Source organism: Tasmannia lanceolata, unplaced genomic scaffold (genome assembly GCF_043159265.1).
Source record: "Tasmannia lanceolata isolate RefF3 unplaced genomic scaffold, GAP_Taslan_0.1 ptg000003l, whole genome shotgun sequence".
Classification (NCBI taxonomy): domain Eukaryota; kingdom Viridiplantae; phylum Streptophyta; class Magnoliopsida; order Canellales; family Winteraceae; genus Tasmannia; species Tasmannia lanceolata.
In genome coordinates this window covers 21,589,560-21,733,738 of record NW_027518680.1, presented here as the reverse complement: position 1 = coordinate 21,733,738, position 144,179 = coordinate 21,589,560, and the positions used below count along the sequence as shown (strand labels likewise).

At 40.4% G+C, this 144,179-nt stretch overlaps 4 protein-coding genes, 1 long non-coding RNA gene and 1 other non-coding gene across 8 annotated transcripts; 2 read left to right on the top strand and 4 right to left on the bottom strand.

Annotated features, from left to right (window-relative positions):
* Positions 1 to 10,996: 10,996 nt before the first annotated feature.
* Positions 10,997 to 15,537, bottom strand: LOC143853848 (NDR1/HIN1-like protein 10). The gene is made up of 4 exons (XM_077363558.1): positions 15,379 to 15,537; positions 13,760 to 14,272; positions 12,652 to 12,837; positions 10,997 to 11,447 (listed from the first exon to the last, which is right to left on the bottom strand). Exons 2-4 carry the CDS (start codon positions 14,219 to 14,221, stop codon positions 11,169 to 11,171), a joined length of 927 nt encoding a protein of 308 aa, XP_077219673.1. The 5' UTR covers positions 14,222 to 14,272; positions 15,379 to 15,537; the 3' UTR covers positions 10,997 to 11,168.
* A 15,049-nt stretch (positions 15,538 to 30,586) lies between these two features.
* On the bottom strand, positions 30,587 to 74,926 carry LOC143853837 (protein LIKE COV 1-like). Its single transcript, XM_077363554.1, has 7 exons — positions 74,524 to 74,926; positions 65,353 to 65,405; positions 59,052 to 59,161; positions 43,292 to 43,459; positions 43,119 to 43,216; positions 31,568 to 31,694; positions 30,587 to 30,963 (listed from the first exon to the last, which is right to left on the bottom strand). Exons 1-7 carry the CDS (start codon positions 74,665 to 74,667, stop codon positions 30,866 to 30,868), a joined length of 798 nt encoding a protein of 265 aa, XP_077219669.1. The 5' UTR covers positions 74,668 to 74,926; the 3' UTR covers positions 30,587 to 30,865.
* A 2,668-nt stretch (positions 74,927 to 77,594) lies between these two features.
* LOC143853844 (uncharacterized) lies at positions 77,595 to 80,087 on the bottom strand. The gene is made up of 3 exons (XR_013237295.1): positions 79,988 to 80,087; positions 79,765 to 79,901; positions 77,595 to 78,374 (listed from the first exon to the last, which is right to left on the bottom strand). It is a non-coding gene; the product is annotated as an uncharacterized LOC143853844 (long non-coding RNA).
* A 3,459-nt stretch (positions 80,088 to 83,546) lies between these two features.
* Positions 83,547 to 118,161, top strand: LOC143853821 (uncharacterized). Of its 3 annotated transcripts, XM_077363543.1 has the most exons (7): positions 83,560 to 83,922; positions 94,262 to 94,389; positions 94,734 to 94,837; positions 113,789 to 113,876; positions 116,289 to 116,350; positions 117,653 to 117,806; positions 117,901 to 118,161. In XM_077363543.1, the coding sequence occupies exons 1-6, from the start codon at positions 83,810 to 83,812 to the stop codon at positions 117,803 to 117,805; spliced, it is 648 nt and encodes a 215-aa protein (XP_077219658.1). In that variant the 5' UTR covers positions 83,560 to 83,809; the 3' UTR covers position 117,806; positions 117,901 to 118,161. The 3 variants fall into 3 exon arrangements, with proteins under 3 accessions (XP_077219662.1, XP_077219658.1, XP_077219653.1); XM_077363538.1 differs by having other exon boundaries at positions 83,561 to 83,922; positions 117,653 to 118,161; XM_077363547.1 differs by lacking the exons at positions 113,789 to 113,876; positions 116,289 to 116,350; positions 117,653 to 117,806; positions 117,901 to 118,161 and adding an exon at positions 112,756 to 112,995 and having other exon boundaries at positions 83,547 to 83,922.
* Positions 118,162 to 124,730: 6,569 nt separating this feature from the next.
* On the top strand, positions 124,731 to 125,242 carry LOC143867426 (uncharacterized). Its single transcript, XM_077376085.1, has 2 exons — positions 124,731 to 124,816; positions 124,939 to 125,242. Exons 1-2 carry the CDS (start codon positions 124,731 to 124,733, stop codon positions 125,240 to 125,242), a joined length of 390 nt encoding a protein of 129 aa, XP_077232200.1.
* Positions 125,243 to 138,997: 13,755 nt separating this feature from the next.
* LOC143870167 (small nucleolar RNA R71) lies at positions 138,998 to 139,104 on the bottom strand. The gene has a single exon (XR_013244959.1). It is a non-coding gene; the product is annotated as a small nucleolar RNA R71 (small nucleolar RNA).
* Between the last annotated feature and the right edge of the window lie 5,075 nt (positions 139,105 to 144,179).

Below are 144,179 nucleotides of genomic sequence, written 5' to 3'. Positions count from 1 at the left end.
TCAAGCCAACGTAGTTCGAAAACAGACTCTCCTAATTACTCTCCTAATGACTCATGACTTTTGAGAATGTTTTTGTATTTTTAAAAATATTTTTGTTATTTTTGGCTCAAGATGGCAGATTCCTATCATCATAAGGGTAGGACAGACTCCTAATATCTCGCAAAGGTTGGACATAATCCTATACTTTGCGGGGGGGTTAGACAGAATCCTACGCCTTGTAAGGATTGGACAGAATCACATGACTTATGAAAGGTTAGATAGAATCCTAGCTCCTTATAACGATAGGATAGACTCCTATGACTCAATGACAGGTGGGACAACCGGCTTTCTATGACAATAGGACAGACTCCTAAGAGAATGACTCCTAAAACTAGAGGACAAACTCCTTTCTTAAGGAAGGATTCCTATGCTAAAAACTGACTCTCTAACTAAGGACAGGCTCATATGCTAATGGACTAACTCTCCGGCTAAACTGGTAACTCTAAGAGAGGGTGCTATCTAGACAAAGAATGTCTTCTAGAAGAAGTGGAGACAAGGAGGGATTCTAATTAGACTAGGCAAGTCTCCTAAAAGAGAGAACACTATGACTAATGAGACAAAACCTGTCTCCTATAGGAAGAACAACTAACTCTAATGAGGCACTGAATGTCTCTTATGGAGGGCTCCAAGTAACCTTATCATTGCCCCTGCAATGATAAACAACGTCAGGGCAACTATTAGACCAAGTTCGTCTCTAGCTTAGATAAATTCTATAAATGAGGCAAAGGAAGCCTCCTATGGCTGATTCACTATTGAGACAAAGCCTGTCTCTCAAAGGATAAGACTGTTCTATTGAGACATTGCCTGTCTCCTAAAAGGGTTTGACTTTCTTTTTCTTTTTTTTATTATGAGACATAGCTTGCCTCCTAAAGCAATGAATGAAGTACCTAATATTTGAAGGTATCTAAAAACTAAGCACTCTCTACCTAAAGAAGAGGGAAGAAAAACAGAGGGTACTACCATGATCCAGTAGATCCCTCTAAGGATGGGCTTGGACGAACGCCTTCATCGCCCCTTGCAATGAAGAAATAGCTACTAAGATTTTAAAGGTACCTAAAAGGCTGAGAAATTCCTACCAAAAGAAGAGGAAAAAAGACAAAGGGTATTACCCTGACAAAGTAAGTCCCTCTACGAATGAGCTTGGGCTAACACCTTCATCGCCATTTGCAATGATGGGTTTAGGCTAAACACGTCTAAAAGACTTAACAAGTCTTCTAAATGAGAGAGGGGAGAGCTAATCTGACTAAACAAGTTTTCTAAGGATGGGCTTGGGCTAACGCCTTCATCGCCCTTTGCAATGAAGGAAGGATTCTATGGTTTAAACACGTTTAAAAGACTTAATAACTCTTCTAAATGAGAGAGGGGAGAGCTACTCGGACTAAACAAGCCCCCTAAGGATGGGCTTGGGCTAACGCCTTCATCGCCCACTAGGCTAAGCATGAATCAGGCATCAAAAGCACGTATTTGCATTTTACATGGCAACTGAAAATTTGTATTTAACATTACACTATCCAAATGGCAAAACTAGCAAGCTTGATACACATAAAGGTTGTAGGGGACACATAAGAGAACATTTTAGGGCTGATTTCAGATTTCATTTATGCAGCTTTGTTTTTCAAAAGTTCTGATTTGGTTTTTTGCAAAACAGAGGATCAAAAATACATTTTCAAGAAAAGTGTTCAACTACAAAGTTTTACAAAATTGATCAAATAAACTTTTCTTTGTTGACAATTTCGGCTGGATCTTACTGGAAGTGGCCAGATAATGACCATCTCCGGACAAATTCAAATCTGAAAATGTTGTGTTTTTTGGCTGACAATTAAAAAGTAGTATAACTTTTTCATTTTTCATCGTTACGAGGCCTGCAAGATGTCAAATTGAAGATCTCAAAAAGATCTACAACTTCCGTGTGTATCATTTTCCTAGATCTAGTCAGATCTTAGTGAAAATTAAAAATAAAATTTGGACAGCATGTAATTCACCACAATTTCAAGACATTTCACATCAAAACTTTATTCAAAAACAAAATCTATTGGACTTTGACACAAATATATGATAATACATGCTGATTAAGCTTAAATCTAACCATGTTAGTTTCAGTTTTCCGGATCTTTAAGGAATTCTCACAAAAAATGCATAAATTCATCATTTTAACCTAAATTTTCAGCTGAAATCTTGAAATTGGCATGACTTCTTGTTTCTTGGCCAATTTTGGGCCTTTATATGCCAAATCGAAGATCTCAATAAGCTCTACTACTCTTATGTGAAGTACAACACTCAATTCTAACCTGATTTTAGTAAAAAACTCAAAAAATAAATCCGGACAGCATATATTTTTTAAGTTTTTCAACATCTTACAAGAGCATTTCATATCAAAACCCTAAATCTATCATGGATTTCACTAGATATTCACATCACACGCATATTAACACATAAATGTTTGAATTCCAAAGCCTAATACATCAGATCTAAAGATTTTCACAAAAATCATCCAAGAATTTACCATTTTAACCCTAATTTTCAGTTGAAATCTTAAAATTTGCATAACTTCTTCCTTTCTTAGCCAATTTTAGGCCATTATATGCCAAATCGAAGATCTCAACGAGATCTACACCTTCTCATGAGAAATTTTCACAAATTTCAAAAAGTGATGAAAATGATAAAAATGAACCTAGACAACACTTTATTTTACCATTTTCACATCGAAATTCAACTAGAACTCAAAATCTCCAGACAACGAGCCCAATCCTGGGTCATGTAGACGATTGCAGAGTCATACATAGGGTCCTAGGTCCTCATCCTAGGCGGCGACTCTTTTTCCCCATCGGACCCCGATCCGTGTGGGGATCTCCCAATACGATCTGGCAATTTTCTGACCCCAAATTGGGTGGAATTGCATGCCATCAATTCAATTGTGAGATTAGGCGACAACGATAGCCAGCTTTGACATGGGGCGGCGACGGCGGCATGGGTCCCCCTACCCGGATCCCGCTCTCGCGGCCTGGGTCCCACATCGGCTACTAGTTGGTTTCTGATGCAACCCAAATCCTACGGGCTGATTTGTTTCTATTTTCTTGCATATCATTTAGGCTAGATTTATTTCCATTTTCTTTCATGCCAATTAGGATATATTTATTTCTTCCATGCCCGACCAAATAAGGAATTTGTCCATTCCATGCATAGCTAAATAAGGTCATTTAGGATTGAGTTTACTTTTTATATTTAGGTTGCCTTTAATACGAAAGTGACAATTTTAGATGTTTCTTTTGCTTGTATGAGATTCCATTTTTAGAATTCCTCCTAATCTATAGAAGGAGGTGGATGAGACATATAATGAGATTTTGATTATTGAATGAAATTTGCCTTTGGCTTTTGAGTTCTTTTGAGAACTTTTGGTTGCTTGGATTAGCACCTGCAGGAGTATTTTCTAGTTTCGCTTTGAGAAACTCGACTTCGACGGGATCGAAGTAAATCTCATCTCCTTCGATGGTGATCGAAGTAATATATTCCTTATGATGGTGTTCGAAGGGACCTTTTTTCATTTATTTTATCAATCTTGCATCTGCTGTTGTACTATGAAGAGCGTCCAGATTTTTGGGGCTGCATCAATTGGTATTAGAGCATATTCCTTCCTTGGGTTGAAGAGGAAAATTGGTATCGAGATTTGCATGGATTCGTGATGGCTACAGACTATTTTCAGTCACTTCAAATGAGGGTTTCTAAATTCCAAGATTGGGAGGTAACACCGCAATTAAAATCATTTTATTATTACTTAGAAGAAGAAATCATAAATTGGGACTCTCCACCAATCTATGATGAATATTCAGAAGATGGGTATTTAATTTTTCCTAAGAGTTCAGATGAATCGTTGATTCTTGATGGTGACAAAGTGATCAATGATTCACTTGAAAAGCTAGTTGATGCGCCCAATGAAAACATGAATGTGGAAATTGAGGAAATTGGATATGACGGCTTGGAGATTGAAGGGACGGGCCAATACGGGAATATTATTTTGAATTCTTCAGCAGTTTATGTTGATCCATTTTTATTAGATCATACAATGGCGGCTACCTTAAAATTTTATAAATTCAACCATGTTCAAGATCAACAGACATTATCTTTTCATTTTGAAAATTATATAGTATGACTTAGTCTGTGTCAATTTCAATTGATGATCTTACTTCGTTACTTCAAAACTAGAGGACGAGTATTTTTAAACCATGGAAGAATGATGGAGGCGAAGACCACCGAAAGCATGTGTTGTTTGAAAGATTCAAATCTAAGGACGGATTTTCTTCAACCCGGGGGACTGATGCAACCCAAATCATACGGCTGATTTGTTTATATTTTCTTGCATATAATTTAGGCTAGATTTATTTCCATTTTCTTTCATGCCAATTAGGATAGATTTATTTCTATTTCCATGCACGACCAAATAAGGAATTTGTCCATTCCATGCATAGCTAAATAAGGCCATTTAGGATTGAGTTTACTTTTTATATTTAGGTTGCCTTTAATATGAAGGTGGCAATTTTAGATGTTTCTTTTGCTTGTATGAGATTCCACTTTTAGAATTCCTCCTAATGTATAGAAGGAGGTGGATGAGACATGTAATGGGACTTTGATAATTGAATGAAGTTTGCCTTTGGCTTTTGAGTTCTTTTGAGAACTTTTGGTTGCTTGGATTAGCACCTGCATCAGTATTTTCTAGTTTCGCTCTGAGAAACTCGACTTCGACGGGATCAAAGTAAATCACATTCCCTTCGACGGTGATCGAAGTAATATATTCCTTACCACGGTGTTCGAAGGGACATTTTTTCATTTATTTTATCAATCTTGCATCCGCTGCTGCGCCATGAAGAGCGTCCAAATTTTTGGGACTGCATCAGTTTCTCTTGGTTCTCCATATCATGCACGTTGGGCATGGGGATGGGCTTTTGGTGGTCACCTCTGTCAATGCTGGTGCGTAGGTCTTTTTTAGGTGAGGACTCGGTCGGGCCCCATGATAGGTGCTAATCTGTTGCAGGTCAAATCCGGCTAAGTGCTCGAATGGTCCCTCCTGGTCTAGGTCCAACAGAGAGATGGACAATGAGGGTGATATGGGTGATGACATGCAGTCAGAACCATGGGTCAGGAATGCCCGGAGTTAGAACTACAGGGAAACTCTTCGACACTCAAGTCAGTTCGTGGCAACGAATGGAGTTGAGCAAGAAAAAGGCTCAAGTTCGTATCATCACGTTATGCTTGAATTGGAGTGTGGGCTTCCCTTTTATAGACAGAGATTTCGTCACTTGTGGAGGGACGATAGCATGTCGTTGGCCTTGGCGCTAGTGTTGGTGCTTTAAAATTGTTCACTTGTTGCACGTCGGTGGTCTGATTGACAATGAGACGTTGAGTAATAGTGGCACGATTAGCAATGCCACGCATAATGGCCCGTGTGGTTGTGGGGTTAGCTCATTGGGTTCAAGGGCGGCGTGTGGCTTGTGTCGTACTGGCCGGCATGTCGTGTTGGTTAGGTCACTGTGTGGTGGGCTAGTCCTATCACACAATGTGGCGATGTTCGTCCAGGGATGCTTGGGCCCCAAGCCATGTGTCAATATGCGATTGGGGCCGATTTTACGCCCAATAATAATAACTATGGAAGACTAAACGTTCGCCCCTTCCCCTTGTGCTCGTTTTGCGTGACAGATTCTTTCTTCTTCTGGTTGGATTGATCTCTTGAAATGCTTTCTAAATGATGTGTCGTCTTCGTGGAGAGAGTGAAATCTTTATGGAACATCCTAACACTTTAGGAAGAAGGTATGTTTGGTCTCTTTTTGTTGGGATATCATTTGGGATAGCCTCACCCAAAGATGCGCCCACATAGGTTGGTAGGCCCCAACAACTAATTGGATAAATCCTAATTAGTTAGGATGAGATATTGGAATTATCTTTTGGCTTATCTTGATAAGGCAATGGAGTGAGATTTGGGTAGGATTCCTAGACTCCTATCTTGAGAGGGAGTTGTAGAATCATCTACTATTTGTATATAAGTAGTCAAAAGGCTCAAAAAATTAGATGATGATGAGACGTTCATTCTCTCTCTCTCTACTCTCTCTAGAGCCATCGTCCTTAGGCTCTCAGATTTGTGATCGTGAAGAACAAATGAGTGACTCCAGTAGCCTCTCCTGCGACAAACAACGAGATCGTTACTGGATCGATTGTGATATCACGGGCTTGTAACATCAAGGCAAGATCCTGACTTCCGCGTTTGAGTTGCGTACATAAGGTATGTAGCTTATTTTTTATAACATTGGTATCCGAGCAATGATTTTACTTGATGATTCGCCATGATATCGCATGCTTGCAAATTAAAATACATGTTATGTATTTTTCCATTGTAAAACCTTTAAGATGAGGGCTTTTATGGTGTTGTAATATCTTGTTATCAACTGGCCATACAACCATTGTGGATCAGATTGTGTTATTCGATTGAGGATCGATGGATGACCACACTATTGAAACTGTGGGTTGATCTGACGGTTGAATGGCTAGGAAGATTTAATAAATAATAATAACAATAAAATTGAGGTGTACATGGGGTTTTATTCTCAGAATCCCACAAAGTCCTCCGTCACAAAGCCCCGGGTGACCAAATCGGAAGTATACCCGACCGGCGCCGGTTGATGGCCTTGCCTAATGAGTATGGCAGTTATTTTCTTGCTGCAACACATAAGGGTGTTGTGCGGCGTTTTTCAATCGGATTTTCTTCCAGAATTCAATCGCAAATCACCAGTTTGATAGAGGTTTGATCTTACTCGATCCTGAATCTTCGGTAAAGGCTAAGATGTAGGGTGGCGTGCGGGAACAAAAACTCTACTCGGATCACCAGATCTTCTCATCTCAATGTCATAGTTGTTGCCGTAATGAGGAAGGAGACCTGTGAATAAAAGATTTAAATCAAACCAAACATTTAAACCAACCAAATTCTCTCTGAGAGCATCCGCCCCGAACGAAGAACCGAATCCTCCCTGAGAGCATCCGCCTCGAGCGAAGAACCAAATTCTCCCTGAGAGCATCTGCCCTGAACTAAGAACCAAATTCTCCCTGAGAGCATACGTCCCGAGCGAAGAACCAAATTCTCCCTGAGAGCATCCGCCCCCTAGCGAATAACTAAATTCTCCCTGACAGCATCCGCCCCGAGCGAAGAACTAAATTCTCCCTGAGAGCATTCGCCCCTAGCGAAGAACCAAATTCTCCCTAAAAGCATCCGCCCCGAGCACGAAGAACCAAATTCTCCCTGAGAGCATCTTGCCCTAAAAAAGAAGAAGAACTAAAGTCTACCTAAGACAACCTTTCCAAATGAAGACCCCTGAGGCAACCCTTCCATCTGAAGACCCCTGAGGCAACCATCCCATTTGAAGACCCCCGAGGAATCCATTCCATTTGAAGACCCCTGAGGCAGCCTTTGCATCTGAAGATCCCTGAGGCAACCATCCCATTTGAAGACCTGCGAGGCTTCCATTCCATTTGAAGACCCCTGACGCATCCCTTCCATTGAGGACCCCTGAGGCAACCATCCCATCTGAAGACCCCTGAGGCAACCCTTTCCGTTGAAGACCCCTTAAGCAACCCTTCCATTTAAAGACCCCTGAGGCAACCCTTCCATCTAAAGACCCCTGAGGCATCCATTCCATTTGAAGACCCCTGAGGCATCCATTCCATTTGAAGACTCCTGAGGCCTCCCTTCCATCCGAGACCCTTGAGACATCTGATCTTTCTAAGATTTCAATTTTCGCAAAATCATTTTCTATATTTTTTTTCTTTTGCAACTAATTTTAGGCCAGTCAAAATGTGTTGTTTGTTCAGCTTTGGCATTCGCGCGACAAGCACGCTCTGCCAAAGAGAGGCATCTGTAGACACCCCATTTTGATTGGGCCCTAAACCCCCATCGTTTGAACAAAACCTATCAAATCATTGCAAATTTTCATCCAAATCTGAGCAAGTTTGCCTTGCGAACGAGCTGCGATAGAAGCAAGTTACAAAAATAGAAGGGGGGTGAATTATCCCACTCTAATTTTTGACCTAATTTCTTTCCGAGACCACCAATTTTCAGCAAAATCAAATATAAAACGCATAGAAGGGGTGTCTTAGGGTAATAGAAGGGGATAAAATTATGTTAATTTTTTACTTAAAATTTTCTCTTTAGACCACCATTTTGCAACCAAAATCAAAGTAAAATTTTTAAAAATGGGTTGTCCTATAAACTAATGGGGGGCAAAAATTAAGAAAAAACTCTATAAATAGAGCATTTGGGCTCTCATTTGAAAAAAATAGGGTTCTTAATCTAATTTTAGAGAGGAAGAGAGAGAACTTTCTAGAGAGAGAGTGCTTTCTAGAGAGAGAAGATTCTAGAGAGAGAGAGAGCTTTCTAGAGAGAGAGAATTCTAGAGAAAGAAGGAGATCTAGAGAGAGAAAGAAGGAGGAGAAGAAGATTTCAAGGAGAGATCCAAGAGAAGAGCAAAAGGTTAGTAGATTTTGAGTTTTCTTTGAAAATCTAACATAGAATGGAAAATCTAAGTGGAAAATTCTTAAAAAATGTTAGATCAAGTAACCTAGGGCCAAAATCTACCAAAATATGTTTAAAAATATGTCTCATATAATACCTTCCATCCCTGGTTACAGGGATGGAAGGTATTAGGCACCATCCCTGGGCGACTTATGCTGGTCTCCTGAACTCGGGCATATTTTTATTAAAACTGAGAAATGCATGCGATAGTGTGCAAATTACAGGTGTAGCGTGAGTGACAGAGTGTTGAGGAACCAGATCTTAGAAACATCATGTAAAACATGCCGAGAAGGTCTTAGAAAGTAGAGAGAGGATAAGCCTTTTTTTTTTTTTTGAATGGAAGAGTATAGACATATTGAATCTGAGGAATATAAGATAAAACTGGCAAAGGAGTACGCTAACAATTAACGAAGGGACTAGGAGGTAAAATTATGCAGGGAAAATCACTAAAAGAATTAGGAGTCTATGCAGATAGAAACATGAAAAGGGAACAAAAAAACTAGGAAATCCAAGACCCGCGAATTGAAAGAAGACTGAGAGTGCAGAGCAAAACCACATCACAACTTGGACAAGACTACAATAGAAAGAAAATCAGTAAGTCTTTTCTGCTTTATTATTTTTATCATCAGTAGATTAAGGAGGGGAATACCTAAACCTACAAATCATGAAACAAATTCCAAATGCCCAAATGCTTGAAAATAAAGATTAGGTAAAAAGAGACACTGAGATCAAATGGGAAGCACTAGAGTATTCAAATTTAAACTCATGAGTTGAAGATTGCTAAGGAGTGACCTAAGAATGCCCTAGGGATATCAATTCCCTGAGAATGCTCTAGGGAAATGTTGTCAACACAACCAAGTTTGCAAGATTGCACAACTGATCTTCTCTTTTCTGACAATTCCAAAAAGAGGCTCTCATATATCAATTAAAAAAATGGAAAGACAAATTGATTTTGTGCAACTTTTAAACATGGGTATGCTGTATCAACAGAACATCTATACTAAGATTATCACAGTTCCCAAATGCAACCAAAAGAAAGACCAAGCGAAGTGAAAGAGGCAAGCTGAGTTACTGCAATCAACAAAATATGGTAGTGCCTACATCAAAAGTAAGGGAAGAAAACTACTGATACGAGCACTACTCTGCCTGGATAATTGCACTAAACTCGTCTTGTCTCATTATTAAAACAGCTATTAGAAGTCATTTTAGCTTCCAAAAGGGAAAAAGAAAGCTCTACCAGGCTGTTTGGATGCAAGGATGTTATAATCCAAGATTATAAAATCCTGGGTTTTATAATCCTAGATTATAAAATCAATGTATCTAAACAGCCCCCCTAGAAACCAATTAAAAGAGAGGAGTTGGTGAATGACAACGCAATGTCTTGCATACTTGTCGAAGCTTATGTGTTGGGATGTTGATTACTGTTGCGTGGAGGAAAGGAGGAAGGGGATGGTGGCATTGTTGGGTTAGAGTGTAAGAAAATGGAGATGAGATGGGGTTTATGTGTTGTTGATAATGGTGAGATGGGGAAGAAATGATGAAAGGTGAAAAGGGGTTTGAATGGATTTTACGTGGGACTTGGGAAGGGATGTTGGGTAATTAAAATAAGGGACATGGACTGTAACTAGGACTTGGATGTGGATGATCCGTAAAATCAAGAGTTCAATCCTGCATCCACTGTAGTCGTTTTATGAAGAGCGGACATTATTCAATTGAAAAAGAAACAAGAAAAGAAGTTGAAGGGGAAAAAAAACACTAAAACTTCATCTGTTGTGAACACTCCTCATGTTGTAGGGACCTAAATGATCGAATGGAATGATACATAGACAAGTAAATCCCTTATGAGTTCCAAGGTATTCCTTTAAGGGGATTCATCATTCAAGGGGACGTATTTAAGGGGATTCATCATTCAAGGGGACGTAGGCTACTCAACAATTTCACATTTTATTTATGTCGTAATTGAATAATGAATAAGTAATTCCGAAAATAAAGATATGTTTTTCGTTAATAATTGGATACTTCCCCAAACTGTGTGTGTTTGTGTGTGTGCGTGTGTGTGTGTGTGTGTGTGTGAGAGAGAGAGAGAGAGAGAGAGAGAGAGATTTTGCATGGAGATTTCCATGATTTTTTTTTTGAAATGGATATTTCCATGATTTTTATTTCAATCAAATTTGTAACAGGAAAAGCAATGGTTAGAAAACAACTACTTTTACATCTATTCTAATACCATCGAGATTTGATGAAGCAGCCAAATCATAGAACATTTTATTTTTGCAGTAGCTCTCCTACTTGTCACCAATCATCCTCTACATCTATTCTTTCTTCCCTCCCCTTCTTCTTCCTCTCATAGACATGTTGTGCTCTAATATTTGATTCAAATAATGCAATGAGCAAATCCCAAAAGGCCACTCGATCAAATGATACCCTTAAAGCTACCAAAAAAATACACGATAATTACAAGAATAGCAGATTTTTTTTCTGTTATATATAACTTATCAACCCAACGAGAAAAAAAAAAAACAACAGTTTTTAGGTACACAAGAACAAACCCTAGATCTTGAGATGCAAATCACAATCTGATTCAAATGTAGGTACAAGAATGCCCCATGAACTGGATGGGTTTGGTCAAAAGGGAGTCAACGACAAGTGGGCAGGAGACATGCCTCTGGTGCTTCGTCCTCACCAGCTTTCCCACCACATCTCCTCGTGATCGGAGGTCAAATTCCAATGTCAATGGAACTCTGGTTCCATTCGCAGATACTGTTAGGCTAGCCCCAGCTCCATACAGAGGAACCTTGTTCCCTTCAAGGATCACAGATACTACCCGATGGCTCTTTCTCGGCTGGTAGTACTTCTTCAACTGCAATCAAATGCAGACGATTTGATTAAAGTTTCATTCAAATTTACTGTTTTTGAGAAGCTGAAAAAAGAAAATGGAGAATGAATACGCAAACTGTTGATAGCAACAAAAGTTACTGATAATAGTACTGGTATTTTCTATTTAGAATGAATGTTGGATGATATTTTAGACTACTGTTCCACATTTAGGCCCTGTTTATTTAAGATTATGACAAGCAATTGTGACTGCCAAACTGATTATTGGACTCAAATTTAAACTGATTATGACAACCAATTATGGCCCAGTTGTGATAGATGGGCAGACAGGGAGACTTGAGAAGGTGGGAGTGCGGGGAGCATAAAAAGCCCTGAAACGTTTTTGTGTGTGCGCTTTATAAGAGAAATTCGCAGATTGGAACGAAATGAGGGAGGCTACAAGCAAGCCACCTTTCGCCACAATAAAGACATCAAAAGAGAGAAAGGTAGGCAGAAAGTCAAGGAGTTATTCCGATAGAACAAGCTACTTACGGAAAGACTATGCCTTTACTGCCTAGCAAAGCAAGGATAGAGATTCAGTAGGAAACCCATTCCTCTTCACTCAAACTGCTTTCTTCTTCATTCAATCTTCTTGTGATTCAATCTTTTCTTCAGACTTTTCGGGACTCAATCTTCATGGTGAAATAGGTTCTTTTAGAATCAATTTCGAACCATCTGCTAGAGGTTGTAAAAATCCACCACCTGCTAGAGGTTGTAACAATTCGAACAGTTTGTAACTTCAGAGTTCTAGTTTTTAGCGGCACCTGGGGGGTTTTGTTTACTATAGGCTGTACTTTTGAATAATTTGTAAGGGTGCTCTTACTTTCGATTTCTCATGCTCCATGCTCTCTCCACTCTTCATCCTCAAATCTCGACCTCTCTCTCCCTCAGCTCTTATGTCACAATTGGGGCAACCAATATTCCATGGAAATTTTTTTTTTATGTAGCCAAGCATGCCCTTTTTAAACACAAATTTGCCAAGGCAAGCACAAGTATCTTGAGCATGCCATATGAATGTCCGTCAATTGTGTGTTTTATGAAAGAACCAGGTCCTAAGTTCTAGTGATTACGTTCATTTTGGTCTCTTGCGAGTTCCTAAACTGACACATTGATCGACCGGTATGGGTCCAAGCTTGGTTCAATGAGTTTTTATTCTCTATTTGATTGAAAAACAAGGGGTGAAAAATCACCTGTCCAGTTGCAATTGTGATTTCTGAATAGATGAGATTGATGGGTGTGGAGCTGACGTGAATTCCAAACAATGACGCAGGATTGTAGACGCTTATCTTCAACGAGCTATTCATGGTTAGCAACTTCGTTGGGACCCCAGTGTAGTCTGATCCCTCCCCAAAATAGAAGTTATCTACTGACAGACTCTGCAGTAAAGCAATGTTTGTGAAGAAGTAGAACAATTCATAAGAAAGGAACCAAGTTGTGCTAGAAATATAATTCTAAGATAAACTAACAATAAAGTGAAAAAATTGTTAGAAAGAAAAAATTGCCGTAAAAGCTGGCTTGTCTTAATCCTGTAGTTTAAAACTTAAAAGTTAGACATAAAATGCAATGATGTTGCGATGTTCCAATCATTTCATTGCAATTACTGCACAAGGCAAAAACGCTTAACAACTGCAAACTTGGTGAGTCAATTCAGTTTGTCCAGGGTCCAAGTACCGAGTTCAAACTCTGATTATATAAGAAAAAGCATGAATTTAGTGACTCAACTCACTCAAAAATTCAAAGGTTTTGAAAATTGGAAAAACAAAAGCACAGAGGAACTAAAATGCTCTACAATGAATCAAGAATCAGATTTCCACAACTTATTTTCTTTCGACTTTCTTTGTTATCCTTTTCCTTTTTTGCTTTTGACCGAAGCAAAACCAAATGGGTACAAATGCATATTTAAAGCAGAAGAATCAACATGCAACAATTTTTTTATTTTCTATTATCAGATGCATGATGAATTTTTCAGAGAGGTGCCATTTCCCAATGTTAGAAAACATAGACTTCGCTCAAAAAACAATCTTTCATGTGTCCAAGTTCCACATAAACAAGACAATGAAAAACTTGAGTTAGGGATCAGTACTAGGAACCCGACCAATCAATTTGGCAAGAGTCCCAAATTGATCAGCAAGTTTACAGATATCAAATTCTTAATGAAAATTTCTGAAAACATTTATGATAGACTTTTGAGCTCAGTGATACATAAAATTTCTACTTTTTATCCATTAAAAACACACGACAAGAACTTGGCATTAAAAAACACAGTAGTAGTAAATAATTAACAAGAATTTGACATACCTTCACTACAACCTCTGCTTTGTAAGGACGACTTGCACCCCAGATAATAAGAGAAAAAATGGTGAACAGCAGAATGAAAGCCAAAAGAGCAAGCAAGACCTGGCAGCGCCGAGAAAGTCCCCCTCCATAAAGATCATCATAGGCACCCTCTTCTTCAATCACATTACACTCAGGCCAACCCTTATCATTCCTCTTCCTATTCCCTTTCCGGCCCGAGGAAGATCTAAACGTCCCTGAGAACCGGCTGGCAGAAGAAGCCCTCGAATGGCGTCCAAAAGAAGGATGTGAGGGTGACTCCATTGGGCTGTTGTAGACGGGAGTAGCCTGCATTGAGGAGGATTTGTCGCCATCGTGGGAGTCACGTGAAGGGCTCTGCACATAGTAAACAGGCCGTTTTGGAGACCGTGGAGGTGACGAAGGGGCTAAGCTGGTCACATCGGAGTCGGACTTAGCGTGCATCATCGTGGAATTCTACTGTGGGGAATCCGGGGAAGGAGATTGAATATCGAATTTCTGGCAATCAAATTAGAAAGATTCAGCGCAACCCTCTTCCTAAAATATTAGAACTTCTATAAGAAAACACTGAAGACAGGCAATACTTGTACTGAAACCCTAAAACCACAACATTACAGAAATCCCTATAGAAGACTAAAACTCTTACAAGAGAATGGAAGGAATAGTAAATACAGGGCCACTTGCAATAAATAGGGAACATTCAGCACATCATTTTGTGCCTAAAACCCTTAAGACTCTTATGTTAAACCCCTGCCCTCTGCTTTTTAGCAGGAAATATGGACATTTACAGCCCTCAAAATCTCAACCTTTTACAAAATCCCTACGGAAGAGTGAATTCCTCACACTTAAAATTGAATTAAAGACATAGATACTTGCAAGAAACAGGGATCAATTTGTGCCCAAAACTCTCTTATGTTAAACCCTGGCCCTCTGCTTTTTAGTAGGAAAATTAGGCATTTATGGCAACCAAAATTTCAACATTTTACAAAATGCCTACGAAAGAATGAATTTCTCGCACGTAAAATCGAATTACTTCCAAGGATTTGCAAAGATTCGACACGTCTATCTTCTAAAATGCTTGTAACTTCTAAAGAGTAATTCCTTCAATTCTCGTTGACGACTCATACTTAAACAGAAATTTTTCTGAACCAGTATTTCCAATGCCAGACTGTTAAGATTTCATACAAATTACTTTAAAAACTGAAATGGAAGCTCTATCTGTATGTGAATTGATTAAAAGATTGAAATAAGAATCCTCAAATTCTAAGAATAAAATATCCTTCTATCTCCAGCAAGAACAGTGCATTTGCCGATTCTCAAAGATATCACTGAATTTCTGCAGATTATTACATAGAGACAAAGATCCGAAAGAAGCCGCTAAATTGAAAAGCCTGGAAATGCTAAATTTCTATAATTTCTGAACAAAAAAATTGAGGTATAAGCATCAAAGCTCTGTAATTTTCTAACAAAAACTATCAAAATCATAAGACGATCTTCAACTCTCAAAATAAGTGATTTACAGCTAAAATCAACTATCGAGGAAAAACAAGATGATTAATCCTCTAAAGAGTACGTAATAAACTGAATTTTTTGCAGTTTCTTACCGTAGTTAGTTCATACAACTCTTCCGGCCAAGAAAAAGATAAAATTCAGCTTCAGAAATGAAAATTCAAGTGATTGTAGAACTTTGCCATTGATCTGAACTGCTATAAATCTTTCAGATCTGAAAATCTATCTCTCTCTCTCTCTCATGAAAGTAGGACGAAATTTATGAGAAGAAGGAAGACAATTAGGTTCGGATTCAGGTTCGGTTTCGAACCTGAGGCAATCATTAGGTCTGATACTTAGAGGTTCTAGGTTTGGTTCTAGGTTCGGCAACAAGTGTCGGCAGAGGATCTCTTTCGCTTATTTTATTAAAGGGCAATGATAAATTCGCACCCACTGAAGGATAATTTCGCACCACTGTAAAAGGTAAAAATTCCATATACGCTCCCTCAAGTGGTGTGAATTATCCTACATGGGAGGCGAATTTATCATTGCCCTTTGCTAAATAAGAATTAATGCTAATTAAGTTGGATTCAATTATGATTAAGAAATGATATCTGCACCCCTTGTTCTGATAATGACGTACCTCACTTAATTAACATTTTGTTGATTGGTTGTGGAGAGCTTTTACATCTTATTAGTGTGGTGTAAAACTGTGGGGTAGTGCGGTTATAAGAAAATAAAGTGCAGTAATCATTCATTATCCATAAAATCATGGACGCGTGATAGAAACGTTTTTGGATTTTTTGTGCACGTGGCGGGCATGTTGGGAGTGTAGAGAAAAAAGGTTAAAGATATATGCTATGGGGGCGTACCGCACGGGGGGTGAAAATATCATCGCCCGTGAGAAATTATTTGATGGGAGACCGTACAAACCCTTATTTCTGAAATAGTGAGATAGGGCCCACTCCATAGGACGATCCAAACCATCCATTTGTTGGGCCACAACGAAAATAGGTTTTGCACTTATGCCCCAAAATTCATTTCCATGGGATGACCCTAACTCTAGAGGAACTGCACATTATAATAATGATATTGGGAGTTTTTATGTGGTGGCTGCCCATCAAGTATAAAGGACGAAACTCGGGAGGGTGTGGCTCTTTGGCGTAAAGTCATGGGTATGCTCCCCAGTGACAAGCGTTCGAATCCCCCCTTGTTCAACTGATGCGCGTGGTCTACCGAGTGCCTGTGTGCATCCCTAGGGACTAGTCCCGCCCCACGAAGTGGGGTGGGGATACCCTATGGCATCAAAAAAAAGGTATAAAGGACGAAGAGAGAAAAACCCACCCGCCCTTGATTTCTGTTCCAACATGAGGCTCTTTTTGTTGGATCATAAATCAAGGGTGGGGTATTCTTTTCTTTCCGACCTTTACATTTGACGGTCGGCCACCATATAATTTCTCCTATCTTAGCAAATAATTCCATTACGATATTGAATGGCTAATTATGGTTGTTTCTATTTGAATTAATGAATATAGATGAAAAATGAATAATTGGCTATTTTTTATTTGTTCTGATACGATTCGACCCTATTACGATCTACGATGCAATTTTGATTTTCAAAATATTACATAGGAGCCATTAATGAATCTTCCAAGTTATTAGTCTAATCTTTATTGTTCATAGGATGAATTTTGAGCTGATCAAGAATATAATTGAATTCGATTATTTATAAATAGGCACTTATTCAGATAATCTTCTAATATCCGGCCCTGTTTGTTTTAGATTATGATAACCAATTGTGGAATCCCCAACCGATTATTGGACTCAAATTTAGTGCAATTTTCGATCCACTAATCGGTTGGGGGCTCCACAATCGGTTGCATAATCTAAAAAAACATGGCTTTAGTTTTCAATTTTCCTTAGTTTTCAATTTTGACTCCAATAATCAGTTTTGGACTCAAAATACAAAACGAAGAGGGCCTAAATCGCACGAACCGTAACTTAGATTTCACCTGGACTTTAGAATGAGTCAAAAAAATATTGTTTATCTTGATTTTAATAAATTCCGTCAGACAAGAAGGGTCCATCAAAAAGAAAATAAAAAATAAAGGAAAAAGAAAATGATAAGAAGACATTAATTAGTTGGTCATTTACTTAAAAATATGAGGGCACCTTGGTCAAAGAATTATTATCATTATTGCATTGTATGGTTGTCGGTAGGGGTGCAAGTTTGGCCCTGTCAGCCTTGACCCGCCCTGAGCCCGAACAGGGTCAGGGCTGGATTTTCTAAGTTCTAACCTTGAGGGCGGGTCAGGGTTCATTTTTTTAGACCCTGACTCAGGTCGGGCGGGTTTTGGGTTAATGCCTCGGGTACCCTGACCCGGCCCGACCCTGAGTTTTCTATTATAGAATTGAACCATCAGTGTATGTTTCTTTTGCTAATGTTTTCTATTATCTTGGATTGATGTTTCTTTAGATTATTATTATTAATTGTCTCTGTTGCCCGTCATATTGTTGAATTCATATTGTCTTATTTTGTTCCCTTTCTCTGTTTATTGATCATTTTGTTCCATATGATAAGTGGTTGCTTTATTTTTGGCACTCTTAACAGGTATTTGCACAAGGGTCAATTAGGGCCGACCCAGCCCTACCCAATCAGGGCCAATCAGGGCGGGTCAGGGCCAGCACAATACCCTGTAGGGCGGGTAAAGGGTTGACGTTTTCCGGCCCTGACTCAGGATTAGGGCGGGTCAGGACCGAGATAAAGGGATCCAGGGTTGGGCTAGGGTTTTGAGAAACCAGACCCAACCCGACCCTGTTGCAGCCCTAGTTGTCCCGCGCTAGTTAGAGGGCTCTTAAAAAGCTTCCTACCATGTGGCCTGTCTTCCTAGTAGTTCTCAAAAGAAAAGGAGCAAAATGAGAGGCCGATCTTTTCCAAAATGTAGTTTTTTTCAAAATAAATAAATGAAGCTTCTAAAGATTTTTCTTATTGAAAAGATAGAAACAAAACATAATATGTTGAAGTTGCTAACATACATTTGTTCTATGTGACAAAAGAATCATCAGGGCATGTTTGACAAAATGAAAAAATATTCATGAAATATTTGTTTACCTAATGTATGAGAGAGGCAAAGATGTCAGATTCAAAGATATTAGAGGGCGTGGTGAATGAGGAAAGCATGGGATCGGGTTGGAAAACTGAGAAAATTAAAATCTTATTTTGTTTCCTTTGTTTACCAACCCTATCACATGCTCTCCTCAGCATCGACCCTCTTAAATCTCTTTTTCATCAACCCTATCTACGCTTCTCTTACCTTGGGTGAACTAATTCCACGAATTTTATTTTCATGGTTGCCAAACAGGCCCATGATGTAGAACACATTGACTGGAATATAAGCCTTTCTTCCTAGCAGCTCTCTTAAATTTTATGGCTTGTGTTGGTAATGTTCCCACACATTGGATTACTTGTATGCTATTCAATTCTGACCCCCGTATAAAAACTATGGTCTGAGCCATACCAATCAACAATTCTTCTCCTAGAAAGATCTCCCTAAAGAGGCAAAAGGAGCAATGCATAAGATGTGATAGCCTAGGGATTCGGATTCCCACTCTCCGTCTTGAGGGCTGGTCGTGTTTCTTGTATTTTTTTAGGATTTACACTCTCTCAATCTACTTTGTCTTCTAAGCTTGTTTGGGGCCTTTTTTTTCTCTAATAAAATCGCCAGGTCCCACCCGGGCAGTCTAAGTTGATCTTCCAAATCATTAGTAATCTCCACATGGTGAATGTTGTGTAGATATTTCTCATACCCTGATTAGCTAATCTTGGTGGGATTCTTTATAGATAAGTAAGACTGTGGATACATGTTGTACTCCCTTTTTTGCGGGACTGTATGCATCAGATAACTTATAGTTATCAAGAATGATGGGGTATGAAAAACAACAACTAATTAGCTGTCGACACGTGGCCCCAGAAGGGCCCACCACAAATCCAGCATCGGCCCATGGGCAATCCGGTAATTACCTAAGAGTGGGTAAACCTAAACCCACAAAAGAACCGACACCTGTCCTAGGGTAGGTAATCCAACCACCCCAGGTCTCCCTCTATAAAATGCCTCTCAAGGCTCAAAGCAAGGGGTAATAACTTCTCAACCACCACTCTTAAAAACTCGTTCTGCACTCCTGCTCATACTGACTTGAGTGTCGAAGGGCCTGTCCGGAGTAACGACTCCGAGTTGGTCTTCTGACCTCGTTTGCTCCTGTGCAGGGCTCACCTCCTTCACTTCGGCTCCTCGAGTCCTCCAGCTCGGCTCTTACGTCACTGCCGTATCTATTCCCGATTTTAGGCCTAACAGATTGGCGCCATCCATGGGACCCCGAACTAAAAGCTGTTCGGATCCCCTATACAAAATGGCATGACGGAAGAGTACTCGGGTACCAACTGCACGAACTACCCGAGCCGTGCTACCTCGCAGGACCCGGAGCGAGTGAATCACCTCACAGGTGGTGGCTACTTCTGCTACAGCAGAACAGAGCCCAGCTCATTCAGAACACCTCAATCCCACGCCCACTCCAGATCAAGTTCAAGCTCTCTTTCAACAGATTACGGCCCTTGTCGGTCAATACCAACAACTAATTCAAGCGCCTCCCCAACATCCTCCAGAAGCTCCACAACCTGTACAGGAAAGGTCGAATGCCCACAGGGGAGAATCAGAGCGCCACGGTGAAGACCGGACCCACCACTCCACGAGACAAGTCCAACCCAGAGCCAGGCATGCCCATACAAAGCCTCACCACCGCTGGAGGTCGTGGTCCTGCTCTGCACGAAAGCACCGAGCCCATGAAGACCACGCACCGCAAGAAAAATCCCATCCTCGTCGTAGGAGTCCGGAAAGTCAATCCGGCTCCGCCGCGAGCCCATCGATGGAGAAAAACAAACCGTTGGACCGAGCAAACTGAAGAGCTAATCCAATGCTACGGAGGATAGAAGAAATAGACCACCGAATAGAAGAGCTGGCAAAGGATCAGAGCCGGCCTGCTGCGAGGGCGTTCTCAAGTAGAACGCCGTTCACCGACAATGTTATGAACGCCCCGGCGCCCAGGGGTTTAAAATGCCAACCATCCCACAATATGACGGGACCTCTGACCCTGTGGACCATTTGGAAACGTTCAGAACAATGATGATCCTCCACGGCGCTTCCGATGGCTTCCTTTGCAGAGCATTCCCGACCACACTGACTGGTGCAGCCCGAGACTGGTACTCAAGGATCAAACCGAACTCCATCGGCAACTTTGAAGACTTTGGGGACAATCTGGTCCGTCATTTCATGAGCAGCCGGAGGCTAAGGAAAACAACAGCATCCTTGATGGCCTTGCAGCAGGAGGATAACGAACCTCTGAAGGCGTTCGTCAGCCGTTTCAACAGGGAGGCACTCCAAGTGCCGAATTTGGACCCCTCAGCCGCCATGAACGCGCTCCTCACAGGCTCTAGATCCAACGATTTCCGCCGGTCAGTGGCTTGCCAAAACCCACACTCACTGGCGGATCTGATGGCCGGAGTGGAGAAATATATAGCAGTGGAAGAGACATTGGCGGCCCTGGACTCAAATCAGAGGAGAACCTCTGAAAACAAGAACCCTACCAAGCAGCGTAGGGATGATAAGGCCACCAGAAGATAGAGGTCCCCCCAGAGGAGGGAAAAGAACTTTACCCCTCTCAACACCTCCCGGAGACACATACTGGCCACAATCAGAGGAGAAGAGTTCGTAAGGTGGCCGACCAGAATGATCTCCAAGGGAAGTAAGAGAGACAAATCGAAGTACTGTCGGTTCCACAGGGACCACGGTCACGACACAGACGAGTGCTGGCAGCTCAAGGAAGAATCGAGCTGCTGATTGGCCGGAGATACTTGGAAAAATATGTCATAAGTGACGGCCACAGAAGAGAGCGCAGAGAGAAGAGTCCCCAGGGCAGGAGCCCTTGACGGTCACAGGCGCCCCCTGCACGGGATCGATCTCCCCCGCCATCCAGCCCACGACCAGAGGCACGCCGGTCCCAGCCAAAGGGGGTCATCAGCACGATTATGGGCGGACCAGCTGCTGGGGGCACATCATCTGCCGCTCGAAAAGCATACGCACGCCGAGTCAACGCCATGCACACATGCAGCAAAAAGATGAAGACGGAGAATGAGATCTCATTTTCATATGCGGATCTCGACAACTTGATACTGCCACACAACGACGCCCTGGTCCTAACTATGCTCGTCGCGAACTAGGAAGTGAAGAAATCCTTGTCGACAACGGGAGTTCGGCAGATATACTGTACTATCATGCTTTCCAGAAAATGATGATAGGTGACGACCGTTTGAGGCCCGTAAACTCCGATCTGTTCGGTTTCTCAGGGGAGGTCGTGAAAGTGGAAGGACAGATTGAACTCCCAGTCCTCGTCGGAGAGCCGCCCTGTCAAGCTTTCTCGATGGTCAACTTCCTGGTAGTGAGGGCCACTTCGGTCTATAACGCTATCTTGGGACGACCCGGCCATAACTTAATCCGCGCAGTCGCTTCAGCGTATCACTAGAAAATTAAATTCATAACGTCAAACGGCGTGGGAGAAGTCCAGGGAGACCAACCACAGTCCAGGGAGTGTTATGCCATGGCACTCAAGGGCAAAAATGCAGTGGAATCGCTACTGATTGAGCTACTCGATCTGAGGGACGAAGCCCAGGGGACCCAACCCACCGAAGACCTCATCTCCATCCCTCTGTGCAAAGGCGATAATGAGAAAGTCGTTCAAATCGGCTCCTCTCTAGGCGGCAGCACCTGGCATACCCTCACCCAGTTTCTTCAGGACAATGCAGACGTCTTTGCATGGGCTCCCGTTGACATGCCCGGCATAAACTCGGAGGTCAGCACGCACAGACTTGGTGTTGACCCGACCTGCAGGCCGGTGAAACAGAAAAGAAGACATTTTGCCCTCGAAAGGCGGCAGGCGATAAAGGAAGAAGTTGAGAGGCTCTTAAGGGCTGACTTCATTCGAGAAATCCAATACCCGGAATGGCTAGCAAACGTGGTCCTGGTAAAAAAGGCAAATGAGAAGTGGAGGACCTGCGTTGATTTCACCGATTTGAACAAAGCCTGTCCCAAGGACAGCTACCCACTCCCGAAAATCGAGCTCATTGATGCCACCGCAGGTCACGAATTACTGAGCTTCATGAACGCCTTCTCCGGATACAACCAGATCAGAATGTATGAGTCAGATATACCGAAGACTTCCTTTATAACAGATCAGGGGACATACTGCTACCGTGTCATGCCCTTCGGCATAAAAAATGCCGGGGCCACATATCAGAGGCTCGTAAACAAGCTCTTCTAGAAACAGATCGGCCGCAACATGGAAGTCTATGTCGATGATATGCTGGTCAAAAGCCGACGTGTGCAACATCATGTATCCGACTTGAAAGAAACATTCCAAGTCCTAAGAGAGCATAACATGAAGCTCAACCCCACCAAGTGCACCTTCGACGTCAGCTCGGGAAAGTTCTTGGGGTTTATGGTAAGCCAAAGAGGGATAGAGGCCAATCCAGAGAAGATCAAGGCCGTGGTGGAGCTCACTCCACCGAAAACCATCAGAGAAATACAACGGCTAACGGGAATGGTGGCCGCACTGGGGCGCTTCATCTCAAAATCTGCAGAGAGGTGCCTGCCTTTCTTCAACGCTGTTAAAGGAATCAAGACTGCACCCTGGACAGAGGAGTGCCAGACCGCATTCAAGGAACTGAAGCAGTACTTGTCCTCCCCACCGCTGTTGACAAAGCCAGAACCAGGGGAGGAGCTACTCCTGTACCTGTCCGTGAGCCCCATGGCTTTGGCAGTCGTCCTAGTTCGAGAAGAGCACAGCCAACAAAAACCGGTCTACTATGTCAGCAAGGTCCTGCACGATGCCGAGATCAGGTACCAGCGGGTCGAGAAATTGGCCTACGCCCTGGTCATGCCAGCCAGAAAATTGAGGCCGTATTTTCAAGCCCACACGATAAAGGTCCTGACCGATCAGCCGCCCAGGCAAGTTCTCCACAGACCAGACACCTCGGGACGACTTGTGAAATGGGCCGTGGAGCTGAGCGAATTCGATATCCAGTACCTGCCTAGGCCAGCCATAAAAGCTCAAGTGCTAGCAGACTTCGTGGCTGAATGCACCATCCCCCAGCAGAGCACCGAATCTGAAATTGTCCAAACCCCGGCTGTAGAGAAGGAAACCACAACTGAGGAGCGCACAGAAGCTGAGACTGAACCAATAAGAGCACAAATCGTCCCTGTACCGGCAGAACAGGGTCAATCGACCATCGAACCACTCTGGGAAGTGTACGTGGACGAATCTTCGAACAAGGGTGGCTGTGGAGCCGGTTTGGTTCTCACCGGACCTGACAACTTCACTTTAGAATACGCCCTAAGGTTCAGATTCCGTGCGTCCAACAATGAGGCAGAGTATGAGGCCCTCCTCGCCGGAATGAACCTAGCGGTCCAGGCCAGCGCCCAAAGGTTGAAAGTGTACTGTGACTCCCAGCTAGTTGCAAACCAGATTCAAGGGGTCTATAAGGCCCGCGATGAACGTATGATCAAATACCTCTCCAAGGTCCGCCAGTTAGCCAGCAAGTTCAAAGATTTCGAGGTCATCAGAATCCCTAGAACAAAAAATGCAAAAGCGGATGTGCTGTCTAAACTGGCTGCATCCAGATACACCACCCTTGGGAGTATATGTATGGAGTTTCTACGGAAATCCAGTATCGAAAATGAGGCCTCCGAAGTAATGCAGGTGGAGCACGAGTCCTGCTGGATGGACGAAATCATTGACTACCTGCGTGGTGGAAAACTTTCTGAAGCCAAGAAGGCGGCCTGCAAAGTGATACAGAGAGCAGCTAGGTTTTCCCTCGATGGTGAGAGCCTGTACAAAAGATCGTACACCCTCCCAACCTAAAGTCCTCCAGCCCAACAACGCCGCGTACGCCCTACAAGAGACGCACGAAGGAATTTGTGGGGAACACCTAAGGGGCAAGGCCCTGGCAATCAAAGTGCTGCTGAGGGGCCTGTACTGGCCCACCTTAAGACAGGACGCTCTCGATCTGGTCAGAAGGTGCGAGAGATGCCAAAAGTTCTCTCCCACCATCCACCAACCTGCTGTGTCCATGGCCCCGATCATCAGTCCACTCCCCTTCGCAGTATGGGGGATGAACATCTTGGGCCCCTTTCCACCAGCCTCCGGAAGACGCACGTTCGTAGTAGTGGCCATTGACTATTTCACCAAGTGGGTGGAGGCCGAACCTCTAGCCCAGATCACAGAGCAAAACATGCAGAACTTCTTTTGGAAGTCGGTGGTTTGCAGATTCGGGATCCCACGCGTCTTGATAACAGACAACGGTAGACAATTCGACTGCCGGAAGTTTAGAAAATTCTGCTCCGACTTGAAGATCGAACAGAGATTCACTTCAGTAGCGCACCCTCAGACGAATGGGCAGACCGAAGTAACTAACAGAATCCTGCTTCAAGGGATTAAAAAGATGATGGACGAGAAGGCTGGCCGATGGGCAGATGAACTTTATCATGTCCTATGGGCGTATCGTACCACCCCGCGCACATCAACGGGGGAGTCACCATTCAACTTGTCCTTCAGGACGGAGGCCGTAATACTCGTCGATGTGGGCGCCCCGTCTCCCAGAGTCACCAACTTCAATGAACAGCTCAATGGAGATGGGCTCCATGCAAACCTCGACTTACTGGAAGAAGCCCGGGAAGAGTCCCGAATCAGGGTCGCCGCCTACAAGCAGAAAGTGTCCAACTATCATGATTTGAAGATACGCCCCAGAGAATTCCGAGCAGGGGATCTAGTCCTAAGGAAAGTTGCTGTCTCCCAACCGAAGAAGATCGGAAAACTCTCCCCGACCTGGGAGGAGCCGTACCGAGTAAAAGAGGTGATTCGCCCGGGAAGTTATAAGATGGACACACTTGGGGCGCACCTACTACCCCATGCCTGGAACTCGAAGAACCTCCGAAAATACTATCAGTAGTAGGCCCCCCGGCGCGAAAGTGACTGTAAATACATATATTGAATGTGAATGATAGATGCTCTTTTGCAAATCTCCTCGCACTCCTTGGAAACTCAGTTCACTAAAACTAGGGTACTCACTGCTTGGTTCGCCTCGGCTCGTCTCCGCAAAGACCGGGAGCGCACTCCTGGTCAGGAACAAGTCCGGACAGCAAAAACCAAAGCTACTTGGAAACCCAGTTCATTAAAACTAGGGTACTTACTGCTTGGTTCGCCTCGGCTCGTCTCCGCAAAGACCGGGAGTGCACTCCTGGTCAGGGACGACCCCGGACAGTAAAAACCAAAGCTACTTGGAAACCCAGTTCACTAAAACTAGGGTACTCACTCCTGGTCGGGAACGGGCCCGCGCAGAAAAACCAAACCATCTCAGAAACCCAGTTCACTAAAACTTGGGTACTCGCTGCTTGGTTCGCCCCGGCTCGTCTCCACAAAGACAGGGAGCGCACTCCTGGTCAGGAACGGGCCCGCGCAGAAAAACCAAACCGTCTCAGAAACCCAGTTCACTAAAACTTGGGTACTCGCTGCTTGGTTCGCCTCGGCTCGTCTCCAAAAAGACCGGGAGCGCACTCCTAGTCAGGAACGGGCCCGGGCAGAAAACTAAACCCTTGCAAAAGTTCAATAAAACTTGGTCATCCTAAGCCGTTCAGAACATCTCCAGCCAGACTGGATATAACGCGTGGGTAAAACTTAACCTGAAGAAGAGTAAGTTGTAGCTCATCTGTTTTTCAGCCGACCTCAGATGGACGACCTGAAATGGCTGACCTGAATCAGTTTCCAGTTCATCCGTTCCTCAAGCCGACCAGGATATAGCGCAATGCGCTACAGGACAAAATTCTGGTCATCTGAAGCCGACCAGGACTAGGCGTGATTCGCTACAGGACAAAATTCTGGTCATCTCAAGCCGACCAGGATATTGCGCAATGCGCTACAGGACAAAATTCTGGTCATCTCAAGCCGACCAGGATATAGTGCAATGCGCTACAGGACAAAAATCTGGTCATCTCAAGCCGACCAGGATATAGCTTGATTCGCTAAAAGACAAAATTCACTCCGGCCCCAGCCGACCAGGATATAGCGCAATTAGCTACAGGACAAAACTCTAGTCATCTGAAGCCGACCAGGACTAGGCATGATTCGCTACAGGACAAAATTCTGGTCATCTCAAGCCGACCAGGATATAGCGCAATGCGCTACAGGACAAAATTCTTGTCATCTCAAGCCGACCAGTATATAGTGCAATGCGCTACAGGACAAAAATCTGGTCATCTCAAGCCGACCAGGATATAGCTTGATTCGCTAGATGACAAAAATCAGTCCGGCCCAAGCCGGACAGAATATGACGCGTCCGCTAGATGACAAAAATCAGTCCGGCCCAAGCCGGACAGAATATGACGCGTCCACTAGACGACAAAAATCAGATTTCCCAGGCCGGACAGACGGCTTAGCCGGACAGATTCCCCAGGCCGGACAGACGGCTTTGCCGAACAGATTTTCCGGACAGGACAGACGGCTTGGCCGGACAGAATATGACGCGTCCGCTAGATGACAAAAATCAGTCCGACCCAAGCCGGACAGAATATGACGCTCCACTAAACGACAAAAATCAGATTTCCGGACAGACGGCTTGGCCGAACAGATTTTCCAGGCCGAACAGACGGCTTAGCCGGACAGATTTTCTGGACAGATTCCCCAGGCCGAACAGACGGCTTGGCCGAACAGATTTTCCGAGCCGGACAAACAGCTTGGCCGAACAGATTTTCCAGGCCGGACAGACGGCTTGGCCGAACAGATTTTTCGGACCGGACAGACGGCTTGGCCGAACAGATTTTCCGGGCCGGACAGACGGCTTAGCCGGACAGAATATGACGCGTCCGCTAGATGACAAAAATCAGTCCGGCCCAAGCCGGACAGAATATGACGCGTCCACTAGACGACAATAATCAGATTCCCCAGGCCGGACAGACGGCTTGGCTGAACAGATTTTCCGGGCAGGACAGACGGCTTGGCCGAATAGATTTTCCAGGCCGGACAGACGGCTTAGCCGGACAGATTTTCCGGACAAATTCCCCAAGCCGAACAGACGGCTTAGCCGAACAGATTTTCCGGGCCGGACAGATTTTACACCTCAATTCCTGGTCAGTCCCAGCCGGATCTCTTACTTCATTTCATCGAGCCGTCCCGAACATCGGCTCGTTCTACCGTTCAAGAATATAACTCATCGCACTTCCCCAAATCACTACAATGACTTGAAAACGGGGCAACTGATGGGGTATGAAAAACAACAACTAATTAGCTGTCGACACGTGGCCCCAGAAGGGCCCACCACAAATCCAGCATCGGCCCAGGGGCAATCCGGTAATTACCTAAGAGTGGGTAAACCTAAACCCACAAAAGAGCCGACACATGTCCTAGGGTAGGTAATCCAACCACCCCAGGTCTCCCTCTATAAAAGGCCTCTCAAGGCTCAAAGCAAGGGGTAATAGCTTCTCAACCACCACTCTTAAAAACTCGCTCTGCACTCCTGCTCACACTGACTTGAGTGTCGAAGGGCCTGTCCGGAGTAACGACTCCGGGTTGGTCTTCTGACCTTGTTTGCTCCTGTGCAGGGCTCACCTCCTTCACTTCTGCTCCTCGGGTCCTCCAGCTTGGCTCTTACGTCACTGCTGTATCTGTTACCGATTTTAGGCCTAACAAAGAACATTGCTATAAATATAAGAACTCTGCAAAGTGATTGACATGATCCTCTCCTCAATCTCTTTGTCTTTTCACAAACTTGTCTCATCCTCTAGGCAATACAAAATTCCCGGGTAAAAAAGGGTCAACATGAAATGGGTGTAATGATCAATTTTAAGGGTTGCAATTTATATAGAATAAGACTTAATAAACAGAGTAGATTTCTTTATAGGGTTACTTTGGAGCTGAAAATCATAATCTTTGAAAATGAGTCAACATCAGCTCCTTTTTTTTCATTAAGAATTGTAAGCTAATCATTTGGTTACAATAAATAATTATTTTTGATCTAGGTAAATACACCTACCATTTGTGTAGGTAAATACACCTACCATTTGTGTGCAATAAATAAACCCTCTCTCTCTCTCGTTCTCGTTATTTATTTATTAAAAGAAGGCAAGGTGGGCGTGAAGAGAGATTTTTCTTAGCTGTTGGTGTGGTAGGGTTAGGTTTCGCTATTCTAGAAGAGAATCAATGCTTTATCATACATCATGCTTGATATTTTCAATCTGCCAACTGATACATAAATAATCAGCACATAGAAAACAGACAGATAAATTGGAGCAAATAATTGAATTTGTTGGGTTGCTTATTTAAAGACCTATGAGGCTATGATCACACATTTGTCCTCACTCCAAATATCCATTGTTTTTTAACCAATTACATAGGAAAATTATGTATTCCTCTGTTTTTTTTTACTTGGAACAGCTCCCTCTATATAGTAAAAGAGTAGTCATAAGTCCCAACTCATATATACATCGGAGGGGTGTCTCAAGTTAAAAACGGGGTGAATGAATCACTTCCCGTATATAAAGGGATTCTGGTCCCATGCTATGCATGGGTGTAAAATGATGGCCCCACACCATCAAAACATGAGGTGCAAAATGGTGGGGCCTACCCTAATGCATAGGCTAGGTTTGGATAGAGATGGTGGCATGGTTTTAAATTTCAGTTTCGGCTAAAATTTAGGAGTTATCCGAAACCAAAATTTCGGGCGAAATTCCATACTCGCTAAGGAAATGCTGTTTCTTGGGACGAAATTTTGGCAATTCCGTACGAAATTTGCTAACGGAATGAAAATTAATATTTTATAGCAAACTTCACCGAAATTCCAGAAACCGAAATTTGCTAAATTTCGTTGGTTTCGGTTTTGGAACGTTTCGGTTTCAGTCCTCACCGAAATCTGAAATTTCGGTCCGAAATTTCGTATTTCGGTCGAAATTTAAAACCATGGATGGTGGACCACACATCATCAACAATATTAAGGGTAAAATGGTGGGCTCCACCCTATGGATCAGTTTGGGCGGAGATGGTGGGCCCCACCCACCAAAACTTGAGGTGTAAAATGGCAGGCCTCATCCAATAAAAAACATGGAGGTGTAAAACGTTGGCCCCATCCCATCAATAACATGAGATGTAAAATGGCAGGCCCCACCCTGTGCATGGGTTTGGGTGGAGATATGTGTGTGTGGTGCTTTTCTACCCATTTAAAAAAAGCCTTTTCTTTTAAAATACAACTTGATGGGGCCACTGCTTTTTTTGCTTCTAAATTTCGAATAGAGAATGCTAACAAGACATTGGCTGTTAGGATCGTATGTAACACACTCTAAAGCATGTTTGGCAGCCATGAATTTTTTTTCCATAATATTAGTTTATCGAGTCCTGGGTTGGAGGAGAGAACTGAGAGGGCATGATTGAGGAGAGGATGAGAAGCAACTGAAAAATAAGGAAAACAAAAACTCCACTATTCTATGAGGAGTGTTTTTGTTTTCCTTATTTCTCAACTACTCGCACCGTCTCCTCTTAATTCTCTCACCATCCCACTCTCAACACTTGGTAAGCTAATATTCTATGAGAAAAAAAATCCATTGATGATCTATGCGATCGGATGCCATTGATCACATCTTGTTCGGAAGATTCTACGTCCTTGATCTACAAAGCCTCTCCTAGTGTTCTGCCAAGAAAAAGCTAACCTTAGGATTATTTTTTTTTAGTGTTCTTTCACACAAGATATCCATTCGGCATGGGACCAAAACCATGTCACCTCATGACATTTTACAAAACCAACAGTCGTATTGCAGATAAATGTCCCAGCATTGGGCCCTAGAATTGATCACCACCCTTGATCCAGACAGTACGTTCTCGTCTAGAATATTACATGTTATATTTGTATTTCTTTTCTTTCAAGGACCTTTTGTTAATATTATTCGAAAAATGAACCATCAAAGATAATGAATGGTTTAGATCAATCATGGTGGACCCTATATGCATGGTAAGATAAGGGGAGTTTTTTGTAAATTTTTGGTATATTTACCAAGAACCTGTTTGGATAGCACGGATTTTCTGGAAAAAGTTTTATTTACAGGGACCTTTAATTTATAATGATATCCCTAAAATTTATGATTTCCCTCTTTATTGTGTAAATAAAAAAAATCCAAGAAAATTTTTTCCTCGAGAAATGTTTTTCCTGCAATCGAAGTTTGGCCTAAAGGAGTACACATAAGAAAGAGAATCCAAACTCTTGGATTACATTTCAGCTGTAATAAGTCTATCTGCTAAGGAATTTACCCACCAATATATGATAACCAGCACCCACATTTCCAAGCCTTTTTCTGCTACAATTTACACCGCATCTAAAACCCGTTAAAAGGAATGTTACATACCGTTAGAATCCGGATGACAATGACAATCTGAAAACCAATCCAAGCAAACCACGTGGCCGATCCAATAGCTGAAACCATGAGGGATTAGCAATACAAAGTCTGGTGGGTGCGTCAATTTTCAGCTTCTGATAGCTCTACTTCTATCCATCTGTATTGTTTGAGAGTCCAGCGTAGACAGGATCTGAGGCATTGACATGCCCCCAGAGACAACAATCTCTACACTCACAACAGAAACACAAGGGGGTTAGATTCCAATGTTGCAATGGGAGGATATATGGCTGCAGAAGAATAATAGCTTCGCACTGCTAGCATGAATTTAGGGATGCAACTTGGGGTCGATTTATGGACATTCGGGTTGCGCTTTTACCTTAAAATTGTGTCAGTTCGGGTTGATTCTAATTCATTTTTTAGCATAAGCTCAACCCAACCTGACCCAAGTTGCAGCCCTACATGGATTTGATATGGAAAGCATCTGAGAAGATTTAATCTCTACACTATTAATCAAGCTAGTTCAAACTCTCAATTGGGTTCTCGAAAAACTGGCAGAATCCAATCAATTCGACCAAACATGTCAATAGAAAACTCAGTTCATTTAAAACCCAAGAAGATATAGGTAATCAAAAAACTTAATTGCATCTTAAAAGTAAGATTTCTCAAGCTCAATCAAGTACTTGATTGAGATTTGAGTCAACTCTGACTCAGCCCCTCATCAAGTTCGAATTAAGTTAACATTTTCTAAATCTGGCCCACCATTTGCTTTTTCCAGTGTCTTAATAGGAAAGAAGATGGTGGTGATGATACTATGAAAAATAACACTTACCAATTCCCTCACGGACGGATAAATTAGGCCTAATGACATCCTTCGAGTTGACCAGAAATATATCGCCAATGTAAAGATGGTTAGTAGGCACATAGACACAGCAGAGCTCCTCTTCGCCCGAATAGTTCTGCATTTCCGAGTCAAGTTAGAAAATTATTGTTCTCTACTCCAGATAAAGAAAAGAAGAATTAACACAGTATAATCGGAGTGCGAATTCCGAACTTCAATGGGAGAAAATAGAGGTTGCATGAAGAAACTTAACCAGAATAATCTGAGTGAGAAAATAAAAACATTAATAAGACAATGCATACTGAGCCTGAACATTTTTTTTTTGAGAAGGTAACTATTTCATTTCGTCTATAAAAATTTACAAATTGACACACGGGACAAGCTGTCTCTATGACTGTACAAAAAAAGCAAGACTATAATCTTATGTAATCCCCGTGATATCGTTGAAAGATATTTCCGTGTCTGATCGCCATTGAATTTGCTGTTCGTCTCCTATGCGTTAATGATGAACGGATATCTCGAACAAGGTCTCTAATCTCTTCCACAGTGCTTGCTAGTCTCCATGGCCCAGCACGTCTGCCCCCAGCCCATGGATACCCGAACATGCACATGGAAACCCGACCAGTGAACTTCTTTCTCATTAAGAAAAAACTATACATTACCCTCACTGATAATTTCTACGACATCTCACAATTGTAATAAAATAGTGCAAACTTGTTCCACGTTGACCTTGAAAGTTCCACGGTAAAATCGAACGGTGATACAATGGAGAAGGAGCTTCGAGAAAAGATTAATAGTTGCCTCAAAGAGCAGAATGAAACTGCTACCTGGAGTATGCTGGAGGATATCAAAAAGCGGGCTGAGCCTAAAAAGAGAGAAACAGATAGGAAACAAACGCGGAAGGGGAACCAGGAGTCCCGTGCCTCGGTTGGAACATATGGAAGGAAAGGAATCAGCGCCTTTCTGGAGAGAGAGAAGGGTGCGGTGTGTTTTGACAAGATAGAACTAATAACTTAGGCCAAAAGCCGTATGGAATAACATATGGTGTTGGGGGCATTTTATGAAACTGGAATGCTGTTTATTTGGGATAGGAGAATTGTGGAGAAAATATCACCAAAATGGGAAGCCCCGCTAAGGGGATGGATGAAATTAAATTTCCTTGGGAATTCATTAGGCAATCCCGGAATGGATGGGATTGGTGGAGTGGTTAGGGATGAAAATGGAAACAAGGTGATGACCTGCTCCGGACCTACTGGTATATGTGATGCAAATGAGGCAGAAGCAAGGGCTCTGCTATTTGGTATAATGGTGTGCGGGACATATAACCAAACCACCAATCACTGAGAGCGAATACCTAATTCGATAGTTTGGGCAATGGATAGTACAAAAGGACCATGGAAACTCTACTGTAATGTGACTGGGGTTCAATCCTGGATCATTGTAGGTAGGTCTTGTCCCTGCTTCATGTTTCTGATTAATAAAGTTGTCAATTTTCACAAAAAAAAAATAGTGCAAACTTGTGTGTGTGTGTGTGTGTGTGTGCGCGCGTGTGTGTGTGTGTGTGTGTGTGTGTGTGAGAGAGAGAGAGAGAGAGAGAGAGAGAGAGATTGTGTGCTACTGATAATGTCACTACTCACTACCAAGTTTTGATAATGGCTCGAAATAACCTCGTTTTTTTAATTGGTTGCTGAGAGCCTTTTGGGAATTGTAATAGCCTTTGACAGCTGGTTAAATAATAAGAGATAAGGTGATTGTCTTTTTATCAAAACATGGTAGTGGGAATATCAATAGCCTATATATCTGTTAGATTTTATACGATGAGTGGGCGTAGGAAGTTGGTTTTTTCATATGAGCACAAATCGTCATTCAAACTCCATCCTGAGGTTACGATTTTGTAAGATGTTATATGGCTTTAAAAAATAAAGCAAGCACGCATGTTGATGCAGGACAATACCTAATTTAGGGAAAATCCTACACTCCTAATGGGATTAAAACTTTAGGACAGTTTAGGGCTTACGCGGAAAACTAAAAGAACACTTAACAACTAACCTAAGAATAAATTAACGCCTAATGAATCTATGGGCAGCAGCAATAATGAGACTTAAATAGCATAAATAATTGTAAAGATTGTAATTAAGCATGAACTAAACCTTATACAAATCAATCAAACCGATAAAGACTCATAAGATGAATTGATAATCGAATGATTAGTCCGAAACTAGGCCTACGCAAGCAACCTATGATTTGTGGGCACGGAGTGTCGAACACGACAAACCCCCAAATTTTAGAAATGGGGACATAGCTAAAATAAAAAGTATATGTAATCATGATTTGTGGATATGGATTCGTGTGTCCAGTTTCGACATGGATACAAGTTGTCTAAATGAGGTAAACACAATATTCAATTAAAAAACAAAAGGTCACACTTGACACGCTATAAAAACATGTCTACACACCCACATTAAGTCTAACACTTCCAGCAATACAAGTAAAAGTGTCCAAAGGAGTGTCGACATGTGTGGACACGCGTGTTGTGTCGGACACGGCAGGACACGTGAGTCGGCAATAAATTCGAAGTGTCGGCCAAATCATAGCATGCAACCAATTAAAAGAACTAAAAGATAATGTAAGACCTATCAATTAGATCTAACAAAAGTATGAGAAATTAATAATAATCAATGAAGAAAAACAAAAAAATGTCCACTACCATGAATTGGGTCAAAACAGTCCAGATTTATGCTGTAGGGGTATTTGGTAATTTCTGCAGATCTGGAAATTGAAGGAAATTGATCTCCAGATCATAGAAGTAGGAAACGCCTAGGGTAGGTGAAAAACGCGTTTCCGAAACGGGTACGAAACGCTTTTTGGAAAATGGTGAAACGCCTGTGAAACGTATGTGAAACAATTGTGAAACGCGTTTCCCATTCTTGGAAATGCGTTTCTAAGAAATGGGAAACGTGTTTCACTTCCATGGCAACGCGTTTCTTGGAATTTTAATACTTTTAAAGGGTATATTTAAACCCCCTTTAGTTTTCTGTGAACAACCCTATCTAGTTTAAAGATAAATACACTAAAGAGGGCTGTCCTTATCAATATATATGTTACCATCACATTTATGTGTTTCACTAGCGTTTCCTTTAGGTTTCACGTACCTTTCACTAGCGTTTCCCTTAGGTTTCCCAAACGTTTCCCTAGCGTTTCCAAAACGTTTCCCTTGCGTTTTCCAATGCGATTCACATGTGTTTCTCTATCATTTCTCGTTTCTCGTTTCCCCTCTGATTTTTTTCACGCGTTTCACGTTTCTGTTTCACGTACCGTTTCCTGTTTCCGTTTTCCGAACTGACAACTATGGTCCAGATCTTAGGTAAGTGTTTAGGTAGGTAAAATTAAGGTAATTCTAGGATTTAGGTACTGATTTGATAGTAAGTTTAGGCTATGAATCTTTAAAAGGGTTTCGGGCTTGAAAAGGGTAAAACTTCCAATAGGGTTCAAAAAGGTTTGAAAGTTGAGATTCTTGTGAGTTTTAGGTGAGGTTTAATCACTAAAACAATCCCTAAAAATCTCAAAACAAGATCTTGAAGAACAATGGAGATCTATGGATTTTGGGTTTTTCTAGTTTTAGGGTTCAAAAACAAAGAAAATCGAAAATCTGATTTACTAACCTTGTTTGTGGTGATTTGATTGAAGAAATAGAAGAAAATAGGTGAGAGGAGATGGGAGAAGGTGGTTCCAAACCACAAAGAAGATAAGAGAAGAAGTTTCTAACTTCAATGGCTCACAAAAAAACGTCAATTTTATTCAATATTCAAAAAGTCCCTTACATTGCTTTCATAAGATGTATTTATAAGAAAAGAAACCATAGCAGATAACTTAAAACCTAAGCAACTAATCTCAACCATTCATCTAATCTAAAGTAAACTAAATAAAGTTCAAAACTTACCAAAAATAGTAATCTCGTAATGGACCTATATCACTTCCTAAAAACACTCATAACATGCTCAAAACACATCCAAATAATGTGATCTTAGGCTCATTAAATAGGTAATTGAAAAACCTTTCTAATAATACAAAAAACACACCAAACGGATGAGATTTGGTGCCTAAAAAGTATGATACAAATAAAATGATGAAAATAGAAAGTAAATAATAAAAAAAAGCGCACATGTCTGTGGCCAATGCTAGAGTCTCCGCCATCAGTCTCGTCCACATCTGCGCTTGTAAACCTTGAATCCACTCCCATTCTTGATGTCCCCATCACATGTCTTACATAAACTCAGCTGCAGAGTTTTTTTTTTGCAAAATCTCTTAAACACCATACTTCTAATGAGATTTTGCTGAGAATCCTTTAGAAAAAATTAGTTTGGGACAAAGCCTTTGTCCCAAACTAGTTGGAGTCGGCTAAAATGAATCCTTTAGAAAAAATTCATGAAGAAGGTGAAAGGAATCTACCCGGCTCTAGTTGGGTTCTTCTACGTGGATCATTTTCTTCCATTCTATCCTATCCAAGGTCATGTTCTCTGTTATGTTCCTAGCGATCAAGTCTTTCGTCACTGTTTCTACCCAAGCTGTTTTCGGTCTGCCCCTACCTCTTTTTACTCTATCAATTTGGCACGAGTGGCCTCTTCCCACCAGAGCATCCAAAGGCCTACGTTGGATATGTCCAAACCATCTTAAGCGATGCTCTCTCATCTTCTCCTCAATTGGTGCCACCCCCACCTTTTTATGAATGTCTTCATTTTAAATTCTATCTAACCTTGTGTGGCCACAAATCCATCTAAGCATTCGCATCTCCGCTACACTCATCTTATGCACATGTTGCTTCTTGGTGGCCCAACATTCTGAGCCGTACAGCATGGCTGGCCTCACAGTTGTCATATAAAACTTTCCCTTCAACTTGGTAGGGATTTTACGGTCGCACAGAACTCCTGAGGCAAGCTTCCACTTCAACCAATCTGCTCTTATTCTATATTTTAACATTCTCTTCAATCTCTCCTTATGTAGAATTGAACCAAGATTGCAAAAGATATCCCTCTTATGTATTCAAGCTACTAAACAACCAATTATTCTTTATATTCTTTATTTCCATGATTCTTCCACCTTTTAGAATTCAGATTTGTGAATATTATTCTTCAAAATGCGGTGGTTTAGATTGAGAAACTTTGCCCTGTTTTTATGTATTGACGCTAAATGCCCCTATTTTAGATTGCAAAAGTGCAAACAAGGCTTTAATAACTACGCAAAGTAAAACACGTGTGATCTAACTATGCAAAGTAAACATGTGTGATCTATTTACGATTTCTAGCTACGCACCGAATCAACTCAGTGTGCTGAACAGTGAAAAAGTCTATTAGGAGGTGTTGATCTGTATATGTGATTTCTAAATTATGGTTTACTACTGAATTATTATAAGTTTCAAAAGGAAATTGTAGAGATTATATTGTTAGGGGAAGAAACGGTTCAACAGCTATGATTTGTGGACACGGACATGGGTGTCGCATGTTGACACGGACACAGAGGTCAGACACAGCAATTCCCTAAAATCTAGAAACGGGGACACAGCTGGAAACAAGAATAAAACTTGTATATGCAATGAAAATCAGAGGCAAATATATAACTTTCATTGCCTACAAGGAATATATTTCGGCTACTGATATTGGTACTACCATGTTTTAATAAATGCGCAAACTCAGCTTGTCTTTTCCTTTTTAATTTAGATTTGGGAACTGTAAAATCTTTTGACAGCTGCTTTAATAAATGCACAAACTCAGCTTGTCTTTTCCTTTTTAATTAGATTTTGAGAGCTTTTTGGGTGTATTTTTCTTTCTGTGTACTCATATGTATTCAAGTGCAGAGACATGACTAGTGCAGATGACTTTTTTACTGTATTCAAAGGATATGGCTGGTGCAGATGACGTTGACATATATTCATTTAAAAAACACTGAAACAGACTGCAACTCATATAAAAGTAAAAAGGGATTTGCTAGGGACCATCGCAGAAGGCATTTCGCAGGCTGGCTGTTGCATGAGAGAGTAGCCACAAAGGCGCACTTTACAACATATTTTGTCTCATTCATTTAATTCATCTGAGGTGGCTGCTCTCTCATGCAACAGCAGGCCCACGAAATACCTTCTGCGATGATCCCTAGCAAATCCCAAGTAAAAAAGAGATAAAAAGTTAATAAAGTTACTGCAGATGACTGTTGCAATTTAAAAAGTAAATGACGAATGATATTAAAAAATGATAAGCACCTGAAGAAATGAAAAAGTTGCTGCAGATGATTTTTTACAACTCATGTAAAAGGTGAAAAAATGATTGCAACAGACAAAAAGGAATTTTCTAAAGTATCCTGCTAATACAAATATGAATTAAAAACTCTAAAAAAATCGCAAAAGGTGTTGTTTTTAGCTTTTTATGCCGCTAGAGGTGTCGAAATCCGTGTCCACACATGTGTCCGTGTCGACATGGGTCAATGCTAAATATCAGGTGTGTCCACGAATCATAGTTCAACAGGAACAGTTGTTTATAAAGCATTTATTTGCATCTTTAGTTTATATATTTTTTTAAGAGTTTGCATCCAAGGGAATTGTATATTTAGCATTTATCTTGAACTATTTGATGCTGTTTATGTAGCATTTTGTATAACTATTCAACTGTTTTGTTTAGATGATGGGGTCTATCAGTTCGTAACCTAATGTTATATCTAAAGATGACGACTTTATCAATTTGGAAACTTCTGTTAGGTAACAGTTCTACATTGGAAGAAGTAGGCCGAGGAATAGGGAATTATTTATAGAGGACACTTATCTCGTAATGAATTTGGTCGTGCTGAAGAAGCTTATGGATTTTATAACAATTATACTGGGCATAAGGGTTTTGACACCTGCAAGCGTAACTCTGAAAGGTCACGAGTAGATAAGTCAGTTATATCTAAAAATTGTTTACGTTGCAAAGGTGTCCGTGAAAAAAATACTCAGGAAGAGAGAACAGGGTTGAGTGAGAGCTGGATGAAACAAGATCAGGGTGTAAGAGGATGATGGAAGGAAACAATGAAATATTGGTAGTCGATAGACTTAAAGAAAAACATAATCAAGACTCGTTAAGCCCAACAAAAGTAAGTTCACTTCAGTCTCATAGAGGTATTAATGCAGTATATGGTTCTATCATTGATAGTATGGTAGCTGCAAACATACCTAGAGGAGATATATATATCGTTATGTTTCAAATGTCGTTGGACGGGTAGAGAATGTTAATTTTGGCGATCGTGATTTATATAATCATATCTCTGCCTGTTGAAGAAGTGCTCCTGGATCAGGAGATGCTCAAACTGTGGTAAAATGTTTTAATAAAATGCACAACATTAATTCTAATTTTTTCACTCAATTGAAGTAGACGATGATGGCCACATTAGTGACTTTTTCTAGGTTGATGGTCGGCTAAGGCAATTTCAAGAGTAGTCCAAACAACCATGCATTACTTATCCAGGTGACACATCTTGAAAAAAGTTGCAAACATATTAGGGCATGTATGTAGAGAGCATGAAAATTTTGGAGGTGAATTTCAAAAATGCCACGGGAACACCTTAACAGTTGATGAGTTTGAAATATAATGGCATACTCTCATTAATAAATATTCACTTCATGACAATGCATAGCTAAAATCGTTGTATGGAATACGACATAAATGGATTCATGCTTTCACACGAAGATATTTCACGGCACGAATGTCTACAACACAACGGAGTGAAAGTATAAATGCATTTTTTGTAAGTAGTTGAAAAGAAAAAGCTCTTTACAAGAATTTCTTCATTGTTATGATGCAGCACTTGACCATAAATACCATAAAAGACCGATTTTGATTATAAAATTCTAAATAACAAACCGCAAACAAAAATAAGAATGCCCATGCTACAACAAGTTGCACCCCTCTATACATGAGCAAATTATTTGCTATTTGAAAATGAATTAGACTAAAATTTTAATTATATCAATTGATGAGATTGAAAGTAATGGACTCAACAAGTTGTATAAGTTAAAGAACCGTGTAAAGGAAAATAGTCGGTGCTACGTTGTTAGATTTTCAGAAACATCCGAGCTAGAAGTAAGATGTTCATCTTGGAAATTGGAGTCTGAAGATATTCTATGTAGACATGCAATGAAAGTGATGAGTTATAATAATATCATAGTCCTCCCTCTTAAATACATATTAGAAAGATGGACGATGAATGTGAGGACTAAGGTTGTGAATGACTTTGTTAGCATTCCTCTAAGAGATGATTGGAGAAATTCAGAAATGTTAAGATATAATGATTTCATATCCCGAGCTCGTAGAATTGCAGAAGAATCAACACCTCTTAACATCTACGAGGAATTGTGTAATAATATGCAGACTCTTAGATGAAATTATGGCATTAAAAAATTCAGTTGCAAAAGGAAAAAATGTTAATAAACCATATGGTGCAAGGGTAGAAAGTGATACAATATCAGAAAGTCAGATAGAGGCAGTTAATCATGCAACCATCGTATTGAACCCTCAAACCGTGAATACAAAAGAATGTAAATGGGCCTTAAATCCTCTGATTAAACTTGAGGACATGTGAGTACATTGTGATCATGTTCTCGGCAGATGCTACAACTTTTCTTTAATCGCTTCTCCGAATGTCGTACAGTTATTTTGTAGCGCATGACTAGAATGATGGTTGCATGATTCAATATGATGATTACATGATTAATTGACTCTATTGACTTTCTAATATTGTATAATCACCTCCAATCATGCCACCAGATGGTATATTAACATTATTTCCTTTTGCAACCGAATTTTTCAAAGTCACAATTTCATCTAAGTATCTCTGCATACTATTACACGCATCCTCGCAGATGTTAAAAGGTATTGTGGCTTCTTCTGCAATTCTACGAACTCGAGACATGAAATCATTATATCTTAACATTTTTGAATTTTCCCAACCATCTCTGAGAGGAATGTCAGGAAAGTCATTCACAACCTTAGTCCACGCATTCATCATCCACCTTTCTAATACGTATTTATGAGGAAGGACTATGACATTATTATGACCCATCACTTTCAATCCATGTCTACATAGAATATTTTCAAACTCAAATTTCCGACATGAACATCTTACTCTTAGTTCGGATGTTTCTAAAAACATAACAATGTTTTATTTACATAGTTCTTCAACTGATACAACTTGTTAAGCCCATCACTTTCAATCCCATCAATGATATAATCAAAATATTGGTATTCCTTAAGGGATGCAAGATGTTGTAGCATGCGCATTCTCATTTTTGTTGTCGATTTCCTATTTAGATTTTTATAATCAAACTCGGTTTCTTGGTGGTATCCATGGTCAAGTGTTACATCATAATAATGAATAAATTCTTGTAAAGATCATTTTCTTCTCAAATACTTACCAAAAATGCATTTATACTTTCACTTCGTTGTGTTGTGGAGATTCTTGTCGTCAAATATTCTCATCTGTAAACAATAATCCATTTATGTCATATCTCATACAACAATTTTAGCTACACATTGCATTAAAGTGAATATTTATTTATGAGAGTATGCCATTATATTTCAAACTCATCAACTATTAAGTTGTCTCTATGGCATTCTTGAAATTCACCTCTGAATTGTTCATGCTCTCTACATACATGCCCCAATATGTCTGGAACTTTTTTTCAAGTACTCGTGAAATTGCCTTAGTCATTGCAGGATCTTGATGTGTAAAAATAACAATAAGAGGTTTTCCAAACATTGCTCGAAGTCATGTGCTAAATAACAAAGAAAAGAAGGCCATTGTCACATCACAAAGCAATGTAGCACCAAACATCACAGTCATTGTGCTTCTATTCTATTCTACTTAGTGAAATTATTTTCCTCCCTAATGCTAACAAGGGCACACTAGTACACAACATGGAAACAAACGTCCTGCTCCTTCGATACAATAAACTATCCAATTTCCAATCACCAGATTTTCCTTACTATTTTTCCATATATAAGGATACTCCAAGAGGAGGTCCAACTCATTCTTGTTGATTCGCTACGACAATTTCAGCATAATTGCAACTTGCAAGGGTCCCACTATTTTTCCTCTCCAAATGGTTAAAGCGGATGGTATTGAAATGGCCTCCAATACACCATGCATCACTCCATAGCCGTCTAACTTCTTCGGTCCTTCCAACTCCATCCACAACCTCCAACAAAGCCTAGGGCCAGTAAGGCTACAAAACAAGTTTCCTTCAAAGCACAATTATTATTTCCACCAACTCATTATGGCTAATAAGCGACGTAAATCTGACCATACTTGTATTCGTCATGTGGTTTCCCCACTTTTATGGTTCAACTAGATGCGATTGAAATGACCACCAGTAAACCACAGATCACTCCACCACCCTCCACAACCACCAACAAATCCTAGGGTTAATAAGGTTATGAAAAAAGTGTAACCACCCATGTGAAACATCCCTCTTCCCTCAAAATCGGAAGTGAGAATTAGCTGCACTAAACATACTCCTTGTTTGTCACCTCTAATCCAGAACCATGATATGCAACATACATACACACACACACATCCATCCATAGAGGGGTTCTCACCACTTCCATAAAATTTCTAAATCGACATGGTGGTTTCACATATGAAAACCACCGTGTCACAGGGACCAAATATACAGCTTAAAGTAGGCAGCATGATGGTGTCCATGTGCAAAACCGCATGTATCTACATGCATGCATAAGCAACCAAGCCAAACTAATTTAAGTGGCCAATTTATCCTATGATGATTAGAAACCGAGCTATTTTGGAAGCATTAAGAATACTCCTCAATGATATTTTTAATTATGAATGGGTGATTTGGAATTTGGCAAAATAATAGTACTTCAATGCACAAAATTTCAGAATTGTTCAAGGGTCTTTAATTTAAACTTGGAAACTTTATGCAACAGTGATCCACCCTGCCAAAGAAGAGAGAGACTGGTTTAGTGTCCTGCAAGAATACCCAATTTTGTGACACCGCCCATTACCACTTTACATGTGGCACAACAATGCAATGATCAAGACCTTGCATCCAGGACCCAGGAATTGGCCACATTCTAAAAATGAGCCATGGGAGGTTCAGACCATCAGATCTGAGCATCTTTTTACATTGGTCCACTCATACTATGCCCAATGGGTAATCAATTCCAATCATTACACAAAACCCAACCACGATAAACATGTAGCGTGGGGATTGGGCAGAAACAATTTGGGGTTCTCCTTGAGGGACACTATCCTTTGACACTCCAAAATGAGGGTAATGCATCATTTCTGAAGGCAAAAACTAAATAACTTCTCAGGCCTCATGGAAAATCAGCAAAAAATTGAATGGCCTTCCAGAACATCAAGGTTGTTCTGAAAATAACCATCTCCCAATCTCCCAGGTCAGGACAGGGCATCAAGGGTTTCTTCACAGGAGAAGTTGCTATTTTTCAGAAATGTAGAGATTTTCCATATTTAAAAATTTAACAAATGCAGCTCCATTTCAAACCTGAAGAATGACGGCTGAAGTGATAAATCCAAATGCATATTCACCAATACGTGGATGCCTTATGATGGCCACTTCCTTGAAGGCTTGCGTGTTTTGATCTGTAATAATTACAGAAATTAGTAACATAGACACAAAATTAAATCAAAATGAAAATGTCAAGTGAGGGAAAATACCAGGAGATACGGCAGCACTGATTTGCTTGGAAGCATTGTAAATATGCCGAACAAATGGCATCCGCTTGATAAACCATTCTCCAAGGCTGAGAACAGATGCCCCCAGCCACGATGACATGAACACCCCGACCAAAAAGATGAACGTCACCGAAGTAATGAAACCAAGTCCTAACCAATGACACTCCCATGTCAGACACAAGTTTTGGATGTACTTCAATAATAGATGAAACCTGTAATCTACCTTTTTCCTTGCTTTTGATATTAATCAAAAACTGGTTATGCTTTATACAGATCTAATGCAATTCTGTTTATTTAGATATGCATTTTCATGTCTTATGTTTTTAATGAAGCAATATTATGAACTAACAAATTTTTCAATACTATCATATACAGTATAGACATGTCAGAGTTCCTAATTCTCTAGGAATAGCACATGGAGTTTGTGTCTAGTCCAAGTTGCATAGAACCATATAAAAGAATGACATGTATATTCACAAAAGAATAAGTGCAGGTCATGAACACTTGGTGAACCTGGCATTATAACTTCTAAATGGAGAATGTCGAATCTTTCCCTCTTTTTCAGCTTTTGTAGTTCATTGAGATATGTATTTTTCTTTTTCAATTTATCAATTCCTATTATCCTTTTAGGTTCCACAGTCTGTCTTTCCATATCATGGAGTTCCATCCTTGTAGCTAGGTCAAGAAGGAACCTTTGGATCTAATCCAGTAATGGTTGCATCACGGATATTGATTGTTCAAACTATTGTTTATCCAGTAAATTATTGTTCTGGTGTATTATGGAAATTATTTGGGATGCAAGCACCCACTAATTCTCTATGGTGGAACAAAATATCTATAATTTCCCCCTCGAATAGATTCTTCTTTTTAATTTCCAAAGGAATGTTGTTGTCTTGCCTTGAACGGTTATTTTATCTGTACAAAAAATCCCTTTTTTTTACTAAAAGATTATTCTGGTTTACCAATAGAAGGATTGAGTCATATTTTCCCATTATGACTTCTCTAGGATTTTCAGAGAATCAAGCACAAATCAAGGAAAACCTACTGCTACATAAAGCATAATAAGATCAACCAAGGAGTAATCAACAAACAAGAGAGAAATGTGTTAGCAGCTGAACCCAGTTAAAGAACACTAAAATAAAATGGCTGGATGTGGTTGAAGGAAACACAGATTTCCCTCATCTTTCTAGATACCAAATAGGTTAAACAATGGGTACCAGATGAGTACATGGGTTAACAAACCAAGCATGTTCTCACAATTTCACGATCTTCCATCCCCTCTACAGTCTCTATACCATGCACATGAGGTGGCTTAGACACCACAAAATTACTAGTTGTTGATAAACACTGCATATCTCACCAATAGACCCAAGACACCTCTGATATGGCCATAAATTATACAAAATGAACACCGGAAACAGTTAAAGATAAAAACAAATAATACAAACACTAATCAATATGTTTAATCAAAAGGTGGGGGTGGCACCAATTGAGGAGAAGATGAGAGAGCACCGCTTAAGATGGCTTGGGAATATCCAGTGTAGGCCTCTGGATGCTCCAGTGAAAAGAAGTGATTCGTGCCAAGTTGATGGAGTAAAAAGAGGTAGGGGCAGACCGAAAACAACTTGGGAAGAAACAGTGAGGAAAGACTTGAGGGCTAAAAACATAACAGAGAACATGACCTTGGATAGGAGAGAATGGAAGAAAACGATCCATGTAGACGAACCCAACTAGTGTCCGGATTAGACTTAGTCAATTTGAGCCGGGTAGATCCTTTCACCTTCTTCACAAAAATTTTCTGTAGGATTCATTAGCCGACCCCAACTAGTTTGGGACAAAGGCTTAGTTGAGTTGAGTCGAGTTTGATCAATATGTTAATTCAATTGTCGTGGCTGCTTGATTCTTACTCGAGAAGATGTTGAATTTTATAAATTGTCTGCCTTGTTTGGTATTTCATATCAAGACACATGGTTGATCAAAGAAAAAGATTGATCTCATTTTAAAAAATGAAAAAATATTGGTTAGGAACTATATATATTCCAAATATTTTTAATAACATATTTTGAAGAAAATTAGAGAGATAAAAATGATGAAAAAAGAGATCTAGCACATTCACATATAAATATAGGCAAATAACACACAACAAACATAGATATATCCTTGTTTAATCATTAGAAGAAAAAAATTACTAGACAACATTTGAAAAAAAAATCAAGTATTGACCTCAAACTCAAAAATCAGCCAATACTAGCAAAAATAAAAATTCAAGTATTTAACTCAAACTCGAAAATTAACCAAACCTGACACAATATATCAAATGGAAGATCACACAAAATTTTCTTCAAAAATTTTCAAAAAGAATACCTAGTATACCTCTATCTCCTTTACCCTACCTTCCAGACGCAAAATTAGAGGAAGAATGGTGTAGGTCTAAGAAACTTGCAATACGTATGTGGCATATTAGTGTGTATTGGGCTGTATTGTACACTGTCGCATCAGATACATATAATGTCTACAAAAAACAGCTTCAATAAAAACAATGCAAGGGTTTAAACTTTAAATAATGCACCCATTGTATCATTGTCTCGGTCTATCATGCAGTAGTAAATCCGGCACAGATCAGTATCAAGTGATACATCATTCATGGTCCCCGCATACATAAAAGGGCAGCCCAGTGCACGAGGCTCCAGCCATTGCGGGGTCTGGGGCTAGATGTACGCAGCCTTACCGCTGCTTTGCAAAGAGGCTGTTTCAGTGACTCGAACCCGTGACCACCAGGTCACAATGGAGCAACCTTACAGTTGCGAAAAGGCTCGCCCTCTATGGTCCCTCATATATCAACTGGAAAAACTCAATAGCAGGTATGTACAAAGAGACCCCATTTTTAGAATATTATCATGCCAGGCCCATGTATTTTACACACATAAGGTAATAAGCCGAAAGAACTAGGTGAAGAAAACCTTGATTTATTTTTTCATGTTTCTTTCCACATGATAACTTTTTCATTTGGAAGGAAAGCTGGGATTGAACCTCCGACCTCCAGGTTGATGAACAAAGCCTCGACCATTGAGCTAGAGCCTCAATCCCCTTGACTTTAGCTGCGATTGTCGGGACACATGATAGCTTCTATTTTTTTGAAATGGAACACATGATTACTTAATATTAATGATTTTCTACCGGAACACATGATAACTTAATATTAATGATTTTTAACTATGATCCAGATGCATTTATTTGTGTTTATCCATCCTTAGAAAAATATGGGCAGGTAAAAGTCCAGCTACCTTTTAGGTGACGTGGTCGCTTCCACATACAAAAACACTGGTAAATCGCAAGACATATATATACATACATCTTAGAAGCAGGAATCTTCTCTCGGGGTGCCACTCCCACCTCGGAACCTCGATTCGGCGCTCCTTAGGAAGGAGCTTTGAGGGAGCATGATCCCAAAGAGACTGAGACCGCTCCCATAAAAATATGAGAAAATCCCAAAAAATCAGAAATTGATAGAAAGAGATTAAAAAACATGTAAATGAATCAAAATATGTAAAACAAAAGGCATTTTTATTACTTAAACATGAAATTTTCTTGCACAAGTGCAAGTGATACATAGAAAAGCTTAAAAAAAGGAAATACATGATAACATCTCTCACAAGTCACATGTTTCAAGAGCATCATTCATAACCCGGATGATCATACTCAATGTCTTCGTCGACGTCGTCGCCGCCACGACCACAAGTAGGAGGAACATCTTCTTCAAAAGGTATGTTATCGTCATCGTTGGCCCAACCATAGTAGGTGCTTCAAGATTTTCCCAACTAATATCTCCCGGCGTGAAACTAACATCTTCATTTTCCACAACTCAATCCATCATAACAGGCAGATGATCTATACTCAAAGGGTCGCTAGTGGTGGAAGATGTCCTCATAAAGTCCCTAAAAACATTAAGATTAATGTTTAAGTTTAAACTTAACTTATTTAAAGTTATGAGGTGAGAGTTGAAAACATTAAATTAAGTTATATACCTTTGCCGGAATTTGAGGTTGTAATGGACAACAGCAGGTCATTCAATCTCTGGTGCTCCAACCTGTTTCTCTTTGCGGAGTGGATGTGTTCGAAGGTGCTCCAGTTCCTTTCACATCTAGTCACACTACAGGTCTGACTGAAGATTCTGATGGCAAAGCTCTATAATTCCTCCGCGTCACCTCCAAACTGATTCCACCATGCAATTGTAAAGTAACCAATAGCCAATCATTTATTTGTTGAAAAACTTAAAGTTAAAATGAAATAACTTAATTAAACCAATAAATCAAATATATATGGTCCCAACTTCGATCGGTTGCGGATTGCAAGCTTCATTCCAAACATACCAGTAGACTCTCGATAAGTCTCAAGTTGATTGTTGATGAGGTCATTTGTAGCTTCATCAGGTACTAATTGAGTGACGCATTCCAACAAGCCTTTGGTGACTTCACTATGCTTAGTGAAGGTTGGAGTAAAAAAGAGAACAGGGTTAAGAAAGTATCATGCTGCATGGAAGGGACAGTGGAGTTGTCTATCCCATCTTTGGTTAATGATCCTCCAGATGGGCATATAATCTGATTTTTTCTTCAACCTCTCATTGATGTTCTCTTTGGCCCTATCCATGGCCTCATATAGGTAACCCATCACCGGTTTGTCATACCAATCTACCAAACGTAGCACTCTCACTAAAGGCTCGCTGGCGTTTAAAATGTAATTGCAATTGTCCCAAAAAGATTTGTCCAACACAGTACTAACTACCTCTTCACTCAATTTGTTGAAGTGCTTTCCGATTCAACACCAGACTTTGTATGCTTATGAAATTTGTAGCAAATCTGGTCCAAGCATGACGACACAATTCCCTCCCACCTATGAACTTTCTCATCAAATTTAAAAGGCCTCCATGGTTGTAGATAAACTTTGTAATCGTTCGAGCCCTCTCAATTGTGCTTGCTATGTGAGGAAATACACTCGGTTTGCTCAGGTACTACTAGATTAGATCTAAGCAATGGGCTACACACGGAGTCCAAAAGAATGTACCATATTTTGCTTCTAATCTGTTGGAATATGTAACTTACCTAAGGGCATTTAGGACTTTGTACATTCCTTCTCCGCCACCCTCACATAGCTGAAACCCCCTTCCCTCTCGTCGTGAAACCCTAACCCCAACTCCGGCCAAACTTTCATCTGAGGCAAAACGGTATGCTGTTTTTTTCTTCTTGAGGAGTCGTTTCCCCCGCCCTTTATCTCCTCCGCCACCATCTTCTCTTTCCCTGCGCATCCCCCCTGCTCCTCTCTCTGCTCGCCCCCTTGAAGCTACCAGCACACCCCGCCCTATCCACCCCCGCGGGGCAACCGCAACTCCTGGCCGGCCCCACCCACCCAGGAAAAATCTTTCCTGGATTTTAGATTTGCACCCCCACCCCTAATTTTCCTCGGAAAATATTTTTTGTCTAGCCCGAAAAAAAATTTCCAGGAACGAGGATTTGCCCCCCCCCAAATTTTCCTGGAAAATATTTTCTGACCCCCCCGCCCCCCCACCACACACACACATATTCACTTTCCCAGAAATCTGTTTCCAGGGCTGCGATCCACCCCGCCCCTGAGGTTTTTTTTTCCAGCCCCCAATTCCTGGGTTTGCAGGTAACCCCCCCCCCCCACCCCCCCCCCCCATTTCAACTCACATCATTCTTCCTCCTCTCCCTTTCATCCCTCTGTAAACCTAAAACTCTTTTCTCCCTCTTACTATGTGTTAGATCTTCATCTCCTATTCTACTTTGATTCTTGTTTGTCTTTGCGGCTCCTCTTTGTGCCCCATGGCTTCCGTCTTGTCAAGCTTCGTTGATGACCATCATTCTTGGAGCCGCGTCTAGTTTTCTTGGCGTGTCCTAGTTTGCACACCTATTCAGTTATCTACTGTTATTCGTCTTGGTTTGGGTTGTCTGTTTCTTTCTTGCTTGTTGTTATGGAGGACGTGATTAACCATCCTTCCACAGGAGTGGCTCCTGGTGTTCGTCCGACACCCTCTTTGGCGTCTTCTTCGTCATCATCTCTCCCTGTGGATGGATCATTCCCACAGATCACTACTGTTAAGTTGGATGGGGCAAACTACGTTACTTGGAAAGCAGCCGTCGAGAAATATCTTATTGCCCGTGGGAAAGCCCACGTCATTCGACTTGATCCTCCTCCTAAGACGGATCCCACCTTTGATCGATGGGAACAGGAGGATGATCTTGTTTGTACCCTTCTGTGGTAGAGTATGGCCCCTCACGTCTCTGGGCCATTGATGCTTCTGCCTACTGCGAAACGGATCTGGGATCAGGTTACTCTTCTTTACTCTGGCGTGGCAAACATTAGTCGGATCTGCTCTTCCTATTCTGAGTGGGTGCGTTTCCGGCGTGGTGATCTCCCTCTTCCCACCCATTACAGCCAGTTCGTTGGCCTATGTCAGCAGCTTGATGTTTACATGCCGCTTACCACGGATCTCACAGAGGCTGCCCGTCAGAGGGATCAGATCCGTGTTGTGCAGTACCTTGAGAGTTTGGGTTCAGAGTACATGCATCTTCGTCATTAGATTATCGGTTCTGGCGATATTCCTTCCCTTACTGAGGTTTACTCCTGCGTCCAGCAGTGCTCTCCTGGTGATCCAATGATATCTGTTCCTATTGATGGTTCTGCTCTCGCGGCCTATGATGGCAGTTCGTCCACCTCGTGGTGGGGCCTTCTCTGCTCGTGCCGGCCGTGGTGGTGGTCATTCTGGTGGTGGTTGTGGCCGTTCTTTTTGCACTCACTGTCAGCACGAGAGACATTATATCGACCATTGCTATACCCTGCATCCCGAACTTCGTCAGGCACACTCGGCTCACATGGATGCTACTACTGCTTCTGCTTCAGATTCCGCTCCCTCTGCTTCTGTTCCTGCGCCAGCGGATTCCACCTATACATTATCCCGTGCCGATTATGAGGAGTTCCAGCGTCTGAGGCTCAGTTCTCGTCCTCCCTCTGCAGGTTTCGCCCAGCCAGGTAGTTCACCCACTACCCTTCTATCTAGCTCAGGGTCATGGATCATTGACTCTGGCGCATCCAACCACCTGACTGGTAACTCTTCTCAGCTTCATTCTTTTCGCTCCTTCTCGTCTCCCTCTCAGTATATCACCCTTGCTGATGGGTCCACTACACCTATCACTGGTGTTGGTCATATCTCCCATCATCCTGCTCTTACCTTATCTTTTGTTTTATGTGTACCAAAATCACCATTTAGTTTACTTTCAGTTAGCCAAATTAGTAAATCTCTTCACTATTCTGTCTCATTTTTCCCATCTTATTGGTTGTTTCAGGATCTCTCGACTGGGAAGACGATTGGAACGGGTCGTGAGGTAGATGGACTCTATCGTCTTGACTGTCGGCCGCATACTGTCTTACATAGCTCTGTGGATACATTTCAGTGGCATTGTCGCCTGGGGCATCCTTCACTTCAGCGGCTGCAGCAGACTTCTCTTGTTCCCGGACCTTTTTCTAGTTTTCAGTGCGAGTCATGTGAACTCGAAAAACACCGTCGCGTGTCGTTTTCTTCCCGGGTCATTAGTCGAGTGTCTAGTCCATTCTGATGTATGGGGACCCTCTAGGGTTGCGTCTAGTACTGGCTTTCGGTATTTTATTGTGTTTATTGATGACTTCTCATGCATGACCTGGTTATATTTACTGAAAAGTAGATCTGACGTGTTCTTTGTTTCGCACATTTCATTCTGAAATTAAGAATCAATAAAATTGCAATTTTAAATGTCTTCGTACTAACAATGCTAGAGAATACTTTTCTGATACTAATGGCTTTCAATCCTATCTCGCCCAACATGGGATTCTACATCAGTCTTCATGTGCGTACACCTCTCAACAGAATGGTGTTGCTGAGAGGAAACTTCGTTATTTGCTTGAAGTAGGTCGCACTCTTCTTTTTCAGATGAGTGTTCCTAAGGCATACTGGAGTGATGCCCTTCTCACGGCGTGTTTCTTAGCAAATCGCCTTCCTTCCTCCATTTTAGAGGGTGCTTCTTCTTTCAAGATTTTATCTCCTGATAAGGAACAGTTTCCTCTGACACCTCGTGTATTTGGATGTGTTTGTTTTGTTCATCACCTTGGACCTGGCCGTGACAAACTCGATCCCCGATCTGAGCGTTGTGTCTTTCTGGGGTATTCCCGTACGCAGAAAGGCTATCGTTGCTATAGCCCTCGTCTGCGTCGTTGGTTTGTCTCAGCCGATGTTACGTTCTTTGAGTCTGAGGCATTCTTCAAACATGGCGCGGAATCTTTCACCCCTTCTCTCGAGTCCGAGGTCTCGCTTCCCTTACCAGATCTACCTGCTTCTCTTCCGTCATCTCCTGTTTCTGTGCAGCCAGCTTCTGCATATTCTACTTCTTCTGCCACGTTGGAGAAGCCAGCTCCACCTAAAATTACACAGCAGTATCAGCGGCGCCAAGTTACAGATAGATCTCTTCTACCTCCTCTCGCACAATCATCTTCTGAGCCGATGATCCCTCTCTCCCGCTCTCAGGTATCTTCTCTTCCGCCTTCCCCTATTGTTTCTGATTCTCCTATTGCATCTCGTACGAGATCCCGTTCCACTGCACATCCTATTTCGAATTTTATTTCTTATGATAAGCTCACCAGTACCTTCCAGAACTTTGTCCCCTCTGTCTTCTATGTCTTTACCACAGTCAGTGGCTGAGGCTCTTGAACATCCTGGCTGGCGTGATGCTATGAACATAAAAATGGACGCTCTTCATAGTCATGATACATGGGATCTGGTTTCCCTACCCCCTGGTGCCCGTCCTGTTGGTTGTCGGTGGTGGGTTTTCTCCATCAAATACCTCCCTGATGGTACTGTCGAGCGATTAAAAGCACGGTTAGTTGCGAAAGGGTACACTCAGACTTTTGGTGTTGACTACACTGAGACCTTCAGTCCAGTTGCGAAAATTCCCTCTGTACGTGTGCTCCTGTCTCTTGCTGTTAATCATAGCTGGCCCCTTCATCAGCTGGATGTGAAGAATGCCTTCCTCCATGGCGACCTGACTGAGGAGGTGTATATGGAGCAACTACCAGGGTTTGTTGCTCAGGGGGAGACTTCCTCCTACGTGTGTCGCCTACGCAAGTCACTCTATGGCCTCAAACAATCTCCGCGTGTGTGGTTTGGGAGATTCAGTGAGGCAGTCATGCCCTTTGGCATGAAACAATGCGCAGTAGATCACTCAGTCTTCAGTTATCACTCTTCAGCTGGGTGTATTTTGTTGATAGTTTATGTGGATGACATAAGCATCACAGTGAGCAATTCACAAGGTATACAGCGTTTGAAAACCTTCTTGCAAAAGGAATTCTCAATTAAGGATTTGGGTCAGCTCAGGTATTTCTTGGGGATAGAGGTTGCTCGTTCTTCTAGAGGCTTGTTCCTATCACAGAGAAAGTATGTCTTGGACTTGCTAAAAGAAACAGGCAATCTTGGAGTTAAACCAGCTTCTGCACCCATGGATCCTAATGTGAAACTCGTTCCAGAAGGAGAGTTGTTGGAGGATCCTGGCAGGTATCACAGGCTTGTCGGTAAACTTATATATCTCACGATTACTCGGCCAGATATTTCATATGCTGTTGGAGTTGTCAGTCAGTATATGAGCTCTCCACGTACTTCTCACTGGGCTGCGGTGATACAGATTCTCAAGTATTTGAAAGGGGCTCCAGGGAAGGGATTGATGTTCAAAAGACATGGCCATATGAAAGTTGAAGGCTTCTCTGATGCAGATTGGGTTGGATCCCCAGCAGATAGATGGTCCACTACTGGGTATTGTACATTTGTAGGTGGCAATCTTGTTTCATGGAAGAGTAAGAAGCAGGATGTTATAGCTAAGTCCAGTGCAGAGGCAGAATACAGGGCAATGGCACAGACAAGCACGGAACTTATTTGGCTACGTTCACGTCTTTCTGAAATTAGCTTCATTTCATCTTCTCCTTCGTAGCTTTATTGTCACAACAAAGCTACAATATACATTGCCAACAATCCAGTCTTCCATGAGCGCACCAAACATATTGAAGTGGATTGTCATTTTATCCGTCAAAGAATCCAGAAAAGAGAGATTTGAACTGTGTTTACTCTGTCAGGGGACCAATTAGCTGATATGTTTACAAAGTCCTTAAATAAGTCAAAATTGAGTGATATATGTAACAAGCTAGGAATGTATGATATCTACATTCCAGCTTGAGGGGGAGTGTTGAAATATATAACTTGCCTAAGGGCATTTAGGACTTTGTACATTCCTTTATGTTTTAGTATAAAGATATGAGTCAGGAGGAGATTAACCCTAACTCATTCATTTTTCTCTCTAAACTTTTTGTTAACATAATCTTTTCCCAGCAGCTTTATAACTTGGGTCACTGTCAGTTACAAATTGCACTACATTTTCTAGATTAACTTCTGCAACAATCCGATCAAAGATATTGAATAATTCATCGGCATTCTTCACTATGCCAGATGCATCAACGGATTCCAGGAATATTACTCCTTTAGGGAGTGCACCAAAAAGATGATTAGGGAACGTTGTTTGGTGTCTGTCCATCCATCAGCCATAATGCTACAACTAGTGGATCTCCATGACATCTAATCTCCTCCAAGTAGCTATTTACTTCATCCACTGTATTCTTTAGAATGGTCCCCCTTAAATCATGATAAGCAAGTGCCTTATAACCCGAACCCACGGCATTCACAACATCGAGCATAGGTTGCCAGAAAGGTGAATTGGCAACATTGAAAGGGAAGTTGGCATCATAGCAAAGCATGTCAACCGCCATATTTGGCTGATCTATGATTTCTTTGGTTGCCAAAGCACTTTTAATGCTTGGCTGGGCTCCGGGGGTTTTTCGTGGTGCAAAAAAAATCCTGATCCCCCTGCGATTCCCTTCTTCTTCCTCTTTGTACCACTTGGTTCTGCAACAACTTCCTTTCACTTTCGCCGAGTCATTGCTCTAGTGCCAATGTATTCTTCCTCCTCATCCTCATCCTCATCCTCTTCTTCCTCTGGTATGCCATAAAACCAGCCGCCTCTGCTCTGGATATGTTCTACCTAGTCCTTTCTTTTCTCCTTGAATCTAAGAGTTGCTTCATTTGGTATTTTACACTTTCAGACACTTTTTTGCATGCTGCTACCTCACCAGGAACAGCCTCTAGATGTTCTTTCAAGCGGGGTTTATACCTCCACCCGATATGACTTTTCCACAAAATATGCAACTTTATTTTTTTGACCTGAAACCAATGTTCCGTAAGCCCATGTCGGGTCATCCGATCTGGCGGGTGCCGAACCAATAGAGGATGCTCCTCCAAAAGGTCCCGAAGCACTCATTTTGTAATTTAAAATGAAGTAGAAGGGGAGAAATGATGTTTAAAATGAAATTGAAATGAAAAAGAAAGAAGTGGAAACAAATAAAGTTTTAACTTTCCTGGACTTGAAGCCTTTAGAGGAGAATCGAAGCCCTTGAACATTTTTTTGAAAATTGACATTAATTTTTATAGATCATACTTATAATTACATGAGAAAGGGACCAGAAGTCCCCCATGATTACAAGCATGAAAACATCAAAACAAACTCCAATGTCCAGAAAAGAAAACCTTAGCAAGGTCAAAAAATGTTATTTGTCCAAATTCCTGGTCATTCCTTAACAAAGCCAATATATAACTCCTTTGTGATCTCCGGTAGGGATCTTGAATACCTCTCCATCCTAGTACCAACCCAAACAATTCATTCTGCCTCATGTATCCCAATCTCCATCAACGTCTTCCAATTAGATTAGACAAAGCATACTATACCAAAGGGTTCCCCCTTCAGTATTGGCAAGCTAATAAGAGGCTCGAAAATAGTCAAGCAATTGCATCGTTTCATACACACATCTTGCTCATCTATTAACTCTAAACATGGAAGAAAATACATCCCAAGCAACGAAGAACAAGGTTTCTCAAGCCCACTCTGATGATCCTTTACTATCTTCCATTTAGAACTACTGTTCAAGAAAAATCGCTGAGACCTTGCCCTTAACAAATTCTACTCATCAAATGACGGGGAAAACTTATCGATAACATCAACCTTCCGAAAGAGGACTAACTCCAACCCCATTAGTACTAAAAGAGTCCTCAAAGTGAGATATCAAACAATTCTCACTTTTGTCTAGAGAAACTCCTTCAACGCAGAAAACTTTTAACCAGAGACTTCAATTTCCAAAAACGTCTAGACACTCTTCAAATTCCACCAAGGACTTTTCACTAAAAGACTGATAAAACCAGAAAAAAAAAAAGAGGACACAAAAGACCAACCCAAAAAGATATTTACAACAGCAAGAGGATGGAAAGCTTTCTAATTACTAGGGTCAGAAGACTCATCATTTTTCTGCCCCTGACTCTTGCTTTCTTCCTTTTCGCCTTTATCCTCTGTTGAATAGTCACCCATACCTGACCCGAAGACATCCCCTATTGCCAGAAAACTGGCCATCTCATCCACTACGCTAGCATCCTCACCAACCCGACAGGTCACCCATTCCTCCGGAAGAACTACCTTCACCCTTTCTTTCGTTCCTTGCTCACACACCCACCTCTACCTCATTTCCTCTCTTTCTTCTTCAAAGGCCTTTTGAAAGAACAGGAGCTTGTATTTTGGAACACAGGTTTTTTTTAAATCTCTCGATCCCGTTAAACTGAAAATTTTCTCTATATTTTTTCTAGCATCTGTCTTGAACTGCTTCCAGTCCTTCTTTAGGATTTCCATTTCTAACTCCTTTGGTGTTGGAGGCCCTTCATTAGGCCATTTCTCCTTGACTTTCGGTGGTTTTTTGCTTTCATCAGTTGGTTCCTCCCATTCGACCTTCCTTTTCTCTTTTCTATCTTCCCCATCACCTATTCTTGAAGAATTGAGGTTTTCCATTAGGCCTTGAATAGATAAATGAATTTTTTTCTTCTTCTTCTTCTTCTTCCCTGTTTTTAGACGACCCTAGAGCTTCTTTTTAAATAGTGATAGACCTTCTTTAATGGCCCGAAGCGTCAGTAGCTTGTGGTAATGATTATTTTTCTTGGGTTGAATGCCGCTTCTCGAGAATGAGCCGTCTCTTTTACGGCAACTCATCGAATTCCGTACCGAAGGGACACGTTTTCTCCATAAGTGACGCCTGCCCTTCTTGGCCCAATTAAATTTACCAATTAACTTATCGGGGCTCTCATTAGATTTCCTTGAGCCCTTCAAAAGTCCTGTAAATATATCATTTCCTTTCCATGAACGTGTCAAAGAGCCTCCAATTGAAAGCCATTTATACTGGCCATTACTGCACTCTGAGAATCGTTTTGGTTGGATTTTCCTTCTTTTCCTAGTTTTCTTTTTTGATTTGACATACGCAACCCTGATTCCTGCAATACGATCTCAGACCCCAGCTTGGTTCAAATTCAAAAAATTCGGACAACGGCTCCTTTTTCTCCCTCGTTCCTTTCCTCGGAAAAACTTTTCCTTTGCTCACGCAAGGTTGTGTTTCTCTTTGGCTATGACATGCTACTGCGCTTATCTTCCGCCTCTTGGAGAGCACTAGGGGATCCTTCTTTGTTGGCTAGGCATAGAATTTCACTACTTATCGTCCCTTCTTCTACCTCCTCAGTGTGTATCAAGAAGCTACTTGAACCTACTTTGAGGCGAAGAAAAGGAATCTGGTATTTCCATTCCGTGGATAAAACTTTGGCAAAGGCATAATTCATGCAATGATCATGGTTGCCCGTCAACTGGACTTCAATTACTTGCCCAAAGTGCTTCCCCAAACCCTCGATTGTTGATGAGGTTCATGCATGAAGTGGGATATCGTAGAATCTGATCCATCTAGCTTTCACAGAAAAGGTTATCATTGGATTACAAGGTTTCAATGAAGAGAGGAAGTCACCAAAGGCACCGATTCCTTGATGAAGGATCCGTTCAGCTAGGGATTCCGACTCAAAGCTAAAGAGGACTAATAATGGGCTAATATGGAAAGGTTTTGGTAATTGGGGCATGTGCCAAAGACTTTTGGCTCTTACCCATATCTCTTCCAGGCTCCATTTATTGTTAGGCATTGATCCCACCAAGCATCTTCTAAGGGCCAATGATCGCTCTTCAATCTGCTTTATTGGTATTCTAATCTCCGGCGGGCCTCTTCATGATCCGATCAAATGGGTAGAATCTTCAGAACCTCCTAATGGGTTCCTTCCTCGAGCTCCTTCCTTGCGCCACATCAAACACCTCCGACAAAGACTGCGACTCCCAAAATTCCTATACCCACAGCCTGGGCATTTCCAATCCGACTGGTGGGAGGCAGCGGTAGTCCTCCAGCTCCACTCCCCACATGATCCATTCCAGACGCTCTTCTAATATCTTCCTGACTGTTTCAAGGAAATGTTTTCCTTGCATTCTTATCTTCTGAGATCTTATAACGATAGGGATGAAGCAACTCAATAGAGCTTTTGCATACTAAACGAGAACCTAGCCCTAAGCACTGAGCCTCTCTGAAGAAGAAACCCATGTTCTGCGGATTCTCAGAAAGGCATTTGATATGCAAAGTTTCTTTTACCACTTCCGAATTGCAAGCCCTTGAACTTGAGTAATTTCTCAAAAACACAACGGCCGTTACAGGGGGCATTTCGGTAATTTTTGGGCGAGAAAAAAGTAAAAACTAGCCATTATTGAGGATTTCGGAATTTCGCCAGATTTCGTCAAATTTCGTCCGAAATTTCCGAAATGGAACGAAATCCGAAGCGAAACGAAATTTCTGCCATTTCGTTCCGGTTTCAGGCCGAAACCATTTCGGACGAAATGATATGAAATTTACAACAAAGGATTACAGTAACATTTTTGCATCATTACATTTAATGAATAAGCTTCTAGCACCTAACCTGTATATACTATATAATATAAAGCTTCATTTAGTCTGACTTGAAAAGGAGAGGAGAGAAATTTTAACTGATAGGTGTACATAATAAGAATCTCAGCCTTATTGAACCTAGGACCATAGAATTCCAACCCTATAATATAATATGCATGCAGGTATAAGTCAAACCCTATTCTAGAAACTGAGAATTAATTTGCATAATTAGTAGTAATAAAAATGAATATATCTTATTAGCTTGGTACATCTATATAGATTATAGCAGTATTTTTGCATCATAAAATTTAATGAATAAACTTCTAGCATCTAACCTGTAGATAATATAAAGCTTCATTTAGTCTGACTTGCAAAATTAGAGGAGAGAAAATTTTAATGGTTTTTTTTTTGTGTGTGTGTGTGGTGTGTGGTTGGGTTAATGTGGGTGGGTGGGTGTGTGAGAGAGGGAGAGGGGGGTGGCTGGGGTTATACAAGTGCATATGAATAAATTGCTATCATTTCGGCCCTTGAGACTTCAAAAACATTAATGGTAGCATGAGAAATAAGAAATAGAACTTCCAAAGCTGTGAAATCAAAAGAGTTAATGCTTATTTCTTCCAAGTATCAGCTTACAAAATACGCACCAATCGAAGAATTCGATCTAGAACAAACTCTCAAGATGCATTAGATCTTTCCATATAATTATCTCAGTCAGGTTACATGTTAAGAAGACAACGATCCAACTATATAAGGATGAGAAATGTCTACTGTGCACGCACGCATAAGGAGGTAGAGAGAGAGAGCTAAAAAAAGGGGATATGCGTACCGAAGATGTTGATTCCGAGTTGTGCGTAGATTGGGGAGAAGAATCCATCCACAAAATGAATAAACCACCAAGTGATATAGAAAGTGATAGCTATTGGGAACAGGATAACACTGCAAAGTACAAAACGATAAGCAATGGCAACAAATATCATAGCAAGCATCATTGGAAGAATTTAGTCACTCTAAACATAATAATTTGTCCCTTGTAAGAACAGTATGCCTTTCACAGTTTAGATAACTAATGTTGATCCACTCATGCAAAGAATAAAATGAATTCCAAAGAAGATGGTAAAACACACTATGATTTGACTGTCTGTCTCAACCCACGTAACAAGGGCATTAAAAAAAATCTGTTTCAGACGCACGTTTACAAGGCTATCCAAGAAAGCACTATAGTTATCTTTTTCAGGTTGATTGGTATTTTTATACGCTAACCACATAGTACCAACATATTTCTAGTTATCAAGACATAGTCACTAATATTATGTCTATATGAAGTCATACTTATAGAATAGTGTCATTCAATATTTTTATACGAAATATAACTTACAGACTCACAAGGATTCGGGCTTGGTCATGGGATCTAACACCTCATGTTTAAGTCTAGCATTGAGACTTGTGACCCTGTCCAAATTATAGCTTTAAACTCTTTGCATGAGTAAATTGCCTGTCCAATTGCAATTTACTTACGATCCCACGCATGTCTCGGAGTCTCAATAAATTCAATGACAAGCAACATGCAACGAACTTTGAACCCAAGGGTTACTAATTTCTATACAGTAATTCCCACTTCTCGAATTCCCATAGACAAAATATCATAGGTGGCTAAAATCCATCATTACATATCATGTTCATGCCTGGCATTGAGACATGTTTCCCTGTCCAAATTATATAGCTTTAAACTACTTGCATGAGTAAATTGCCTGTCCAATTGCAATTTACTTATGATCCCATGCATGTCTCGGAGTCTCAATAAATTCAATGAATCGCAACTACATGAATCCAAGGGTTTCTAATTTTCTATATAGTCATCCCCCCTTCTCGATTTCCCATAGACAAACTATCATATGTGGCTAAAATCCATCATGACATCTCATTCGCATAAGCATATTATTTACAGCTATTATATAAATATCATTTTCATCCTCGATTCAAACCCAGATAATCGGCCTGCCATAACTTAAACTTGGATAATAAGCTCAAATTAGAACATGAAGGGGCTTCCTGGCTAAATTATTACAGGATTTTTTTTTTACTGTTCAATTGCTATGGATTCTAAATCTGGCAATGGAACTGGAAACATCATCTTTTTTGGCGATAAACTTATGTTTGAATACTAGAAAAGATGTATTCAAAAAATGAAGCAATACTTAAGGCACGGACCGAGGAGGTCCCACAGAGACTTTTTTGTGATAACATCATTCCATTGACTATGACAAATTGAATGAATCCTAAAACAAAGCATAAACTACTTGTTCAATGTCAAGCAAACACCCAAGTTCAAAATAGAGTACCATTAAATAAACAACTTGTTCAAATACAATAAACCATCATTTCAAACTTCTACAATCACCTATCATATAATGTTAACTCCTCGTAGCTGTGGATTAAACATGCAAAATGATGTTCTAACTTCTAAGATGATATCGGAAAAAAGGTGGAAATAAAGGAGAAACAGAAAAAAATACAGGTCAGTATGCCACAATGCCTTTCTTTATCAATATAAAATAAAACACCTCGAGGTTAATGATCAGTATGCCACATTTAGAGGAAGGAAGCAGCTCGTCAATGCCTTAGCGGAGGTCAGCCTCAAGGCCAGAATCAGCGTTGAGAAAGAAATTGTTAAGTACTATTTCCGAAGAGTCTTTTTGCCAGCAGGAAGGTAAGGTTGTTGATTTAAAGTGATACACTCTTCCTCTCTATGTAAGTTAGGGCAGATCCGACAAAGCGCCGGGTATTGACAGATTCTTTTTTAGCTGCTTCCAAGAGTTACTTCTGGGAGACTAATGAAACCGACATTACAAAATTCTCTTTTAGCTTCATCCAAGAGTTCTGGGAGACTATTGAAACTGACATTATGTAGGTCTTAGAAGAATTCTTTTTTTTTCTTTTTTCTTTTTTTTGCTATTGGATTAGTGTCTTTCAACAACTCTTTCGGATATCAAAGACTTTCACCCTATTAGTCTTGTAGGTGGAATATATAAAATCATTTTTAAGGGTTTGTCATAAAGACATGAAAAGGTAATATCATGACCAACATCAATCTGGCTTCGTCAAAGGGAGGAGGATCCTCAATAGTGGTGAACAAAGAGATTGATTCCACCAAAGCCCGTGGCCAAAATGGAATATTGCTGAAGCTTGACCTCAAGAAAGCTCATGACAAAATTGAATGGCAGTTGATGCTCTGGACCCCTGAGAAAATGGGGACTCAGGATCAAATGGAAGAAATGGTGAAATGGATATCTTGGTGCATATCAACTGTCCATTTTTTCATTCTTTCCAACAGTGTCCAAGTCGATCACTTCTTCCCCTCAAGAGGTCATAGGCAGATTGACTTGTTATACCCCTCCTTTTCACCCTCATGTGGAAAACATTGGATATATCTCGTTAATGATAAAATTATCATGGTTAAAGCCTATGAATCTCAAACATCCAATCTCAATATCTTGTTGTCTTTCATTAAGGAAAACTCTGGCCTGAAAATTTATAGAACCAAATCCTTGGTCTGTGGTATCAATTAGCAAGAACCCTTGAGGAACCAAATCCTCCCTTACTACCCCCGATTGTGGATTGCATTAAGAAAACCCACAGGAATTTCCTCTAGAATGATGTCCCCTCCCTCGGGTAGGTCAACCAAATGAAATGGATGCAATTGTGGAAACCCACTTGGTTGGAGATTGGGAATCAAAAACTTGGGCCCAAAACTTTGCCCTTTTGGCTAAATGGTGGTGGCATCTGTTCCAATCAAAGGATGAGTGATGGGTCATGGTATTTTTTCTAAATACCAACTAGATGGCACTAACTTATGGCTTTTTTAGTGGAAGACAGGAGGTTGGAATATGAAAAACCTAGAAAATCGAATTTGTTGTTTTCTCCGAGTACATCTCTCATTTTGCAGGTAATGGGGGATACCCTCTTTCGGTTGTATAAGTGGTACAGTAACTCTCATTTTGCTTTATTGTATCCCAATTTTATTTGCCATGGTTGTTAACCCAATCGCCATGGTGATAAATTATATAAATAGATCCAAGAATTAAATATCAATATCACCAATCCTTCAGGTGATGGGAACCATCCTAGGGCCCATGTTTTAAATTTTAGCTGTTTTTTAAGTCCCTTAAGTTATAGGAGGGTTATCAGGGTCTTTTTCCACCAAAATCACTTGGTTTCTTTGAGTTGCGAGGGCTTTAAATGGGCCCCACATATGTATTATGGGAATTTTAAGTGGAGAGAGTTTTTAAGTCAATAGAGGGTATTTTAGTCCAAAAGTGCTAGGTTTTTGCTTAGGGTATTATTTTTATTTTTTTTTTTAAAAGAAGCAATTTGTTTAGGGTATTATAACTATTTAGCTCTCTACCTTTTCTGATATATGTAGCCTCAATGCACTTTTCTTTTAGCTACAATGATGAATGAATGATTCAACAAAGATTTTGAAAGCTTCTTCGCTTGTGTGATTGTGATGTCTACTCCTTGCCACGGTGTGATGCTTTTATCTTCCCTATGGTGTGATGCCTAGGAACCCCTTGGTGCAATGCATTGGGTTTTGGTTGCTGAAGTTCAAACCTTACTGTCTAACTCTTTCATGTTTGGTTTTTTTTACAAAAAAATAAAAAATAAAAAGAAGCCCAGAACCCAAAAATATTCTTTATCCTTGCCTAAAACCTCAAAACCCTAATTTTTTTCTTGTTTTACCAATCATATCTTAACATAAACCCGGTCCCTTAATCTTTCTCAAAACCCTTTATCTACACGTCTGCACCATTCTAAACTTACCCAAAACCTAGAAATATTTTCTTCAATTTAATCACAGATTTTAAGACCCAAAACCCTAACTTTTACCCATCATTTTCCCCTAACACTCATTCTATAGATCCATCATGCATCATATTTGATATGAAAGCGAAGTTTTAATCCTTCCTTTGATCGTCCTACATCAGATTTGGTATCAGAGCTAAATATTCAGACCCTTCATTCGATCGTCCTGCATCACCTGGAGTCTCTTCTAGAGCTCTAAAGGAGTTTCCGGACATGGATACAAGACTATGCTCTGTCCACTCTCCTGTTCAGGATGCCCAAGATGAGATTGTGTGCCCTCCTGTTCAGGATGCCCAAGATGAGATTGTGTGGTATCCCAACCAGATTGATATCTGTGTGGCATCTGCGTTACATAGACACTGGACACAAGTGTGAAGTGTCCAGGTGTCCAAGGTGTCTGACACTACAACCTCAAAAAATCCCAACATGAGGACAATTCTTTATGTACAAAAAACTAAAAAATAGAAAAAATTTAAAATGTGAATAGTGATTTCCTAATTATGATTTATGAATTATCAAACAATTTAAGCTTTTAATTCAATAATTTGACTATTTGAGTAATTTCTGAAATGAAAATCTAAACTAACTAGTGAGTAGTAATTACTAAATAAGAAATATTCTAAAGCAATTCAATTACTAAACTAAGACCATAGACCCTTTACTTAATTAAGCTAAAATAGAGTATATTAAAGGAAAGTATATGGAAGTATAGGAGACACTTTATGGAGGTGCATGATTTCATATCAAGTTTGGCTAAGTCTCTATTTTCTCACATATGTCGGGAAGGGAATGAGTTAGCTAACAATTTAGCAAACTTCGAGAGGACTTGTACTGATTTAAGATTATGGCATGAAGTGCCCTCTTTATAGCTGATTTTATTTTTGTGTGGTTGCATGTCTGCTCCCTGTTTCTTTTGTCTTGGCATTAGCCTTTGTTTTATATAATATTTACTTGTTTGAAAAATAATAAAATAAAACACCATTAGTCAGAAGAGAGTGAATGAATGCGCGCACACATCCTTACAGATACACAGATGCATATTGGATGAACCATTAAAATTTAATATTAGCTTTCAATGTTATTAGAACAGCTATTCTAGAACCATGTTTTGGGTGGTGTTTGTTATGAACTACAATATTGTTCCAAAAAGCTAAAGTTCGACTCTAACCTTGATATAACTTTAATCAATCTATCAAATTTGGTTAATGTAGCAAAAACTCATTTACTTTCCCATCATGACCAGATCTTATTTTCATAGTGAATTTTGATTCCCGCACATAAAAAACACAAATACATACGTGAACAATTTTTGTGCTTCTCCTAATGGTGCAATAAGAGTGGAAAAGCTGCAAGCAAATACGAAGTTTGCTTATCCTAAGAATATAAACTCCTAACAGAAATGCCACCTAATTAATAGAGCACATCATTCAAAATCGGAAATATATACTCTAGGTTGGTTTAACAAACCATAATCCCTTTGTGACGATAAAATCAAGATTAGAGCGAGGGAGAGCAAGACTTTCATGAGTAGTTTTGTTGGAGGCATCTTATTATTGAGGACTTTTTAAGGACCGGACATACACTTTCATAGGCATGCATCCCTTTTTTCTAGGTAAGGATCAAATGTTAGCCCAAATTATCCATAACAAGCCTGGGGATGTATGAAAACAAACATAAAGTTTTCATGATCATCACATGAGCAATGACACCATAACAGAAGTAGTGTAAGTGGCTACACTGTTCCCTCCTAACATAGAATGAAGACACAAAATCTTATACCACATTTATGGTCAGCGATAAATTGTATTATATACAAGGAAATGATATTTCAATCCCCCTGTGCCTGTCTTTACATAAAAAGTCAAACAGAAGGCAGTGGAAATGCTATCATTTTTAGGAAAAGAAAAGCAAGGGGGTGCAAATATCATTTCCCATAAATATACATGTATATTTGATGTACTGAAGACTTTATAACTAGATTGAATACAAATCTAAAAACCCAAAATAAGATAGAGAAAGTTTCAATCAGAATGGACCAAGATCATCAGGTGCAACATTTGGATGCAACAGACCTAATATCATAGATTTTTTCAAGAACAACTCCGACATAATCATGACTGCTTGAATATGAAAAGTCCATGGAAGGGAGATGGATAGGGGACAAAGATACACATGATTTTATTTTTTTAATGATACAAAGATACACATGATTAAATGATGAATATAACAATAGATGCAAAGGGCAATAACTAAAAGAAGCCTCTCACCATCCTGTCATAAACTTCTTCGAAGCCCAGCTTCGAACAACTTTGTAAAATGCCTACACGGTATAAACATAACAGAAGTACAAAATATGTCAAGGTTATTTAAAAGACAGCAAAAAGAGTATAAATAAAATATGTAGACAGTTGACAAGCATAAACATATAACCATTTAAAAAAAAGACAAGCATAAACTTTGCAAAATAAGAAAAGAATAGGATAGGGATTAGATGAAAAATGTATCATAATCCATTGAAGTACAAAGAGCTTATGATTAGCGTATTTATAGTTAAAAATTCTCATCCCCCGGAACTCTAGATTTGTTTATCATCTATGAGAGTTATCTCAAGGATAGATTGATACTTTAATGGCTCAAACATAAGTAGACAACAAAATAAATAAAAACACCAAATTTCTTTCAGGAGGGGGACAATTGTAGTTGATGAGAAGACTTTGAAATGACTTTGACACAAAACAAATCTATTATAATATGAGAAATGTGCATGAAAGTCCCATAAAAAATAAAAAGACTAAAACCATGCATGCTCCAACCCAGTTAATGCATGTCACATTCATCAGTTGTTAAGAGATGAGTTGCACGTTCAATAAAAAAAGACTAAACCATAAATGCTCCAAACCAGTTAGTGCATTTCACATGTATCAGTTGTTAAGAGACGAGTTGCATATTTATTATACTGGTTTTATTCTTCTATCTATCTCTTGTACCCAAAGTAATATTGTAACTTTGATATTTGTATGCAAAAGGTATAATCCATCTTTGAATATAAAAAAAAAGGAATACTCGATCTTCGTGTTCATCTTCTCTTTTTATTTTTCCTATTCCTTCCATCTTCCATACGTCTCCTATCCCTTAACCCTTCAATCTAATCCTTACGGATCCCTAATCCCACACAACCCAAACCTCACAAAAGTAGCATAAACCACACTTTCAGAACCCGAGCCTGGATCTACCAAAAACTGAGAAAAAAAACATCATTGTCAATGTTACCTACACACCAAGGGGCCAGCTGTCCCCAACTGTCTGGCACAGCAACCTCCCAAAAACCCAAAACGGGGTTGCACCCTTACAAAAAGTAGTAAAAATAAACACACAACTGAAAAATATTAAAACAGAAACGTAATGCTTACTACTTATTGTTGTAGAAGAGGTGGGGGAGGAGGGGGGGGGAGGGGGGAGATGATTTTGAAGAGCCCATTACACATAAAATGTAGATCCAATTTGAAATTTAAACAATCCCATCACAATATAGGAGGAGAAAAACGAAGATGTTTGTTAGGAAACCCGTTTGTTAGGTACCTAACCTATACGACAAAAGCTCCAGAGCTGATGGAACACATTAGGCTAGGCCCTTTAAACCTATCCCATACCGTCCCATCTAGTACCATACCAAGGCAAGCCCCCACTTAGAACCATAACATTCCACCAAGCTTCCACATTTGCCATCCTAGATCCCACCTAGTCCCATACCTAGGCAAGCCCCCAATTGGGACGATAACATTATGCTGAGCTTCCGCATCCACCGTTCTAGGCGGCCCACTCTATGGTCGATTTCACTCCGGCATTTTTTCTAGGCAGCCCTTTCCACATGTCGCCCCTTCCACGGTGACCCACTCTATGGTAACTGTTAAATGTACTGACGCCCAAGCAAGGGCATCTTGGTCTTTTCCATATACATATTAATATAATATGTGTATTGGGGAGAGAGCTTTTGAGAACGTATTCTCTCTCTCTCATTGATGTCTCTTTTTTCTCCCTCGATAATTTCTCTCTCTGTGTCTCTTACTCTCTCTCTCTCTCATACTTCTTCTCCCTCTTTCTGTCTCTCAACCATCATCATGTAGATCTCTAACATGGTATCAAAGCGATTGGTATGAAAGATCCACATCAACAATAAAGATCCTTATTCTTCTTCGTGCCTCCTTTTTTTCCAATTTTTCATTGGGTTTTTTATTTCAGCCCTAACCGGTTGGAGTTTCCAACCCAAACTTTAACCAAAAATCCCATACCCCATCCTCTTCATTTTCGCCCAATCATTTCCCCAAAAAATTTTATTTTTTTGTCGTATTCACAAAACCCTAGTTTTTTGTCCTATTCAAAAATCAGCACCTTCGGTTCTTTTTCTCCAAACCCTAAACCAATTCCTTCTTGTCTTTCTTTCTCGTTGGTGATTCCGATCCTTACATCCCCTTTACGCATGATCTAAATCATATCTTATCTCTTTATTATGAAACTTGTGGTTTGTGGTATTTAAGGCTCGCTCTGTTATCCATGATCTAAATCAGCACCATAGTTGTTGTTGGTGGTGGTTTGATGAGGTTAGATGGTTCATCTGTTGCTTATATTGTTGGTGGTTGTGTTGGCACAATTGTGGTGATTTACTTGTGGATGGTTGGCCACGTGTGTTGTAGCCTCTCTTTGGTCATTTTGTCGTGGGGGTGCTATGGTTATTATTGTTGGTGATCGCCTTCTTGTGTTTGTTGGCTGAAGTATTGTTGCCTCGTTGTGTCTGTTGTTAGGACTACTGTGGAATTGCAATAGGCTGTTGAGTGCCTTGTGGAGGTTTTCGATTTATTTATTTTTCGATGGTGATTGGAGTATACTTGTTGGTTGTTCTGTTTGTCGGCTGTTGTTATGGATCCTATGGAGCCCTCCGCTCAGCAACTTACGACTCTCAAGGTTGCTGAGGGTCATTCTTCGTCGTAAACTGCTCAGTCTAGCTATTCCCATGTTGAGCCTCCCCTTCAGATGACTTCAATAAAACTGGATGGCACAAATTACCCCCCGTGGAACATGGCAGTCTACACTTATCTACTTGGCCGTAGAAAAATCAGTTTTCTGGAGCGCTCTCCTCCGATACGTACTGACTCGACATATGATCAGTGGCATGAGGTGATGCCGTGGTTCGCTCTTTTTTATGGGGTTGTATAAAACCCCATATTGCTTCATCTATGATGTATCTGCAGTCTTCAAAGGAAATCTGGGAGCATGTGGCTACAATGTATTCAGGAGTGGATAATCTGACTCGTATCTGTGATCGTTTTTCAGATTGGTTTAGACTTGAGCGAGGAGACAAACCAGTAGGATCCCACTACAGTGATTACCTTGCACTCTGTCAGGAGCTTGACTTATTGTTGCCCTTAACTGTTGATCCTGAGGTTCTCAAAAAGCATCAGGAAGAGATGCGGGTAGTTCGATTTCTTGATTCTTTGGGCCCTGACTATCTCTAGATCCGTCAGCAGCTTGTCAGTTCTGGTTCGCTTCCCACACTCGCAGAGGCCTTCTCCCGTGTCCAGCGCATGCGGGTACCTCAGTCTGGTGAACCTCTAGTAGATGGATCTGCTCATGTTTCATATGGTGGGGGTGATCGTGGTCGTGGTGGTGGTCGCTTTGGGCGCGGCCGTGATGGTGGTTGGCGTGGTCGTAGTCGTGGTCGTAGCCGTGGTGGTGGTCGTGAGTCAAGCGGAGGCAGAGATGGCAGTGGCCGTGGTCGTGGGGGACGTCATTGCACTCACTGTCGATTGGATGGCCATACTGTTGATTATTGCTACGATTTACATCCTGAGCTTCGTCCATACAGGCCTGTGAATGCCTCTGCTGCTGCTTCTGATGGTATTTCTTCTTATGTGGCTCCATCTACATCTGAGTCCCTTGTGATCCCTCGTGCGGAATATGAGGAGCTTCTTCGTCTTCGGGACAAAGGAAAAGAGCCAGTAGCCACGTTTGCCCATAAAGATAGTCCCTCCTGTTTTCTATCTGGTTCTTCTTCTGGGACATGGCTCATTAATTCAGGAGCATCCCACCATATGACTGGTAATCCTACAATTCTTTCTTCTCTCCAACCTCTCCCTTCTATGGGTCCTCGTATTGTTACATTGGCAGATGGGACTACATCCCCTGTTTCTAGGATGGGTGCAGTCTCCATCTCGACAAGTCTTCAATTGTCTTCCGTTCTTTATGTTCCGTCCTTTCTTGTTAATTTGTTATCTGTTCGCCAATTAACAAAATCACTGAATTGTACTGTTTCTTTTTTTTCTTCTTATTGTGTTTTTCATGACATGAAGACTGGGACGAGGATTGGGGTGGGCCGTGAGATTGACGGTCTTTACTACCTTGACCAGGCCGGTGCTGGTGTAGCTCTTCGTTCCTCTGTGGATGCCTATCAATGACATTGTCGTCTTGGACATCCTCCTGCGAATACGCTTAGGAAATCTTCTTTTGTTTCGGAGCATGTTCCATCTTTTCATTGCGAGTTGTGTGATTTAGGGAAACACCATCGTGTGTCCTTCCCTTCTCGTCTTAGTAGTAGAGTGTCTCGTCCATTTGAACTTATTCATTCTTATGTTTGGGGTCCAGCTAGAACTACGTCATTAAATGGACACAAATATTTTATTGTCTTTGTTGATGATTATTCGAGAGCCACGTGGTCGTTTTTACTTAAAGATAGATCTCAAGTGTTTAATGCATTTCGTCACTTTTATTTTGAAGTAATCAACCAGTTTAAATGTTCTATTAATTGTTTACGTACTGATAATGCTAAGGAATATTTCTCTGTATCTAATGGCTTTCATGATTTTCTTTCCTCCCGTGGTATTATTCATCAGTCATCCTGTGCTCACACATCACAACAAAATGGTGTGGCTGAAAAAAAACTTCGTTATTTACTGGATATGACATGTACACTTATGTTTCAGATGAATGTCCCTAAAATTCATTGGGGTGATGCAGTCCTCACGGCATGCTTCCTAGGTAATCGTCTTCCTTCTTCAACTTTATCTGGGAACACGCCTTTTTCAGTATTGTATCCTCTCGGTGACCCATTTCCATTAGTGGCCCGTGTCTTTGGATGTACATGCTTTGTTCATAATATGTCCCCGAGACTTGACAAGTTGGAACCCAGAGCTGAAAAGTGCCTCTTCTTAGGTTACTTTCGTACCCAAAAAGGCTATAAATGTTATAGTCCTCGCCTTACGAAGACATATGTCTCTGCGGATGTCACATTCTTTGAGGACCAGCCTTATTTGTCTTCCACAGGCTCTCCATTACCTGCTGACATCACTAACCTGCATGTTCCTATTCTGATGGGTCCTCCCCTACCAGCCCCTGTGGCTATTCCTGATATGCCAACGGGTCCTCCTGTGGCTTCTAAGGGTTCTGAACTGCAAACTTATAGTCGGGGACCTCGCCAGGTTGTTCATTCTACGATTGAAGAAGCGCCATCTCCGCATACTGATCCTCTTCCGCAGTCGGATTGTCAGCCTTCAGGTACTTGTTCTCCACCGTCTGATTCACCAATTACATCCCGTACTAAATCTCGTAGTGTTGCTCATCCTATATTTAATTTTGTTTATTATGCTCATCTCTCACATTCCTTTCAGTCCTTTGTTTCTAGCATGTCTTCGATTAGTTTGCCTAAGTCTGTCACGGATGCCTTGAATCATCCAGGATGGAGGGCTGCTATGGATGCTGAGATGGGTGCCCTTCACTCAAATAAAACATGGCGGCTAGTTCCCCTTCCTCCTAGTGCACAGACTGTTGGGTGTCGCTGGGTATTTGCCATTATGTACCTTCCAGATGGGTCTATTGAGCGTCTCAAAGCCCGCCTTGTCGCTAAAGGATACACTCAAACGTTCGGTGTCGATTATCAAGAGACGTTTTCCCCAGTGGCTAAGATTTCATCGATTCGTGTATTGATCTCTCTAGCAGTAAATCGTAGTTGGCCTCTGTATCAACTTGATGTAAAAAATGCATTTCTTCACAGCGATCTGTCTGAAGAAGTTTATATGGAGCAACCTCCTAGGTATGTTGCTCGGGGGGAGATGTTCTCATCAGTATGCCGTCTTCAGAATGCGATTTATGGACTCAAGCAGTCGCCTAGGACTTGGTTTGGACTATTTAGTGTTGTGGTTTTGCGTTTTGGGTTGATCATTCTGTGTTCAGTTACAAATCTAGTTCTGGATATATCCTCCTAATAGTCTATGTTGATGACATTGTAATTACAGGAGATGACAAGTCTGGCATACACAATCTGAAGTCCTTCCTCCAAGGTGAATTTTCTACTAAAGATTTGGGTCAGCTCAAATATTTTCTTGGTATTGAGGTTGCTCACTCTCGTCGTGGTCTCTCATTGTCACAAAGGAAATATGTATTGGACATTTTAGAGGAGACAGGATCAATGGAGGTGAAACCTGCGGCTATCCCTATGGATCCAAATGTTAAACTTCTTCCTGATCAAGGAGAGTTGCTGAAAGATCCTGGTCGATATAGGAGATTGGTTGGGAAACTAATCTATTTGACTGTCACCCGTCCAGACATATCATTTGCAGTTGGTATGGTTAGTCGATTTATGAGTGCTCGACGTACCTCCCACTGGGCCGTTGTCATTCAGATCATCAAATATTTAAAGGGTACGCCAGGCAAGGGTCTGTGCTTCAGAAAATATGGACATGAAAAGGTAGAAGGATTCAGTGATGCAGATTGGGCAGGATCTCCTGATGACAGGAGATCAACGACAGGATATTGCACATTTGCCGGAGGTAATCTGGTGTCGTAGAGAAGTAAAAAGCAAGATGTTGTATCCAAGTCAAGTGCAGAAGCTGAGTATAGAGCTATGTCATATACGAGTGGGGAGCTAATACGGCTTCGCTCATTCTTATCAGAGATTGGGTTCGCATCGACATCTCCAGCGAAGTTGTATTGTGACAATAGAACGGCAATTCATATTGCAACGAATCCAGTGTTTCATAGACGAACCATGCATATTGAAGTTGATTGTCACTTCATTCGTCATCGAATTCAGAGTGGTGAGATTTGCACAGCGTTTACCGGATCCGCAGATCAACTTGCAGATATGTTTACCAAACCATTGGGATGTGCCAAATTGAAAGATTTTTATAACAAGCTTGGAATGTATGATATATACATTCCAGCTTGAGGGGGCGTGTTAAATGTACTGACGCCCAAGCAAGGGCATCTTGGTCTTTTCCATATACATATTAATATAATATGTGTATTGGGGAGAGAGAGCTTTTGAGAACGTATTCTCTCTCTCTCTCTCACTGACGTCTCTTTTTCTCCCTCCATAATCTCTCTCTCTCTCTCTCTCTCTCTCTCTCTCTCTCTCTCTCTCTCTCTCAACCATCATCATGTAGATCTCTAACACTAACTTCACTCTAGCAGCCCATTCTACCCAAGGTAATTATTGAACCCACCAACGAGGGTAATCAGCCACAAAGCAACGCATGTAAGTTTCAAGGCAACGATTTACTCGTTCGGTCAGTCCATTCATTTGTGGGTGATATGCTGAGCTCATGCAAAATTGGGTTTCCTGAAGGCATATTCGTGCCAAACAATACCAAGGAATATCCTATCCTGGTCACTGACAATCGCTTTGAGCATCCCAGGGAGCTTTTCAATGTGTTGGATGTAAAGTTGAGCAACCCTGGCAGCGATATAAGGATGTGATAATAGAATGAAATGACTATATTTAGATAGAATCGACAATTACCATAATCAAGTTCTTCCCTTGTGAAGATGGTAGTCCTTCAACAAAATCCATACTAACCTCTGACCAAACCAATTCAGGGATTGGTAACGGTAGAAGCAACCTTGAAGGAACAAACCTTTCTTTCTTGCTCTTTTGGCAAACTTCACATTCGGCAACATACTGTTGCACCACTTTCTTCATTATGGGTTAAAAAAATGCTAGAGCCAACTGTTTAAACGTGCTAAGTCCTCAAGAATTGTTGGCCTCGGGAGTGTTGTGAAAGTCGTGTAAGAGTTGTTGCACCATTGCTGATTCTTTTGGAACCATCATCCTACCTATGTAACGTAGATAGGACCCATTCCATGAATAATTGGACAATGAGGATGGATCTGTCTGCAACTGTCATATAAGCTCCTTAGGGCCATCATGTAAATTCCATTCTACGATCAAGCCACTAATTATAAAGGTTTTGGGTATCAACATAGCAACAAATTGAGTGTCTTCAAACTGGTGAGACAAGCCATCTACAGCAAGGTTTCTCTTTCCCCTTCGAAACACAATCTCATAGTCATAGCCCATCATCTTAGCTGCCCATTTTTTGCTGACCAAAAGATCCTATGTGTTGTTCAAGCATCTCCCATTCATATCTAGAAAGAGATACACAACGTTCGTCGAGAGCCTTGCTAAAGAATGCTATCGACCTTTGGTTTTGCATTAACACAGCCCCCAACCCTGTCCATAATCCCACACAAGCTTGAGGTAATAGCCTGTTAAGCCGAGAAAACCTTGGTGCCCCTTGATCTATGCAGGTTTGGGCCAATCAATCATGACGTGTATCTTGGTCGAACTAGAGCTTGAGAGGTGATAACAGCGGAAAGTCGCTTGGAGAATGGCTTCCTCAATGCCGTGAACTTCTGTTTCGAGCTGATCTACCTCCTGCTCCATTTTTCTCGTTGTTTTAAGTACTCTTGGCATTCCGTAGCCTGGTATGCCAGAAGTTGCATACCTAACTAATACCCCAAAAGCTCCAGAGCTGACGGGACACATTAGCCCAGGCCCTTTAAACCTGTCTCGTACCAGGCTGGCTCCCACTTAGTCCCATACCTACGCAGGCTCCCACTTAGACCCATTCCTAGGCAGGCCCTCACTTAGGACCGTAACACCATCAAAACAACCAAAATCCAAACAACAAAGAATCCATTACAGACCAATTGAAGTGAATTAGGTTTCGAGCAAAAGAAACCCTTTGCAGCACGAAAATCGAACAAACAAATTCTTCAAACAATAACCCAATAAAGAAAAGAGTGTTTTCTTAGAAAAGAAAACCCTTAAAAATTAATCGAAACTAACAAAAAGAGACACAGAAATCGAACAAAGTCATTGGTTTTATAGTCCACTAAAACTCATATATTGGGTTCTGAAAAAAATAACCCTAGAAAACAAAATAGGAAAAGAATTCCCCATCATAAACGGCAACAGTCATCTAAAACTTTCCCATCATAAACGGCAACAGTCCACAAATGGGTATTGAAGAAATCGATCGAATCAATGAAAAGAGTTGTATGAAAACCCATCAGAATAGTTTCTGTAACAAAATGAACCCAATAAACAAACAAAAGAAGGGAATAAAAAACAAAGACAGAAACAGAATAAAGTTGGATGCGTAGCTGACCTCTCTACCAGAGTGATGTGAAGAAGAAGAGGAAGAAGAAGAAGCTTTAGATTGGGCATCTTCGATAGAGTCTCCAACTGGTATGAGAAGTTCTCGATCTCTTTCTCTGCTTCCCATTGGAATAACCGATTTGTCATCACCCATCAGCGGATTTTCCAGAAATCAAAGAGACTGTTTTTCATTGTAAAGATACGTGCAACATGTGATCACTGAAAGGAATCAAATACAGAAATGAAACCGTTTTCTTTCTTTGGATAAGTTATTGGGAGGCAGAAATTATCCTCTCTAATCATGTGCATGCACCGTGCTTCAGTGTATAATCATGTGCATGCACCGTGCTTCAGTGCACGTGCCCTGTCTCTACACTTAAATTGCGTCTATTAACCATTTCTACTTTCTAATCTTCAATATGCCCACTGACCCAGATGTTCTTCCTACTTGCCTTGTCTCTGCACTCAAATTGGGTCTATAAACCATTTCTACTTTCTAATCTTCAATATGCCTAATGGGATGGTCTTTCTATTGGGATGGTCTTTCAAAAACTAATTTGCATGTGGATAGACTATACACCAAAACTTGGTATATAAATCATGGGATTTGCTAGGGATCATGGGAGGAGGCATTTTGCAGATGGTCTAGCTGTCGCATAAAGAGCCTCTATGGCTGGTCTGACATGCGACAGACTATCTGCGCAATGCCTTCTGCATGGTCCTTAGAAAATCCCACAATTCATTGTAATAGTCTAATTTTGACCATCCAATTGGGGCACATCGATAGGTGGGTTTTTATCTTGGAAATTGCATGGATCAATGTCGTAACTGGTAGACTTTTTTTTGTGTCGCTGTTGAGCAACCCCTATAAGAAAATTATCTATTTAAGAGGGCTGCTAGCAGAACTGGTTATAGTTTGAAAAAAAAAAGATGAAACCCTAGGTTGTGACAAACGCACGAGAAGACCAAATCATCGGTCAATTCTGTAAAAAAAATATGTGAAAATGACCAAATCATCAGTCAATTCTCCTTTAGTCTTTATTTTCCAGATGAAATCCTGTTTTGGAAGTGTTTTCCTTTATCTAATTATGAATAAGATACATCGCTCGACCAAGTAGCTAGTTTAGGTATTGGTGGGCCTGTAGCGTAGACTTGTATACACTAAGATTCGGTGAATGTTAATATCGAGAGACATGAACCGGAGAAGAAATATCTTTGTATATGTAATACTAGAATCAATCAGGAATTTGATAGGGTCCATTCCAAAAGGCATTTAACGGAACATCTCCTCATGAAGCAGAATAGTGTGAGCGGAAGAAAGAACTTGCAAAACTCAAAAACTCAAATAGAAGTTTCCCACTTTTGATATATGGCTGTCACAAAATCATAACACAAAAAGAAGAATAGGAAGGCTCACAAAACCATAACACAAAAAGAAGAATAGGCCTATTTTTTCACAAACGTGAAATTCAAGTTTATTAAAATCCAAACGTCAAAAGCAGTACCCTCTCACGATTTCTTTTCTTCCCTTTATACATAGTATGAAACCCAATTAAAAAGAATCCTAAGTACTTTAAAATAGAAAGTCTTACAACAATCAAATTTCCTAACAAGCTTATCTAAATAAAGAAAACAAGAGAAACTAACTAAGGTAAGTAATCTTCTAAATAAGAAGGTTTTTTTTTATAACCCTTTTCTGCTTGTTTTTAGGATCGGAATTCTCCTAATCAAAATATGTCAGTTATCTAATATAATCTCTAAGAGATTTCAGTCTCCTAATAAGTCTTCAAGCCTTGATTTTCGGAGTGACAATCTCCACATTAGACTCCCCGGGTTAGGAGAAAATCCGTCCCCGGATGTGAATTTTCAAAGAGTGCACGTTCTTACTAATTTTCGTCGGCATCAGTTTTCCACAATTCAGAAAAACTCGTCCTCAAATTTTGAAGTATCGAAGAACGATAATCATATGAAGATCTAGTGCATCAAACTTTTCTACATATCTCTAAGACAAAAAGATAATCTTTCTTGATGTTGAACCAGATTGAATTCATAAGCATCTATTGTATCTAATAAAAATGGATCAACAAAAACGGATGAAGAAATCAAATTTGTATTCCGCCATTAACTCTCCACTTCGATTTTCATGCCGTCGGATCCAAGTTCTTTGCTTCTCCGTTCATGGTTTCGTAGCACACAACAGCCATCTCTTGTGTCACCACATCCTCACAACTATCAATAATAACATTATTCATAGTATGCCGAGTAACCAATGCCTCGTCATGATCATCCCAAGTGATCTCGTCACTCTCATCATCGTTGTAGTCATCAAAACGCAGTTGTTCATCTAGAACCTTTGATTCTACCAACTCTTCAAACTCTTCGACCGAATCTAGATGTGGTTGTTCATCTAGAATCTTCGATTCAACCAACTCATCAAATTCCTCGTTGGTTTCATTAAGACCCATCCGATCTTGAACTTCCCTTTCACCCGGCTCTCCCCACGGAGCACAATGATCAAAAGGGTTAAAATCTTTCGAGAATGGACTATTTTTATAGCCTCTCCGAATTTTGAGATGCGATACGCGTTTCGTAAGTTGATGAATTTGCCTCCTTAAATCTTCAACTTCATCTATTTGATGATCCTGATGAGGAGTACGAACACCTCAATCACGCCCACGATTGCCTGACATGATAGTCGCCTCTTCACATCGAATGCCACTAACAACCTTGGTATGATACCAAATTAGTGCCGGTAGAAGAAAGAAATTGGAAAACCCAAAAACTCAAATAGATGTTTCCCATTTTTGATATATGGCTATCACAAAACCATATCAGAAACAAAAGAAAAGGAAGGCTCGCGGCCTATTTTTTTCACAAAACGTGAAATTCAAGTTTATTAAACTCCAAACATCAAAAGAAGTCCCCCTCACAATTTCTTTTCTTCTCTTTATACATAGTATGAAACCCAATTAAAAAGAATCCTAAGTACAAATTTCCTAACAACTTATCTAAATAAAGAAAACAAGAGAAACTAAGGTAAGTAATCTTCTAAATAAGAAGGTTTTTTTTATAACCCTCTTCTACTTGTTTTTAGGATCGGAATTCTCCTAGTCAAAGTATGTCAGTTAGCGAATATAATCTCTAAGAGATTTCAGTCTCCTAATAAGTCTTCAAGCCTTGATTTTCGGAGTGATAATCTCCACACTGGCCTAGGATGCGTTTGCATCACAAAACCTCTGCTAAATGCCTTTTGCGATGGACCCCAAGTTTGGGGGTTAAAATCGGCATCCCTTTTAGATGACAACACGTGGCAGGGGCACGCCAAACGCTCCACACGAACTTACCTTCCGCCTCCTTGCAAGGCCGTACTCCACGAGCATCTCCACCACCTCATCAGTATGTGCCACTCAACAGCCAAGGAAGGCAAAGAACCTTCCGACCACTGCTTGTCTCCACACATGCAATGACAGAGATCGTGCCCCACGCCCTAGAGGCCCAATTAGGCCCCGGAAGGAGGACGATGCATGGTATATTGTCATCATTAGCCCTCCACCGATGAGGTCGCGGCATGTTGCCATCACACCAAACCACGGTGTAAGAGAACCCCTTCATAAAATAGCCCCGACGCTCAAAGGTACTCATCTGAATCTTTAGAATCTTAATCATCTTCATCTTCAACCTCTAAACTCTCTGTTCACTGATCGCTTTGTTTTGCTGTTGTGCTTATTTCCGACTTGAGCATCGTAGTGACTTCCCGGAACCACAGCTCTAGGACCCCTAACTTGTTTTCTATGAGTGTTGATCATCAAGTTGGAACTCTACCAGCCCTTTGATCGAGGGACCAGATTTCGGCATCATCACCTAGCAAATCCCAATCATAAAATATCATTATCTTTAAGATAAAAAAAATGTAAAAGGACATATGCCTAACTCTTTGATATTTGTAGATGAAGAGGCATGGAAATGGGAGGTCTAGGAGGGTACTAAGGCACGTTTGGCTACCATGAATTGGTTTTCATGATAAATAGGTGTCTCCAAGTGGAGATGAGCGTGAAGTGGCTAAAAATCAGGAAACAAAAAACAGGAAACTAGTGACTCTGGTGATGAGGAGTGGCAAAAAAATTAGGAAACAGTTGATCGAATTTTGAGTAGAGATGTTTGTATCCGGATTTTTAGCCACTTGTACCACTTGGAGACTCTAGTTTCATAGTATTTTGTTTCCTAATTTTTAGCCACTTCACCCTCATCTCCACTTGGAGACATTGATTTATCATGAAAACCAATTCATGGCAGTCAAAAGTGCCCTTAGTGTATTAACCCTCTTGGGGGTATTTTGTTATTTATAAAAATATATCTAGGTTGGAAAGTTGGCATGATAAACACGTTTAATACTTCTAAAATGTGATATTGATGTTTTCTCTATAGATGATATTTGTTTTGCTTGGACTGTTTTAAACGGCATATTAAACTAATTCAGTCCTCCAAAATGTGTTTTTTTAAAGGTTGCTTAAAACAGTATTGTGGGGTGCTAGTTCAGGTGTGCGCCTTCAAGGGCCTCTACATCCTCATGGATGGGGATGCATACCACCCTCTATTGGATTGCTGGTATAGGAATTGTGATCCAATTTTCGTCAATGGTGATTCTCTAGGCACTCCACTCCCATTATGGTCGCCATATTACATAGATTCACTGTATCTAGTCTCAACAATACGGGAACTTTTATTAGAACAATATAACCTAAAACTTTTTAAACCTTTTTAGGTAACTAATGGAATAGAAGCTGGTTGTTTTAGGGTCCAATTGCATTATAGGGGGGTTGCAAGCCTTAGCCTCAGCCAAACAACCCTATATGTGCAATTATCCCAACATTGGCTCCTTCCAACTCATATTTCATAACCCTTGTATTAATTAGGGTTATGAGTAGTGTGTTTTTTTAGTTTTATTGTCTAATAAGAAAAGGTGTTTGTAACCCTAAACTGAAATAGTGAACCTAAATTGAAATAGTGAAACTCTTCTCCAATAGGCATAGGTACGCTGCCAAACTGCGTAAATCTTGTGTTATTGTATGTGTGATTGTGTGTTCTTTTTTTTCCTGAAATGGTAAAACATTAAATTAAAAAGAAAGAACAATCAACAACCCGGAGGGGAAAAGGAAAAGAAAAAGAACAAGACAATCAACGTCAAGGGGGAAGAAAATCGAAAAAACTCCAATGCCGCCTTGGATGTTCCATCCCTCGCTGGCCTATCCACCTCATGTTTGCCGATCTTCTAACATGACAGAAAGAAAATGGAAGATCCATCTACTCTATCCATAATATCATCAATTCACTGTGCGAACCGCCAATGATGAGGAAGAGACCCCGATTTTCATCTACCTCCGCATCCTCCTGCATACACAATGCCTTCACAGATTTATTTGACGGAACATATGGAATGAGCTTTGCCTTTCCATACTACTAAGTTACAGCTTTACCTGTGCGGATCTTGTACCTATCCCTGAACCTCCATCTGCACCAGCATGCCTTATCTCTTTTGCTGCTACCTAATTACAGAACATGTTCACCTCCATAAAAAATAGTTTAACATTAAACATTATGCCCTAATCTATATCACTCACTGTGGGTTGGATGGTTAACAATTCCTCATTTATCAGTTGTACATCAACAATGATCTTCAAAATTTTGAACGACTCAAATACATGTCAAAGCTCTATAAACAACTAAGTATCCACAAGTTAACACTACATCAAACAATGATATTTTCTTACCTTGTGACCCCCTTTAGTTCTAAAATATTTTTTGTACAGTTCCTGGTCCGTGGACTTCCCGGCTTTGTATCCCTCCCATCTAAAATACTGTGGCACGGCATTCGCATTGGAGGGAGCTACGAAGCCGGTGTGCTCATAAAACCAGACCTGTGATTTCACGAGCAAGAAGATTATACACTTAATCAAATCTAAAAAATTGATCATCGAATAATCTAATTAAATAGTTCGCAGTGTGGAATAAGTATGCGATCCTAACCTGGTACGCAACTACCACACCGTGAAAATATGTAGTCTTGTGTCCCGCCTCCGTCTTTGCCTTGTTCTCCACTAATATATCATACACCTTATTTCCCCACGAATATTTACAGATCTCACCACCACCACCAAGATAATCACAAAACACAGGCTTGACTCTGTGCTTCGTTGTAACGAATAAGAAAGTCGAAAACAAAAGCAAAATAAGTAGTCGTACACTCTCCTCCACTTTGAGAAGATCGACTACATATTCTTTCAGCCTATCAAATATTACATCAGAATCAATGGAACTATATGAGGCAAATGACTGCCTGAATGGGGTAATTTTAGCCTAACACGATTTAATTGGCTCCCCCTCTATGGGCAATCCAAATATGGCACCCATGTCTAGGGCACTAAATGGTACCAACTGCCCACCAAGTTTAAAGGACTTGGCCGTTGTCTCCCATGTAGGAATCAACTCTTCTAGCAGGGCACGGTTTACAGGCATGTCATCTATTCTCCGAACTAACGTGGAGAAGTCCTCCCCAACACTGCCAGATGCTCCTTCCTTAAGGCTAATTGTTTGTAGTAGTTTTTAAATTTGGTGGCACTGCACCTCGAATCATATGGAACCTGCAAACAAGACGACGTAATTAAGTTCTTCAACTGCAATCAAAATCACACCTAACATAATGACCCAAACCATCTCAACAAATGATAGATTTACTCTTCCTCACTGGCAGGTCAGTGAGGAAGAGTTAAATTTTTACGTGGGAAGGAAACATAATGTAACACAAATTCCCGGTGGCGTTCTTCACCTATTACGTAGTGTACAATACAACTTTTATACGGGTACGCCACCAGAAACGCTACTGAAAATTAATATAACGCCATCGCTATGTAATGATGCCACAGCAGAATCACATAACGACATCGACAAATGAGTACGCCATCGAAAACTCCACCGGAAATGCCAGCGCTATCGAATTTACCTAGTTAATGAGGGAAGGTCGAATCGATAGCGTTACCGAAAACGCCACCGGAAACGCCAGCGATATCGAATGTACCTTGTTAATGAGGAAAGGTCGAATCGGTAGCGCTGTCGAAAATGCCACCGGAAACGCCAGCGCTATCGAATGTACCCTGTTAATGAGGCAAGGTCGAATCGATAGCGCTGCAGGAAACGCCACCAGAAGTGCCAGTGCTCTCGAATGAACCCTGTTAATGAGGTAACGTTGAATTGGTAGCGCTACCGGAAACGCCGACGCTCTCGAATGAACCCTGTTATTGCGGCAAGGTCGAATCGATAGCGCTGCAGGAAATGCCATCGGAAACGGCAACACTCTCAAATGAACCCTATTAATGAGGCAAGGTTGAATCGGTAGGGCTACCGGAAACACCACCGGAAACGCCATCGCTCTCAAATGAACCATGTTACTGCGGCAAGGTTGAATCGATAGCGCTGCAGGAAATGCCACTGGAAACGCCAGCGCTATCGGATGTACCATGTCACAGCAATAAGGTCAAATCGATAGCGCTACAGGAAACGCCAGCGCTATCGAATTTACCTAGTAATGATGAAAGGTCGAATAGATAGCGCTACCGAAAACGCCACCGGAAACGACATCACTATCGAATCTACGAGCTATTTACACAAAATCGAATCGATAGCACCACAGGTATTCTGTTCACGCCACCGGGTAGGTGATAACACCACCGTTATTTTAAGTGTTTTTTCCACATGACCATTTAACCTAGAAAAGGATGTTACTCCGGTGGGGACCCCATTTTTTTCAGATATCATGTTACTTTACAGTTTAACATGAAACATGCAAAAAAATCATTTTCATACCTCTCTGTTCATCCTTACCCGCTTCACTAGTGATTCCACAGGAGGAACCTGTAGAGTTGGTGCAGTTGTTGAGGCCTTCTTGGATCTCTTTGGGCCCATTTTGCCTTTAGATTGTGGGGAGAGGATTTGATGAACGAAGGGAGTTTGATGAACAGATGCAAGGGTGGGTTGAACAAACTATTGAAAGGCAAGGGTTTGAATGAAGAAGATGGTGAATATAGAGAGATGGAAATGGTTGAAATGAGAGGGGAGCGCAAAGGGTGGGACGGTATTGTTTTAAATTTTTAAGTAACGCCAGCGGTATTAGTAAAGGACGCCACCGTTCCTTGTATATGTTCACGTGTTGTTGATCCGACCGTCTATGCATATTGGCGACGGCCAAGATTTAAGTGAACCTAAGGGACTTTTGGTTGAAACGAAAATTTCGAATTCAAACCAAACCAGCTGTCAACAAAGGCCCACCGTTCAGAAAAGTTTATTTACGACGTGTCAAGCATTCTTCCGTTTGCACTTATTTCCAACGGCCAGGATCCAAACGAACCCACGCTTCTGTCGGTTCAAATATACATTCAGACGAACCCAACGAAACCTCGTGCAGTGCGCCAAACGTAAATGGGGTGAGATGCATTAAATACTGGGAGTTTTCCCTCCGAAGAAACTAGTAAAATAATGAAAAAGTTAATGATGAGGACCAACATACGGGAGGTGTCAGAAGGGTATTGGGGTATTTTTCCACCCAATTTTGAAGATTAGCTTTCATCTTTGTTTTAAAAGATGCCCGAAATCCGTAATTTCTCGAAACATCAGCCCCATTACGTACTTTTCACTTTATTTTATTCTATTTGTTCACATTTTATTCCTTTTCTTACCCGATTTTAAGTTTCTTTCTATTTTCTTGTCCGCGTGTTTTTTTGTTCAACCCTCCGTAACCTCTAAAAATAATAAAAATGAAAGCTGGAAGGACGAACGATTGAAAAAGAAAGAATAAAAATAAGAGAGGGCGATGATATCTTCACCCCCTGCAGTAAGCATTCGCCCCTGTTAGCGTTATTTGACGTCAAAAAGCGTTAAAGTTGCCCAATGTTCACGTTATAAGGGAGGCGAATGCGTACTGCAGAGGGGGTCAAAAGATCATCTCCCATAAAATAAAAGGGTATTTTAGTCTTCTTAAATCTTAGTGGGTTGGTAGGTAAAAAGCTTAGCAACTTGTAACCACTGCCTTCCGCCTGAGTCGGCCGAGGCGTTTAATATATTCTTTTCCTACCCCCTTGTTTTACCCTCTCCGCCCCCACTTTTTCTCTCTCTCATATCCTCAGCAATCAACAACTCCATCATTTCTGACATTTTTCTCAAATCTCCCTTTCTAAATCTCTTCTCTCCGATCTCAAAACCCTAACTTTTCTGTCTAGGGTTTGGGCGGAGAAGAAGAAGAAAAAGCCATGGTTTTCTACTTCAAGGCCCGCTCAGAGGCTGGAGACTACACAATTTTCATGGGCTTAGACAAGCACGAGAATGAGGAGCTCATCAGATATGGTTTTCCAGAAGATATCTGGTATTTTTCATTATATTCCGTGCTTTGTGCGCTGTTATTTATCAAATTCGCAATCGATTTGCATTTTTTTTTCAGTTTGGTCGTTGATTTTTTGTAGCTGTTCGAATTCATGTCTTAGTTTTTGAGTTTGTTGTGTAGAATTCTCGATTTTGCTGCCAAGTTCATTAGTTTTCACTATTTCTTGTATATTTTGTTGGTTATTGTGATAATTTTCATTCCAATTCAATTATATTTTCTGAATTCATGATGAAATCTGCAGTTTATTTGTAGAAATTTGCAGTTCATTAGTTATTGTGTACATTACATTTTTTTTCTTTTTAACTCCATGTAGATTCCTATTCAATGGCCCTATGTTTCGTGTTGTTTTATTTATTTATTTTTTTACACTTTGTAATGAGATGGCTTAATTTCCAGTCTCTCTCTCTCTCTCACTCTCAATGTAAGCATCAAAAGCCATATCTTTTCTTCTCAATCATTTATTTTTATTTTGATTTCTGATTCCTTCAGTAGATTTCCCTTTGGAAGTGTCATGCCCAACTGTCCTTTATTTCTTCTACCTCTACAGAATCTCTTAGTCCCATGCGCCCAGGAAAGGCTAATCTTTTTTTTTTTTGAACGCCCAGGAAAGGCCAATCTTGTCACGCCACAATGATCCCTGATAATATCTCCAATGATTGAATGTTCAAGAGTGCCGAAACTTGATCCATCAAAGTTTATCTTAGTGCTCTAGTTTCCTTTTTAATTGGGAAACCCTCATTTTAGAACTTGTATTTTATTATTTCATCATCTATTGCCATACCTTTCCCTTTTGATCTTCATATTGTAGACACCCCATTTTGACCGTGCCCTGAACCTTCCAATTTTGTGTAAAACCCCATCAAATGATTGAACTAGGGTCTCAAAATTCACCCTAAGCTAGGGTAGGATCCTACCAAGGTCCCTGTAAAATTTCGTCGAATTCCGAGCGCGTTTGCCTAGCGAACAATCCGAAAAAGTGTCCGCAGTGTAACAGGAAAAGGGGGGCGAATTATCCTGGATGGTGTCGAGCCTAAGCCGAATAGGACAAAAAATGCGGGCGCGCCTTATCAAAAATCCGCGCGCCCATCAATTGGTGTTGTCGATATCAATCCCCCAAATTTCTCTATAAATATGAATTTAGGTCTTTTTCTAAAAAAAAAAAAGAGGAAATCCGTGAGAAAAGAAGAGAGGGAAGCTCTGCAATCTCGACGCCATACCTTTTCCGATCATTCTCTGGTTTAGCTCCGGCCAGGTCCGATCAAGAAATTTCTTCTTATTTTTTCTCTCTAATTCTCGTGTGAATCTATTGATTTTTCTTTCAAAACCCCAGATCATTCTCCATATTTTCTGGACATTTTCTCCGATCGCACCTCCGGCCAAAATCCGGTCATTCCTCTGGTTAGCCATACTCTTAGCTTCTTCTTCAGACTATTTTTCTCCATTTATAAGCTATTTCATCATTAGTTTCTTCCTTTGCTTCATTCGAACCCTAAGAACTTTTAGATCTGAGAAATCAAAAAGGGGATCTAAGGTTTTTTGTAAGCAGAGAGAGAGAGAGAAAGGGAAAAGAGAGTGATGTTAGGATTTCATTTTCATTTCTCCGATCATCTTCCCCGGTGACCTCGTCGGAGCTCCGGCCGAGATCTGATCTTTCTTCAACCGACACCCTAACCCTCTGTGTCATCTTCTCCGGTCAAGCTCCGATTGAGCTCCGGCAAAACTCCGGTCAGATCTGGTGGATTCTGGTTAGAAGACATGTGTTCTCTTTGCTGTTTGTTATCATCTCAGAGCTTCGGATTCTGGTTTAGGCCCAAATCGATCGGATCATTGTCATTGAACAGGTAAGTTAGCTCTAATTTCTTTGATCTTCATTTTTATTTTATTTTATTTTTTTTAATTTTGTGCTATCTCAGTGGTAGATAAAGGAATTGATCTCATTGTTATAATGTTTAAACTCTGAATTCCTTCAGGAAAAATGCTTGAATGTGTATTGGATGATGCATGATTTTTTTTTTTTAAAGAGAGAGTGAAGAGGACAGGGTTTTAGTCTTGTTAAATTGCGAGGTGCACAATTGGGCCATTTGAACAACATATCTGTTATAATTGATTGCTTTCTTGATATTTTTTACTCTTTCCTTTGCATAGAATCTATGCTATGTGCTTCATTTAAGATATTTTATGCTTCAGTTAAAGAATATTATGAAAGGGAATTTATGGTTGCAATTTTTGGAATTGAGCCATGAATCTGTGGTTGTTTAGGAGTTAAAATTGTTGATTTGTAGTAGCAGGAGTGATTGAAGGAAGTATAAAATTAGATTTATTCGGCATGCTAGTTTAATTTACCTTGAAATAGAAGGTACCAGCACATGCATGTCTTTTATGTTTGTATGCTCAAAGCTTGACGCTCTTATAGCTTGCAAAATTCTTTTACGGGAGTTGTCATTACATTCAAAAGACGAGAGAGGTTGTGAGAATACCAAAATATAGTTGTGCTGATACAATTTCTTTGGTCCTTTCCATGTTTAAATGTCTGTATACTAGGGGTTTTATCTCTCTAGTGGTTTATAAGAGTCTTTTGTGAGGATTCCAATTGCAGTCAGAAGACAGAATAGGTTGTGGAAATATTAAGAGCGTGGTTGTGAGGATGCCCGTCTATACTCGAATGCCGACACTATTGTGCTTTAATAAAGAAAATAAGTCATGCTAAGACTATAGTCATAATTTTAAACTCCATAATAATGCATATAAATGACCAGATTCTTTTCGTTTTCTCTAATCCTTATGAGAAATTTCCAAAATAGCATTTCTCTCTTTCAAATTATTGATGTCCCTATATGAGGGTTAAATCTTAGTCTTTCAATATTTATTTGTTATACGAAGTTTAGTTGGAGTCCAGTGTCAATTTCAGTTAGTCTCTCAATATTTGTCTGTTAAATTCAGTGAAAAAAAATTAAAATTAGCAAGTGTGAGATAGTGTATCGGAAGTGCTTAAGTCATTAGCTTTCTAATTGATTGCCAATAGTTTTGAGACTTGGATTTAAGATGATAGATTGGCCTGCATTGACTCCTGTTGTTTTGCTTTACTCTTGTAGATTTTAGTAGATGTGATTAAACTGTGCATTATGTGATGTAATAATGTGGACTTAGTCTTTGATTTTAGTTCCCTTTTGGTTATATAACTCTTTGTGTGATTATTTACATAATGAAAATTTTGGCCTAGGCTCATTTACACTGTGATTCATTCTTTTGGAATTTAATTTTACATATCTTGAGAGTAAAAGGTTAAAGTCTATGTTCATCGTAAGGGCGATGAAGGCGTTAGCCCAAGCCCATTCTTTTAGAGAGACTTACCTAGCTATGGTAGTACTCTTTTCATTCTCTTTCCTTATATAGAGAGTTTCTGGTCTTTTAGATATCCTTCTTAGTCATTTGTCTTTCCTTGCATATCATTGCAAGGGCGATGAAGGCGCCAGCCTGAGCCCATCATTAGGGGACTTGCTCAGTCCAAGTAGCACTCCCCTCTTCTTTTCAAAAGACTTGACCAGTCTTTTATATGTGTATCCCCTAGATATCAGAAACCCATTCATTGCAAGGGCAATGAAAGAGCTTTTTTTAAGAGACAGGCCGTGTCTCATTTATCCTACTGATCATCATCGTTTTAGGGAGACAAGCTATGTCTCACGAAAACATAATCAAATCCTTTGGAGACAAGCTTTGTCTCATTAGCGAGTCATACATAGGAGACAATCAAAGTCTCAAATAGAACACCTCCTTTAGGTTAAGGACCGACTTGGTCTGTTAAAAACCGTATCCTTCTTATCATTGCAAGGGCAATGGAGCCCATCTCTGTGTTTAGGAGACTTGCCTAGTCTCACTAGCACCCTTCTTATCTCCTCTTCTTTTAGGAGACTAGCCTAGTCTCGTTAGCACCTCCCCTCTTAGGGTTGTGCATTAGGAGTCAGTCCTTTCGTATAGGAGTCAGTCCTTTAGCATAGGATGTCTGTCCTTAGCCAGAGAGTCAGTCTTTCAAGAGTCTGTTCTATCATCATAGGGGTTAGGATTCTGTCCAACCTCTCATCAAATCATGTGTTTTTCTATCCGCTCCTGCAAGGTATAGGATACTGTCCAACCCTTGCAGAGTTGTTATTCTGTTTTTTCCCCCCCGCAAAGCATAGGATGCTGTCCAACCTTTGCGGGATATTCAGGAGTCTATCCTCCCCTTATGATGATAGGATTTTGTCCTCTGGTGTCAAAAACTCAAAAAACATTCAGAAATTTCAAAAACATCAAAATATCTGAAAAATCCAAAAATCTCAAAAATCTTGAGTCATTAGGAGAGTAGTTAGGAATTCTGTTCCGAACTACGTTGGCTTGATCCCTTTCCACGGGGTACGTAGTGCAGCTTGGGATTCATATCCCAAGTCCAGCCAAACCTTTAAAAACAAAAACATTTTAAATCCTCCAAAAATACAAAAATTCTTCAAAACATTTTCAAAAAGATCTTCCCCTAGAGTTAGGAGTATGTTCTAGTTGTTTAGGGTGTTTTAGAATTAGGAGTCTGTCTTGTTTTGTATTGATATGGTGTGTCCTGTCGTGTGAGTGTCCCTAGAGTTAGGAGGCCTCGAGTTGATCGCTTAGTTGAACCGATGGCTAGACTAGGAAGCATATAGGCAGCCCATAGTTTTCCTTAGGATGCACAGCCTAGTTACACATAGGATGTAGGGCCCTGTGGGACCCGATCCCGCGAGAGGGGCGTGGTGGCGCGAGAGCCGCCACGCACTCTCCCTTGGTCTCTCGTACCCACGCGATTGGCGTGTGCCTTTTATTATTGATTTTAATTCGTCTTTTATGTGAACTTGGGATCACTAAGGCAATCCGAATTCCACACAAAAGAGACTAACAGAGTCGCCACCTAGATGTGGGATCTAGGACCCATAATTAACCAGAAATCTAGACTCGCTACCTGGTTACAAGAATGGAAGGTATGGGGATTTATCCACCACATGCACCATTCCTGCCCGATAATCGGTCTTCAATTCCAAAAGTTAACTCTTTTAAATTCATTTTAAATGGCTCATTCAACTCTCTGTTAATGTGCTATCTATGTGACATGCATCCTACGATCTAATTTCAATGTGAATCCTAAATGTGTATCTTGATTTCTTAATTGGTTTGGATTCAATCTAAGTGAAAGTTCTCCTAAAATTCTAATTTCATGGAAAATCCTAAGTGATTTGATTGTTTCAACAGTTTTAAAAGTGATTAGCCCGAGTCTTCAGATGGTCTGGTATTCATCCAAAGAAGCCTACGTATCCCCGCCTCCACGAGAATCAAGGCAACGTAGTTCTTCGCGCCTATTCTAAGCTATGATGCCTAAGACACCTAGCCCTCTATCCTAAACTCGATCTAAAAGACCGGACCAATTATTAAAGTTTATTGTACGATTATTTAAATTCCAGTGAATTGTGAATTTTAGGACACCCTATATGCCCTAACTAAATGCAGATTAGCCCTAGGCTAATGCAGGTGATTCTTACAACCTATATGTGACTAGGCTGTATTTCCTAAGGAAAACCAAGGGTGGACTAGCGTATCCTACTCTAGTCATCACTCGGCGATGTGGATCGCCGACTGACCGGACGGAGGCGCTCCTATAACTCTAGGACAGACCCCTAACTCTGAAACAAACAAACAAACAATCAAACAACCTATCAAAAGAAAAACCCTAACTTAGGTTGTCCCCAGCAGAGTCGCCAATCGCGTGGGTACGAGAGACCAAGGGAGAGTGCGTGGCGGCTCTCGCGCCACCACGCCCCTCTCGCGGGATCGGGTCCCACAGGCCCACCTGCATTAGCTTAAGGCTAATCAACCTGCATTAGTTAGGGCATATAGAGAGTCCTAAAAATTACAATTCACTTGAATTTAAACAATTGTATAAAAAGCTTTAAAAAATCAGTCGAGTCTAGTGGATCGAGTCTAGGATAGCGGTTCTAGATGGTTAGGCATCGTAGTTTAGAATAGGTCATCGAACTACGTTGACTCCGATTCTTCCCGAGGCCGGGATACGTAGAGCAGCTGGGATGGACGGCCATCTTGGTCCGAGTCAAGTCGCATTAGAGTTTTAGGATTCATCTTGTCCAGTCATATATAGAGTTGATTTGTGTTGTATGTTTTGCTGTGTTTTCTTACTTTCAAGTACAGATCCTATACCTTTAGCTGTAGCATGCATGTGTTTGCACACCAGAACTCAGACACCAATTAGGTATGACACTCATAACCTAGCTATTATTAGGCGACACTTCTTTTCTATGTGTGCTTATTATTCATCTCTGACATGCATGATTAGATAGACGTCTTCTCGGAGATATGTGTTCCCATTTCGTATGATTTTCGCCCAAACTCTTCAAAATCATTAAGTAAATGGCATAAGAGACCAGGTGTTTGCACTTGGGCGGATGCGGTGCTCTTTGGACCTTCCGAATTCATAACTAGGCACGAACCTTCTTTTATATCTCTGGTTATCCATTGCAACAGAGCATAGTATGGGATCCTTGGCCCACTTCCTTGGATAGCGACTCTTCTTTGTTTAAGGTACGCCTCGAATCTGGGCTAGTCCTCGAATCGAGAGGTATCTCACCTTTGTATCGCCACTCATGCTGTGAGGGGCATTTCTTTCAAGAGTTCCTTGGTAGAGCTCTTCATTCACGTGGATGATCCTGAGACTGTTAGCGCGTGGGGCACGTCCCCCGCCGCCCCTCTCGGATCGGGGACCACACATATTTATTTATTTTTCATTTTGAATTCATGTGTTTCTTACATTTTTAATTTTGTGGCCTCAACCTTTCATTTGCTATGTCAATCGACATATCTCTTGTCCTGATTTCGAGTTTGTTTTTTTTGTTTTTGTTTTTTGCGTGTGTGTGGAAAGAAATTTCAGTTTCCTGTTTTTGTTTCTAGTTTTCTCTCTTTCTCTCTCTTTGATTTCACAATCAAATTCCATTTTCCCATTTCTATTCCAATAGCCTTAATCTTCTTGCACCCACATATTATTTGTTTTGCAGGTTTTTACTATGTGATCATGAATCTTAGATTTCCATTTTGTTTCGTGTACTTTTTTCTGCCATGCTCTAATATCTATTTTTTTATTATTTCTTTAGTTCCTTGCTCTGGGGTAGATATGGGCATTTGGGTTTGTGACAGTTAAGGCATGTTCGTAGTTCCTTTAGTGCTCCCACTTCTATGGGAGCTAAAATTTCCTTATTATAAGATGCGCTGATGTAGGATAGGCAAAATAATAGAAGAAATTGTAAGGATATTGTGAAATTATGTGTCTTGAAGGAATTTATTTAGAAACCAGCAGGAATTAGCCTAAAGGATGGACTGTTCGATGGAAAGATTGATATTTTTTTTGATAATTTGATAGCCGATTTTATTGAAAAAAAGACCGAGGTGGTCAAGATACGAAGAAGATAAGAAGAAACAAAAATTAATAACAAGAGAAAAAGAGAGGAGGGCTATGGGGGGAGTGAATCGAAAAGTGCTAGCTCATCCTTGGACACTCCCTTCCTAGCAAGACGGTCGACCACTTGGTTAGCGCAGCGCCGAACTTGATGAAAGGACCAAGAAGATCTATCCATCCAATCCAACATCTTGTTGAGAAGGTGGTCAAAACGGCATGGAGGAGTTTGAGATTTCTTGAGCTATCTTATGACATTCAAAGAGTCTCCTTTAACAAGAACATTATGCACCCCGTCTCTAGCTAACAACTTCAACCCTTGATGGACTGCTTTCACTTCAGCCTCCGTGGCACCGGCAACTCCAATAGGGCCAGCGAAAAACCTCAACACCTCTCCTCCACTATTCCTTAAAATCCCTCCTATTATGGCCGGGCCCGGGTTACCCAAACTCGATCCATCAAAATTAAATTTCACAAAGTTCTGCGCTAGGGTACCCATTCTTGGATCGGTTTTTGGATTAAGATTGACAATCCACACACTTTTCTTCATCCAGCCCATAGGTCATTGGCTTAACTGATTTAAAGAAACAAGATAATTTCGAGGATGCAAATGTAATTAAATGACACTTATTCCGAACAACAAGGAAAAACTTGCAGATCTAAAAGATAGGAAGAAACACAGTGACATCAACCTTCACGAGGTTTTAGAAAGGAAGCCATACGAAGATAAAACAGGCCCAAAGGTTCTAAAGAACAAAAACAAGCAAAACTGATGATGAAAGATTAACCCTAAAGTAAGAAAGCACAAGATTAAACTCTGAATAAAGAACTCAGTTAGATAAAAGATAGATTGTTATAAAGAATCCGTGTTGGTTCCTCAGGAATCTACCTAAGGATGAACTGCCCCAAATAAATAGAATCCCCATTGAACTCTAGGAATCCACCTAGAGGGGTTTTTTCTTGATCAATGGAATCCGCCATTGATTGACATCATGTCATCATGATCCACAAAGCACAAGAAGACGGCAAAGCTCTCAAAGTTTAATAATAAATTTATTCTTATTTAATACCATAAGGCTTTACATTATATACACAGTTTCCAGTGACTCGTAGCCTTATACTCCTAACTTAAAATTTATTCTTATTTGATACCATAAGGCTTTACATTATTTTATCAGTCTTCTATGTATCCGATGCTTGGTTTTAATGATCAGTCTTCTATCCACAAAGTCAAGCCGCATGGTTTTAATGATCAGTCTTCTATACACAAAGTCAAGCCGTCATTCGAACTTATATATCTTTGGTTATGCTTTTGCTGAATAATACCACTTATGAAGACTTGGAGGTATTGGTATCTATTATAACATTTCTTAGCAACCTATGTGTAGATAAGGTTCCAATCATTATTTTGGTCAGAGTGCTCAGAGCATCGGTACCACATAGTTTGGTGCAAGAGTAATTTATTGGTTATGCTGTTACTGAATAATACCCCTTATAAAGGCAGACTTATTGGAGCTAATGATATCTACTATAGCGCTTTATAGCAATTAATGCGTACAGAGAGTTTCGATGAGTACTTTGATCAGACTGCTCAGATTAGCCGTATCACTTAGTTTGGTGCCAGAGTAATGAACATGTCATTTACTTCTTGAAGTAGTTTACCTTCATCAAAGAAAAATCTGCACTGCTTTAATAATGCTGTCTCCAATTATACGTGGAGGCCCCCATTGAGCCCGTCTAATCCAGGAGCCTTGTACGGTTTGGCTTCTTTGCTAACATCTTCAATCTCTCCTTTATAGGGAGGCATGCAAAGAATATTTTGGGCTTGGGAATGTTCCTTTGTATATTAAGATCACTAAACTTGGAAAATTCATTATGGATGTGAAATATTCTGGAAATAATTAGGTATCTTGTCTCCAATATGATCTTGATCTTCCCACTTCGTTTCATAGCTTCTAACTAATTCTTGAGTGGTATGTTGGGATGTCCTAGTAGCCAGTGATGCGTAAAAGGAATTATCATTAGAGTGACCTAGGCACAAGCTTTTGTTTTTCCATGATCATCTTTTTTTGCATATTTTTTGTTGCCAGGAAAGAATCCAGTGGGTTTATGTGGATGTTCTTGTGAAGCTCCATTCTTTTAGTGCTTGAGAGATACTTACCCTCCTAATTGAAGATGGAACAGTTCCACTTTTGGGGATATATTATTCCTCACTCGGAATTTTCCTATTTATGACCATATGCCCCAGTTCTCCTTTTCAACTTTTTTTTTTCCGAATCAGCAAGTTCTCCTTTTCAAGTTACCAATCATTCAAGCTCAGACTATTGCTGGTGAATGAAATAATTACATATGCCTGTTCTATTCTTGGTAGTTGTCACCCTCTATCGCGGGCCTTTTGGCACCTAAAAGTTCTTTCATGGTCTTTCGAACTCAGAATCTTGTTGGTGAATGAAATAATTTTTCTTTTTGAATGGCAAGTGAATGAAATAATTACATGTGGATGGAATATTCTTGGTAGCTGTCACCCTCTATTGTGGGCCTTTCACCTAAAAGTTCATCCATGTATGATATTGCTTTTAGGCCTTGCAATTTCTATATCTTAGTGTCTTTCCCTGAATGTCATTTTAATATTACAAGAGATGAGAGGTTTGACTGCAAAAATACAAAATAAATAATACATGAGTTGTATTCTCTTTCTAATTCATTTTTTCTCTTAATGAGGGATCGATCATCTAGACCCTTCTGTGTTTTCTTCTTTTTAAAGTTTTGTTATCCTTTTTAAGATTTTTTTTAAATGCTTTGTACGCCTTTTAGCTGTTAATTCATATGACAAGAACTTACTTGATTGGATGGCTGTTGCTGCAGGTTCCACGTGGATAAAATGTCGTCTGCACATGTTTATGTAAGACTGAATAAAGGTCAGACGATTGATGATATAAGTGAAGGTTTACTAGAAGACTGTGCACAGCTTGTCAAAGCGAACTCCATCCAAGGCAAATTGTCTTTCTTCTTGCTTTTCTGTCCATAGTTTAGCAGTTTAATTCTATGTCATGGCAATGTGATTGTTTATGACATTCACGGTGGCCATAAATAGAATTTTCCAAATGCGATTTCTTAAATAAATATATGCTTCTTATTTGGCTGTAACAGAGCAACATAGGAGCATTGTGAATGGGCAATTAGTTTATGTTTGCTTCATTGAATTAGTACCTATAGCTATTGTTTTTTTTTTCTTGTATAACCTCCTCCTAGTTATTCTATTGACATCAACTCTTATGATGTTTGCAGCTATGTATGTATAGTTGCTGCTTTTTTCTAACATATATTTACGTGGCAGGCAACAAGGTGAATAATATTGATGTTGTTTATACCCCTTGGTACAATTTGAAGAAGACTCCTTCCATGGATGTTGGGCAAGTTGGTTTCCACAATCCTAAGATGGTAAACATTCCATACCCTGTAGTTTCTATCCAGATTTCTGTGTATATATGTTGTTTTACAATCTTCCAGTGGCTTTTTTTAAAAAAATGAATCTTCCAGCCGCTTTATTTCAAGTGAAATCTTTTTTTAGGAGTTATTCTTCAATGCTTCATAGTTCACACAGGCATGCCACACTATCATAACAATCTTTCCTGTATATGTGGGACACGTTTATTTTGATCAAGATCTACTCAACTCAACTCAACTAAGCCTTTGCCCCAAACTAGTTGGGGTCGGCTAATGAATCCTTTAGAAAATTTTCTTGAAGAAGGTTTTCTATAGGATTCATTTCATAGAAGAGTGGCAAAGTTTACGGCCGGCTGCCAACCTGACGCCAACCCTCCTCTTGGGACAGGCTGTGTGTTTTTCACAGCCTGTTTTATTTTGATCAAGATACCTTTCAAAAAAAAAAAAACCATCTATTTTGATCAAGATCATTGATGTAATTTTCCTCCACTGGGATGGGCCATAGCCCAAAAATCATGGTGATCAGACTATTGCAATCCAATCAATGGCCTCAAATTGGTTGGTTGAAAAGAAGTTTAGACAAATCAGCAATGGTCAACGTTGAACCGATAAAATCACAGCAGTTGGTCAGTTAGGATCATCCAGTCGCCTTGGCTTTTGGTTTATGATCTGTCCCCATGGTGACCCACCAAATCAATGGCCCCAATCACCATATTTGTCTGCCACATGTACGGATGAGATGGCACACAAAGCGTAGTGACATTTCCTTCTTTCTCATAGCCTTTATAATTCCTAGTCAGTAATTTTTTTTGAGAGTGATTAGTCAGTAAATTCATTGTAGTTCTTCTCTGTTGCATGATTTGGGCTTCACTGTTAAGAAGCATAAATGAGCTTTGTTTTCTTCTCATATTCTTGGTATCCTTGTTGTGAAGAAGAGAAGGGTGAGTTGGAGTGTGCTCCCCTCACTTATGTATTTATATAAAAGAGAGGACATACAAATGACCACTATGCCCTTAGGCATGTACACAACACGCATACATCTAACGTTCCCCCTCAAGCTGGAATGTAGATTATTCATTCATAGCTTGTTACAAATGTCATTTAGTTTGGTTTTACTCAAGGGCTTAGTGAAGATGTCAGTTAGTTAGTCCACGGATCGAGTGAAGGAAACATGAATCTCGCCTCTATGTATTAACTAGGGAATGAAATGACAATCAACCTCTATGTTCTTGGTTCTCTCATGGAATACATGATTGGTAGCTATATGAATTGCAGCCTTATTGTCACAATCAAGCTGAGCTGGAGAAGATGAAGAGAAACTAATTTCTGATATGAGAGATCGCAACCAAATAAGCTCTCCAATCGTATGAGACATGGCTCTGTGCTATGCTTCGGCATTACACTTGGAAACGATGTTCTGTTTCTTACTCCTCCACGACACTAAATTGCCGCCAACAAAGGTACAATATCCAGTGGTGGATCTCCTATCTACTGGAGATCCTTCCCAATCTGCATCACAAAATCCTTCCAACTTTATATGCCCTTGTTTCTTGAATAGGAGGCTTTTCCCTGGCGCCCCTTTCAAGTAGCGAAGAATCTGAACCACTGCTGCCCACTGTGAAGTACATGGTAAGCTCATATGTTAGCTGACGACGCCAACAACAAATGATATGTCTGGGCGAGTGACCGTAAGATATATGAGCTTACCAACCAACCTCATGCATTTGCCAGGGTCATCTAATAAATCACTTTCTTTTGGAAGAAGTTTCACATTTAGGTCCATGAGAACAGAAGCAGGTTTCACCCCATGATAACATGTCTCCTCAAGAAGATCCAACACTTATTTCATTTGTGAGAGGGAGATGCCTCTAGTGGAATAGGCAACCCCGATGCCAAGAAAATACCTAAGACGCCCAGATCTTTGGTTGAAAATTCTTTCTGTAAGGTCTTCAGTTTCTGTATCTCCACTAAATCACTACCTTTAATGACAATGTCGTCAACGTACACTATTAATAGAACACAACCAGCAGTAGCAGCAGACTGATGACTGAAGACAAAATGATCAACTGCACATCGCTTCATGCCAAAGCGCATGACAACATCACTAAATCTTCCAAACCATGCTCTAGGGGACTGCTTCAGACCATATATAGATTGCTTCAACCGGCACACTGAGGAGTACATCTCCGCCTGAGCAACATACGTAGGTGGTTGCTCCATATAAACCTCCTCGTAAGCTCACTATGAAGAAATGCATTCTTGACATCTAACTGGTGCAGGTGCCACCCTCGGTTAACTGCAAGAGAGATGAAAATCAAACAGAGGGAATCTTGGCGACAAGAGAGAATGTCTCTGTATAATCAACTCCAAAGGTTTGAGTATAACCTTTAGCAACCAGGCACGCCTTAAGGCGCTCAACAGTCTCATCAGGTAAGTGTTTGACGGCATAGACCCATTGGCAACCTACGGGCCGAGCTCAAGGAGGAAGGAGAGCCAAGTCCCGTGTCTGATTGGCCTGAAGGGCCTCCATCTCAAGATCCATAGCCGCACGCCGACCAGGATGATCAACAGCCTCTGGTAAAGACCGCGGCAAAGAGACTGAAGACAAAGAAGACACAAAACTCCGAAACATAGGAGTGAGAGAGTCATATGAAACAACAGATGAGATAGAATGAGCAGTACTATGAGAGCGAGTACGAGAAGCAATGGGAGAATTTGTAGTAACATTGGGAGGAGGAAGGATTTGTACCTGAGAGGTGGTCGTCGTGATCTCCGGCTGAGAGGGCGATGGCGTAGGTGAAGAGTGAGGGGCGACATATTTTAGTCGACACTGATATGTTCATTGGAGCGGGACGAGGAGCCTCTGGTACATGTGCTGAAGAAGAGGGGTCACAGACAAGAACAATCTCAAGAACTTGTAAAGTAGAAGGTGAAGAGGGAGAGCCTACGGAATCTGGAATAATTAGAACAGGAAGAGGAATGTCCGGCTCAAGAACAGTGGGAGGACTCTCCTGAGGTGTGATGAAGTAAGAGTCGGACTCAAAAAAGGTAACATCAGCAGAGACGAACGACCTATATAGGCTAGCCCTTTAACATCGATAACCCTTCTGAGTCCTAGAATAACCGAGAAAGATACATCGTTGCCCGAGGATCCAATTTATCTAGGCCAGGGCCAAGGTTGTGGACAAAGCACACGCAATCAAAGACCCGAGGAGTGAGAGGAAACAGGTCATGATGGGGTGTAACATTGCAAATGGGGAACTGTCATCAAGAACTGAGGAAGGGAGCCGATTGGCGAGAAAGCATGCGGTGAGGATGGCATCACCCCAATAGATCTTAGGAACTCGCATTTGAATGAGAAGAGTGCGAACTCCATCCAGTAAAGATCTCAACTTCCGCTCGGTTACACTGTTTTGTTGGGAGGTGTGAGCACAAGAAGATTGGTGGAGGATGCCATGCGTGGAGAGGAAATCGTGAAAGCCATTAGATGTGGAAAAGTACTCACCAGCATTATCAGTGCGCAAACATTTGATGGTGCAAGCAAATTGATTTGTAATCTCAGCTTGAAAAGTGCGAAAAGTAGAGAAAACCTCAAAGTGATCTTTAAGTAAATAAAGCCAAGTCATACGAGGTAGTTCTCGCATACATTTGAGTGACTTGGCTTTATTTACTTAAAGATCGATCTTTATGAAAAGTAGAGAAAACCTCGGAGCGATCTTATGAAGCAAAATGCTCCCAAGAGAGTGCCATTGCCGCCATCATCAAGTAGTGGATCATTGGGTTGCACGAGTACTATGTTTGTTCCTCCAAGTTTTGATCTAAAGAGGAGGAAGACAAGTGGTCTAAGTGGGAGTGTGAGTGCTATTGAAAAGGCATTCAACACGGCTGCTCGCGATCAACTACATGCCGAGATTGCTCGGATGTTTTACTCTGGTGGCTTGCCATATCACCTAGCAAGGAACCCACACTACGAAAGTTCATTCTCGTTTGCCGCCAATAATGCACTTTTCGGTTATTTGCCTCCGGGATATAATTTGCTAAGGACGACTCTACTACAAAGAGGGAGGGCAAATGTTGATAGGTTGTTGCAACCCCTTAGAGATACATGGAAGGATAAAGGGGTGAGCATTGTTACTGATGGATGGAGCGACTCACAAAGGCGGCCTCTCATTAACTTCATGGCGGTAACCGAGGGTAGGCCCATGTTTCTCTAAGGCGGTAGATTGTTCGAGGGAGATAAAGGACAAACATTTCATTGCCAACTTGTTGAAGGAGGTAATTATGGAGGTTGGGCATGAAAAGGTTGTCCAAGTAATTACCGACAACGTCGCAAATTGCAAGGCGGCCGGACAACCTATTGAGGCGCAATTTCCTTCCATCTTTTGGACCCCATGTGTGGTGCACACCCTCAATCTTGCTTTGAAGAACATATGTGCGGCGAAGAATGTGGAAGCAAATCAAGTTACATATGACGAATGTAGTTGGATCACGGATGTTTTAGGAGATGCTTAGCATCATTAAGAATCTCATAATGAATCATTCAATGAGACTAGTCATATTCAACGAGTTCAACACTTTGAAGTTGCTTTCCGTGGCGGAGACTCGATTTGCGAGTGTTATTGTCATGCTTAAGAGATTGAAACTCTTAAAGCAAGATCTTCAAGCAATGGTTATTAGCGACAAATGGACTTGCTATAGGGAGGATGACGTGGGGAACACGAGATTTGTAAAAGAGAAGGTGTTAGATGATGTATGGTGGGATTCTATCGACTACATACTCGCATTTACATCCCCCATCTATTACATGCTTAGAGAGTGTGACACAGATACGCCTTGCCTTCACTTGGTTTATGATTTGTGGGACACCATGATAGAGAAAGTGAGGGCGGCGATATATAGGAAGGAAAGAAGAAAGAAGAGGAGTCCAAATTTTTTGACGTGGTGCACGAGATTCTTGTTGCTCGTTGGAACAAGAGCAACACTCCTCTTCATTGCTTGGCTCATTCATTGAATCCAACGTTAGGTGACTTTAAATTTATTTGGATTAGTAGCTATCTATGTTTATTTCTAACTTTTGACTTGAAAGTTGAAGCTAAATTAGTTTTTTCTTTCTTAAAGGTATTATAGTGAACAATGGCTTAGTGAGGATTCAAGTCGGGTGCCTCCACCTAAGGATGCAAAAATTTATACCAAGAGGATAAAGTGCTTCAAGAGATACTTCACTAATCCGAGGACCGCACGGGAGCTAATGTGGTGTTCGCCCAATTCTCCATGAAGTCCGGATTATTTAATGATGTTGATTCCATCAATGAACGGTTCACTATCGAGTCTCATGAATGGTGGGCCATCTATGGTACATGTGCCCCTATGCTTCAAAGCATAGCATTGAAGATTCTTATGCAACCTTCATCGTCATATTGTGCCGAGAGGAATTGGAGCACTTACTCTTTTGTGCATTCTCTCAAGAGGAACAAGATAACTCCACAACGAGCTCAAGATTTTGTTTTCGTTCATAGCAATCTTCGGTTTCTATCAAGACAAACTCCACAATATAAGCAAGGAGAGACAAAGATGTGGGACATTGGTTCGAGATACATTTGATTCCTTCGAGGATGTAGGGGTACTTGAAGTTGCTAGTCTTTCTTTGGATGAGCCGGAGTTGGAGTCCATTGTTTTTACCGACGACGTAGAGGACGATGTTGATATTGGAGATGAGGCGACGGACTTCTAGCTATGATGATGCATTGATGCTTTATGTTATTTTGGTGCTTTAATGATGAACTTAATCACGTATGAAATGAAGAGTAATATTAGAATTTTCCATTTTGGTGATGTTATTGTTATTTGATTGCTTTAGTATTTTTAAAATTTTTTTTATAAATATATAAAAAAAAAATAATAAAATATTATTATATTCAACGCACCCGAACCCACCCGCACCCGAGTTTTTCGGAAAATCACGTACCCGCATACCCGTGTCGTGTTGCACCCGCACCCGTGCTTCATAGGTCCTCCCAGAAGAGAGATCTTGAAACAAACAATAACAGGGGTAGAATGAGACAGAGCAGTGAAGATGTTTGATAAGTTGACTAATCGAAAGTAACCTAAATGGAGACTTCGGAACACATAGGACTGAGGATAATGTAAGGCCAGGGTGGGGAGAGGCGCTCCCAATACCAGAGATGGGAGTAGTACTCCCATCAGCAAGAGTAATAGATTGAGAGGAAATGGGGAGAAACGAACTAAGGGATGAAGAGGTACCTGTCATATGGTTTGAGGCTCCGGAATCTAAGGGTGCAACTCGGGTCTGGTTGAGGCCAACCCAACCCAACCCAACCCAACCCGAGACATCATTTGCCTAACCCGAGCCCGAGCTTGACCCGACTCTCAACCCGAAATGGTCAACCTGACCCAACCCGAATGGATTTTATGCCAACTCGACCCAACCCAATTTGTAGATTAAAAAAAACAAGAGGAGATGAAAAACCCAAAAACCAAAAAAGGAGATGAAGAAAAAAAAAGTTACCATTTTCATCTTTGGCACGTCCTCTTTCTTCTAGATGCAACCAAGAGACTTCCATTGCAAAATGAACAAGGATTTCGAAAAAGCTGAAAAGGGAGGATAAATGGGATTATGGTTTTTTTGGTTTCTCAAATGAAATTTGAAGGAGATTAATGGAATGCCTTTATTTACAGAGAAGCATGGGAGGGAGGGATGGCCGGAGGCACCGTTGAAGACATGGCCGAGGTTCTGTATTTTAGGTTGAAGATGGGATTTTAGATTTTTTTTTCTAGCTTTTACACTCGTCAGATGCGTTTGAAGATAGGATTTTACTTTTCTTAGCTTTTACACTCGTAAGACGCAATAAAAGCTTGCTATAAAAAAGTAGAAAAAAACATACCATTGTGCTTTGAGTGACAGTTGTCATTGTAAAAGATAAAAGGAAAAAGAAATAAAAAATTGGAAAAATGAGTGACGTGATTGCTGTAAATGTTATTATTTAAAAAGTAACTTTAAAGTGGACAGTTGTCATTGACATCATGAAAAAAGTAACTTTTGAGAATAGCTGGCGCCATTCCTTTAGTTCCATTTTCAAATTTCTAGCATGTTTTACATGGATGCTTCGGGTTTCAGGTCGGGTTATCTATGGCTCAACCCGAACCCAACCCGATTTTAATTCGGGTTAGCTTTTTCTAACCCAACCCAACCTGATTTTTGAGTTGCCCCAACCCGACCCGACCCAAAATCGGGTTGAACCCGACCCAAGTTGCACCCCTACTGGAATCAATGGTCCAGGAGCGGGAGCTAGTGAGTAGAGAGGCAGGAGAGCTACCTGGCTGGCAAAACCGGCACTCGAAGGGTGACTGGTCAACTTGAGGCGCTAGAACTCATCATAGTCTGTGCGTGAAAGATATAGACAATTAGCAGGGGCGGCTGAGCTATGCTGGGAAGAAGATGCCGAGGCATTAGAGATGTCAGGAGCAGAGAGATGCGCTCTCGGCCAGAACGGTGCTTAGGAGGCGGACGAAGCTCATGATGCAGAGCATAACAGGTGTCAAAATGATGTCCCTCTCGCCGACAATGAGAACAATAGGGGCGGGGATGGCCACCTGTACCACAGCCTCCACTAGAATTGCGGCCAGGACCATGACCGCCACGTCCAAAATTACGCCCACGACCATGTCCAAAGGTGCCACCACCACGGGTAGCACGATCACTAGTATTATAGGCCGTTGTTGCAGATCCATCAACATGGGTTGTAGGCAGAGAATCACCAACAATGCACTGCTGAGCCCGTAAATATACCTCCTATAGGGAGGGCATAGACTCAACCGAAAATCTGTTGTCGGAGATGCAAGAACTTAGGTCCCAATGTCTCAAGGAAGTTAACTACATGAACTGATCCTGTTGCTGTGCAGCAGTAGCCAAGTCAGTTGTGAGGGGGTATTAGGACATCCAACTGTTGATAATGAGAGACAAACTGGCTGTAGTACGTGGAAAGAGGAGTGTCACCACGTCGTAGATGCATCCACTGTGAATAGGTGGCACAAATGTGAGCAAGGTTGCCTACTCCAGAATAGAGAACTGCGGTATGATCCCAACTCCGCTTGGCGGTCAGAAGGTGCATCATGGTGCCAGCAATCTGAGTGGTCATGCTCTGCAACAAGAGAGTGCAAATAAGAGCATCGTCTCGCTCCCACTTCTCATATGTGGGATCGGTGGAAGAGGGAGGATCACGACGGATGAGATAGACCCTTCCCCTAGCAGTGAGGTAAGTCTCCACAGCGACCTTCCAATTCAGGTAATTGGACCCGTCTAGTTTCACTGTTGTCATCGGTGGGAATGAACCATCCACCGATGAAGACTGACTAGATGAAGAAGAAATCGTTGGGGTGATAGGGATAGGGGCCGCTGAAGCTTGCCATAGAGGGGGATCCTTAATATCTGGAGAATCTATGGAGAGAGAAAGAGAGTAATAAGCTCAACCACAATGACGATAAGGAGGTACTAGATGAGCCCAAGAAGAAGAGCGCGGCTCCAAAGAAGATTAGGGTAATAATGAGACATGGGAAGGCCGCAAAGACATAAAGAGAATCGGAGCCGCGGAGGAAGGAAGAAATACCAAAAAAATGGGATCTTGATCATGAGAAAGAGGAGGGAACTAGAGAAGGGCTTTAAGTCCGATGAGATAGAAAGGAGAGTAAAAAAGGAAGGGGATTGGGTGTGGAGAGAGAGAGGCAAAGGAGTGGAGTGAAGGGTCCTCGGGGGGGGGGGGTGTTTCTGAGACAGAGGGGAGGGGCAGTGGGTTTTTGGGCAGGGGGTGCTCGCGGAGGGGTTTTCCCGAAAGGAGTGGGCGTGGGGGCCGAGAGGAGAGAGAGGGATGGGGAGAAGAAGGAGGAGAGGAAGAAGAGGAGAAAAAGGAAGGAGAGGAGAAGAAGAGGATGATCAATGGTGGACCCTAGGTTACCACAACCCTAGGGCTCTGATACCATGTTGTGAAGAAGAGAATAGTGAGTTGGAGTGTGCTCCCCCTCACTTATGTATTTATATAAAAGAGAGAACATGCAAATGACCAATATGCACTTAGGCATGTACACAACACATGCATCTAACAATCCTGAATACTCAAATGCACGCTATTTGCTAGCATATAACATGCATGTGCTATTGGGTTGTCTATGGAGCAGTTGCTCACATTTGCATCACAGCTTGGGAGGGAGCCCACTTCAACTTAGAAACGTCTAAAGCACGATGTTGTATAGTTCATGGACTCACAAGCATACATTGATATGTGTGAAGGGACTGTTTATGAAATGATATCCAATGCTCATCATTAATAATCTCTCTGCATTGGTTTGTGTGTGAAGGAGTTGCTCATGTTTGCACGACAACTTGGGTGGGACCTCACATCACCATAGATAAGTCTAAAGCACGACATTGTGTAGTTCATTGACTCGCAAGGACACGTCGATATTGGGATTGAGCCTCTAGCTCAATGGTCAAGGCTTGGTTCTTCAACCTGGAGGTCAGAGGTTCAATCCTTGCTTACCTACCCAAAAAAGGATATGCCGATATATGTGAAGGGAGCGTTTATGAAATGATATCCACTACTTGTCATTAATAATCTCTTTGCTTTACTGCTACTTTGTGTCCTTGCCTTTTGGAATTCGTGAGTAGCCATTTGCTTGAAGATTGTTAGATGACTACATGGTGGAAGAGAAAGACAGAGATGATGAGAGAAAAGGAGACAGAGAAGGCATGAGAGAGTTTTAAAGCTCTCTCCACACGAAAACATATATATATATATATATATATATATATATATATATATATATATATATATATATATATATATATATATATATAAGAAAAGGGTTCCTGCGCAGATAAGCTTGTCTGCGCTCGAGTGCAGAAGGGGGGGGGGGGGGGCATGGCGGGGATGATCCAAAACATTCATTTGATGAGCCCTTTCATGGATAGGGTGTCCAACAAAAATCAGCTCCCTTGGATCACCATAGGGTGTCCATTTGTGGGGTGAAAAATGGGCAGATTTGTGGACAAACAGTATCTGTCCATTGTGTCCCCCATAAATGGACACCCTAAGATGGTCCAATGGAGCTGATTTTTGGTACACCTCTCATCCATGATGGGGCTTGTCAAATGAATGCTTAGGATCACCCCCACCCCCCAATGTGGCCCCACCCCTGTTTCCAGCACTCGAGTGCAGGAACCCTTCTCTCTCTCTCTCTCTCTCTCTCTCTCCATATATATATATATATATATATATACCCTTCTCTATATATATATATATATATATATATAGAGAGAGAGAGAGAGAGAGAGAGAGAGAGAGAGAGAGAGAGAGAGAACTGTTGTTGCGCTTAAGCTCACCATTTTTTTGGTGCGCTTAAGTTGTTATAACGCCTCCTATTCGTTTAAATGTTTGGGTCCCGCTTAAGCGCACCAATGGAAGGCGTTATAACAACTTAAGCGCACCAAAAAAATGGTGCGCTTAAGCTCACCAACACTTTTCTCATATATATATATATATAGACACACACACACACACACACACACACACACTAGTAAGAGATCTTGTGCGATGCACAGGGTGGGGGAAAAAGTAACGATACATAAAATGATGCATCAGAGCTATTGAAAATTGAAAACAAACATGAGCTTGTAGAACAATGGTGAGAAAAAGAACAAAAATCAAATGAGGTGAATTCATGTCAAAATTCTGTGTAGCAAACATGAATACATAAATTTGCAAATCAAATCAGATCACATCAAACCAAATTCCTCAATCAAAACCATCAACTAATCACCTGAAAGGTACCACCTAAAATTATAAAACTTTTTTACAAAGGTTGCTAATAAATATGTGCATGGTGAAGAAATAAAAAGCAAAAGCTAAACATTAAAAAGAAGATAAAATACAAAAGTACATGCATACATCACCTTCAAAAGAAAAAGAAACCGATGACATAAATAAAATAAAATTAAAGAGAAGCCAATAAGACGTAAGCCAAGTGAATTGAACCATTAAACAACCTACTTAGTCTAACCAAATAGACATATTTTATAATAAACCCATTCGAATATGGAGAAATTATATGGTGCAAGGCCTTACAACAATAAGGCCCTTGGTGGAGGTACCACCCTTGATATTTGAGTCATCCTGTTCTCTAACCATCCATTGTTTTCTGTGTCGAGCCTCAAACCGGTATGGCCTTACAACAATAAGACCCTTGTACGGTGGAGGTACGACCCTTGATATTTGAGTCCTCCCGGTTATAACCATCCATTGTTCTCTGTGTCGTGCATCAAACCCATTCCTAAAAGATTAGAGAGAACTGTATAAGAAAATAATAGAAGATACACATAATGAGAAGTGAAAGGAAAAAAGCAATTAACAAAAAAGTAAATAAAATCTGGAACTACATTTGATGTCACTGTAATTTGAATTATCTGGGGGCATTCTTTTCTATCCTTAGGATGCAAACATTGGAGCTGTAATACTTCAATTCTAGGTAGGCTTTTCTTTCATTCCTGGAAAAATAAGAAAATAATCGAAGATGCACATAATGAGAAGAGAAAGGATAAAAGTCAATTTATAAAAAAGTAAATAAAAATCTGAAACTACATTTGAAGACTGACAGATTCTCTCTAGATGGCAACAATTTGAATACTTGTCCATAAGAGTGTTTGACAAAAAACAAATTTGAATCCATCTGCATCTTTGAACCGGACAATAGAAAAATCAACTTGTTCAAAACTATAAGACTGACAGATTCTCTCTAGATGGCAACAATTTGAATACTTGCCCATAAGAGTGTTTGACAAAAAACAAATTTGAATCCATCTGCATCTTTGAACCGGACAATAGAAAAATCAACTTGTTCAAAACTATTTGAACCGGACAATAGCAAAATCAGCAATTAGCAGAGCGTCTTTCGTCATTACTCTAAATTACATCCTTGCTAGTAGTTTTGGGAACCCTGATCTGCGGTGAACATGGCTTTCAAGATGCTCCGTCGCATAAAATTTTAGGGTTTTTGATGGGTCTGCAACTACATGGTAACCCTGATCTAACCCCATTTTGCAATGACTCTGGCTTTCCAGATGCCTCGTCCCAAAGGTGGAGAGAGAGAGAGAGAGAGAGAGAGAGAGAGAGAGAGAGAGGAGGAGGGAGAGGAGGAGGAGGAAAGGACTTCTGGGAAGAGACGGGGAGGGACGCGTGGAGGGAGGTTTGACGCCTGCGAAAAAGATCTACATCTGGGGAAATCAGCCTCGCATAGCTGGACGAAATTAGCCTCACGATGTGTAAATTTTACAGAAACGTGGAGAGATGTTTGGAATTAAGAGCGGAAGAGTGAGATGGGTGGAAAGGGTACATGAGGCATTTTTCACTTTTAAGGGAATTCAGGATGGCAGTGAACGTAAATATTAATAGCGACGTGTTAAATCCACCGAGTTTTCTAACAAACCAAAAAATTCTTTCCTTTTCTCTTCTGCTATATAGATATAGATGTATGTATATATTACACTGACCAAAATACCCTTAATGAGATGTGTCTAACACTCCCCCTCAAGATGGAATCTATATAGCATACATTCCGAGCTTGTTATAAGCATCCTTTAACCTAGTAGGCCCTAATGGTTTAGTGAACACATCTGCAAGCTGGTGTGCTGATCGAGTGAACATAGTGCATATTTCGCCCCTCTGAATTCTGTGACGAAGAAAATGGCAATCTACCTCAATGTGTGGTTCGCTCATTAAAGACTGGGTTATTGGCAATATGAATCACAAACTTGTTATCACAATATATCCGTGCTGTTTCTGAAGATGAGAATCCAATCTCGGATAGAAGGAAGCGTAACCAAATCAGTTCTCCACTCGTATACAACATAGCCATGTACTCTGCTTCTGCACTAGATTTGGACATAATGTCTTGTTTTTTACTTCTCCAAGATACCATATTACTGCCAATGAAGGTACAATAACCAGTTGTCGATCTCCTGTCTGCAAGAGACCCTACCCAATTGCATCAGTATATCCCTCTACTCTTTCATGGTCATTTTTCTTGAAGCGCAGTCCTTTTCCTGTGGTACCCTTCAAGTACCCGATGATCTGAATTACTGCTGCCCATTGGGACCTGCGAGGAGAATTCATAAATTGGCTAACAACTCCTACAGCATACAAGATATCAGGGCGAGTAATTGTCAAATAAATCAGCTTTCCATCAAGTCTCCTGTATCGTCCTGGATTATCTAGCAAGTCTCCCTGATCTGGAAGGAGTTTGACAATTAGGAGCCATAGGGGTTGATGCAGGTTTTACCCCATAGACCCGATCTCCTCCAATATGTCTAAAGTATACTTTCTTCGTGACTGTGACAGAGAAAGCCCATAAGAGAACGCGCTACCTCGATGCCAATAAAATATATGAGGAATTCCAAATCTTTGGTGGGAAACTCTCCTCGGAGGAAAGTCTTTAATCTCCGTATACCAGCTTGGTCATTTCTCGTAATCACAATATCATCCACATATATTATCAAGAAGATATACCCAACCGTGGATTGATAGCTTAAAAGAGATTGATCAACCACGCACTGTTTCATGCCAAATCACAGAACTGCATCACTGAACCTCCCAAACCATGCCCTCCAAGATTGTTTCAGCTTATAAATTGCTTTCCGAAGGCGACAAATGAGGAATACCTCTCCCCCTGAGCAACATACCGATGAGGTTGCTCAAGGTTGCTCCATATTTATCTCCTTAGCAGCCAGATCGCCATGAAGGAAAGCATTCTTCATATCCAACTGATATAATGGCAACCACGATTAACATCAATAGTTATGAGAACACGTACATAAGGTATCTTGGCCACAACTGAGTGTATCCCTTGGCTGCAAGACGTGCTTTGGGGCTCTCAATGGTCCCATCTGGAAGGTATTTAATAGCAAAGCCAATCTACACCCAACAAATTGTGCCCCAGATGGAAGAGGAACAAATTGCCACGTTTTATTTGAATTGCATGCAACCATCTTGGCATCCATTGCAGCCCGCCAACCAGGATGAGCAAGAGCATTTGAAACTGTCTTAGGCAAAGAAACAAAAGAAATACTAGAAACAAATGAACGAAATGAAGGCGACATGCGCTGATAAGAAACAAACTGTGATATTGGATGAGCAATAGTGTGAGATCGAGTGCGAGAAGCAATAGGCAAATTATACACATGAAGAGGATTACTTGATGGAAATGTATCTCACTGAGGATGAGAATCAGCGGTTGGAGATGATGGCTTGCCTGTAGGAAGAACAACCTATCGTGGGCCTCGAGTGTACACTTTCGGCGCAGATGTAGAAATGTTCGCTGGATTCTCTGTATCATTCGTCGCTGAAGGGGTCACTATTGGGGGCTATACAGGGCTCGATGACAGTGGAAAAAGCAAAGTAGGTACCTCAACAGAACTCGGAGACGGATCATAAAAATAGGATGTAGCCTCAAAGAATGTGACATCTGCAGAAATAAATGTTTTCCGCAATCGAGGACTATAACACTTGTATCATTTTTTTAGTACGTGGGTAACCCAAAAAGATACATTTTTTCTGCTCGAGAGTCCAATTTGTCACGACCAGGAGCTAGGTTGTGGACAAAACTGGTACACCCAAAGACACGAGGAATCAATGGAAAAGGATCATCTAAAGGATACAAGACAAAAAATTGTGTCTAGCCAGACAAGACAGAAGAGGGAAGACGATTCGCTAGAAAGCAAGCTGTAAGAGCTGCGTCTCCCAATAACACTTGGGAACACGCATCTGGAACATGATAGTGCAAGTCATATCCAACAAGTATCGTATCTTCCTCTCAGCGACACCATTCTGCTGCGAGTTATATGCACCAGAAGACTCATGGTTGATGCCACGTGACTCAAGAAACTGTTGAAAACATTACCGGTAGAGAAATATTCTTTGGCATCATCAATGCGTAAGCAAGAAATAGAACATTTATAAAATATCGAAAAAATTTATAAAAGAAAATAGAACTTTGATTAGCAATTTCAAAGTAAAAACGACGAATTGCATTAAAAACTTCATAACGATCCTCAAGTAGAAACAACCATGTAGCAAGCGAGAAATCATCCACGAATATAACAAAATTAACGAAAACAATATAAAGAGACAATAAGTGAAGGACCCCATACGTCAGAATGAACAAGTTCAAAAGGACTCGACGAACGACGAATACCACGTGAAGGAAACGACACTCGATGGTGCTTTCCCAACTCACAAGACTCACAAGAAAACGACTCAATAGAACTAGTAATAAAAGGAGATTTTCGAAGCTTCTCAACAGGAGATTGGCCCAAACGACAGTGCCATTGATAAACATCAACAGAAGTACAAACAACAGCACCAGCACCAGCAGGGCTTGAATCAAGCTAGTATACACCAATCTCACGACCCAAACCAATCCTCATCCCAATCTTCAGATACTGAAAGGTGCAATAAGAGGGAAAGAAAGAAACATAACAATTTCGAGTTTTTGTCAATTGACGCATATTGTCTAACAGGAAATGAAGGAACATAAAGAAGAACAGAAGATAAACAAAGGCCATTAGAGATAGAGACTATACCAACACCAGAGCGGTGATGTAGTTCTATCTGCTAATGTAACAGAATTAGGGGCATTAGAAGGGGCAGACTGGAAAGAAGTAAGGAGATTAAAATTGCCAATCATGTGATGAGATGCTCCTGAATCAATGAGCCATGATCCAAAAACAGATCTAGAAATAAAACAAGACGATCTACCTGGATGGGCAAATGTGGCAGTGGGTTGTTTGCCTCTACCATGTAGGCGGACAAGCTCCTCATGTTCAGCACAATTGACAAGCATAGAGTCTGTAGCGATCAATGTAGCAGGTGCAACAGGAGCAAGGGGGAACCATTAGAAGCAGCAGCAGAAGAGGTAGTAGAGTGGTATGGGCGAAGGTCTGGATGTAAATCATAACAGCAACACTATCAGCTCAATATCAATCCACAAACAACAGGACTGTCATAAAACACCAAGTTACAAAGAACATCATCAAACAATCAATAATCATCAAGGACAGAATAAATGCAACCAAAGAGTCGGCAATAGTGAGCAACAACACCACCACCAACAACCACCACAATAATCACCATCAACCAACATCCAACAATTACGGAAAAAAAAACTCCACCACCAACAACACCAACAATAATCATAACCAACCAACAATCACAAAGAACCAACACCACTATCAACAATCATCAACCAATCCACCGTCGACACCAACCACCGAGCATCACTAACTACCAATTGTAGAAGCAACAAACTACCAATGAACCACCAAGACCATAAAATCAAATCACCAACAACATATCAACATAGATCCACCACGGGATCACCAACGTAAGACTCAACAAATGATGTCACCACCAGTACCAACTACAAACCAATCGCCACCAACAACACAAGTAACGAGGCACAACCGATCACTACAAAAGCCAACAAAAAATTCTCTCAGGCATTTTATCAAACAGTTGGCATGCATTTATATTCTATAAATCCACCACTACTAACAAATCATCAATAAAGCTACCAATAAAGCCAATAAAGCCACCAACAACACAATGACGATGGATAATCACCAATAAAGCCACTAACAATAATCATCCACAACCAACAACATAATCACCGCCACTGACAAATCGACCAACACCAACATACAACCAAATCCACCAACAAATCACTGTCGAAGACACCAGACGAGGTTCTGGGACAAATAAAGGGGCAAGGATACCCCAAAAACATAGAAGAAAGGGAGTAGAACCACCAACCAATGTCCCGGAACCAATGATGTAAAAAGAAAAAAGAAGAAGAAGAAACGAGTTCAGAACATGAAGAAAATAGGATTTATGGACTGATTTGAGAAGAGAAGAAGATTTAGGGATTGATTTGAGAAGAATTTGACAAAATCGTGGGGTTAAGGTTGCATGGTGCGAAAAACAAAAAAATATGGTTGGATCGTGTGATTGGAAGAAGCATGTTAGGGGTAGGGTTGAGGAGAGGGGTGCTTGTTAGGTTAGGGCAGCAAGGGGTGCGATTGAGAAGAGACGGTGCGAGTGGGTTAGGGTTAGGGTTGAGGCAGCAAGTGGTGTGAGGGGTGCGATTGAGGCAGCGAGGGGTGCGATTGAGAAGAGTGGGTTAGGGTTAGGTTTCTTCAAGGATGAGAGATTCGATCTTACATTGAAGCTCTGATACCATGTTAGATGACTATATGGTGGAAGAGAAAGAGAGATGATGAGAGAGAGAGACGGAGAAAGCGTGAGAGTTTTAAAGCCTAATCCACACGAAAACACACACACACACACACATGCACACACATGCACAAACACACACACAAACACAGATATATATATATATATATATATATATATATATATATATATATATATATATATTTGTATATATTACACTGGCCAAAATACCCTTAATAAGGTGCGTCTAATAAAGATAAACAAATGTCTGAGTATGCGAATGTTGTGCATCATTTGTTTCACTAACATGAATTGAATCAATAATATATGGTCCACAATAGAGCTTCGGAAGTGTGGCACTGAACTGGAAATCCAACTCAGTCAGAATTTCCTCTCTCGGGAAAATATTTTTCTCATAGGTCTTTAGATTTTGACCCTATTACCCATTTAGCGCATATATACATATTTTGAATGGTTTTGACCCTATTACGCATTTAGTATCCACCCCTATATATTGCGTAGATATTATTGATGAAATGACAAGAAATTCTGTTCTAACTATGCCCGCTTGCACGGATCAAGATGAGAGGCGCATGATGACACTGCTTTCCATATGCGCAGAAGCAAAGTTATTCTCAGCTACCCGTCGGGGATAGGGAATCCATTCGTCAAAGCAGGAGGGAGGGAGGATCAGGTCCCCTTTTTTTAAATGCAAATATCAGGTCCCTGTATATACATAATCTATCATTTTCAACTCTTTTAATCTTTTTCGTTAAATTTAAATTGTTTAGGCTCTTCTCCCATTTTTTTCTTTTGATAGCCTTGGCAACCAATTTGACTTCTTAAATAAGTGGCCCATGGCAATGGTTGAGTGGATTGCTAGTGTTCATCATTCCTTTGGTGTTCTCTTTTTCCTGGCAGAATATCATTGGGTGCTTTTTTCCAACTGGTTATTTGTCGAACATTCTTGCTTTCCACCTTAAAGGCATGTGTGGATACACTGGAAATAATCTGGTTTTCATAATAGGCTGAGAATGCTTGCTTCTTATTATTGTTGATGAGTTCCATTTCTATATGTCAATCAGTCTTAGCTTGATAAAACCAGAGGTGGATTTAGATGTTGTACAGTCAGCTCCAGGGCTGAAGCCAATCACACCATAATTGAGCAATGGGCACTCCTGAGTCTGGTTGAGTATATGCCCCTTTCCTATATCCAGAATATCCCACCCTCACATATCCAGATGATGAGTTTGTTATTTAAATTTTGGATACAGAGGTGTTCTCTTATTATTTGTAAAGTTCTAGCAGGAAATTGCACAAAAGTATCAAGTTCTAGTCCAACATGCATATTCTAGTTTTTGACTTGTGGGTCTCTGTTGAATTTTATATATTGAATTATGTTTTGGTTTGCCGCCATTTCTCAAATACAGATACGTCATTGCATCATGCTTGTCTCAAACTTCCATTTCAAAAAAAAAAATGCTTGTCTCAAACCTTCAGACAACATTGCATGTGGGATTGTTGAATATAATATATTGAATTTTGTTTGGGTTTTCAGCGTGGGTTTTTATTTTGGATATTGAGCAGAAATCGGGCATTTGAGGAAGGATGCGAGTCTTCTGTAATTCTGACTCGTCGTGGTGGTTGTCTGTAGGTCCGCACTGTGAAAGTAGAGAAACGCCTAAATGAGATAGTTAATAGATTGAACAAGACAAAGGTAGAACGGAAGCCAGACTTGAAAGGTATGGTTTAAATACTCTCGGCTTCTCTGTTTCGACATCTATATGTATTGCAAATATCAAATTTATAGAAAGGAAAACAATCATCTAATCTTACTAGGGACAAGGCATTCCTGCTCCACAAGAAAACAACAAATAAGAAACACATCCCTAATTCCAAAACATCCTACATCCCTGAAAGTTGACTCCTTGGGCTGAAAAAGGAAAGGTAGAGCTTCCAAATACATAAAAAGAACCTGTCTTTACTCTCATAAGAGACCAACAGTCCAGAACTCAACGTTGGGCTGAGACTGTAGGGGTAGTGCACTGCCATTGACTAAGTTCTCCCTTTCAACCCTTCTTTTGCCAATTTATCTGCCAGTTTATTTTCCGATCTCATGTGATGGATTGCTGGATTAATCTTGAAGCTTAAGTTCAATATTTCAGCAATTACGCATGCTAATTTTCACGGCCCCGCTACTGTTTCTTTGCCCAAGAGATTACATTAGTTGAATTACCTTCAATGATTAGATGCCCTTTAAGAGAAGATGTGCAAAACTTTTAACTGCTGATGTCCTCTAAGAGAAGGTGCAAAAATCTTCTAACCACAGAATGACACTTCTGCCTCGTTAGAATTGGTTATACTCGCCGCCAGTCTGGAGAAAGCCAAGATAGATAGTGTGCCCATCTGAATCACAAAATACTCTATCCACACCCGCTCGACCCAGCTTCCCTTTAGAGCTGCTATCTAAATCAAAATTTAACTTAGTCCAACAGAGGGGTTGGGGAGAGGTGTGACGGACGGGCTACACAAGTTGGGGTGAGGTATGACTTTTGAACCTCTTCCCCTAAAATTCTTGAAGATTTCTTGTATGGACCCTAATGATATTTCTTGTTATTTCTCACCCAAGAGATAAGGATGATATTTGTATCCTTTATAAATCTTTTCAAAGATCTACTCTTTTCCTTGAAAATTTTGTTATTCCTCTCTTTCCATATTTTCCAAATCATCACGTAAGGGATGAGACCCCCCAGGATTTTACCGGCATTTCTAAACAGGCTTGCACCCAATGAGAGGATTTTATTAATAATAGCACACCAATGGACTTTAGAATTTAGACAGTGAATCATTAGGTGATATAATGACTCCTCATCCTCGTAACATAAATGCATCTACTAGCAAGAAGGAATTCCATGAGGTGGAGGAATTGCCCGTCCAGAGAAAGCCAAGATAGATAATGTGCCCATTTGAATCACAAAATACTCCATCCACACGGGCTCGACCCAGCTTCCCTTTAGAGCTTCTATCAAAATCAAAATTTAACTTAGTCCAAGAGAGAGGACGGTCTACACAAGTTGGGGTGAGGTATTACTTTTGAACCTCTTTCCCTAACGATTCCTGAAGATTTCTTGTATAGAATGTCTCAACATTTTCTTGTTATTTCTCACCCAAGAGATAAGGGCGATATTTATATCCATTATAATTCTGTTCAAAGATCTGCTCTTTTTTTAAATGGATCAAAGATCTACCATTTTCCCTGAAAATTCTATTATTTCTCTCTATCCATATTTGCCAAATCATCACGTAAGGGATTAGACCCCAAAGGATTTTACCGGCATTTCCAAATGGGCTTGCACCCCCATTGAGAAGGATTTTATTAATAATAGCACACCACAGGATTATAATCATTAGGTGATATAATGACTCCTCATCCTCATAACATAAATGGATTTACTTGCAAGACCAAATTTTATGAGGTGGAGCAATTGCCTTCCAAAATCTTGCAAGAGGAGATTTCCTCCCACGCCAAGTAAATGATGAAAAAAATGAACACATGTAAAATATGCCTTCAAGTATCCGGAATCCAAATTTTTTTGTTGGTGTCAAGATGGGAAAGATAAGATGTACTAATGAGTTCTAGCAAGGACGGGAGGCTATCAATTTCTCTATCTTTAAGGTTCCTCTTCTGTTGATCTTCAAGTTGATATTTGCGTTCTTAGATCTTATAAAATTTTGGCCTAATTTTTTGCAAGGATTGCACACCTCTTTGGTCCGTTTTGCATATATTTCTGCCTTTTAGATCTGATTGTCTCATGGCCCATCTATCGTTGAACTCTGAAGTTCATTGGAACCGTGCAGTTGATATTTGCATTGTTAGATCCTGTAAAATTTTGGCCTAATTTATTGCAAGAGTTGCACACCTCTTTGGTCCATTTTGCATAGATTTCTGCCATTATATCTGACTGTCTCATGCTGGTATTTCTCATGGTCCATCTGGCTCTGAAGTTCATTGGAGCCGATTTTTTGGTGGCTTCATGCAAATGAAGGGTAGCTTTATAATAATTGATTTTTTTAACTGTAGGTTTATAATATTTGATCTAGGTCTATACTTCTTTATAGTGTCTTGAGCCACTCATATTTTGTTATTCATGCAGCTGAACGAGAAGCAGTTAATTCTGCTGAAAGGTCAGAAAGAAAACTTCAAATGCGAGACAAAGTAAGTCCCATCTTCATCCTGGAAAACATATCCTACCAATTTACATTAACTTAGGAGAGTTGAAATCGGTTTGTTGAGTTGATTTTAGACGTTTATTTTTTTTGTTTGTTTGAATAGTTTTTAGACATGGGTGTTTACTCTGCCACAGCAGAGTCCAGTTAACATTATTGGAGTAGGAATTTATAATATATAGACCATCTATCAAGGTACCTTTTACAATTAAGGAATTTCTACATTTTATAAAAATATCTTTATAAAAAAACCACTGAAATGATACAGAAATCAAATTCCTGAATGATTGGATTTTACTCTAGTTGGCAAAGTTTGTGGTTGGAAGTTTGGAACATGCACCTTATCTTCTAAGGTTTCACTTCCACTTCAGATTCTTGCTTCAGCTGCTCCACCCAAACCAGTATTTAAAAATAATACTTCTAACAAAATAAATTTTGTACTAGTTGCAGTTTTTGTCACTTACGAATCTAATTATTTTTTAGTGCTTATGGACCCAATCGCCAAGCTACTGGATACACTATTTATTTGTATTTTTTTAGTTGACAAATTTTATTAAATGAAAACAGAAGTACAAGAAGATACATAGTCGGCGGCTTTCCAATTTGTCTCTTCCAAAATATCACAAAAGAAAATCTCGTAGTCCTTGGAGATTTGGTCCTTTCTTTGACGAGATCTAAGACATAGTTAGTGGTCACGGGATTTCTTATCGGCATGTGAGAAGATCCACAAATATGGAAGCTGTTAAGCTTGGCAGGGTTGGTGTCTCCAAAGAGGGCTTGGAGGTTTTCGATTTCTGGCCCTTTTCTTGTTGTTGGGGGATGACATATATCTCTTACTTTGTATCTCTATTTTTTTTCTTCTGTACTTATTCAGACCATCTTGGTCTTTCTCATCAATGAATTGCTTTTCCATTCCGAAAAAAAAAACCTTCAAGTCCTCCGAAATTTTAACTTTGTACAAGGTAAACAGTAATCTCAGGAGGACTAACTTCTTGTTTGGATCCCCTCTAAAGCAAGTTAACGTTTGGGACAATAGGATCAGAATGAAACAGATCCTCATTCTGAAGGAAAAAAGATCCCGACGACTTGTGTCAATTCTCATTCTTATGGGTCTTTTGGGTCCTTGTTTTATACCAGACCGAAAAATATAAAGACATATCTTCGTTTGAAGTTATTTTACAACACTTTTAGGTTATTCTGCTTCCTGAATTATTTTGAGAATTGCAGCTTTCTTTTTACGCCTTTCGGCATTATCTAATACTAATTTGGATCTTGTTTAATGGAAATGCAGAAACGTAGGGAAGAGTTGGAGAGGCTTGAAAAGGAGAAGCAGGCAGATATAAGAAGCTACAAGGGCCTGATGATCTCAGACAAGATGACCTCCAACAAACAGATTGCATCAACAAATAAGTCCTTGCAGGAACTCGAAGAGGATTTCATGTGAGGTAAGGGTTTTAACCGTCGATGCATTCTTCAGATAGTGAATTTCCATATTAGAGCAAGTTAAAGTGGAAATTCTGATCGGGGTTAGTAATTCAGGCATCCAATTATCAATTTCATAAATCAGTTCATCCTCCTGTGTCGCGGACCCATTTCATAATGTTCAGATCTCATCAAGGAATTGGACTTCTGTTTATTCTCTGTTTCGTGTAATGTTGTTCCTACATAAATAACAAACAATAGACATGATTGAAATCTTCTTGTTTTCTGTCTGTGACTCTTCTGTCCGTTGATGGCTTTGTATTTGTGGGTGAATGCTGTGTCTTTTTTTTTTGTCTAAGCTTTGTATTTGTGGGTGAATGCTGTGTCCTTTTTTTTCTACTCCATTTTCCATGTAAACAATAAGGCATGTTTGACATGTGAAAGATTATTCCATGGAATAATTGTGAGGCCAATTGAGAGAGAGAGAGAGAGAGAGAGAGAGAGAGAGAGAGGGGTTTGGGTTGCTAAAATTCAGGGAAAAATAAATTCTTATACTGAGTAGGTATTTTTTTTTTCTTAATTTTTAGCCCGTTCCTAAGATGCCGTCACTCGTTTTTAGCCTCTTCCCAAGAACCCCTCGTTTATTACCCTCCCAATTCTCCCCCTCTGTTCCCCGTCCTTCTCTCTATGCAGTCCCCCTCTGCATTCATTGATACGTCCTTCCCCCTCTCTTCTCTGTCGACAAAAGAAAATTCCATGCTGGGAAGTGATATATTAGCCCCCTTTGATCACTGGTGGGTGTCCCGAGGGATCGAAAGGGCGGGATACATCACTTCCCCTTTTTTTTCCTAGTTATTAACCATGTTCTTAAAAGATGATTAATATTTGCAACTGGAGAGATGTAGGAAAAGAATTTTGGAATATTTTTTCATGGATAATAATTTCAGTGTTGGTAAACTCATTTTATATGGATTTGTTTTTATCAAAACCGAAAAATTTCATTCTTTTTCAAACCGAAAACTGTAAACCGACGTTGGAATTTTATTTTTCGACGGAAAATATTATTTTCTATAATTTTTTCCCTAAATCTGAACGCCCTTGTGAGGAAATGCATTTTTCCCAAACATGTTTGGCTACCTTGAATTTTTTTTCTTGGATGAGGAAGGGTGGGAGAGGGATGGAGACGAGAGGCACTGAGCGGGAGAAGGTAAGAAAAGCCTGAAAAATAAAGAAACAGAAACTCTACACCTTTTCTTCCTCTCTACTGCCCTCTCAAATCTCTCCTCCCACTCGCCCTAACCCACCCCCCCCAAAACACACCAACTAACTTGAGATGCTAATTTATCATGAAAAAAAAATCCATGGTTCCCAAACATGGCCTGAAGGGCAGAGAAGAAAGTGTATCGATCTTGGAGGTTGTGTGAATAATTCTCACCCATGTCTTTGGTGAGGCGAAGATTTCATTATATATGCCATGTTTGGATTGAGGAGTTTTTGGGAAAGTTTGGAAAAGTAAAATATAATTCTAAAATTTCCTACTTTCTACACATGGAAAAAAGATAACTTGAAACAACCCTATTGAATTTTTATTCAAAGGGACCTTCAATTTAGAATTAACGATAATCATATCATTAAATCATGAAAAGAAAAGAAAAATCCCTGAGAAATATTTTTCTTACAATCCAAACAGGGCCTTAATCCAGCGACCAAGATGAAGATCTGGCAGTTTAATTCTTTGACAATAAACAAAGAGCCAGGTGGAAATGTCATCCATTTTCTCCTTTTTTGCTTGCATCATTTATCCAAAACAGTTTTTGCCAACTTAGCAAGATGGCGTATGTAAGTATTATGATATTTTCGTTATGTTAGGTGGCCCTGCTAACCAAGTACATAGCCTGACGAATACTTATGTCATGTTTGGAGGCCCTGAATTTTTTTCCATGGAATATTAGTATATTCAATGGTGGGAAAGGGGGGAACGAGGGTCGGAGAGGGAGAGAATTGAGAGGAGAGGGGTGAGGAGTAGATGTGTTCATTCCTTTATAACATAACCGAACTAACCGATCCAAGTTCGGTTACCTATATTAAGCAATCGAAATCAAACCGAAATTTCTAAAAACCGAAATAACCAAACCGAATAATGATTCCGGTTATTTCGGTTAAAACCGAATAATGACCACCCCTAATGTTTAATATATTTTAAGAAGGGAAGTGATATATTCACCCATTTTTTTTTTACTCGGGACAGCCCCCTCTAGTCTATTTATAACCACTCTTTTACTCCAGTGGGGGCTGTCCCAAGTAAAAAGGGGATGAAAATATCATTTCCCTTTAAAAAATGCAAAACAAAACCCCCTTCAGTTTTTCGGTTAAAGCGATTTTTTTTTTACGAAAACCGAACCTGAAATCGAAAACTGAAAAATGGTAAAATACATAACTGAAACCAAACCGAAATAACCGAACGAATTCGGTTCGGTCGGTTATTTCGGTTATAACCGAATAATGAACACCCCTAGTAAGGAGATGGTTAGAAGTGGCTGAAAAATAGGGAAAAGAAAAACTCTACTCAAAACATAGTTTTTTTTTTCCTATGTTCAGCCACTTCTCACCCTTTCCTCACTCCGGCCCTCTCAGTTCACTCCCTCTCCCAGTCTTTCTCCCCCTTTCTCACCACATGGTGGACTAAGGCCGTAGGCTGGCGATTAGAAGTTATGCTTGGCATTTAGGTTCCACATCACTAAAAACCCTTTGTTTGGTTGACAATATAGCATTGACATCCCAGGTGACTATCAGGGATGTCTCCGGGTTAATATTTTCATGTTTGCTAATGTGCCACCCTTGTCCCCTCCTTTTAACTCGAAGCCAAATTATTCAAAAAATCTTGAATTTTGCTTGGATTTCTTGTGAATGTTCTCTCTCTCTCTCTCTCTCTCTCTCTCTCTCACATATATATATATATATATATATATATATATATATATATATATATATATATATATATATATATATATTGCTTGGATTTCTTGTGAATGTTTTCTCTCCCACAGTTTGAAGGGTTGGGATGATCCTATGGAGCTGATTTTTGGTGGACACCCTATCTATACGAGGGCCAATCAAATGAATTCTTTGGATCACCAAAACAATGTGGGCCCATTGTATTTTAAGCCGGCGGTGTAGCTAAGTTAGCTACACCGGCGGTGTAGCTTCACTTTCCTCATTCCTATATATATATATATATATATATATATATATATATATATATATATATATATATATATATATATATATATATAACAACAATCCCTACCAATACTTTGTGAGGTTGACAGTGAAACACCACTTACCACTATTCCACGAGCTAAGTTTCAGGTAAATCCAATGCTTGCATCCTCCCCGTAGACTACTTACACCACTAAATCTACGAGGTGAATTTTTGCAACCAAACAGAGCAGGGTCCTTTTGGATTGCCAAAAACAAGTGTTGGAATCAACATCTAATTCCGATTACGTCCGATACCGGTGTTTGGTTTAAAAAAAGGACAGAATCAAGCGGGAAGAATTAACACAGGTGGAATTAAAGGGGAAAATGCTGGAATCTGTTTCCGACCAAAGAAGTGGTATTCTTAATAATTCTGTTTCAACTCCTTTCGCCCTAAAAGGGTGTCATGCAGTCCAAAAGACTATTTTGCCCTCTTAATGTCATTATCTTATTCTTTCACTTGTTTCATCTCCAGCTGTGCAACTGTATTTGATGCACAACTGCATGTCAATTGAATACAAAAGAAATGAAGAATAAGACAAGAGGAGGAACAAGAAGAATAAAAATAATTTCTAAAAATAGACAAAAATCAGGTAAATCACACAATAGTGGGGTCATATCGACCAAACCTAGGACTAAATTAACAAAAAAATCTGGTCGAATAGTAAAAAATTAGGTCGAGACTTCAAGATATCAGGTTGAACAAGCAAAAAATTGGGTCGACTTGGGAAAACAAAAGAAAACCTAATCAAATCAACAAAATGGAGTCGAATTGACAAAATGGGGTCAAATAGGCAAAATCAAGTCAAATCTAAAAACATCAGGTCAAATAGATAAATAATTGATTTGAATAATCAAAATACAAAGTCGAATCACCAAAATATTGGGTCAAGTCGCCCAACTTTCAGGTCGAATCATGTCAGATTGGAAAAATCATGTCTAATAAATAGAGTGAGTCAAATCGACAAAATCAGGTCAAATAGGCAAACTAGGGTCAAATTGACAAAAAATTGGGTTGAATCATAAAACATTAGGTCGAACCAACAAAATATTAGACTGACTCAACTAAACTTACTAAACTTAACTCAACTCAACTCAACTCAACAAAGCCTTTGTCCCAAACTAGTTGGGGTCGGCTAAATGAATCCTTAAGAAAAATTTCATAAAGAGCAAAATATTAGACTGAATTGGCAAATAATTGGGTGAAATTGGCAAAAAAGGGTCAAGCTGCAAAAAAATCAGGTTAATCATTTTTGTTAATTTGACCTCATTTTTACAGATTTGACGCAGTTTTGCCTTGATTTGACATCATTTTTTTGCCAATCCGACTCAATTTTTATGTGTTTGAATCCAAATTTTGCCCATTTGACCCGATCTTAGACTTGCAAGTTGACCTGATCTTTCAATTGTAGGTCAACCCAATCTTTTACTAAACAATCAGGTAATAGAGTTATCACCATCTGAGGCGATGAAGATCTAGAAGTAGGCGCCATTCTGTCAGATCCTAATGGGAAGTCAGTAGCAGACAATGTCTATCTCAATGGTTTCCATCTCGATGTTACTAATATTAGCTGGGAACAAGCCAAGAAGGAAGAAGCTCCTCTGATAGTTTGTATGATCAGGGAATTCGTTCCATTGTTCTCCCCTCTGAGTATGATTACCAGTGCTGGCAATTCAGAACTCTCGAACTGGACATATACCTTTGTCCCACTCCTTACTATAGCTATCCCTTCGGATACAGACTTCTCATCTCCTGAGCCAGACTCGTTTTCCGATTTTGACTCATCTTTTGAAAGTGAGTCAAATGTAACCGAGCCTGAAGAAGGTGCGTCGGTCAGTTCTTCCTCTGTGTACCTTACGAATCAATCAAAGAACTTTCTCTGTACTCGCCTTTGTCTCTCGATTCTTTTGAAACTAATGCTTTAAATAACATCGAACAAACCTCCTCAGATGAGGATATAGACGAAACTCCCTAAGAGATAAAAAACTTAATCGAACGAAGGGAGCAGCGTCGAGCAAAACTATTAGAAGATGAGTTTGAAACTATTAACATAGGCACTGAAGCCCTGCTTCAATAGATAAAGATTGGCAAAACCTTATCCCCTGATGAGCGTGCGGAATTAATCAAATTGTTAAAAGAATTCAAAGAAGTCTTTGCCCTGTCATACAAAGATATGCTAGGATTAAGTGAGAAAATTGTCAAGCATCATATCCCTCTCTACCTAGAAGCTAACCCACAGAAGCAGAAGCTTAGAAAGATGAGACCTGAATGGATCCTCAAAATCAAAGATGAAGTGATGAACTAATTGAAAGCAGGTTTTCTAGAGGTTGTCTCATATCCCGAGTGGTTGGCAAACATCGTCCCAATGCTTAAGAAGGATGGAAGGGTACAGTGTTGCGTCGATTTCAGAGATCTGAACAAAGCCAGTCCAAATGATGACTTTCCTTTGCCTCACATTGACATCCTGGTTGATAACATGGCAGGTCATGCCTTACTATCATTCATGGACGGCTTTTCTGGGTACAATCAGATAAAGATGGCTCTGAAGACAAGACTAAGACAACGTTTACTACACAGTGGGGAACCTACTGCTACAGGGTGATGCCGTTCGGTCTCAAAAATGCTGGTGCAACTTATCAAAGGGCTACAACTACCCTCTTACATGACTTGATTTACAAGGAAGTAGAGGTATACGTTGATGACATGATTGTCAAAGCCAAAGATCGAGCATGCCATATTCAAACTCTGAGAAGATTCTTTGAAAGAATTGCCAAGTACAAGCTGTGGCTTAATCCAAACAAATGCGTTTTCGGAGTTGTATCTGAAAAGTTGGGTTTCCTTATCAGCCACAGAGGAATCGAGGTAGACCCTGCTAAAGCCAAAGCGATCCAGGAGATGCCATCTCCGCAAACAGAAAAAGAAATCAGAGGATTCTTGGGAAAAGTTCAGTACTTAAGCCGTTTCATAACTCAGCTTACCAGTACATGCGAGCCGATTTTTAAGCTTCTGAAGAAAAATGCTTCCAAGCAGTGGAACCCCGAATGTCAGCAAGCTTTTGAGAAAATGAAAGAATATTTGTAATCGCTCCAGTTCTATTACCAGCAGTCACCGGACGACCCTTTCTTTTGTATCTTTCAACCATGGACACGTCTCTCTGATGTATGTTGGCATAAGAAGATCCAGAAACAAAGAAAGAAATGCCAGTTTATTATCTCAGCAAGAAGATGTTGGAATACGAACTGAATTACCCTCAACTAGAGAAAACCTGTCTAGCACTAATGTGGGCCACCCAAAGACTCAGACACTATTTGTTATCACAGAGGATCCTTCTCATATCTTGTATGGATCCGATGAAGTATCTGTTCGAGAAATCAGCCCTTATTAGCAAAATCGTTCGTTGGTTGTTGTTATCTGAATTTGACATCACATATGTCACCCAAAAATCTGTCAAAGGTAGAATCATTACAGAAGAGTTACTGATGCACCTACTGAAGATACAGAGATGAGCCGTGAATTTCTAGATGAAGGGATCATGACGATCAGAGATGCACCGAATGACATTACATGGACTATGTACTTTGAAGGAGCGTCAAACTCAAGTGGTAGAAGAATTGGTATCATTCTCGTCTCACCTTGAAACGAGCACATACCAATCTCCATCAAATTAGAATTTGACTGCACCAACAATATGGCTGAGTACAAAGCTTGCATAGCCGGTCTGAAAGCAGCCCTGTCGTTAGAGGTACAAGATCTTGATGTGTACGGAGATTCTCGGTTAATCATTTGTCAAACAAATGAGAAATGGCTCACCAAAGAAGATAGGTTGATCCCGTATCACACTTAGTTACGAGCCTAGCGAAGAGTTTTCGTAATATCTATTTCACTTACATCTCTAGATTAAGAAACAAATTCGCTGATGCCTTGGCCACTCTTGCATCCATGGTTGATATCCGAGTAGGGGTTAAGGTCCGTCCTTTGGCAATAAAGCGACATGTTATCCCAACACATGTACACATGGTTCAGATAGCAGCCAGATGTCTAGACGAGAAACCTTGGTATTTCGATATCAAAAATCTTTTCTCCGGCAGGGCACCCCCCCCAGAGGCCTCTTTAAAGAAGAAAAGAGCATTGCAGAAACTGGCATCAAGATATGTCATTTGTGGAGAAGACCTCTACCGCAGATCATTTGACGGAGTCTAGCTCCTTTGTATCGATGAAGACAGAGCCGCAGAAATCTCAGAAGATGTTCACTCAGGTGTCTGTGGTCCTCATATGAATGGTAAGATATTAGCTCAGAAGATCATTCATCTTGGTTACTTCTGGACTACTATCGAAGCAGATTGCTTATCTTTTGTCAAGAAATGTCACTTATGTCAGATTCATGCAAATCTGATACATGTACCTCCGTCAGAGCTTCACTCGCTCACATCTCCGTGGCCTTTCTCGGTCTGGGGCATTGATATCTTTAGCAAGATCTCCCCTAAGTCCTCCAGTGGGCACGTGTACATACTTGTCGCAATCGACTACTTCACCAAGTGGATCGAAGCGCAATCATATGCGTCGATTTCATCGGCATTAGTTGCCAAGTTTATCAAGGCCAACATCATCTGTAAATATGGACTCCCGCATGAGTTGATATCAGACAACGGTTCTCACTTCAAGAAAGAGGTAGCCTCATTGTGTGAAGAATTCAGAATCAAGTATCATAAGTCGTCTCCATATTGGCCTCAGACTAATGGCGCTGTCTAAGCTACCTTCAAAGCATCGAACTACACGGACCTGATCCCAATCCTTCTTTGGGGTACGTAGGTAGCCTGATCATTTCAAGTTCGGTCACTTTTGGCAAAGCCAACAGAAGTTGTTCACTTCACTCCTATTCGATCCTTTTTCCCCATAGAAAATTCTCGAACTACGCGGACCTAATCCCAATCCTTCTTTGGGGTATGTAGGCAACTTGATCATTTAAGCTTCGGTCGTATTTGGCAAAGCTAAAATTACCCAATTAGTTTTCCCGCAGTAAGCTCGAACTACGTGGACCTGATCCTAACCTTCTTTGGGGTACGTAGGCAACCTGATCATCTCAGGCTCGGTCACCATTGACTAAACCAACAAACTTTTTCTCAGAATCTCCACAAGTCTTCTCAATGTCCAGAACAAGAAGATCTGGAGATTTGCTAAGTCGAAAACCTAAAAGGGCGATTTAGGCAAAATTAGGGTCACCGTGCGTGTAGAAACAAAATAACCTGAAATATGTTTCTACCAAAACTTAAGGTACAAATAGTCCGTTAAGTTGAAAATCTGTAAAGGACAACTTAATTGTTGGCAGGGCATACCTTTGAAAAAACCAGACGAAGAATTCTTTGGTCCAAAACAAGATGAGTTAATCTTCAAACAATCTAAAGGGTCTTTAGACCATGATTGAAAAGCCAGAAGCAGGAAACACTGCCTATGCGTAAAAACATTCAAACTCATCTATTTAGGGGTTCGGCTTACTTAAAATAAATTGAAAGTATTTGTTTCTGTAAAATTGAGTATCCTTCCTTTCTTCCCAACAGGAAAATTCGGAAAAGAAAAGCTCCTTCCTCAGCTAAGTCGTTTGCCCAGCAAAGGTAAATCATACGTTGAAGGAAAACACGGCAGACTTCTCTCCTGTCTCAAAAGATCAAGGTCCAGCTCAATACCTCGTTTACAGAACAAAAAAGACCAAGATTCAGCTCAGTACTCCGTGTACAGAACAAGAATGTTCAGAAGAATGTAACTTCACAATCGAGGACACTCAAAGTGTGCCTCCCTTTCGTTGCAATAAAATTGCTACTCTTATTTCTTACCTTGTATTTAACTTTCTCTTGTCTATGGGAATAAATACACTAGGGGCATTTTGTATTATTAGTCATAGAAATATAACTAATAACACAAAATGCATGATCAAATCATTAACAATGTGTCTACTCTAGGCTCGGAGACTGAAGACTCCCCTGGCTCCTGAGATCCCTCAACAGGAGTCTCAGCTAAAAGTCGCTTCAGTGAGCCGAATGCCATCTCCATCCCAATATCAAGCAGCTCCTGGACTGACTCTAGGATCACTCTAGTAGTCGCAGCAACCCTGTCAGTAGAACCGGCATATGGCTCTGAAGGATGAGGGGCGAACATGCCTCCGGGACCTGTCCCATTCCTCACTCTCTTCGCCGAAGGGTCTCTCTCTCTCTCTCATCGACCTCTTACCCCACCTTCAGTCAGGCGAGGTAGTCTCATCAGCCTCCAAGTCCTCAGCCTCCACGACATAGTCCTCGCCTGACGTGTCATCTCTATCGCCGGTGCTGCCTCTGCCCTCTGGTACTGGCATCGTCAGCCTGTACACCTCCTCCTGCACCCAAAAGTATGTCAGAATATCAAAGATATATCAAAACATATGTACCAATTTTCAATTCAATTCAAAAGACAAAAATAAACTTTCATACCTGTCTGGTTGACGGACCCTCCTGGGTCCCTCGCCCCTGTCTCATGGCCTCAATCTCCTGCTGAAGCGTTAAGATCATCTCGTCACCCTCTCGTCGAGACTGCTCCAGTGCCGAGATCCTCAACTCATGCTCTCTGATAAAATCAATCTGCTGGGTGACCAGTTGCTTTAGGCTCCCCACCAATAATAGCATATTATTCGCCTGGTGGCGAGGAAGCTACAACATCAACAAAGAGAGATCAAATCATATATGCAGACAATTTCAAAATACTGAAATAAATGCATACATAAATTCACTTACCCCGAGGAAGGTCTCTAGAATTGGATACCCGCATGCCCCCAGTGGTCGAGTCAGATCAATCTCTCTCGTCCCTTTCCTGTCGGAGGTCGGGACAGTCCATCCTGGCACTGGATAGTACTCAGAAAGTGAAGAATGGCCAGCCTCTGACGAAGTCGGAGGAGGAGCTCGTCTTCTCGGTCCTCGAGCTGGGACTCGTGGCAGAATCGGCGAGCGACGGGCCGACTTGACTAGAGAGGTAGAAGACCTCGAAGAAGACGCCTACATCGGCGCCTTTCCCCGACTGCATGTATGAGGTCTCTCCTTCTTTGCTCTGCTCGCTGGGGCAGGAGCAGGCTACCTGATCAGTGGACCGCCCCTCACCTCAGTGGTTGTGGCCCTGATGGGCTCATCAACGGCCTGCCCTCATCATGAGGCTCCCCTGCGAAAGCAAGAGCCTCAGGGGTAACCTTTGCCTCAAGATCCTCCTGTAGAAGACATGATTATTCAAATCAACACTTGTATTTCAGTAGCTAGTAAATCAAAACTAAAACAGAAAGGTAAGGCTAAAGAAGAATACATCTCCTGAGGTCAAAGGACCCATAAGCTCTACAGAGGCCCAAGCTCTGTAATCTCCAGGTTGGAGGTGGCCTTCAGGGATATCGAATCCTCGTGTTTGAAGGATCTCTAGATCACCTCGAGGCACCCAATCCAGGATCCTCAAGCTGCCAAAGGGAGGAGGAGGAATGCCTTGGATCTCATGCCCAAACGACTGGCGAGCTATCCTGTATGGCAGGTAAACTACTGGCCCCATGTGGCAAATAAATGCCACCATCTTCCTAGTAACTCACCTGGCATGCTCATACTCTCTCCTCACGACCTCCTAATGATCATCCAGTGGTATCCATAGGACCTGTCAAAGACATAGGCCAAGTGTCAAAGACGAATATGATTCAAAGCAAAAAGTGTGCAGTACTGAAAATGAAAGCAATTTAAAAGTAGTCACAGCATCTAGCTGAATCCAGTCTATAGCTCGGCGTGTTAGAGTTGGTGCCCTAAAACCCAGTATATTTCGCATGTTAATCAATAAAAGTTTCTTTTTATGACAATTAATGGGTAACTGAAAGTTAAATATGTGTAACATGCTACTTGTTATTGACACGTATTTGTCCTTAGGTAGCAAAGTAGGAAACCCATGCTCATGGATTCACAGATCCTAGGGAGCAAGGAGATATGGGATTCCGGTTCTTTGTAGACCTTAATAGTTTCTAGTTAGGGTTAAGGTTGAACACTTCCTCCTGTATACAACTAGCATTTATTTTGCCAACATACACGTGATGTGGAGTGACATATCTCAATCACTCAGCTAGTGGACCCTAAGCAAGATAGAATTGGTACGGCAATGAGATCGCGTACTGAACAGGATCACATTAGAATAGCTTGTGGACAGGAGACAGTTAAGCTATTCTACGAGACAGGACCCTTTACATGTCCTTTGACCTGAGGGGTCATATTGGTCTGTTGGCGAGCCTCTCATTCTTTGTCTATCTAACCGTGATTCTCTTGGAGTCACTAGAGGGTAGTACTGGAGTGTTGGACAAACCATCGAGGTCAATTGTGATACCTGACATGGAATTCTCCACCTATTTTATAGGATAACATTTATTTTTTTGGTCAGAGCAGTAGGCCTAGAAAAATACCTGGCCAGGTGGATTTGATAAAGTGTATATCAAAAATGATTTCACAAAATAAGTTTTAAAATGGTTTTTAGCAAATGCATTTGCGGGCCAACACTGCTTGACTAAAAGGTATACCGTGAGTGAGTCCAAGGGGTAGTTGATGTCCACCCCCTAGGACTCAACTTAGTAGATGTGGACTTGGAGAAATGACTTGCACATTTGATATGATTAGGGGTATGATGATTTGACGGTTAACTTCAGGGTTACGTCTCGATGAAGGCCACTGACTCAATGCGATTGTAGCATTAGCTACGGAACAATAATCGCAGTGGGGCCCATTTGTGGGTTCGTTGGATCTACCGTTGAATCCTTGCTACGATCCCACTCACTACTCGTTTGACCTATTATTATCTATTAGATAGAGGTCCCGCATTTATTCGGTTGCTTAGACAAACTAGTTTCGTGGCATTGGATGCATTGAAAGGATATACACAATGTATATAATGTATATGCACTATGGGATACATTGTTGTAAATACCTAAAATACCCCCTTATAAAATTTTGTTCCCCTCTAATTAGAGGGGCATTTTTGTCAGTTAGGAATTTGGCTTTGATTGGGGCTTCTTAAGAAAGCCTATAAATATATTGTTTCGTGCCTAAAACAAACCATAAACGCTTTGTTCAGCCCTAGAGAAAGAAAGAGAAAACCTGATTGAAGGAGAAGAAGATCAAGACTAAGAAATTGGAGAAGCAATTGCAGGGCCTTTGACCGTGAATCCGGGTAAGAACTTTGAGAATTCTTCGCTTGATACAAACTAGAAATAGATTTATAGATTTTGATAATGTTTAAATCGATTAGAACTTGGTGTATGATTGATCAAAGGGATGAATTCATGGATCCCTATGAGAACTTTGATTTTAGAACTATAATTAGGGTTCAGATCGATCGCTAAAAAGATTTTATTAATTTTTGGTAATTATATCAGAGGACCTTCGAGTGTGAAATTAGGTTTTATGGATTTCTCTCGTCGATATGAGTCCAACAGATCCAGCCACGTGTGAATCGGATGTCAAACGAATGAGTTATTGCCGTTTTAGTGTAAAAAAGGGTGAAAAATCATGTTTCGGGAAAAACTGGGTCCGCACATCGGGTGGACGTCTAGCAAAAATGGTGAACGTCCGTCTGAAAGTAGTTGGGCAAACTGAGAGATTACCGGACGTCCGGCAAAGTTCCCAGACGTCCGGCACGACAGTTTTTCCCCGGGTAGTTCAAATTTCAAAAATTCATGACTTATTCATTTCTTGTCCGTTTTTGACACTCTTGTACTCTACGGATACTTCGGAAATGTGTTATTTCTGTTAAAAATACTTTTAAAATGTTTTGGACACTCTATAGTGATGAAAAGTTCAAAATACTAAGAGAACCTTAGGACGGTTTACTGATTCTGTTCTAAAGGGACACCAAAAGGTGTCATATGCCAGTAGGAGGACATATATGTCTGGTAACAGTGAAATTAATAACGCAACTCATGGAGGATATCCATCCTCTTAATTGCAGGTAACTAAGGTGATTAAGAAAAATGAAAAGTTTTCGTCATTAAGGTACATAATAATGTACTACTTTGTGTATTTCATAAACCTTGTGCACTTTGAATTGATATTGACTTTGGAACCCTGTATTGATACCTTGGGACCTCTGAAATAGCCTTAGGTCGAGCATGCCTATTTCTGCTTCGCCTATTTAGTGTGATACTGTTACTATTCTGAACCTTTGAAATAACTATTTTGAACTTTGAACCTTTGAAATAACTGGTATGAACGCTGAACCTTTGAAATAATTGTTCTGAACTCTGAACCTTTGGAATAACTGTTCTGAACTCTTAACCTCTGAAATAACTGATCTAAACTCTGAACCTTTGAAATAACTGTTCTGAACTCTGAACCTTTGAAACTATCGGTTTGAATTTTGAATCTTTGGAACTATTTTGAAATACAAGGTGACAATCTAAGAGGGGGGGGGGGTGAATTGGCTAATTAAAAATTTGGGGCTAAATTGGTTGGATTACTAAAATCAATTTACCAATTAAGCCTTAACAGATTTAACCCTTGATCAATCAATAAAGATATTCAGAGCTAGGGTTTGGATGTTACTTTAAACATGCATTCACTAACTCTTGTTCAATTAAAACATAGACATAAGTTGAGTTAGAGATTACCAATCACCGCAATGTGCAAATGAGAAGGAGAAGAAGAAAGCATCCACAAGGCATAAGATTTATAGTGGTTCGGTCACAACTTGACCTACTCCACTCCTCCAAGTTTTTCTCCTTGGGATTCTTCACTAATCAATAAGATTCTTCAAAGGGTGAATCTCAAAGCCTTACACCAACTTCTTCAACTTCAAAGGGATCACACCCTTTTCGCACGAAGCCTTTCCGAGAACACCTTCCTCTTACAAATGATTTACCTTTCTTTCCGAGCCAAATCGAAGACCCTCCAACATAGAATGAAGAAATAAAATGAAAGAACTCTTAATGCCTCTTGATAGGCTGATTACAACTTTTTAAGCTCGCAAACTCTCCAAGGAATATATACAAATGTAAAGCCTATGGAGATCCTCTTGATAGAATGTAAATACAAGTTCAAAGAAGTTTAACTTTTCATATAAAAGCTTAGGTTCAAGAAGATAGGATTTAATCTTGCAAAAGGTTATGTAGAAAGGTTTAGATAGTTTATATATAGCCCACACGGAAATATGACCTTTTGGGGATAAAACTGTAATTTACAGGGTTAAAAAAGTCAACCTATGAAAGCCTCAACGGATCTATTTCCCAATCGCGGCGGTCGACCGACGCACGGCGGTTGCCCACCCTTATCGGGCTCTTCTTTTGAAATTCAAAATTCATACCGGCGCGGTCGACCGACCCAACGGCAGTCGCCCGATGAGGGCTTACTGTTTGAAGTAAATTTTCGCTCAAAACACTATCGCGGTCGACAAGACCTATGGAAGTCAACCACCCACACCATACTGGATTGTTTCTGTCCAAAATAGAAACGTATCCGCGGCCGCCCGGCTTGCCCCAGTCGACCGTCGCGATAAATTTCGTGATGGACTGGATTTCCAGGTTCCATCTCGCGGTCGCCTGGCCTATCCCGGTCGACCGGCCCTGAGTGAAATTTTGTTTTAACTTTAAAATCCAAGGGCTTTTGGGCTTAAGTCCAAGGTTTTCAAACACATTTTTAGGTGTGTTGATGGCTTTCAAAGATGTAGAATGTTAAGTGTAAAAATTATTTTGAAAACCTTTTGAAAGTGCATTTTATATAAAATCAGGAGGACTCCAAATACATTCTAAAAATAAGAACCTTGAGTCTTCTTGGAATGTCTTGGCTCTTTTGCACTTTCTTGGACTTCTTTGGCTTGGGTGAACATCTTAACTTTGTCTTGGCTCTTGTGACATCCTCCAATCTTCACTGCATGTTGTGAGGTGCATGGGGTGTCACCAATGGCTTGTTCAACTCCAAGCTTCTTCTTGACACTTGCTTAGGAACTTGTGGGATCTTTTTCATGATGAACTTCTTTACTTGAACATCTTCAAATGAGGATGTCTTCACTGTAGGTGCAAGCTCTAGGTTCCTTTGATCCTTGATCCACAAGTCATGTGTTGTGAAGAGTTGTGTAATGACGATTATGACATGAAATTTTTGTATACAACATAACATCTCAAAGCAACACATTAGTGTGACAATGCTAATCAATTTGTGTTTGCTAACATCAAAACAAGAAGGTAAGGTGAATGATTGAACCCATGTGAACCCTTGGGCTTACATTCTCCCCCTTTTTGATGATAGCGAACAAATTGATTAGGGAGGAAGGAGACATCAACCAATAGATGAATAAGCATGATATGATATACACAATAGAGCATAGCTCCTCCTCACTATATGCACAAATATAATTATTAACTGTAAAACATATGGTGCATATATAATTAGACTACCTAATCAATTTCCAAAATTCTCCCCCTTTTGGCGACAACAAAAAGATAGGGATAAACAAGTAAAAGTGCAAGTAGAGTGTCAAGATGAATAATAGCTTTGCTAAGCTATGTGCCTTGTACATGTTAATACTTTCAAGCTCGAATATGATGCTTATCAAAGAAGAATAAAAATGAAATGCAAGATAAGCTTTTTTTTTATCAAATGATTTGCGAGTTATGCACAACCATAGGGGCAATAAACCATGTGAGTACATCACATTGGTCTATATAATCAAGAAGATATAACCATTGAGCTCTCCCCCGTTGAATTTGCCATAGGCCCTAGGTGAAACCTGTGTTGGAGGGCATGACAAGGTACAATGATGCAAGGTGAATGTTTTGAACACTTGTGCTTTATTTACAACTTTTGAAGGAAGATAAGTATCTACCTGAGCAAAGATATGCTCAGATCTATGACTTAATCATTTAAGTTTACAAGTTGCATTTTGTTGGGATTTCTTGTCATAGGGCAGAGAAGTCTCTTCCTGAGCATGAGCATGCTCAGAACTATACTTATAACTTTTGAGTTTAAGTTGTTTGACCCTAGATGATTATATATTTGTAGGTGAAATGCTCCCCTGAATATGTGCGATTAATCTAAATGTAATTGACTCTAGCACATAAGCCCTTGATTTTTAATCACCTTACCCATTTTAATTTTTGCTCCATTCAAATGAGAAGTACACTTTGAATTAGAATTGATGATTATTAGACATAGGATTATAAAGTTGAAACAACTATAGTCTAAGAAACACATGGATACCAAAATAATAAACAATCACCGGAGTACATATCCATGGCAACCAAAAGAACTCATGTATATATATAGATGAGACAGGAATAGATCCCATATACATAAATAAATGATGGAAGAGACACACCCTCTTCTCATAACAACTACATGACAGAGATACACAAATGATGGGTGTGAGGAACAAATAATAGATACGGTCATACAATCTCTTAGTCATGAACCACAATAAAAGCATAGAAAGCCCCTTACTGGGCAGATATCCATAATCATGCCATACAAGGCATATTCATCCACATATCATAAAGCCCATATTGGGCATTTACAAACCAAAATAAAAGCCCACATTGGGCATACGCAACATCCATGAAGAAACTACAATGTCCAAAAGCTCAAACTGGGTGAGAAGAAGGGTATCCTAGCAGCACTATAGTATATCACGAACTACAATTCATCTACTAACAAAAATTTCACTGGAGAGTCCATCACATCTTTGAAGGAGGCTGATCACTGGGGGGAGTCAAGGAGTAATATCGAAGTGGACGGGATCCTGATATAGCTTGTAATAGCTCGTCATGCTCTCGAGCTCTCGCTCTCCTGTCTGTTGCTACGGTATCCATCAGTTGCGAATACTCAGTAGCCCTCTGACTCTTAGCCCTAGCAAGTCGTCCTATCTCTGTGCTCATCTAGTCAATTCGTCTGACAAGATGCTCATATGATCTCTGAGGCTGAGTAGTCTGTACTTGCTCATCTTCAGCCTGACCCCTTGGTACTTCACTAGAACCAACTCTACTGCTATCTCCCCCTGTGATATTTCTTATTCCCATTTGAATCAGGGTGGAGGAATCAATTACAGGATCCGAAAGTGTGAAGTGGGCCTTCATCAAATCTACTCCATTATACTTTAGTAGTTTAGTGATGGGCATTTGTAAGCCCAAGGGTCTACTCTCCTATCTTGTTTTGATGATTCTAAACACAATTGATTATGTTCTTGAATACTAATCAATTTGCCTTGAAGTGTTGTGATAAGATAGGTTGATCATAGAAGGAACCATCACATCACTTGATCGTGCTTGAAGATGTACCATACAAGAGTCAAAGAAGCTAGAGACCACATAGGACAACTTACCTTGGAAGAACAACCAATGTGAAGCTCACCTCAACACACTCAAGCAAAGCAAGCACACAATAGAAGATTTATGAAGACCAAGACTAAAGAGGAGTGTAATCATATTTAGACTTGTTGTACATCCTCTCTCTTTGATTTCTAAGTCAAGGCAAAATCTTTCAAATGTATTTTTTCAAAACTAATCACACTCTCCGTATTAAAATTAATTGGTTAAGTGAATGGTTATGTGGTGGACCAACATGTTGGGACCCTCATAACATTCCAAATTATCATAAGATTTGAGTTCCAAAAGCCCAAAATAAATCAGCACCAAAAATCAGGAAAAATCTGCTGATTATAGGCTTCTCGGAACTCCGAGAGTTCCTGATGAGCACATTTATGTGTGAATAGTAGGTAAGAAAAATATGCATTTTTTATGTTTAGAGCGGTACTACTAAGGTATTTTATTTGTTTTTGGTGTTTCAGGACTATTTCTGGAATTACTAAGAAAAATAGAGCTAAAGAGCTGAAAATTCAAAGAAAAATCAAAGTTAGGAAAATTCTTGGCCAAATTCAAGTGTGTGATGCAACCAATGGCCGAGATCAAGGATCAAGGCAACCCATCGACATCATGGCCCACTAAATGAATAGTTTAGGTTATCCAATAGAAATGGTTTGGGTCAAGTCCATCAAAGCTCACAATTTGAACGGTTTGGATCATGCCATGGGTGTACACGGATGGGCTTATGTCATCAGAACACTAGGTGTAAAATGGTGGGGCCACCTTATGCATGAGTTTGGATAGAAACCGTGGACCCTACCTCATCAGTAATATCAAGCAAAGGTGATATCAGAATTGCTAGGATCTGTGACCAAAGAAGGCCTTATGTAGCAACAAACGCTGCATTGGTGGGGCGCATCAATGAATGGTTTTTAGATATTATTTTCTTGAAAAATGGAATTTGGGCCACGTGTGGAGTGAAGTGGCTGATGGCTACTAAAGAAGAAAAAAAAAAGGGCATGCATATATATATATATATATATATATATATATATATATATATACATGAAAATATGACAATAAAAGGTTAACTTTTATGGCAATACACTTGGGACCCACTTGCTATTTTATCCTTAGTTGCTTGCCATACTAAGTGTGGTAATTGAGAATTGTTGACCGAACAGGGAGGAGACCAAAAAGGAAATTGGGACCCACTTGCTAACTTGCCATTCTTCACATCTTTGGAATATATGCATGTATTAATATAAAGTTGCAAGTATTGGGAAACGTCCACTGTTAGGGGGTTGACACATGTTCCTTTACAATTTTCCCTAAGATATCCAACTGGCCCCACCCATTTCATATATATAACGCGCAACTTCAAACCAATTCAATTACTCCATTAATTCGACGGTCCAGATTCCACTAATGGAGTTGCTGTTTAAAAAGGCAATAAGCAAGTTGCAGAAACGTTTTTTTTTTGGGACATTGGTTATATATATATATATATATATATATATATATATATATATATATATATTTTCCTCTTGATGAAAATGGCAACATGAAGCTAATGTGCTACTAATTTTCTTGGCCGATTGTGCAAAGCCAAGATGGGCTACAAATTAGTGAAAGTAATTTGAACGTGTTTGTGAAGCTAGCAAGATGCCAAAAATAAGAATATACACGTGGCAAGTTTTTTTTAGAGATTACTTGTGGGCTGAATGAAGAGGAGTTTATAAAAGACAATATCAAGTGGTACGAGGGCTCTCTGAATGGGGGATTGAATTAATTTTCTTGGCTTCTTCTCCACTACTCTCGGCTCTCTCTCTTTACTCTCGTTTTTTTTTGTTCTTTGCTTTTGTCTCTTGCCCTCACTTCTTCCTTTGCTCTCTTACTCTCTTCTCCTCATTTTCTTTTCTCTTTTACATAGATTAGATTACCCCAATTTTTCGCTCAACTTTGTCTTGCTCTTTTTCTTTCAATTACTTGGAGACATTTAGAGTTTTCTTTGGCGAACCAACTATCTGGCATCATCCAAGGCAATTTCAGGCGACAACAAGGTTCGACAGAAGGAGAACGAGGATTCAACTATTGCAAGGGGGAGAAAAGAATAAGTTTTCCTTACTTTATTTTTATAGTCCAAATTCCCAATTCAATGTATTTTTGTTCAAATTTCAGTTAAAGAAGTTATTATTATTTCTTCTCCTCTCATTTTCTCCCAATGTCTCTCTCTTTTTATTTCATTTTCTGTGTTTCTTTCCCCTTCTCCATGAGTAGCTAAACCCACTATACTTAGGGTTTAGATGAAGCTATGGGGAAGGAGAAAGAGAAGTAATTAAAACAAGTAGATTATATAACAAATTATGTAGGGTTTTGTTTCTGTACAAATCCCAATCATCCATGCCATTGGGTTTCCCCTTTCGTATGGTTGATTGTTGATTGACAAAGATTAAATTCTATCTAATTAATATAAATTAGAGGGTTAATTCGATTAAATACTCATAAATAATTACATCTTTTAGATCTTATTATTTATTGACTGTTTAGTTGGATTTTCAACCTAATTCAAGAATTATTTTAATTAATCAATCTAATCCAAACCCATGGTGGATTCTAACCCTAAGTAATCTTTTATATTGAATTAAGATTTTTACACTATTCTAAATTACTTTCGCAATTTTTCAATTAACTTAGGCCTTTAGAATTTTAGTTTTCTAATTAGATTAGATAAGTAGTTAATAAAGATCATTAGAATTTTGGTACACTTTGCCTAAATTAAGATTTCCAAATCAAGATCGTAGTTGAATTTGATTCTTAGATTGAATAGAATACACGCTTATATATAGTGTTGGCTCCAAGGTCTAAGTCCACGAAAATCCTGAGTCTATTCCAGGCAACATTATATCATAGCTAGTATTCTAATTGGTACAAGAATAGGATTGACAACTAGATTTCTCTTCCCTGAGTTCGACCCGTATTTACACGATCCGTGCACTTGCGGTTATTTAATATCTCTAACAAGTTTTTGGCGCCGTTGCCGGGGAAGAGAGTTGCATTAGAATCTTAATTATTCGAAGTGTTAGATTAGTAGTTATTTTTAGTTTAGTTATATTTTTTGGTTTCTTGGCTATCCATCTCTCTTACTTGGTTTTCCTGTGTTTATGAGTGAAGGTTGGGTGCGGAACTCGGCCAATCGACTAGAAAGAGCAAACCGGTTAGAGACGGCGGAAGACATCGCACCTAATCCAAATCAAGTAGTCATGGCGGAAGAACAAGAGACGCCCAAGAGTTTGCGCGATCGATTTTATCCGGCCCGAACCGCGCAACCTTCTTGCATTAGATTGCCGATTGCACAGGGCAATAATTTTGAGCTAAAATTGCAATTTATTTCTTTGCTTCCTCGTTTTCATGGCCTCCCTTCGGAGGATGCTTATTTATTTTTGCGTGAGTTTGAAGATGTATGTGCTTTGATTAAGTTGCAACAACTTACCGATGATGCGGTAAAGTTGCGGTTTATTACGTTTTCACTCAAGGATGGAGCCAAGAAGTGGCTCTATGACTTATCAACGAACTCCATCACCACTTGGGAGGAGTTTGCCGTCGCTTTCCTAAAAAAGTTTTTTCCATTACATAAAACTAATAAGCTTAGGAACGATATTTTACAATTCAAACAAAAGCCATTAGAGTCATTTTCTAAGTTTATGGAGAGGTTCAAAGACCTACTCCAAGAGTGTCCTCACCATGGAATTGATTTGTGGCACTTATGCCAAATTGTTTATGAGGGCATAGATTACCAAACAAAGCAACTTCTTGAATCCATGTGTCCTAACGGTTTTACATCTTTCACAGATGAGGCCGCGGCATGGAACTTCTTACTTGACTTGGCGGAAAAAACGAGAGAGTGGAAATCCACTCAAGACGGTGAGAGAGCCACTTCAAGCAAGGGATTTCTAATAGAGGGTGCCGTGGCAAAAGAGGCCCATCTTGATAGCCTAATCAAAAGGCTAGAAGCAATAGTTGTCAAAGGACCTTCACAAGTCAATCAAATTGCACATAGTGTTCCCATGTGTAATTGGTGTCAAGCCACAGACTATGTAATGGAAGAGTGTCCAACTCTTGCTAAATTTGGTAATTCTAATGAGAATGCGAGTGCTTTTTATGCTAAAAATCCTTATTCTAGCACTTATAATCCGGGATGGAGAAATCATCCCAACTTTTCATGGAGTCAAAGTGGGCCATCTAATTTCTAAGGCCAAGGCCAATTCGGCCAACCTAGGCCCACCTTCCCTCCCACTTTTGTTCGGCCATCCCCTTCCCCTCCTACTTTTCAAAACCCCATGATTAATAATGTTTCAAATCAGCAACCGTCGGGTTTTCAAAAACAAAGAGAGTCGGCACGCATAGCTTCCTTAGAAAAAAGAATAGAACTTCTCACTAGCACTTTCATGACAAGCCAACACAACATGGAGAAGCAAATCTCCCAACTTGCCATGGCGTTGCATGAGAGGGAAAAGGGGAAGATGCCAAGTCAACCCGTTCCTAATCCAAGGAACGTGAATATGAATGTGAATCAACAGGTACCGCCAAATCAGTTGAATGCCATTCAACCAATTTTGCCGCCGCAAGAGCCCTCCAACGAATGTAATGCCGTATATGCTTTAAGGAGTGAGAGAGATTACCACAAGGAGGAGGTCAGATCTGAACCTTCTATAGATATACAAGATACATCCAAAGAGGTAAGAAAAGACTCCCCTCCAACAGGTTCTATTGCAGAACTCAAACAGGTAAGTACAGAAGATGTAACTTCTCCCCCTGCACGAGATTTCATTCATAAAGCTCCTTTTCCAAGAAGACTTACTAATAATAAGAAGGTGGATGCCATGGATAAAATTTTAAATGTGTTTAAACAAGTGCAAATTAACATTCCTTTATTAGATGCGATTTCTCAGGTCTCTACTTATGCCAAAATGTTGAAAGATTTGTGCACACAAAAGCGCACAACTAATGTGCCCAAGAAAGCTTTCTTGGTCGCAAATATAAGTTCCATCTTGTCTCAACAAATGGTGGCTAAGTATAAGGATCCAGGATGTTCTACTATTTCTTGCACTATTGGTAACACAAATATTGAACATGCTCTTTTGGATTTGGGTGCAAGTGTAAATCTCTTGCCTTTTTCTGTATTTAAGCAACTAGGATTAGGAGACCTCAAACCAACCGCCGTCACTCTTCAATTGGCGGATAGATCAATTAAAACACCCAAAGGGATGGTTGAGGATGTGTTAGTTAAAGTAGGTGATTTTTTATTTCCCGTAGATTTTGTTGTGTTAGATACCGAACCCGTTGCTAATATCAAGGATCAAATCCCTATCATCCTTGGTAGGCCTTTCCTTGCTACTAGCAATGCTTTAATTAACTGTAGGAATGGTTTAATGAAATTGTCTTTTGGAAACACATCAGTTGATTTTAATGTCTTTAGATTGGGTAAGCAACCAAATTTTCATGAAGAAATCAATATGTTGCATTCATTTCCTGACGATATTATTTCTAATTTTGAAATTGATTTTGATGCAGGATTCCAAGAATGCTTGGACGAACTAGGAAATGATGGAGACGATTTCTTTTCCAAAGCTTTTGCCATCCAAAACGTGGAGCCTGTTGGACCACTCGCAACATCTCTTCCAAAGTCATCAATCCAAGAAGCGCCACAGTTGGAGTTGAAGCCTTTGCCTTCTCATTTACGTTATGCATTTTTGGGTGATAATTGTACTTTGCCTGTAATAATTGCTGCGGACCTAACCTCCCCTCAAGAGGAGGAACTCATTAAATTGCTAAAAGATAACAAGGAAGCCATAGGTTGGACAATGGCCGACATCAAAGGAATTAGCCCTTCGATTGTGCAACATCACATCCATCTCGTTGAGGGTGCCAAACCTTCAAGGGAACATCAAAGAAGGGCTAATCCTGTGATGAAGGAAGCCATCCAAAAAGAGATTTTAAAATGGTTAGATAATGAGATCATTTATCCCATCTCAGATAGCCAATGGGTGAGTCCCGTCCAAGTAGTGCCTAAGAAGTTGGGAGTTACCGTTATACAATCCGCCACCAATGAACTTATTCCTACTTGTATTCAAACAGGGTGGCGGGTTTGTATTGACTACCGAAAGCTTAATGCCGCTACTTGGAAGGATCACTTTCCTTTGCCTTTTATTGATCAAATGTTAGAAAGGTTAGCGGGTCATGAGTATTATTGCTTTCTTGATGGATATTCCGGTTACAACCAAATTCCCATAGCTCCTGAAGATCAAGAGAAAACGACATTCACATGCCCCTTTGGAACGTTTGCTTATAGACGCATGCCTGTTGGGTTACGCAATGCACCGGCAACTTTCCAAAGATGCATGATGAGTATCTTTTCTGACATGGTGGAGACCTTCTTAGAGGTTTTTATGGATGATTTTTCTATTCATGGCTCCACCTATGCCGAATGTTTACATCACTTAAAATTGGTCTTAGAAAGGAGTAGAGAAAAGAACCTTGTCCTCAATTGGGAAAAGTGTCATTTTATGGTAAAAGAGGGCATCGTTCTAGGACATGTGATTTCTAAAGAGGGAATTAAGGTTGATAGAGCCAAGGTGGATCTCATTGTCCATCTTCCACCACCCAAAAGTGTGAAGGATATTCGTTCATTTTTGGGCCATGCGGGTTTTTACCGGCGTTTTATAAAAGATTTTTCTAAAAATGCTAGGCCTCTAACTAACTTGTTAGCAAAAGATCAAAAATTTGAGTTTTCCAAAGAATGCTTCGATTCTTTTGAGTGTTTGAAAAACGAGCTAACTACGGCTCCCATCATTCAAGCACCCAATTGGACCGAACCGTTTGAAATTATGTGATGCTTCCGACTTTGCAATATGAGCCGTGTTGGGTCAAAGATTCAATAAATTACCGCATGTAATCTATTATGCAAGTAGAACTCTCAATGATGCACAACTCAACTACACCACTACCGAGAAAGAATTTCTAGCGGTTGTGTTTGCATTAGAGAAGTTTCGGTCTTACTTGATTGGATCACATGTGATAATTTATACCGACCATTCGGCAATCAAGTATCTTGTTGGAAAGAAGGATGCTAAAGCTCGTCTCGTTCGGTGGGTTTTACTTCTTCAAGAGTTTGATTTGGAGATTAGAGATAAAAAGGGTACGGAAAACTTGGTTGCCAATCACTTGTCTAGACTTCCTAATGCAAAGAATGACGAAGGTCCAATTAATGAAAACTTCCCTGATGAGCAATTGTTTGCTATTTCTAGTGAGCCATGGTATGCAGATATTGTGAATTACTTGGTTACAGGTGTTACACCTGGTCATTGGTCCAACCAAGACAAATATCGGTTTCACTCATAGGTAAAGTATTTCTTTTGGGATGATCCCTATTTGTTCAAAACTTGTTCGGATCAGATTGTCCGACGATGTGTGCCCGATCATGAGCACCAATCGATTCTATCTTTTTGCCATGATCACGCCTGTGGTGGCCACTTTAGTGCAAAGAAAACCGTGCACAAAGTTTTACAATGTGGTTTCTATTGGCCAAGTATTTTTAGGGATGCTTTTGATTTTTGTAAGGCATGTAGATCTTGTCAGTCATTAGGTAGAGTTACAAAGCGAAATATGATGCTCCTCAACCCGATCCTAGTGGTAGAAATCTTCGATGTGTGGGGTATTGATTTTATGGGTCCGTGTCCCAACTCTTTTGGAAATTTGTATATTTTGTTAGGTGTAGATTATGTGTCGAAATGGATTGAAGCCATTGCTTGCAAATCCAATGACCACAAGGTGGTGGTCAAGTTTCTTAAAGAAAATATTTTTTCGCGCTTCGGTACACCTCGTGCCATCATTAGTGATAGGGGTAAGCACTTTTGTAATAGACCATTTGAAGCTCTAATGAAGAAATATGGTATTACTCATAAGTTGGCTACCCCTTATCATCCTCAAACGAGTGGTCAAGTAGAGGTTTCAAATAGGCAAATTAAGCAAATTTTGGAGAAGACAGTGAATCCAACCGCAAAGATTGGTCCATTAGATTAGTGGATAACTTGTGGGCTCATAGGACGGCATTCAAGACTGATCTTGGTCAGTCTCCTTACCGCCTTGTGTATGGCAAAGCTTGTCACCTCCCGGTTGAATTGGAACATAAAGCTTTTTGGGCTATCAAGAAACTAAACTTTGATTTGTCTTCTGCAGGTGTTCAAAGGCGATTACAACTTTCTGAATTGGAAGAGTTGCGCAATGAAGCGTACGAGAATGCAAAGATCTATAAAGAGAAGACAAAAGCTTTTCATGACAAACATATTTTGAGAAAATCGTTTCAAGAGGGCGAAAATGTACTTCTCTACAGTTCAAGATTGCATATCTTTCCAGGTAAGTTAAGATCCCGTTGGGATGGACCATATGTGGTTAATAAAGTTTTCTCCCATGGTGCGGTCGAGGTTCTTAATCCAAGCAATGGTGAGATTTTTAAAGTTAATGGTAAAAGATTAAAGCCATTTATTGAGTTGTTAAAGGCGGATATGGAAGAGGTCATGGATCTCCATGAACCTTCCTATTCGAATCATGCTTAAACAAATACGGTACGTACCCTCCTTTCTATTTTTAGTCCTCATGTTTTTGTTTCTATTTTTAATGCCTTGAGGACAATGCATAAATCAAGTATGGGGGGTAGCTTTTGGAAACTTTCTTTTCTAATCTTTTCTATAGTTAAAGTTAGAAATTTTCTTTTCCTTTTATTTTTGGTATTTTTCTCAAATTAGAAAGAACTTGGTCTTCTTAAAA

What these genes read in the sequence shown, in the direction of transcription:
- LOC143853848 (XM_077363558.1), bottom strand. Translation starts at nt 14,221, where the DNA reads ATGATGCACGCTAAGTCCGACTCCGATGTGACCAGCTTAGCCCCTTCG. An exon ending in AAGCAGAGGTTGTAGTGAAG is followed by an intron (nt 12,838 to 13,759) that starts GTATGTCAAATT and finishes GCTTTACTGCAG; the next exon opens with AGTCTGTCAGTAGATAACTT. An exon ending in TCACAATTGCAACTGGACAG is followed by an intron (nt 11,448 to 12,651) that starts GTGATTTTTCAC and finishes ATTTGATTGCAG; the next exon opens with TTGAAGAAGTACTACCAGCC.
- LOC143853837 (XM_077363554.1), bottom strand. Translation starts at nt 74,667, where the DNA reads ATGGGTGATGACAAATCGGTTATTCCAATGGGAAGCAGAGAAAGAGAT. An exon ending in ACTCGGAATCAACATCTTCG is followed by an intron (nt 43,460 to 59,051) that starts GTACGCATATCC and finishes GTCATTGGTTAG; the next exon opens with GACTTGGTTTCATTACTTCG. An exon ending in CAGTGCTGCCGTATCTCCTG is followed by an intron (nt 43,217 to 43,291) that starts GTATTTTCCCTC and finishes TAATTATTACAG; the next exon opens with ATCAAAACACGCAAGCCTTC.
- LOC143853821 (XM_077363543.1), top strand. Translation starts at nt 83,810, where the DNA reads ATGGTTTTCTACTTCAAGGCCCGCTCAGAGGCTGGAGACTACACAATT. An exon ending in ACGGAAGCCAGACTTGAAAG is followed by an intron (nt 113,877 to 116,288) that starts GTATGGTTTAAA and finishes TTATTCATGCAG; the next exon opens with CTGAACGAGAAGCAGTTAAT. An exon ending in AACTTCAAATGCGAGACAAA is followed by an intron (nt 116,351 to 117,652) that starts GTAAGTCCCATC and finishes ATGGAAATGCAG; the next exon opens with AAACGTAGGGAAGAGTTGGA.
- LOC143867426 (XM_077376085.1), top strand. Translation starts at nt 124,731, where the DNA reads ATGGCTGAGTACAAAGCTTGCATAGCCGGTCTGAAAGCAGCCCTGTCG. An exon ending in GATGTGTACGGAGATTCTCG is followed by an intron (nt 124,817 to 124,938) that starts GTTAATCATTTG and finishes TTACATCTCTAG; the next exon opens with ATTAAGAAACAAATTCGCTG.